Source organism: Talpa europaea (assembly GCF_964194135.1).
Source record: "Talpa europaea genome assembly, chromosome: 7".
Lineage (NCBI taxonomy): Eukaryota > Metazoa > Chordata > Mammalia > Eulipotyphla > Talpidae > Talpa > Talpa europaea.
The window spans coordinates 95,435,164-95,579,342 of record NC_140074.1 but is presented as its reverse complement, the minus strand read 5'-3'; the positions used below and the strand labels follow the sequence as shown (position 1 = coordinate 95,579,342).

At 38.5% G+C, this 144,179-nt stretch overlaps 1 protein-coding gene across 3 annotated transcripts; it reads right to left on the bottom strand.

Moving 5' to 3' along the window:
• Window positions 1–31,653: 31,653 nt before the first annotated feature.
• On the bottom strand, window positions 31,654–131,856 carry MAP2K4 (mitogen-activated protein kinase kinase 4; the record flags this gene model as incomplete). Of its 3 annotated transcripts, none has more annotated exons than XM_084236164.1 (12): window positions 31,654–31,882; window positions 32,882–32,927; window positions 39,768–39,916; window positions 43,515–43,592; window positions 57,869–57,996; window positions 60,520–60,571; window positions 64,117–64,236; window positions 71,525–71,644; window positions 85,534–85,708; window positions 102,324–102,426; window positions 123,627–123,692; window positions 131,742–131,856. In XM_084236164.1, the coding sequence occupies 12 exons, from the start codon at window positions 131,854–131,856 to the stop codon at window positions 31,769–31,771; spliced, it is 1,266 nt and encodes a 421-aa protein (XP_084092290.1). In that variant the 3' UTR covers window positions 31,654–31,768. The 3 variants fall into 3 exon arrangements, with proteins under 3 accessions (XP_084092290.1, XP_084092291.1, XP_084092292.1); XM_084236165.1 differs by having other exon boundaries at window positions 123,627–123,659; XM_084236166.1 differs by lacking the exon at window positions 123,627–123,692.
• Window positions 131,857–144,179: the final 12,323 nt, after the last annotated feature.

The window sequence follows — 144,179 nt, the reverse complement described above, 5'->3', positions numbered from 1 at the left end:
TACACATACACGCAATAGATTTATTTTTTAAAAGTCATAAAAGATATTTGATGGGGAGTTGAGAATCTTTAAACAAATGATACAAAACAAGCAGATATCCATAAACAAAAATAAAACAAATCAAAATACTACCTTGATCCTTATCTCACACTATACATAAAACTGAATTTGCAATGGACCACATACCTAAATGTGTACAGTTAAGCTCAACTCATTACACTTCATCCCAAAATGCTCCCTCATGTCCTTTTGCAATCAAAACCCTCTCCCTACCCTGTAGCTTTGACAGCCTGCTTCCACCTCCTTTCTTATCACTCAAGGTTGGCTTTCTAAAAAGAGCCATATAAAATAGAACCACACAACATTTATCCTTCTGTGTCTGACTTCTTTGCTTATAATGCTTTTGAGATTGATCCATGTTCTTACACATATCTGCAGTGTGTTGATTTTTCTTGCTGAGTGGTATTCTGTACTATGGATATACTATGACTATGAATCTATTCACATGTGACCATTCAGATTATTCATCATTTTTAGCTGTTATAAATAAAACTACTGGAACATTTGAATACAGGTTCTTGCACAGAGATGCTTTTTTTTCCCCCAGGTAAACACCTGTGCAAAAGTAGGTGAATGTTTACAAGAAACTGCAGCACTGTCTTCCAAAGTGGCCGGTCACCCAGTTTGCATTTGGATCGTATAATTTTGCATTCCCACTGCTGCTTAGACAAGCTGGGAGGCAGATGAGGGAGTGGAGGGCCACTCAGCTAGCCTTGGACCTTCTGAGGAGATGTGCTTAGGGTGGCAGACCGAGACAAAGAGCAATATTTACTCCTCGGTAGAACCTTAGGAAGATGGAGTCAGAACTGAAGTTCAGAGTAAATTAATACCCACCGTCCAAGCCCAGATCAAAGGCAGGGCCTCATGTTGGCAGAGTCTCAAAATATCTTAAAGGCAAGGGAAGACAATTCTCTTTCTCTCCAAGCTCACATTCTTAATCCATGTGCTCACCCTTTGGCATATAGAATTGCAAATATTTAGGAAACAAGAGGATGGGGCCTATTCTATATACAGACCAAGTGCCCTCCTTCTGAATTGTTTCCATTTCATGTGAGTATTTGATTCATATTTGCCTCATTTGTTTAAATTCATTAGACAGCAGCTGAAGTTCCAGTGAAATCCAATAGTTCTGTAAAATGTTAGAGGAAACACAAATAGCAATGGAGCATTCCATAGAAGTGTCTCCCTCAAGTTCTCTGCTGACCATGACGTGCAAAGACCTGGCATGTCCACAGCGCAGAACAAGAGAGCATCCTGGGGGCCTCCCTGGTGGCGCAAGGGGTTAAGACACAACCTATGAAGCTATTCACAGCCACTGCAGCACGAGTTCAATCCCTAGCCAGGGAGCTACCCACATGGCACAGCAGTCCTCTCCTAACTCGCCCGCTGCTCCCCTCAGCAGTGTATTTCACTCAGTCTTCCTGTTCTGTTCCCTACTCTGTCTCTGGTGAATCCTCTCACACTCCCCCCACACCTCTGGCCTGTACCCCAGTTCTTGTATGCATGAATAAATAAATCTTTAAAAAATATTTTTAAAAAAAAAGAGAGAGCATCTTGCTTGGACAGGGCTGCAGGTGTGGATGGGGGATGGTGGGGAGGGCAGGCAGATCTGAATCCAGTTTGCTGGTATTCATAATGATGGATAACAGGGCCAGGATCAGCAGGAGCTGTAATGTCAGGGATGAGACAGGCTGTCAGGATTTGGGACGGGGCTCTTCACACTATCTCCCAGGAGCTACACAACTCCCAGCAATGGGACATGAGGGGATCTGGGGCTTTCCCCTCAACCTAAGAAGCTCTGGTTTTCAGTATTTTATATATTCATATTTGCCCAAGAGTTGTTCTTTTTTTTAAAATCACTTTCTTGGTAAAAACAATTTGAAAATAGCTAGTAGTTCAGAGCTGGATTCCCAACATCAAGCCTCTACAGAAGCAGACAAGTAATATAAATGAGTGAAATGACTGAAAAGCATAAAAAGGGGAGAGGTGGGGGCCTCCATGGTAGTGCAAGGGGTTAAGATGCAGCACTATGAAGCCATCCGCAGCCGTTGCAGCACGAGTTCCATCCCCGGCCAGGGAGGTGACCCACATGGCGCAGCAGACCTCTCCTGACTTGCCCACTGCTCCCTCAGCAGTGTATTTCAGTCAGTCTGCCTGTTCTGTTCCCCACTCTGTCTCTGGTGAATCCTCTCAACCCCACACCTGTGGCCTGTACCCCAGATCTTGTATGCATAAATAAATAAAATAAATCTTAAAAAAAAAAAGAGGGCCTCCCTGGTGGCGCAGCAGTTGAGCACTGGGTTGCGAAGCTGCCCGCAGCCTCTGCAGCGCTGGTTTGATCCCCGCCGACCAGGGAGGGTCCCACATGGTGCACAGACCTCTCCTGCCGCCCGCTGCTCCCCTCAGCAGTGTACCTTGGTCCTTCTGCCTGCTCTGCTCCCTGCTCTGGCTCTGGTGAATTCTCTCACCCTCCCGTGCTTCTGACTGTACCCAGTGCTTGTATAAATAAACAAATAAATCTTTTTTAAAAAAATTTTAAAAATTAAAAAAAAATTTTAAAGAATTAAAAAAACAAAAAGAAAAGAAAAGAATGGACCAACTGACCCAGGATTTCATCAAAGTTCTGAAGAAGCACCATCCCAGGGAGTAAAGTGGAAAAACACAGATTGGTAAAGAGCTGGTTTGATATCTAGGAAATAGGGAAAGGTACTCCAGCCTGGGGAATAGGCTGCCATGGGGTCAAAAGTGGGGGAGTGTGAAGAAAGGTGGGTGGGCTGAGGAGGCCAAGCCAGGGGAGTGAAGGTGGACTGGCCCACTCATAAAGACTGTTCTCGATGCTCTAAAGTGTGCCCTATGTTCTGTCAGAAAGAGGGAGCCTCTCTGAGGAGGCAGAGATGTGGTCTGCTGTGTACTTTCAGAAGATCAACCTGAGAATAATGTGCACAGAAGCTAGAGGCCTTTTGGAAATCATTACAATAATAGAAATCAAAGAAGAAGGGCTGACTTTGCACAGTTGTGGTTGGAGTAGAAAGATGGATCTCAGGACCTCTTTGCAGGCAGAATGGACAGGGACCAGCCACTCCTCAGATGTAGGGAGCACAGAGCCAGGGGGGGTCAATGATGGAAGCTTCTTGAACTGACTGGCAACAGGGGAGGAAATGGTGCCAATAGCCTAGAAATGAAGTAGAGAAAGAGAAGAATGTTGGAAGGGACATGGAGTTCAGTTTTGTGCATGTTAAATTAGAGGTGCTCTTGAAGGACATTCTCATGAAGATGCCTGCAAAGAAGCTGGGAATTCTGGTCTTGGCTTTGGAGAGGTCAGGGTTGGCAAAATGGAGGTCTTTTCTCCTAGCTCAGGGTCGCCCTCAAGAGGGTAACTCCAGTAAAAGGCATTAATCTGTCCTTGGAAAGTCCTTGCAATTATTTTTTAGCTCATCTTAGAGGTAGAGGAGGAAAATGGATCTCCTTTTAACATGTTCATTACGTTCATTCTAAAATTATATTCTCCTGATTTCCAAGGACTTCCAGTGCCTGGTGTTGATATATAACCACATAACTTCACCCTCTGTATATAATGCTGAATTACTTACAATTCTTCCAGAACTCACTCCTGACACGGGATGTCAAACAGAAATAGAACATGCATCTCCAGCATCTGGGGGTGAAACCTTACAGAGAATTCTATGGATGGCCGTAAATAATCCCCGATGTTCCTGGAAAGGAACTCTGTGCACACACAGGGTAGGGTCACCGCAGATTTATGACCACACCTTCAAGGCAGCAGCTCTACACAGCCTGGTAGGGGCCAGCAGAGAAGTGGGAGGTCCAGGAAGCAAACTACAGAAGGTTAGCTCTGTGGTGCGGTGACACCTGGGCACTTTGAGAGCCAAATGCAAACTGGTGTTTGTATTTTCAAGGTTTTTTTCTTTTTCTTTTTCTTTCTTTTTTTTTTGGGGGGGGGGGACCCTCGCCGCAGCCAGGGAATGAACCAGCGCTGCAGAGGCAGCAGGCAGCCTCGCAGCCCAGCGCTCAACTGTTGCACCACCAGGGGAGGCCCATTTTCAAGGTTTTTTTATTGCCACACTCACTGTCAGAAAAAGAACTTGAGGTTTATTGAAATCTGGGTGTGTTTTCTGACAGTCAGTCGAGTCCAGTACCAAGAACACTGACTCAAACCTCAACTATTGTGAATAAAACTCCTTGCCACTCAGAGTGCCCAGGGATTGACTTTAGATGACCTGTCTCTGCTCTGTCTGGGTAAAATTGCCTCTCATCCCTGCTTACTTTTTCATTTTTCTCATTTCCCACATCCTTGCTTTTCCCTTCCCTTCTCTACCCCTTTCTCCTTGCTACTCTCTGTGTCAGTGCCCTCTGTCTCAGTCTCCCCTCCTCTCTCTAAATTTTCCTATGAGCCCCCATACACGGTCTGGGGTAAATGACTTTACCCTCAATGTTCTTCGTTTTCTTGTGTGCAAGTGCTTCTCACAACCATGTTCTTCTCAGACTTGGTTGTGCAAACCATTCCTCTGAGGATGTTGTTAAAATATAGATTCTGATTTAGTACAGCTAGGGCGGGCCCCAAATTCTGCATTTCTGGCAAGCTCACAAGTGATTTCAATGCTGTCAATCCAGAGAACGCTGCTTTAAGTAAGCTCCACCCTAAAATTTATTTTTATGCATGAGAATTAGAGATTCAGCTCTCCATGTGACCAACTAGTTTTCCCAACATCATTTGTTAAAGAGATGCTCCTTTCCCCACTGTATGATTGTGACTCCTTTATCATGAATTAAGTGTTGATACATATGTGGATTTATTTCCAGTTTTCAGTTCTGTTCCATAGATCTATGTTTTTATTTTGTGCTGGTACCACACTGTTTTATTTATTATTATAAACAAAAATCCAAATATAAATAAAAATATGATTAACAGAATCCAACATATATTAAAAAATAATTCATCATAATCAGATTTTATCCCAAATATTAGGAATGATTCAATATTAGAATATCCATCAATCTAATTCACAAAAATTAACTCAAAACGGGCCTACCTGGTGGTATAAGGGGTTAAGCACAGCACTGTGAAGCTCTCTGCAACCTCTGCAGCATGGTTTTGATCCCTGGTTGGCCAGGAAGCAACCACATGGCACAGCAGACCTCTCCTGTCTTGCCCACTGCTCCCCTCAGCAGTGTATTTCATAGATCCGCCTGTTCTGTTCCCCACTCTGTCTCTGGTGATTCCTTTCACCCCCTGCACCTCTGCCCCATATCCCAATCTTGAATACATAAATAAATCTTTATTTTTTTTTAAAGAATTGTTTATGTATACAAGAATTGGGGTACAAGCCAGAGGTGCGGGGTGTAAGAGAATTCACCAGAGACAGAGTGGGGGACAGAACAGGCAGATTGCCTGAAATACACTGCTGAGGGGAGCAGCGGGTGAGTCAGGAGAGGTCTGCTGTGCCATGCAGTTGCTCCCTGGCCGGGGATCAAACTCATGGTGCAGTGGCTGTAGATAGTTTCATAGGTAGCATCTTAACCCTTGTGCCACCAGGAAGCCCAATAAATCTTTAAAAAAAATTAGAATAGGGCCTCCCTGGTGGCACAGCTGTTGAGCGCTGGGTTGCGAAGCTGCCCGCAGCCTCTGCAGCACCAGTTCGATCCCCAGCTGCCGGGCGAGGGTACCAATGGCACGCAGACTTCTCCTGCCTCCCGCTGCTCCCCTCAGCAGTGTATAAAGGAGGCTCTTTAATGGATAAAGTCTATCAAAAATCTATAGTAAGCAAAATGCTTATTGGAGACAAGTTAGAAGACAGAGAACAAAGCAAATATATGTACTTGAATCAATAGTGCTTGCCATAGTTTGGATGATCATGTCAAATAAAAGTGTAGAAAAAGTTGTAATGATTTGACCGACATGAAAAGCTCAAAGTAATGAAACAAATGTCTACTGACCTGATGAGTAGATAAATGATGAATGACAGACCAGCTAGAAACTCACAGGGAGATTCAAGAAAGACAAAGCCAAAGGGTGTCACTATTATCGCCATCAACACTGTCTTTCCTGGGGGTGGAAGTGCCCCAAAACTGCTGTCTGAGTTCCAGTGAAATGGCCTAGATTCAGAGGAAATATGACTAAGTCTGCACATGAACATAAAAAACGACTATGTATGGAATCAAGGTCTCTCCTTAAGGGTATCTCTTAGTACTTGTCTGCCCAAGAGGAAACTGTAACAATCCAGTTCAGGGAGGACTAGTAACAGGCCCTTCCTCCCAGGAAAGAAGGTTTGGGTCACCACCCCAGACGTAGAACCATGACCATTTCAGGTGCTTGCTGAGGGATTGCAGAGTGGGTAGTGGGGAAGGTAGTTATAAATACCAGCTACAATCACACAACCAACTGCAGGTATAAGGACTGTAGTTGTTATGATCCCTTCTTATTTTGTTATGACTGTCTCTCTGTGGTTATCAAATTCTTTGTTTTCTTCTCTCTCTATTCCCCTTATAATCTAACACAGATATATTAATGACAGTTAACTTTACATCATCTTATTTAAGCTATAAGATATTAAGAAGAGTGAACATCATCCAAGGACTTTGCATCCTCTTCTGTAGAAAGGGTAAGCACATTTTTGGTTTACACATACAGTTACGTGACATCAGGTATAACTGTTATTGTCTTTATTTGGAAATAAATGTGTATGGTATCAAGAGGTATAAATGAGTATGACAAGAGTTGGACCGCGTTGGTCAGTTTTATGTCAGTCTGGCACACTAGGTTATGCAGTTACTCAATCACATGCTGCTCTAGCCATTGTTGTGGAGCTATTTTGTAGTATGATTGACATTGAAAATCGATTGACTTTAAGTAAAGATTATTCTCAATAATATGAGTAGGTTTTGCCCAATAATTTGAATGCCTATGTAGTAAACAAAGGCTTCCCTCAGGAAGAAGAAATAGTGCCAGATGGAAATTTGCATCTACTCAAAAGAATAAAGCACACCAGAAACAGCAGATATCTGGGTAGACGCAAAAACATTTCTCCTCGTTTTTTACTTTCCTCAAAAGAAAACTGACCAGGTCTCCCTGGTGGTGCAAGGGGTTAAACATAGCACTGTGAAGCTATCCGCAGCCTCAGCAGCACATGTTCAATCCCCTGCGAGGGAGCTGACCCACATGGCGCAGCAGACCTCTCCTGTCTCATTCTCTGCTCCCCTCAGCAGTATATTTCAGTAGAGCTGTCTGTTCTGTTCCCCACTCTGTCTCTGGTGAATCCTCTTACTCCCTGCACCTCTGGCCTGTACCCCAGTTCTTATATGCACAAATAAAAAATCTTAAAAAAAAAAAAAAAGAAAACTGGCCATGTAAAGCAAAAGTAATAATATATTTTGGGGTTTGTTCCATACATGGGAGTAATTTATAATATACACAGAAGCACACGATGCCATGAGCACACAACATGGGGTGACCTGAAGTGTACTGTGATGGGGCTCCTACATCACAGGTGAAGTATCACAAAGTCATCCAAAGGTAGACTGTGATAAAATGACGAATAACAGGCCTGAGCTGCCTGCTGTCCAAAGTTGGAAGAAATGTTGTTTGATATTATTTCATCTTGCTCTGTAGTTGGTATAGTAGGAAGGCAACCTTGGACACTGTTGCCACCTTGTGGCCAAAGAAAGGAAGACCAAAATGCAAGGTTTTGAATCATAAATGTGTATATAGCATTTAAAGCCAGGAAACTAGATGAGCTCACAATGCAAGTGAGTGTATGTGGAAAACAGAAGTGGTCCAGGGCCTGAGCCTTGGGGCATCACAGTGATATAAGCGTGTGGATCAGGGAGCTTCAGCAGTGAAGTCAGAAGAAGACCCATTAGTGAAGAGAATCAGGAGACTATGGTATCCTGGACACGAAGAGGAAACAGTCTTCAGAGAGAAGGGAGTGGTCAGCTTTGTTAAGTGGGTCTGATGAATCAAGCCGGATGAGGACTGTGAAGGAACCACAGAGTTCAGCAACATAGAGGTGACATAACCACAGCATTTCTGGAGGAATCTGCTATTAGACTCAAGAGAGCCTGGAGAGAGCTTTTGAAAAGTTTGTCTCAAAGAGTAAGAAGGAAATGGATAATAGTTGAAGAAAATAAAGAGTGGATTTCTTTCAAGATGAGGGAAATAATAGCATGTTAGTAGGCTGAGAGGTCTGCTAGAGAGGTTGCAAAAAGACTAGATCTGACAGCTAGGAGATAACTGCTGAAGCAATGTCTTTGAGGAGGCCGGCAGGGTGAGATCTGGTTCCTTCGTAAAGAGAAATTCCCACGTGGAAAATATTCTTTTGAACTTCGGTACTTTGCTTGAGAACACCCAAAGAAGAATCCATCTTGACTCTCCTCACCAAGGACTTTCCTGAGGAGACTCAGGATGGATTCTTCTCACCTACAAAATATAGAATGTTTGCGTCCCCTTCAAATACATGTGCTGAAAGCCTAATCCCACTGTAAGGTATTGGTTACCTTTGGGAGGTCACTGAGGTTAGATTAGGTCATCTGGTTAAGGGCCCTTAAGCCCAGCATGATGGGATCAGTGGAAGAGGAAAGATACTGGCTCTCCCCACCAGGTGAAGACACAGTAAGGAGGTGGCCATATAGAAGCCAGGAGACAGGCTCTCATCAAATACCAGGTCTGCTGCCCTTTTTATCTTTTTCCAGGCTCCAGAATGGTGACGAATCGTTTACTGCTTAAGTCCCCCAGTCTGTGGTATTTTTGTTACACCTGTCCAAAGTAACTAAGACAGTCCATGCCCCACTGATTTAGCTCTCCAGTTTTGCTTTGACCTCCAAAGGTGTAGGTGGGGAGATTTTTCTTGCCTTCTCTTTTCATCTTTTACTTTACTGGTCCATACATCTATGACTTTTTCTTCACTTACAACTTCTTTTTTTTAAGATTTATTTATTTATACATATAAGAACTGGGGTGCAGGCCAGAGGTGTGGGGGGTGAGAGGATTCACCAGAGACAGAGTAAGGAGCAGAAATACACGTTGGGGGGAGCAGCAGACAATTCAGGAGAGGTCTGCTGGGCCATGTGGGTTGCTCCCTGGCAGGCTGGGAATGGAACTCGTGCTGTAGTGGCTGCGGATAGCTTCACAGTGCTGTGCTTTACTCCTTGCACCACAGGAGGCCCACTTACAACTTTCTAATGCCAATTTTCCCTCACAAAATATCTCAAATTATTTTTTCCACTACTGGTTCTATTGCCACTCAAGTGGCCCTTACTGGTCAAGTGGCCCTTATCATCTGAGACCTAAATTCCCATAACAACCAGACAGCAGACTCACCTTCCTCTGGTCCATCCTGTGTAGATTAATCTTTTTAAGCCACCATTTGAATCTTTTTCTGCTCAAAATCATTTGCACCTCACCCAAGAAATTCCAGATTAAGTAGTTTGGAGTTTGGCCTATACACAAAGCCCTTCAAACATGGCTCCAACCTAACTTTTAGGTTTATGTCCCATCATACCCCTCAAGAACCCTTCTGTTATTAACTGACCTGCCTTCCAGCCATCTCCAGACATTTCCTGTGAGCTGCATTGCTGTCACACCTTATCTGCCTGATGGCCAGCGACTTTCCCAGGCATAAGCACGTCCTCATGCCTCACTATAACTATAGGCTTCCAGCATCTGAATGCAGTAATCAACACTTTCAGGGCCTGAATTCATTGCATCAACACTGCAGAGCAAAAAGAGAGACTTTGCATCTTCATATGTAAAACCAAGAACTGGACTGAACAGTGACCCCCACTGAGAGGGAATGAGGGACCTGCCCAAATCAAACAGAGAAGGTGAAAATCATTTTACCCCCTCCCAGTATCTCTATCCCCCACTAGCTTTTGAAGTATGTAGTTTTCCTTCCTACAATGTGCTAAGCATTGTTCTAATCACATGGGATGTAGCAGTGAACGAAAGGGATGGGAGACCAGTTCTCAGGGATCTGGCATTCAAGAGGAGGGAGACATGTCAAACAAAATAAATTGGTAAAATACATGGGCTGTCAGAGGAAAGAAAATGTGGGCGAGAGTGTGTTGCAGTTTTTAAAAGTGTGATGAGTGTGTTATAAGACATATGGGTAAATACAGGAAGGAAGGAGGTGAAGAGAGAAGACACATATCTGGGGTCAAAGTAGTGTGGACAGGTGAGACATTCCGGGAATATTCAGTGAACAGCAAGGAGGTCAGCGTGGCTATCACAGACAGGCCGGACACAGAGGAGGAGGAGATGAAACTGTTACAGGGCAGGGAGAGGGGTACCCTAGAACCCCCAAATCTGCCTGCTCTAAATAGGTTCTGCCATTCGCTGCATCAAGACAAAATATATAAGATGAGACCTTAAATACAATTAGTGAACAATAGAGAAAAGACAAAAAATATCAAGCATCCAAAGTTACCCGTCCCCTCGTGGGTAAAAGTCCACCCAAACAGGATTGGCCCAGAACAAGACCCAAGAGCCTGCCACAAATCTAAAGCACCTTCTGGTGGGGACCCATAGAAAAGGGTCAGAAACATCCGGACAAGTTTGAGGAAAAGAGCAAAATCAAAATCAAGACAAAAACCGCCATTGTCACCTCCCCATGGGTCACTCACCCACATCTGTGTCACCCAGGCCACGACCAAAAGGCAAGTGTAGTTTCTTCACGTGTCTCTCGGCTCCATGCGCCTCCTCCAGGTCTCCTCCTGGCTCTCCATCCTGCTTCCTTCCTTCCTCAGTCTCCTCTCCAGCTTCTCCTCCTCCCTGCTCAGCTCCACCCTCCTTAGGGTGGGGCAGGAAACCTGGAACCTCCCCCTTTCCTGTAACAGGGGACCACCCCGTTACAATACCAGAGACTTTGGAGGCTCGCTGGCGGTCTGTTATAAGGTCTTGAGTGAGGTGGGATGGCACTGGAGGGCTACCTGGTATGACGGTGCTAACAGCATCTCTCTGTGGAGAGCAGGCTACAGGAGGAGAAGCAGGGACTCAGTCAGGAGCTGGACAATAACCAGAAGGAGGCATTGGTGGCTCAGACCTCGAAGGGAGCTCAGAGGGCGTAAGAAGCGATGGACTCTGAATTTCTCTTGAAGATGGGATCGACATGTTTGTTGATGAATTAAACTTGGAGAATGAGTGTTTAAGGGCAACTCAAAGGAGTTGACGGAGCACACAGAGAAGGCCAGAGTTGCCCTTAACTGAAATAAAGAAGTCTGTTGGCGGGGCGTCCATGGGGCACAGTCAAGAGTTCAATTTTAAATAATGAGAACATGTGATGCCTCTAGGCTCCCAGTGGAAATGTTGTGTAAGAAATTGTAAAAATGAGCCTGAAGCACAGGGGAGGTCTAGAGTGAAATTTTACATTTGAGAATTATCTGCTTATAGAGGATAGTTAATACTTTCAAATTGAATGAGGTCATCAAAGGAGCATGTGTGTGTCCTTATTCCTGTGTATACGTTTCTTGAAAGCCAGTACCGGTTGCCTGTGTTTTTGAAGCACTGTATATAACAGGGCATGATAGGTATTAAACAATAAACGTTTAACTACTGCTTGTTAAGCACAGATCTCGACAAATTGAAATGTGCAATACAAACTCATTAGCTGGCAACTTGAGAAGGGGAGGATTATCTTCAACTATGCACAGACACGCAAGAAGCAGTACACTTAGCTAAGCTGGGGACCTAGGAGACTTGTAACTAAAGTTGATTTTCATCAAGTGATTTATTAATGAATTGAAAAATAAACGCTATTTTAAATTGGCACTTACTTGCAAGTCATTGCTCTTCTCCAAGCCTCTGTTTCCCCAAATACAAAAATGAGGGAATGGAACTAATGACTAAGTCCTCCTGTCTAACAGACTTAAATCTTAACCCTGCCTGCAATTGCTTTTTGCTTTTTTTTTTTTTTTTTTTTTTTTAGCAATATGGCTCCCCCAAGTGGTCAATGGGATAAATGCAATTTGCATTTTAGCCGGTAATAATTAGTGAAATGGTTGAATTCATGTGACAATCATTCACCAAAGATCAGACACTGTGGGAAGGAAGCATTTTAGGTGAACTTCTCATTAATCCCAAAGCAAAGCCTGTGAAGCGATTACGTCTTTGTAATCCACATTTTCATAAATGAGGAAATGGAGATGGAGCATTCAAGATAACAACAGTAAGTACGGATCCACGATTCAAACCCAGGCAATCTGAGCAGAGTGTGAGCTCCTGACAACTGCCTGTCGGCATAAGTGGTTGGCCAGGGGTAAGAATGGAGGAGTAGGCAGGGCCAGGAAGGCTCTCCAGGTGTTGGCACTTGATTATAGGGCGGTTCAGGCAGGCTACCTGCTTGTGAAAAGTGACCCTGGTGATGGCTGGGAATACAAGGATCTCTCTTCTGCTTACATCAGGTCAGAAAGGATCTCAGGAGCCAACTAAGGCCCATCAGGGAACTGAAGCTAGTTGTGGCATTGTTGGGTTCGGAGAGCAGGGTCCTTGGGTTCACTCTGGGAAAGGTGTCACCAGAGCTCCCCTTTCAGTGACACACAGTGAGTTTCCCAGGCAAGTTTCTCCACGAGCAGAGACATTAGTTATATTTAAAGGGCAGGTTTATTATAAGAGGGACAGAAGAATAAAGGACACTTGCATAGACACCAGCGGGCAGGAAGAGCTGCCCCAAAAAGGACAGGTTTGCTGAGAGAGGCCTGCAGGGCTTCAGGTGGGCGGCTTTGAGGAGAGCGGCCCCCGCTGAGGGAGGTCAGTGAAGAGAAGTCCTCATATGGTTCAGGTCACAGGCAGGCAGGAAGCTGCTGCCCTGCAGGAGAGAGTTGGTGAAAATAGGCACCTGCATAGTCACAGGTGGGCAGTCGAGCCAGTGCAAAGACTGCACTGATACAGTCTTCTTCTGCTTGGGAGGGGCACTCCTTGTGCTCCTTCCATTAGTTGCTGATTTTGGATAGCTATGCAGAATCGAAAAGGGATGGGAGATCCCACAGTGGGCTCAGTCTCCATAGTTGTACCCTTGGGCCTGTGTTCTAGACACTCCCTACAGCAATCTGATACCTGCTTGGGTCTGGATCTTATGCTTTGTAACCTAAGCTTTGGCTCCTAAAGATCTTGGTTTATCTCTAGCTGGGTCAATAGCTATGCTAATTCTCTACCCCCACTTCCAGCTCTTGGCATTGTGTGAGTCAGGTTTCTGGTCTTGCTGTACCTCCTTTCCAGTTTTTCTATTCTTATCCTCCATCATTCTCATTAAAATGAGGAATAAGAAAAACCTGTTGCCATCACTCTTGACTTGTAGATACTGGTCCCATAGCCAGTACAAGGTAATTAAAAACAAGATTAAAGTTTAAGAAAGAAGGAAGGAAATAAAACACACATTTATTTGTAATATGGCCACTTTAATGGAATAAATTTTAAATGATATATTTCCCTTGTATATAGAAATATTTGAATTCTGGGAATTAATCTTACATTCCTTACATTGGTAAACACCCCCATTTTTTGGTACAATTATTGGTTTCCAGTGTTTTTTTTTTTTTTTTTTAAGTTTGAAGTTTCCCTGAAGCTTTGGAAAATAATCTGGCAGTTTCTCAAATTGTTATAGGGCAACCCCGATATTAAACGGGTTGCCTGGCTGTGGGTCCTCACCCGCACACTTAAAAGGGACTTATGAATACTCCACTACAGACACACACAAAAGGTTAATAAAAGGTTTATTTACAAGGGAAAAGGAAAGAAGGAAAATGTACAACTCAGGAAGAAAATAGGGAAATAAAGTCTTTAATGCGTCTTACCCGATCCGACGACCTGGAAACCCAAAGTCACTCTCCGAGCTGGCCGGACACTGTGAGCTGGTGGAGAGACAAAAGGGCACCCCTCAAGGCCCACCTGTCTGCTTTTATACCAAACCTGGCTGCTTAACACCACCCTCAGGTCCCAGGAATCTTCCCTTTGGTGGTGACAGGATTTGTCTTTCCCAATGTCCTGATGGCTTTGGTCTGGAGTGAGAGTGGAGTCCACAAAGCCTGTATGGGATTAGCTCAGGACATCCTTTCCCCCTAACAGTCTCACTCACTGCCTAAATTCTCTATGCCCAGAACTAAGTCTCTGTGTCCCAGTGTAACAGGGTGGTCCCCAGGAAAGGGGGAGGTTCCAGGTTCCCTGTCCCACCCAAAAGGAGGGTGGAGCTGAGTAGGGAGAGGAGAAGCTGCAGAGGAGACTGAGGAAGGAAGCAGGATGGAGAGCCAGAAGGAGACCTGGAGGAGGCGCATGGAGCCGAGAGACATGTGAAGAAACTGCTCTTGCCTTTTGGTAGTGAACTGGGTGACACAGATGTGGGTGAGACCCGTGGGGAGGTGACAATGGCAGCTTTTATCTTGATTTTGGTTTTGCTCTTTTCCTTCCAGACTTGTCTGGTTGTTTCTGACCCTTTTCTGTGGGTTCCCACTGGAAGATGCTTTGGACTTGTGGCAGGCTTTGGGGTCTCGCTCTGGGCCAATCCCATTTGGATGGAGTTTTACCCACGAGGGGACGGATAACTTTGGGTGCTTCATTTAGAAACTAGATTCTTTGCCTTTCCTGTATTGTTTCCTAATTGTATTAAAGTTCCTTCCCATTAAAGTCTCATATGTTTAGTGTTGATGCAGCAGATGGCAGAACCCATTTAGGGCAGGCAGGTTTGCAGGGTCTGGGCTGTCCCTCTCCCTGCCCTGTAACACCAGCCCTTATCTTTTTTTCTTTATTGTCCTCAATTTGGAATGCCCTGTTGACCTTAGTCCTGGGGTGTTTGATTAGTCCTCTTTGCAATTTGTTGCCCTTATCTCTGGAGTCTTCCTTAACTCTCCTGTGAAGTCCCTGCACTGTTCTTGAGGCAGCCTCATTATCCCTCACTTGCCCTGGTGTTACAGGGCAGGGAGAGGGGCAGCCCAAACCCCACAAACCTGCCTATTCTATATAGGGTTCTTCCATCTGCCACATCAACACAAAACATAGGAGACTTTAATGGGAAGGAACTTTAATACAACTAGGAAACAATACAGGAAAGGCAAAGAATCTAGGTTCTAAATCAAGCACCCAAAGTTACCCGGCCCCTCGTGGGTAAAACTCCATCCAAATGGGATTGGCCCAGAGCAAGGCCCCAAAGTCTGCCGCAGGTCTAAAGCATCTTCCAGTGGGGACCCACAAAAAAAGGGTCAGAAACAACCAGACAAGGGTCTCCCCGGTGGCGCAGCAGTTGAACTCTGGGTTGCAAAGCTGCCCACAGCCTCTGCAGCACCAGTTTGATCCCCGGCTGCTCCCCAGCCACTGGAGGAGGGTCCCACATGGCGCACAGACCTCTCCTGTCTCGCCCGCTGCTCCCCTCAGCAGTGTACTTCGGTCCTTCTGCCTGCTCTGCTCCCCGCTCTGGCTCTAGTGAATTCTCTCACCCTCCCGCGCTTCTGACTGTACCCAGTGCTTGTATAAATAAATAAATAAAATAAATAAATCTTTAAAAAAAAAAAAAGAAAAGAAACAAGCAGACAAGCCCAGAAGGAAAAGAGCAAAATCAAGATAAAAGCTGCCCTTGTCTCCTCCCCACAGGTCTCACCCACATCTGTGTCACCCAGTCCACAACCAAAAGGCAAGCACAGTTTCTTCACATGTCTCTCCATTCCATGTGCCTCCTCCAGGTCTCCTTCTGTCTCTCCATCCTGCTTCCTTCCTCAGTCTCCTCTGCAGCTTCTTCTCTCCCTGCTCAGCTCCACCCTCCCTTGGGTGGGGCAGGGAACCTGGAACCTTCCCCTTTCCTGGGGACCACCCTGTTACACTAGGATTCGATACCAAACAGAAACAGAAATATTGTACTTTTGGATATCAGGGGAAACCTATATTCCCCAACCCCTAAATTCTCTTCATCTATTTCCATTTGATAAGGAAAATCAAGAGGTGGGATTCTCTAGGACACTCTAGTTAACATTCCTTTTATTGTTTGGAAGTCCTAACATTCATCACAGTCAAATGAATTTTTTCCTCTTTGGGAAAAAAAGGAAGTAACATGATTATAATTTAATGTTTTCAAATGAATACAAGATGTGGCTATCTTTTTCAGAAATCCTGAGGAATTCTTTGGCCAGAATGTGTACTGGCTGGCTATTTTTGTTCAAACACACAGGAGCATCGATTGTGCCTTCTTGAATTCCCCTCAAATGATAGCAAGGAATGATGTTAAATGCTACAAATGGAAATCATTTCTGCTTCTGGAGAGATTGAAAAGGGCTTCTATTTCTCATTTTTTCAAACAGTTTGGATGTGAGCAAAACCTTTTGTATCGTCACCAATCTCAAAGGTTGTTGGAAGTCCAAATTTGCTCAGATATACTAAGAAAAATAATCTCATGAGAAAAGAATAAAAAAATTTTGTAATATATTAATTATGTCCAACATTAAATCAAATTTTAACTGGAAATATATATAAATATTTTTATTGATTACATGTCACTTGGTTCTAAAGTTTCTGCATGTCATATAGCTAACACATAACAGCCCTGAGACAGAAAAACACTGCAAATAACCTAAAAAAAGATAGGCTTTTTTTTTTTAAAGATAGGTAGGTTATAGAAATCCTGGCCTACACATAGCTTTGCTTTCTTTCTTGCCTTTCTGTGCCCTGAATATGTCTCCTCTCTTGGACATAAGATTCTCTAGGGTCACATTTAAGTGCCAAAAACATGTAGTGCACGCCAACTTGTGTGCTTCTAGTGACCAAACTTTGGTAGATTATTTTAATCCAATGTTTTGCTCTATTATTAATTTCTAGTAAATGATGTATTTGCTTTGTAGGCATGAATTTCTAGAAATACGTGGAAAACCAGAGAAACTGGCCTCTAATCCATATGGTATAATCCATTTGGTGAATTGCTTTCATGATAGCCCACCATTTATCTAGAATATAATCTTCACATATTGGAGCTTTTCAGACTGGACCAAAATCAGCCTGCTAGGCTCAATTAGAGAAACGTGGAATGGTGTTGCATTGACAATTGTGACCCCTGGCCTGGGACTGCTGAAACAAGAGCATGGTGTGGACAGTGGTCACTGTGAGAGTTGGGACGTGCATGTGCTCTTTTATGGCTGGTATAAATACCTTAAAAACTACTGCAAAAAATGAGGTAACTCATGATGCCATAAAGAGGGACCACAGTCCAGAGCGGGAACTCTGGAATCCCACAGGCTGGGTTCAAGTCTTGGTTGAGCCTCTACTAACCTGTGTGACCTAAGGAAGTTCCAATATTTAAATGTTGTTTTATGAAATGTATGTAAAGGAGGTGAGAGGACACACCCACGGGGAAGGGAGATGGTGCAGGTCCAGTCCTGGGGCACCGCAGGCCACCAGGTGACAGCACGGCCACAGCCCACCCTGGGAAACCTGGTGATGAGGGCGCCTGAGTGGCCATGGAGAGGGCGGTGGTGCAGAGATATTGGGCAGGATGGTGGTGGGAGGGGTAGGGGGTTGCTGAAAAGAATGGGGGAGTGCTTGAGGGGAGTGGGGAGGTGTTCCCTCACTTTCTGCAGGCTCAGTCCTTAGGGACCGGTGATGGGGGAGGGGAGCGGAGCACAAGGGACCCCTAAGCAACCCAGACGCGGAATGCTAAACCCCGTCCAGGGGGGGAGAGCTCTGGCAGATGGGATCTCTGGGGTCCCAGGAGCCCCCACAGAGTGACCCATCTGATGCCCACACCTGATCTGCTGCGAAGGTTGGAGAAGAGACAGGACGTTGGGGTCTTGCCCTTTGCTGGAGGACGTGGCCGCCGGCTCGCGTCAGCCCCCTGCCCTCCTCTGTGACGTTCCAAGTGTTAGGGGAAATGATGTCCTGAGCTAATCCCATACAGGCTTTGTGGACCCCACCCCCACTCTAGACCAAAGCCATCAAGACTTTGGGAAAGACAAATCCCGTCACCACCAAAGGGAGGGTGGCTGGGACCTGAGGGTGGAGTTGGGCAGCCAGGTTGGGTATAAAAACCAAACACGTGGGCCTTGGGGTCTCCCTCGCTCCCTCGCTCGCTCTGTCGCTCGCCTCCTGGCTTCACGGCTCCTGGCTCGCAGAGCGCCATTTGGGATTCCAGATCGGCGGATCGGGTAGGACGCATTTAAAACTTTGTCTCCCGCTTTTCTCCCAGAGCTGTACATTTCCTCATTTCCCCTTCCCTTGTAAATAAACCTTTTATTAACCTTTCACATGTGCCTGCAGTGGAGCATTGATAAGTCCTGTTAAGCGCGTGGGTGAGGACCCACAGTCAGGCACCCCGTTTTGTGTCGGGGCTGCCCTGTAACACAAGGACCGTCACAATCCCCGAGGCGGCCAGTGCGTGTTAGATCCGCAGAGCTGTGGGAAGCCCAGGGCCAGCTCTCCCCGCTTCCCGCTCAGTTCCGTGATCGCTGGCGCACTTACCACTCGCAATGGGCCACTTACTCAGCAAATATCGGTGTCTCCGCCACCGACTGCACCGACTGTACCGCCCCAGGCCCCTGCTTGGCAGGCGCCCGCCTGGACAACCTCATGTCCACCCCGCTGGGCCTGGCCGGGTGCCCCCAGCCGCTCCGGCCCCTGCCAGCCCGCAGGCTCCCAGGAGCTTCCACCCGCAGCGCTCGCCCTCACCACTTGGCGTCAACATCGCGCCCCCAAGGCGATACACCATCACACCTGCCGTGTGCTCCGGTCTGGGGAGTCTCTCCACCCCCCATCATGGGGGAACCCTCCCCAGAAACCTGTGCTGTCGGCTCGCAATTCCATGATGTTTGGGCACTGCAGAGCCAGAAATAAACCCGCAATTCAAGGCAAACGTCATCTCTCCTCTTTACCACTCAAACAAGACCCTGAGCAGAAGAGAGCAGACTCCTCCAGTCACCTCTGCCCAAGTCCTGCCCGGGAGGATACGGAGGTGAAGGCGGAAGAACCACCTAACATGGCAGAGGAGGAGGACGTTTCCACACCACCAGAAGAACGGTCCAGTGAGGCCTCCGCGATGCCTGCCACCAGCTCCCCCGGAGACCTCGCTGGGGAGGATGTGCCTCCCCAGAGGCCTGAGGAGGGGGCAGCCACATCCTGTAGCCCAACCCCAGGTGGCTTCCTGTCACCAGAAGAGTTGGCTGAAGACCATCCACCTAGCTCTCCAGTCACACCAACATCTCGTGACATAAAGGGCAAAAAGTCATCAAGCCAGTCGAGTTCCACTCCACCAGACTCTGGCTGCTCTAGGGCCTGCAAACACAAAAGGCCCATGCCACTGCCCATGCCAAGGCTTGTGTGGGAGAGAGGTGAGCTGCCCCCACCCTCTAAGCTCCCCTGTCTTGCTGTGGACACACAGGAGAGCACTGAAATCTCAGAGGGTGAAACCACGCTCACTCCAGACCCCAGTGCCCCTCAACCTACCTCCTTCTTCTGCCTAAATGTCTCCTTCCAACCCACTATTCATGTCCCCAATACTTCTGTCCTGCCTGACATATATGTTAGGCCACAGATTGTGCCTGCTTTTCCATGGCAGACAGCAAGTATTGAGAAAGGAGGAGGCACAATCTTTCATTCACCTCCTGAGGCTTTTGATAGTTATATTCCAAACAGTTGTCATCCAGTGTGGAAGAGCCCTCTGATTAATACAGACTCCATCGCAGTGACGACATCATGTATTTCAGACATCCCCGTACCCCAGAGCCCCCCAACTTCTCTCCAGGCCCCTGTCTGTGAAAACCAATCCCCAACCCCTATGTCTGTAGATTCTCCCCTTCCCATTGCCCTCCCTTCCCCTGCCCCAGCCCCTCCTACCCGGTCCCTGACCTCGGCTGTCCAGCCCACCACGCCTCTGGCTGCCCCTCCCTCCATTAGAGCCCAGCGACCTGCTGTTCCATCTGCACAAGCTGGGTTAGGTGACAACGTCACCGACATGGACACAGCTTCCCCTTCGCTGGCGGTTATATTCAGGTCTGACGCACAGTCAGGTGGGCTGGGGGCCCCCATATATTTGAATCATCCAATTACCCCCCACACCTCCTGTAGAAAGCATGTCAATTGTAAACATCACATACATCCCTATCGGATACCAGCTTTTCACAGACGCAGACTGCGCCAAGCGGACGCTGGTAGATCATGATGTCATGAAACATATATTCCTGTCGGACACCAGCTGTCCGAGGATGAGTGAAAGTAAATAGTTTTGTTTTGATAATGAATTTGCAGTGAAGAAAATATTTTGGTGAAAGTACGACGTAAATGTTTATGTACATATTGTTGGATGTAAATATGTATATTGTATATTGTTGGATGTAAATATGTTATTGAAGTATGTTGAGAAAAAGAAATGATGTAACCTAGCTCTGGGAGAGTACGTAAACTGAGCGGTCGCAAAGTGCTGGGCTTGGAGGTGAGCTCAAGGTCAGCCCGTTCTACTGCGCCACTAGCCACTAAGAGAGGCCTCGCCCCTTCGAGATCCACCGGAGAAGACCCGCAACATCGATCCCGGGCTGCGGCCGCCGGGCGTCCCTGCGGAGCCGAGACGGGATTCGAGCCGCCGAGTTCAAGAGACTGAGCGCGAGCTGCCGAGCCACGGACGACTCTTCCCCGGCCACTAAAGAGACTTTGCAGTAAGCGATCTCTCGAGGGACGCAGCGACAGGGTAGCGCTAGGCATGGTGTTTGATTGTGTGCGGCTTGTGTGAATAAAGCATATTGAAAGGCACCGTTTATGGTCAGAGCTTCATTGGCGACACCTACCCTGAGGAAGCCCACCAAGGTGGTCTGCTTCCCGCTGGTGACACCTCCCCTCCCAAATCTGGGACACCCCGTGACAAACAGAAGAAGCCCCTGTACCCCAGGCTCCTGTTTACTCCAGCCCACCCCCCACAGGGTCTACAGCCACTCACAGTTTAGCAGGCAGCGCCTCAGCGCCTGCCATTGAAACCAATATTGAAAATATGGACATTATTGTGTTGGGCAACACCACACTGATAAAGACATGGGAGTCGGGAGTCGTGGAGCTGGCTACACAAGGCAGGGTGCTGCTGAAGAGCAAGATCCTGGCCTTTTTATTGATTGGGTTGGGTTGTAAGGGGGAGGAGAAAAAGGAACAGGGAAGGAGATTAAAGAAAGGGGAAGAATGTAGAAGATGAGGGATTGTGAGTCTGCCCTCCAGGCACTTCTCATCTGCTTGACGACTCGGTATTGTCATTGAGATCACACCCTAATCTCCAGCCATGGTTTCAATCTTATCAACAAGGTGTTCCACTGATCAGCTTCTGGGGTCCCTTGTCATACATCGGTCCTCGGCACCCCCAGGCGTTCCAGGTCATATCTCGTGATGTATAAGTTAGGAGTAGGTGTTTTGCATTAGTCCTCAGCCCCCCAGGTGTTCCCGGTCATGCCTCGTGATGCATAGCCTTCCCAGCGTGATCCAGCTTTGTGCTCTTGTTTGATTTGAAGGGCACCTTGAAGGGCTGGGCTCTGTATCTAACTGACCGGGCTATCTTGACCTTGCTTCGAACTATAAGTGACAAAATGGTGGCCAACAATCTGCTTAGGAGAGCAGACCCACAGACACCACTCCTCAGGACCAAGCAGTCACCTGTTACCCTCCCCCTGCCTTTGAGAGCCATATCCCACATTGCACAGTGCCTCTACCCGGTGACAACATGGCCTCAAGACATGTCTCTACCAGTTTACCTACAAAATCGGACAGAAAACTGACTGTGACTTCCAACCTCTCAGGCCCAGTAGCCCTTACTCTGCCTAAGTTGGGGATCAAAGATTTGAATGGGTGCGTCAGCTCTTCTCAACTGGGAAAGCTAGTAGTAGCCCCACCAAATGTTATGGGCCACCATAGAGGAAGAAAAAGGAAGGCATCCAGCCCGCCTCCCTCTCCTGCTTGTATTGATCAGGATCCATCTAACTCGAGTACAACAACTGTGGCAGGACAGCACAGAGATATGTCTGCATTTGCACACACTTATGGATCCACTGTAAATCCAAGCACCCAGAGGTGACGACCTATGATGCAAAACAGAAGTAACAAGACAGGAAATGACAACCCCGGTCCCATAGCTGGAAAAAACATCACCACAGACATGTCTGCTGCTACTTGCACGAACGTCCCCCACACATGGACCCCATCTTTCCAATACTCTGTTGGGGACAACAGTACTCCCACAATTGCAGGAACTGGTTTTCCTAATTTCCATCAGTGGGGCCCATCTGGAGCAAACACAGCTAGTACAACTGGAGGAAATAACACCTCAGCTGTCATGGGGGGCCCCTATGTCACCGCCTGTCATCAGAATACTGGGTACCCACCTGCCCAAGCCACAGGTAACACTGTGGGGGATAGCGCCACATCTGCTGCGGCTGGAATGCTTTTGGCTCACCATTCGTGCAAAGCACCTGGGACCCTGCAGGTCAAGGGGCAAGTGGTGGGACAGGGTGGCGTGCCAGGGGATTTTAGGAAAAATCCTCTCAAAACACTTGGACCATTTGTGACGATGGAGAGGCCACCAGTGTTTGGAGATACCTGCTCAGAGCAACTCTGCCGATGTGTCAAACATCTCTTACTTGCCTGACCCGAGCTATGGACCTTTTCTTTCTAGTCTTGAAACTGGCATCTCTATTTATAGATGCTTCCTTTCCTCCCGCCTACTTCTTCCCTTGTCAATGTATATATCGATATATACAAATATATATTAAAACTTGTTTTTATTAATCTGCCTCTACTCATATGTCTTAACACTGCAATTCAGCTATGGAGGGACATGGGACATATATGAGTGGTGGCATGTTGAACCAGACTCAACTATGCAAAATGTCTTGTGCTCCAGTGACTGGGATGTAGAACTAGCCACACTCTATGGCTGAATTGCTGGGTTCTGAGATCTCTGTGCTTTGCAGGAAAGGGATGCCAGCCCAGGAGGAAGCGAGAGCCATAGAAGGGAGAGAATGGCAGGCTCATCCTTGCCCCTTCCCTCTGGGTTTCCGTTTCCTCTCCTGCCACTCTCATAGCACTGGTGGCTAGATGATCCCTAATGTGTGGCAGGAAGCCACTTTGTGATTTTAGTTTTTAAAAAACGTGTAATGTCTTTTTTGAGTCTTTAAATCTTAGGCCATCCTCACACATTGGCCACCCAGCCACAGAGGAAGGGTTTGGCATCAAGTTTCTTCTATCTGGGGGAACAAAGAAGAAAGAGGTCATGCCTGCTTTATTACTGGAAATTTAAGGTAACTTAGAATTTATCATTTAGCTCAAAAATATCAGAAAACATCCTCTTTAATAACCTAGTCCTAGTCTAAACCACTAAACCATCAAATCACAAGAGTTACAATTGGACCAAGTGCAGGCTGACCTTAGAGTTCTATTGGGTCCCACTAGACTGACCAGAGGTTGTACCAGTTCTATCTCCTGCTGGCTTGAGATCAGGGGCCAAATTAAAACCTGTGAAAGTCCATCCTCTATGGGAAGAGGAGGGTGAACAGCAGGTGGAGGATTATTCAAGTCCATCCACCCTTCTCTGTTAGTGAGCTAACTTAACTAAGGACGGGTAGCTTTTGGGTGCTTGATTTAGAAACTATATTCTTTGTCTTTCCTGTATTGTTTACTCATTGTATTAACATTCCTTTTCATTAAAGTCTCATATGTTCTGTGTTGATGCAGCGGATGGCAGAAACTATTTAGAACAGGCAGCTTTGCGGAGTCTGGGGTGCCCCTCTCCCTGCCCTGTAACAGTAGGATCACACAACAGACCAGCACTCGGTCACAAAGAGAAATGAAGTACTTATCCGTGCTGCTTGAATAGACATGGATAAACAGCGAAAACAGGCAAAATAAAAGTCTACATGCTATGTGATTCCATTCTGAAATTCAAGAGTAGGGAATCTGCCCAGGGACATAAAGTTAATTAGTACTTGAGTCATAGCTCAGCGGTATTGTTTTTTGGTTTTTTTTTTTGAGGTGATGAAAATGTTGTGAAATCGACTGGTGAACTTACACATATTAGTGGATATTAAAGACCACTGAAAGTACACTTCACAAGGCTGTACTGCATGGTCTATGAATTATGGCTTAATAGAGCTAGCTTTAAAAATGTGTAAACGGGGGCCTCCCCGGGGGCGCAGCAGTTGAGCGCTGGGTTGCGAAGCTGCCTGCAGCCTCTGCAGCGCCAGTTCGATCCCTGGCTGCCTGGTGAGGGTCCCACATGGCGTGCAGAGCTCTCTTGCCGCCCACGGCTCCCCTCAGCAGTGTATTTCGTCAGCCTGCCTGTTCTGTTCCCCACTCTGGCTCTGGTGAATTCTCTCACCCTCCTGCGCTTCTGACTGTACCCAGTGCTTGTACAAATAAATAAATAAATCTTTAAAAAAAAAAAAAAAGACTGGCTTAAAAAAAAAAACAAAAACCTAGCTTTTATTTTTACATGTGTCCACTACATTATAATTAGGTAATAACTAATCAATTATCCAAATGAAAGTGAGGGGTAAATAATAATTAGCTAGGAAATTACATGCTCAGATAAAATTTGGTGTTTGTATTCCTAAGAGGATGATAAGAATAAATACTTGGTGTGTGGGGTAGGAGATTTTTATTTCAATCTTTATACTGTTCAATTCTAGAACTTTTACTTAATCCTTTTCATTTCTTCTTAAGACTTCATAATCTCTAGCTCATATTTTCAAACTTCCTATTTCTCTGAACATATTAAACATTTTGTATCAGGTATCTGATCATTCAAATAACTCTCGCTGCTTATTGTCTCTACCGATTGTCACTTATAGTATCTTGTTTAAGTGTTTGTGATTTTTGGCTGTGAGTTATTAATTTTCCTTTCCCTACTTGTAATTCTTTGAGGCCTGAGTTGAAGTTCCTCCAAAGATGATTTTGATTTGCTTCTGCCTGGGGACACTACTAACAGGTTCAGTGAAGTTCTCTGAGGTTTTGGGAACACAGCAGCAGAATGAATTCAGACTGCAGAGCTACATGGAAGTTGACTTGAGGGTTATCAATTCTAGGAGTTTAAAAAAAAACTTTTGCTCCACCTAGAGCCATGATAAGGGCAAATCTGTTTCAATGCCATCTCCAAGAGATTGGCAGATTCACTTTCTTTTGTTATACTTTATATCTCAAATCTCTAGTATTTATGAGATAAAGTTCCCCACCAGCATAATATACTTCCTCTGTGATTGTGACTTTTCCTGCATTTTCAGACTCCACTCTCCACCTGACCCTCTCAGGCTGCTCACTGGCTCTGCGACAGTGTGAGCCTATTGCCTCAGCTTGACAATGAAGTATCCATGTGTTGAGGATTAGATAAAACTATACATCTAAACATATGGCAGTTTTGTCTTTATCTTGCAATTCCTGGGGAGCAGTTGAATAATTTTAAACAAAATGATGTAAGTGGGTTCATCCTTTAGAAAGACTAAGGGAATAGGTTGAAGGGGAACAAAACAATGGGTGAGGAAGATTAGTGAGAAGGCAGAAATACAAAAGGGAAAATGAGTGCATAAAGGCAATGGGACTGGAGAGGAAAAAAAAAACTAAGGATATAATCAAAAGGATTTGGCTCCTAGTTGGAAGCAGAGGTGAAGAGAAAGGAAGGATTAAGAAAGGAAAATCCAATGCTTCAAGAACAAAAACTGATCCTAAGAAGTTCTTATACTTTTTCTGCCCTCAGTAGAAGGAATTCTCTGAAAATACATTTATCTTCTAGAAGCTGGCAAAAATGGGTTGAGATCCAGTCTTATGAACAAAAAAATTAAGTTATGAAATACCATCTGGATCACAAGTGAGCAGGGATAATGATGTAATGTCACTTTTAATCATATACTAATGCCATTTTCTTGAGGATGAAAATAATTTCAGTGCATGGAGTGGAATATACAGGCTATGAAGCAGGCAGGTATCATGTACACGTAACAAACCTTTACTTAAAAAAAATCTAGTTTTTTTTTTTTAAGATTTATTTATTTATGCATACAAGAATTGGGGCTAGAGGTGTGGGAGGTGATTCACCAGACAGACTGGGGAACAGAACAGGTGCATCTACTGAGATACACTGCTGAGGGGAGCAGCTGGCAAGACAGGAGAGGTCTGCTGTGCCATGTGGGTAGCTCTCTGCCGGAGATCGAACTCCTGCTGCAGTGGCCGCAGATTGCTTCATAGTGCTGAGACTTAACTCCTTGTACCACCAGGGAGGCCCCGAAACTGATGTTTTATCTACTAATCATCAATCTCCAACTTTAATTAAATTCCTTTTTCACTATAAAAAGCGCCCACTTACGGCTTTGCTGGTTGATTCTAAGGGTAACCACATTTTACACAACTGCCACTGTGTGGGCCACTAAGCCTGACTGACCCCTAATACATGTCCTTCAGCTCATTTTCATGACAACAGATCAAGCCTTGGTAAGGCTGATGAAGGAAGTATCCCCAACTATATAGTTCACTCTTAATACTTCTCAACTCCACACTTCTTTGACTGCATTTTTACTAACATGTCTTTTTTTTTTTAAAGATTTATACAAGGACTGGGATACAGAGGCACGGGAGGGAGAGAGAATTCACCAGAGACAGAACAGGGAGCAAAACAGGCACTCTGACCGAAGACACTGCTGAGGGGAGCAGCGTGCGGCGCCATGTAGGAATATCCCTGCTTGGCCGGGAATTGAACCCACACTGCAGAGGTTTCAGACAGCCCACAGCACAGCACTCAACTGACTGCGCCACCCGGGAGGCCCTTTTACTAACAGGTCTTAAGGTGTTATGGTCTTGGCTTTGAGTCTTACCTCTCCTACCATTTTCTGAGCCCAAACCACTTCCCCAAACCTTTTTGTCTCATATCTAAAAGGGGATACTTTTAAATCCTGCTGATCAGGCAGTTCTCGATTGGTTTAATATTTCATTTCTGGGAGAGTCAAAACTAATTGTCTCAGTTTGGTGACATAGGGCTTAGCATTAATGACTCCATTTTGGGCCTGCTGTATCTTTCTTTTCTTTTCTTTCTTTTTTTTTTTTTTAAGATTTCTTTATTCACACAAGCACTGGGTACAGTCAGAAGCACAGGCGGGAGGGTGAGAGAATTCACCAGAGCCAGAGCAGGGAACAGAACAGGTAGACGACGAAGTACACTGCTGAGGGGAGCAGCGGGCAGCAGGAGAGGTCTGCGCGCCATGTGGGACCCTCACCTGGTGGCCGGGGATCGAACCGGCGCTGCAGAGGCTGCTGGCAGCTTCGCAACCCAGCACTCAACCATTGTGCCACCAGGGAGGCCCTGTTGTATCGTTCTTAACACTTATAACAGCCTTATCACCAAGATGTTATAATAGTTTAATGTACATCAAACACTTTAGGGCAAGGGTGCATTCTGAGGTTTCCTGGAATAATCTGAGTAAAACAAGTAGTAAAATATATGACTGACTTCAACATCTGCTGTTTAATACCAGAATCAACTGTACACCTATCCTGTTGATGACAGATTTAGGAGCTGTATCTATAGCAAAATCAAAATTAGAAACTTCTCCTTTCATAAAGTTTACACTATGAATGACAAACAATAAACAAACCAACAAGTTGTAAATCCATATAGTGATGACAATACAATGCAATGACATTCTAACTGGGGCAGAGGCAACGTTAAATAGTTAAGTCACAGAAAGCCTCTCTGAAAGGATGACATTTAAACCAGACAAGAATGCTCTGGGCAGAAAGAACAGCAGGTGCAATGGCCCTGAGGTCTTAATAAACTTGCCATGTTGGGGTTAAAAAAGAAATAACAGAAATAACAGTGCTCCATTCAGCTGGAGCACTGTCTCATGAGGAACCAGGAAAATAAACCAGAGATACTGCGCAGTGGCAGGCAGGCAGATTATAAATCTTCCTATATCAATATAGTTACATTACATTAATATATAAAAATAATTATATTAATACAATTTATAAGTGGTACAGACAAGCGTGGTTGCAGTGAAAATGGAGAGACAAAACTGTGATATGCTTTTTGGGAAAAAAAATAAAGGCTATGGTCGAGAGCAAATGAGATTAACAAACAACTCCCACAAGCGTAGAGTGCAGAGGCTACCTGTCTCTCATGATTGTCTTGTAGAATTGGTGCTCAGCTAGGACCCGGTAACTCCATGGGGTATCCTTTCCCCTAGCATCTAGGGCTTTGCTGGAGAGGCTGGGATATCTACAGACGCACTCAGCCCGAGAGAATGTCTGATCATTACCACATCTGCATCTGTTATGGTATCTCCTGCATGTCAGATCAGGTTAAAAGCAGGCAGAGGAAAGGAAAGTCTCAATAAGTACCTAAGCAATGAGTGAGGACTTGATCAATGACCAAGAGGTTGTAAGATGCAAGATCAGTGCTGGATCTTCCAAGTTTTCTCCTAGAGTGGATGGAGGGCAAGAAGTACTTCAGAGCAGTAATGACTCCTGATTAAACTTTGTTTTAAAAATCAAATTAAAATACATGAAGGTTTGTACTACATATATTAATACAATTTATAAGTTGCAAGTTTTTCGTTAAAACCCTGTCTTTCATCCTCAGTCTTCATTACCTCTAGTCAAACTTTTATGGGAGATTTAGGTGTCAATTTACTAATGATGAAAATTATGTCAACATTCTATATTTCCTTTCAAAGAAATAGTCTACTAAGTTAGTGAAATAAAATTACAAATGACCTACTGTGCGTGTGTGTATACACATATGTACATATATATATATATATATATATATATATATAGTGTATATAGTTTCTAGGCTTCTGTGGGGTTTTGTTCATTTCTGTTGTCTTTGCCTATCAATAAACTGCCTAGGTTTGACCTCTGGTCTCTGACCGACCTCTTTCTGCTTCTCAGGTAGCAATGAACAATCACAACCTGAATTGACATCTACTGCTCACCTCGCAGCCCCAGTACCTGGTTCAGAAAGCATGGCTGGCAGCTACAATAGGCCAAAGTAAACTAGATTCCTAGAAGTTGTATCTCCTCACCATAACACAAGTTGAAGAATAGGAACCCCTTCCTTTAAACATTAGGTGCATCACACCTACTCAAACAGAAAGTAAAGCTGATGCATCACAGATTTATCTGTGGTTTGAAGAGTAACAGAGAGATATAACAACCACGAGAAGAAAAAGAGGCCATGAACACTTCAAGAAGGAAATGCTTCCCCAATGTGAAATGCACAGATAATTTAATGGAATTTACTTGGTTTTCCCCTCTTAAGGGTCTGACTTCAGAAAATCAAATTACAAAGTCATCAGCACATCCTAGATTTATTACAACTGACCTGCAGGCAAAAGGATAGAACTATTACATAAACACTTCGATTCCATGTATATATCTTAAATAGAGGAGGAATTCAAACAAGAATACAGGATAAAATATTCCAAAGCTCCAAGAAGCAGTAATGTTACTGAGCTCCATTTTTACAGACAAATAAGGCAATATCCCTGCACATTAGCTTTTTGATATTTTTTATACATTTTTTTTCCTATGGTACAAGAGAAAAATAACCAGAGCTCACAATGTACAGTTCTTACACTATTTTCACAGTTTGTGAACACTATACACCCTTTTGTTTTAATAAAGATACATTGTAATAAACTCCTTGCCCTTAAGTTTATAGTTTATAATATTCTATGATTAATACACTAAAATTGCCTTTTTATGTGGTATTCCACACAATAGAACGGTCACATTAGCTCCTGGACAGTCAGAATTGCTTTAATCTCCATTTGTTAAATGGCAAAGTGACCCTAAGCTGAGCCAGATGGGAAGTTGACAGCAGAGAAACAAATTCCTCTTGAGTCCCCGGGAGCAATGGAGGATGATGGCTTGGTGTGGTTGAAGGAAGACATGTAGCAATGCTTCCTTTCAGAACACTGGGAAGTCTAAGATTTAGGTTACCATGGGGGAGAAAATAGGAAAATGAGGCAAGTGGACTGAGTGATAAATCACTTTTCAATTCTGAAACTTACAGGGATATAACTTTAAACAGCACCATCCTCCCTTTACTTTCTATTGTTTGTGACTGTCACTCCGGGAGGAGACACAGCAATACCTGCCACCATTTGGTTCTGTAATGGCATCATCTGCATCTCAGACCATGGCTGTTTTACATTCCAGTGTGCTTGAATCGCTCACAGTGCTGCTTAACTGCTCTATGAAGCCTAATGTTCAATGCCAGGAAGGCCAGAGGGACACCAAATGGGTAAGTGAGGAAGCACAGCAAAAGAGAGCAGATTTGAATGGCAGATCTGTTCCGGGTTTTGGGCACTCGGGGGTGGGGAGGTGTAGCATTCCAATTCCAAGAAATGATGGTGACCTGCTAAAGACTCTCGCAGGTGATGAGCTAGAAGACTGGCATATCAGATCCTCATCTGGTCAAAAGTGTCTCTAGAAAAGATGCTTCTTCATCACCTACCACACATTAGCTGGGCCCCATGCTTCTCAGTCTTTTAAACATTAGAGCATATGAGAGATTTGGGGCTAAAAATCCTTGGTAAGGAATATCCCTGGTGATTATAAAGATTTTTGACATTTAAAAAAAGGCAAAAGATTGGATTAAGCAAAAGTCACGTAGTGGCAATAGACCACACAGAAAGGGAAAGAGATTCAGAAACTGAAGACCTGGACCAGTGATGGCAAACAACTGAGATTTGGTCTTTTGCTGCCTTCAAGAAATCATCAATCAAGGCACATCGCTACTAGCTACTTCTCCCTGTTAGTGAGTTATGATGGCTAAAATATCAGGCTTGGGACCAAGGGGAAATATATAGCTGCTACAAGTTGTTCCAAATAAGATACTAGAATTAAAAACATCTGTAAACTTGGCCCTCTGTACTTTTTTTCTTCGTTCAGTCCTGGTGGTTTGTGGCAGGTGGAACATCAAGTTGGCAGCACACCGAATTCTTAGAATGAAAATTCTTAGGATCAGCACCTTCTTTGACAAGTGGCAGACTCCTGAGTCTTCCCATGAAGAGTAGAAGGACTGGTAAAGGAGAAAAGAACACATTCTGTCCTGTCTCAATATTTTAATGTTCACCTCTTTGAATGCAACATGATTTTTGGTAAAGATAAATTCATTCTAATTTAACATATTTCAAACAGGAAATTTGGCTGAGCACATCGATCCCCAAACATCGACTGTGACTGTAAAGCAAAAGAATATCAAATCAGTAAATCTATTGCACTTGGTGAAGAAAGTAAATTCCTCCTTTGTCTCCCAGCTCCAGAAGGCAATGTGTCTCATTGGCTGTGCAAGCTCTTCTCACTCAAGCCTGAGTCTCTATGTTCAGACATAGTACATCCATCACCGCATTCTTCCCATACTAAGAAATCTGACAAAACACCATTCCAGTAGCTGCGTCTCCAGGTTTTTGAGTCTAAAAATGAATTTAAGATGTGATCTAATCACAGTCAACAAATTGATCGTACTGACTTCCACATGAACATGTTCATCACGAAAGAGCAGGATGAGGTCTCTCTGACCAGCACTAACACTGTGTGATCAATCGGGTGTTACGGGGATGCACGTTCTAGGTGACAGGAGTATACAGACATGATGGAAACGAACACCAATCTTATTGCACATGGTGTCTGGGCGAGCAATAAAAACACTGTGATACGGGATGAAAATTCTTTACGTCTTGCTTCCTCTCAGCCCTTTTTCTAGAGTCTGACGTAGCAGCGATATCAATCGACATACATGGGAGAGCTGGGAGTAGCTGGCATTTGATCCAGGATTTTACAAACATAGCATGCGACCTCTACAGTACGTTCTTCATACATCAAAATGAAGGGATGTTTCTGCAAGACAATTGAAACAAGAAAAGATCAAAATTTGTATGAGCCCATGCTGAACTTTTCCCAGTTTAGATGCTAGAACTGAAGGCTCCAACCACATGTGGCTATAAATAATAAAGCATGTGTCCAGAGAGGCAAGCACAGCCTATATTTCATGTAGCTATGTTGAGTGGGTGTGGCAAACCTAGATAAACCCCAATACCCCAGTTCCCCCATGCACAACAGAAGGCTCTTACAAAAAGGCCCTGTTTGTGATCCTGATGTCCACTGCAAGAGGCTCAATAGACACATCCTATGAGCTTCTGCCCTGTGCATTTCAAAGCCTACAGCTCCTTTTCTGCTTGCAAACCACCCTTTAGTGTTGCATCTCTCAATACTTTTCTTTCATAGTTTCTCTAAATATGTTGTTTGGATATCTTTAGAGTCAAACTGCAGCTGACTGTAAGTTTGGTCTAATATCTTTGACAGTTTGAAGCTAAGTATGACAAACAAGTGGATCTTTTCTTAAAATGTTCTCAAATTATTAGATCACATTGATTTCGTTACTGCTGGGACCAACACTATATCCAGTAAACTGCTTACAACACCCAACTTCCATGGGGTAGGTGAGAATTTTCAAATAAATGGGAATTGGATATTTGATATATAAATTTGGGTGAGAGCATTTAATAAAGTCAGAATAGCGCAGCGAATTCTTCTAGAAATTACACATACATAGACCATGCAGTGGTCTGTTAAAGTGAATGCTACAATTCTTTGGGAATAATTTAGTAACACAGCAAGGTCAAAATTTTCCAGGAGACTCTAGTTAGTAAATCAGTAGAAAAATCAGAAATACAAATTTTTTCTTTCCAAATATTGTTTTAAAATACTTTAAGACATAGTGAATAAAGTTAAGCTGTTTGAGAAGTTAAGAGAAGTTAAGAGAAGCCCACTGAATGAGCACACTAAGGGGATTCAGGGATGAGGAAGTGTCTAAAATTGCCACAGTGTCACACTTACCAGAAGTTCTTTATACTTTGGCCTTTTGGATTCATCCTTTGTAAGGCTAAAATAACATCAAAACGACATTATTAAAATGAAAACACATTTATCCAAGTATTTTTCTTTTCACAACTGAAATATTACAAAAATCAAGTCGTTTTCTCCTTCAGATATAAAGTGACCAAGTAGACAACCTACCAAATATGGAAAATTAAGACAAAATACACTCTAAGGATTTACCCTTAGCATATTCAGTGTAGAAGCATAAGCAAAATGTTAGGAACTGTTCTAAAAAATTGTGACATAGCTGCTTGTTAGACTACTACTTAGTTAAATATAATTATGAATAAGTTTAAAAAATGTATGTGTATGTACATGCATATATTTCTAAATATATACACATATAAGATACCACATAAGAGACTCCAGTAAGTTCAGGAGATAAACCACATTTGAATTTCATCAATTTATCTTAGATTTAAAAAATGTTTACACCCTGTATCTCAAGCTTATGTTCTTTGGCACAAAGATTTATAATAGCACAACTGCACTAAGGACTATAATACTGTATTAAAATTCTCTACCCTGTTGCTCTTTCTCCCTTGAATTCTCCCTTGCCTGATTAATATTGCCAGAACAGTTTTCATTTTGTTCATATTTACCTGATCTATCCTGGGTCACATTTAAATCTCCTCTCTTCTACCCTCAATTAAATTCCTTTTTTCCTATCACATATAAATGAATATTGGCAACATAGTTCATCTGTTCTTAAACTAAATGCTACTTTCTTCTCCTATACTTCCTGTAGTAAATGCTGGGTACTTAGATTCCTCTTCAGGAGTTGAAGGATATTTCTACACTGCTGGGGGTGCTGCCACCAGATAATCCTCGGGTATCAGCCTGCTAGGGATTACCTCAACCACCTAAGAGAGCACTGTGGCCTCCTGGGACTGCTTGCATCTAATGATTGACCTTGTGGCCAGAAGAAAGCACCTGTAGGACTTTGATTCTATAAGACATAATGTCCCAGGGGCCTCCCTGGTGGCGCAAGAGGTTAAGTCTCAGCACTATGAAGCTGTCCATAGCCCCTGAAGCACGAGTTTGATCACTGGCCAGGGAGGTGACCCACATGGCATAGCAGACCCCTCCTGTCTCACCTGTTGCTCCCCTCAGTAGTGTATTTCAGTAGATCTTCCTGTTCTGCTCCCCACTCTGTCTCTGGTGAATCCTCTCACGTCCCGCCCCCGCACCTCTGGCCTATACCCCAGCTCTTGTATGCAAAAATAAATCTTAAAAAGAAAAAGTAATTTCCCAGCTGCCAATGTCTCTTAGAGAGCTAGATACACAGAAAGCCCATGGCTTCAGGTTTCCATAACATTTTATATGTAGACCTGATGCATTTTTCATCCATATAGACATTTACTTTTGTTGTAAAACTGCCACATCATTTTATTTTTCTAGCTTCCAATGAGCAGAAAATTGTATGATCATACAAACTCACGATGCCATGTAAGTAGAAATCTTTAAATTATTACTAACTTCCATCCCAGAATTACTGCTGCCATCACTGCTGGCAGCTTCGCAACCCAGTGCTCAACCACTGCGCCACCGGGGAGGCCCAAACTCTTCAATTCTTATCTGCGATGTAATCCAGCAATTGGATGTTTTCATTTTAAAAGTTCTATTGGGTTCTCTACAGAACAGAAACAAGGAATTTCTCTTCCTTGTTTATATTTCCAAGCTTTTTACATTGATGATTGTTTTCCTATTTCTGATCACTCTGGTATCGGCAGTTTTCATAGATACATTCCTGCCATCAGTTATTTCTATTAATTTCATTCTTTGCACAATTTTTTTTTCCGGAATAACTTATTCCATTGAACTTTGTATGAAAATTCTTAGATTCCTAGGTTGAAGAATTTGCTTTTTCCCTCTCATCAACTAGGGAGGTCTTAAAATCCTTATCCTTACAACCCTATGGACTCCTTAGTTTTCTACTAACTCTGATATATATTTTTAAACCACTATAAAAAGTTTATCCAGTATTTTAGTAGTTTCATTGTAAGTATTTTCCCAAGATATCTAATCTACTGTCATAATCTGAAGTGGTAACAGTCATCATTCTATAGCTGTTTCTCTATACTTCAGGTACTGCTCTGATTTATGTCTTTCTACATTAGTGTGTACATTTGCATATATGTGTTTTAACTGAAAGTCTAGCAATTTTTATGTTTCAAATGCATGAAACAAAAACAATCTTACAACATGCCTACCATGACTTTTTCTTTTTTCCTTTTAGTTAATTTGGTCTGGAATTTTAATCTAAGGAATTAAAATTTCTTTCAAATAAGGAGAATTTTATTTTAATTCTTCCTCTGTTTACTCTCAGTAAATGAAATCTGGATTTTCTCCCCCATGTCACTTATCATTTGCCTCAAGCTCATCTGTTTATCCCTTTCTTCTGGAAAATTAACTTAAGGGTATTGTCTAGTTCACAGATTTGATTAATCTGCAGAATAATATGCAATATGCTGGCTGTCTACCACCATTTTTCACCCATAGAAATCATGCTTCTTATTTGAAAATAACTTTTCCTGAATTCAAATTTTTCCCTGATTTTTTCAGCGTGAGCTTCACAGGGGAATACTTGTGTCTTGGACTGGTACAATTCTCTGAACCACTGAGTGCTTTCATTTGGTGGTGATTTTTTTTTTTTTTTAATTTTTTCATCCTTAAAAGGACCTCAGTTTATCACAAGTTAATCTTAGTCATAGATCTTCAAATAGTGGCGAGCATTCCCCAGAGCATCATCATTTTGTCAAGGAATTTTATCCTGGGTTTGTTATAACAGCTTGCACTGTGTACCCATCCTCTAGTCAACACAATGCCTGGGCTTGAAGTTATGTCAGGTCTTTCCTGCCCAGTGTAAGGCAGAAATGAATGCTGCCGTAGTAGAGTCCCCGGCGTGTGTAGTTTCTAGTACATAAATTATTTCCTCAAGCATTTTTAGGATCAAGATTTGCTTCCTGGTTTCCTGTCCCACAAGTTGTTTTCTCTTAGGTAAAGGGGTTTCTAGGCAGGTTTTATTTTTCTTCCTTGGGGCTTCCTCCACTCCCTTCTTGAATTCAGTTTCATCTACATACTTTCACAAAAAGTCCTCAATAACTTTACCTTTTGCTCTTTTCCACGACTATTAGAGATTTCATTCTTTAAAAAAAATTCCATTGATGATTTCATTAAGAAGTTAAAGCAGGGAGGAATTTAAAGTGTGAGCTGAGATCATCACTTTGATTGTTAAACCTCCATCTCTCTTTCCTTAAGCAAACATTTAGTTGAAGAAAAGAACACAAGTCTAAGTGCAGAACTAAAATAAGAGTAACAATATTCTGACTTCTATTACTCTATATTAATTCTTTTTTATATTTTTTATACAAGCACTGGGTACAGTCAGAAGCGCCGGAGGGTGAGAGAATTCACCAGAGCCAGAGCGGGGAAAAGAACAGGCAGACTGATGAAGAATACTGCTGAGGGAAGCAGCAGGCATGGCGGGAGAGGTCTGCGCCCCATATGGGACCCTCGCCGGCAGCCAGGGATCGAACCGGTGCTGCAGAAGCTGCAGGCAGCTTCTCAGCCCAGCACTCAACAGCTGCACCACCAGGGGAGGCCCTACTCTATATTAATTCTATCTTCTTTCAAATTTTATATAAATGTAACTATACATATTTTATGTCTTCCTTCATACAACATAATTTGTGAAATTATCCATGTTGTTTAGTATATCGATAGTTAAATTTTCTTGGATGCTATATACCACTCTATAAATTTATTATCCACCCTACTGTCAATAGACTATAGGTAATTATGTATAAGCTGCTCAAAACATTTTCAAACATGTCTTTTAATATATTTATGCCTGAACTTCTGTTGGGACTTGAATTACTGGGTTATAAGATACATGTGTCAGCTGTATCATCACAGTTACATAAGATGTGCCGAACAGTTTTTCAAAGAGATCGCACCAATTGCTATACCTAGATGTAATATGTGAGGCTTCCAGTTGTTTCAGGTCCTCATGGTATTCTCAGTCTTTTATGTTACTATCATCTGGGGCAACAGCATTTCATTGTAATTTTGACGTGCATTTCCATAATGACTAGGAATGCTCAATGAGCACCTTTTCATATCATCTTTTTTTTTTTTAAAGAATACAGGCCAGAGGCTCGGGAGGGTGAGAGGATTCACCAAAGACAGAGCAGGGAGCAGAACAGGCAGAAGGACCGAAAGTACTGCTGAGGGGAGCAGCAGGCGCAGTCTGCCCCGCTGAGGGGAGCAGCAGGAGAGGTCTGCCGCACCATGTGGGAATCTCCCTGGCTGGCCGGGAATCAAACCCGCGCTGAGGAGGCTGTGGACAGCGTCACAGCGCTGTGCTCAACCTGCTGTGCCACCAGGGAGGCCCTTTATATCATCTTTTTAAGTGCCTTTTCAAGTATTTTGCCATTTTTGGTTGTCATTTTTGTATTTATAAGTGGTTTCTGTTTTTTTCCCAAAGATTTATTTATTTATGCATACAAGAACTGGGGTACAGGCCAGATGTGGGGGGGGAGTGTGAGAGGATGCACCAGAGACAGAGTGGGGAACAGAACAGGCAGAATGACCAAAATACACTGCTGAGGGGAGCAGCAGGTGAGTCAGGAGAGGTCTGCTGTACCATACGGGTAGTTCCCTGGCCAGGGATTGAACTCGTGCTGCAGTGGCTGTGGATTGCCTCATAGGTTGTGTCTTAAACCCTTGTGCCACCAGGGAGGCCCCTTTTTCACATATTCTGGATAAAAGCCCTATATAAAATATCTGTATGGCAAACACATTGTGCGGCTTGGCATATCACTCAATGGTGTCAATGGAATCCAATTTTAGTTTTTTTCTGTATTCTGTAAGACATCTTTATGCAAAGGTCATGAGCATATTCTTTCATGGTATTTTTTTATACGCTTTTAATTTAAGCAACTGAAGACATTCCGTTTAGCAGAAAAACAGTTCAAGAGTAGTAATAGGAATTTGTGGCTAAAGGAATAAGCCATGTCCAGATCACAGGGGTTTTGAAAGTCTTTTGAGTTTAGATTTCATTTTAAGGGGCAAAAGGAAACCTTGAGTTTCCAGTACTTCTCAATATTTTCTTCATTATATAAATACCACCTGTCTATTATACTCACTATATAAATACCACATCTATTATATTCCGTAATAGTCCTTTGGAGGGCTATAAACCATTTTAGTACCCACAACAAATATTCTCTCGCCACAACAAATTTTGCCCCATTGGTGGTGATACCATTCTATTCAGAATGCATGTGCTAAGAAGGTTTAAAAAAGAAGTAATATCAGATAATCATCATAAAATACACAATTCTGACAAAAAGGAGAATGATTTGGAACAAACAAATACTGGATTATGAGAAAGCCAATAGGCAATCTGATCTAGGTTAGAAATGGTAAAAAACGACCAACTATGGTGGAAAGGAGAATGGACAAAAGTGGAAAGCTGATGGGAATATATCATAAAAACAATATATTTTAACTGTAGACACGAGTGATTTGGAATGAGATGGAACTATGCACTTACTCATGAAAAACAATAGGGCATTGATGTTCATAACCACTATCTGTGGGAGAGAACTGGCACCAAGGGACACAGAAATAGAGAAATACACAAGAATCACACACATTTACTATAAAACCAATGATGAGATCAAGAAATAACAAGAAAGGAACTCTGGTGGGAAATTTACAGGTGCTCATTTTAGATACTATTGTCTATGATTTACACAATTTCTTTTAACCAAATGTTTCACTGAAATGGAACATATACATTAATATTTATACTATCATGCAAACTGTATATATGTGTTCAAACTGGTAAAAATAGATTGCTTTTAAGAAGATATAAGCTATCAACCTGAGCAATTTTTATGGCCTTCTACCTAGAAAATCTTGAAGTATTTCCTTTCCCCTCTGAAAACCAACAGAAAAGTAGAGTTCAGTTAGAGAAGATAAAAGGGACCTGAAAAGCAGAGTCAACAAATATTCTCTATTAAAGAGGGCAATGTTGGATATAAAAAATGTAGAGAGAGAGCATTTCTGGCAAGAAAAAATTATGAGAAAAAGAAAAGCATTTTCAAGAATGAAAAGATAAACTAAATGCTCTGATGCTATGGCTTATAAACATATTTTTAAATCACGATGAATAAATAATTATTAAAAATATTCAAATGAGGAGAAAACTATATTTAAGAGAAATTGAAACAATACAATGCATGACTGCATTATTGTCATACTGGTATATACTGATAATTTCATGTAACACACACATACAACTATTAAAAAGGTGTACAAACAACATCAAGCAGGTATGGAATTCATATCTTCTTTGGAATAAAGTTTTAAGCAGCTTATATACAGTTTTACCAAGTGAAATCTGGACTTTACTAAATACACTCAATTGTGTTAAATGTTGTATCAGAGCTAAGATTCACCCCTGAATGTCTGACCTAGAAGGGCCATGACTGAATAAAAGTTTCCAAGTGATTCTGGTACAATTTCATTGTTAGAATTACAGCAGAATATGATGATTAGTCTCACTCAGGCTACATTTCTTATACAAGGTACTATGAATCTGGAGGCAGTAGCTTTTCCACCACCCACATCTGCTTTAAGTCAGTACCTGAGTAGTAGAGTAAGAGAGTGCTTCTCCAGCCAGCTGGCCCTTCCATGTGGCTATAGAGGTCCGGAATACCAGCTTAGAAGGCACGGTGATATGAAGAAGGCTCCCATTTCCCAGTGTTGCTAATTGAGTAAATACTACTGTTCTCACCACATGTTTTTGAGCATTTGCAAATGAAGTACTCACCACAAGTTGACAAAGTTGATGAAACTTGGGGAGAATTCCCTTTCCTCAGAATTACTCAGCTGTGGAGGATCTCCTTTCACCACTTGCGTTAGTTGATCAAATACACTATTCCACTTTGGATAAGGAAAGCGGCCTGTGGCCAACTCATACTAAAGAGAACACGGGGGGAAAGCAAAACACACAAGGCATTATTTACTATTCTTCACTGGAATGATCATATTGAAAATCTAAACTCCAAGCCTAAACTCCTGCCAAAGTCTTAAAGCAAACCCAGATCAGGCTGAGGTGGAATCTTCAAAATCACTAAGGCTGGATAAAGGTGATATTTTGAAATCAAAATAATATAGAAAATTCTGTATAAACCAAATTCAAGGACTTGGACTAAAGAGAAATACCAAGCATAAGCCTCAATGACGTCCTTACAATGCACGCTCCAAGGTAGCCTCTGGTTCTGATTCTTTTTTATGAGAGAATCTAGAAGGCTTGTTTTAGAACTTTTGCAATACAAAGTCTGAACAGCTGCAGTTGTCTGAATGAAAGGCACTGGTTCAGAATAGTGGTCAAACTCCTCTGTAAGGCAAAAGAATATTCAACAAACAAGACCAAACTCCAAAGACTACATGCAGATCCTGTTCTATAGTTATTCTGTAGTTACCATAATTTCAACCACATGCAGATACTACTATTACTGAAGAAATTAAGTTAAGATGACACCCATCACCATCTAAGTTGCTCAGGACAATATCTCTAAAGCATGGCAAGACAAATCTGGAGAGTCTGATATATGTATGCCCAGTCTGTCAAGCAGTCAAAAATACTTGTGAACTGCACTCTCATCTTTCTTCCACTGTGTTCTGATAATAATGAAAACCTGGAAATTATGCTTTTTTTCTAAGAAATGTATCTAAATGTGTAGCATGGCATAAATGCATCCTACTTTATGTTCATTGAAAAGTGACTGAAAATTAGGATGAGATTCTAAACCTATTTGAGAGAAGCTGCCATATGAGAAAGAACAAACTGAGTCTATTTCAGGATTTCTTCAACTTAGATTTGACTTTGTCAATTTAGTAAAATATTAAGTTACTAGTTTACACAACAAAAGAAAAGCTATCAAGCAGATATAAAAGCTCAAGTAGAAAGCTGGTATAGAGAGAAGTCCTTCCGCCTGAAAAAATATATCCTTCAACATTCTACCATCTCCAATTACACACATATGCCTGAAAGCAGGCAAGCGTGCATGCACATATACACAGAAATTTATTTCCTTAGCTAAATTTCTTTTTTGATAAACATATAAAATCTTTGAAAGATCATTGTGTGAAGCTGTATTCCTCAAATTATGTAGGTTTGTAAACCAGGGCAAATCAATAAATTCTTTGGAAGATTTTGTTATTGTAAGGTATTGATTATTCACAGCATTAGGGATAATGTCATTAGAGTCATTTTTGAGAAGAGGTTGTAAGAGAAACAGAAAGCAGGATACACATTGTAAGGTGAAGGACTTTATCATACAAATTAATTTCACACATTCTATGATTTTTTAAGATAATCCACATAAAAATCAATTAGGAGGCAATTGTAAACACTAATAATCTTGCTTTTAAATAAAGTTTTTCCAAATGTACTAAAGGAACTTACTTAAAAATTTTCTATGTTGGACCTCCCTGGTGGCACAGGGGTTAAATCTAAGCATTATGAAGCTATATGCAGCCACTGCAGCAGGAGTTCCATCCCAGGCCTGGAAGCTAACAGCAGACCCCTACCGTCTCGCCCATAGCTCCTCTCAGCAGTTTATTTCAGTAGATCTGCCTGTTCTGTTCCCAACTCTATCTCTGGTGAATTCTCTCACTCCCCCTGCACCTCTGGCCTACAACCCAGTTCTTGTATGCATAAATAAATGAAATAAATCTTAAATTTTTTTTTCTATGATAAAGCCTTTCATAGAATGACTTTTCTTTCTTATAATGAATACTTGCTTTTAAAACAAAACTGGTTTGGAGATATATAGGCATTTCTGAACTGTGACTCTTCCTGATATGTAAACAGCTGGAAGTTTTGCTTCAGTCTTTGAGATTAGTTACCAGACCTCAAAATGATAAAATTCCAGGGCCTCCCCTGGTGGCGCAGTGGTTGAGCCCTGGGCTGCGAAGATGCCCGCAGCCTCTGCAGTGCCAGTTCGATCCCCGGCCACCTGCGAGGGTCCCATATGGCGCGCAGACCTCTCCTGCCGCCCGCTGCTCCCCTCAAAGCAGTGTATTTTGTCAGTCTGCCTGTTCTGTTTCCCGCTCTGGCTCTGGTGAGTTCTCTCACCCTCCTGCACTTCTGACTGTACCCAGTGCTTGTATAAATAAATAAATAAATAAATAAATAAATAAATAAATAAATAAATCTTAAATTAAAAAAAAAAAAAGATAAAATTCCAGGTTCTTCCCTATCTAAGAAGAAATGATTTCTTCTTAAGTCAGCTAGCTTCATAACAAGATTCCAGTATCACCCATATTTAGTTACAAAGGAAACTAGATGGATTCCTCAGCAGAGGTGAGCTACTGGCCATCGGCTCTCTATACAGAGAATAGGCCTGGCAATGTGATTCACCAAGTATAACTAACCAGGGTATGTGATTCTGAGCTACAGGAAAATGATCTAAGGTAGCTTATTAAAGAACAGAGATTATTTAATAAGCTACCAAAAAGTTGATTGCTCTGAACATGTGTTATCTATCTCTGAGCTGTGGTGTCTTATGAAGATGGGAAGAATGTGCAAGGAAAAAGTGTTAAGGTTGCCTACTAAAGAGGACCTAGTCCTATCTAACAATGGGAAATTCATATCTATATAGAAGACAGCATGAAGCTGTCCCAGCAGAAAAAAATGTCATCAAGTCTTGGTAAAACAGCAATCACAAGGAAATAAATCTGAAACTTCAAAACAAAATTTAGTAATAAGGAAATATACTGCTTTAATACAGTTCACTAGTGATAAAGAAGAGTTCATTTAGAGCCTCCCTGGTGGTGCAAGGGGTTAAGACGCAACCTATGAAGCTATCTGTAGCCACTGCAGCATGAGTTCAATCCCCGGCCAGGGAGCTACCCACATGGCGCAGCAGACCTCTCTTGACTCACCCACTGCTCCCCTTAGCAGTGTATTGCACTCAGTCTGCCTATTCTGCTCCCCACTCTGTCTTTGGTAAAGTAAGTAATTAGTGTTCTTATTAGTTATAAGGTAGAATTTTCATTTAGAATTGTCACCTAGATAGTTCTTCTCCTTATCAACTGAATTACTGCCAACTCATTTGTGACTTTGCTATCCAGTAAACAGAAGAATCCAAGTAGAAACCATTTACATACTTGTATGTATGCCTAATACAGATACTGTATGCCACATGACTGGACATAATACTCTGGGTTGTATAGGGAAGAGTCTATGTGCCTTCACTGCTGCATTTACCACAGGTGAGCTGCTCCCCCCATTGCTATTCTTAGCTGCTGAATTTTCTGTTGTGGAAAGTTTCAGAGCTACAACATTAAAAAGCCTTGGGAACCTCATGAAACCTTGAGGAAAAGAGTAACAACTTTAGCTTGAGTTTTTAAGATAAAATAACACTTTTCCCAAAGATTGGGAAATATAGTCACTGGATAATCACCACAGGATAAAAAGAGGTAAATAAAATCAAAGATTTGAAAAGAAACTTCATTTCTAAATATCTTGGTACACTATTATGACAAGGTTGAGTCCACATAAACATACCAATGTGATCCCCAAACTCCAGACATCAGAACGGACATCATATCCTTGTCGTGATGCACTTGGGTCTATTCTTTCAGGCTGTAACACAAAGAGAAGTCATAGTCATTAATTATGCATAGCCTCAAGAAGCAGGCATATGGAAGCAACAGATGGCAAGCCATCAAAATGCCAAATTCCTCTAAGAGGAAACCATGTCTAGGGTCAGATTAGGAGTGACAAATAGCAAGCCATCATTATATTAAACAAAAACTCCAGTTCAATGGGTACCAACTCTTCTAATATTTCCCCTTAAGGACTCCCAAACATTTAAAAAGCTAAAGGTGAAAAAAAAAGAGTGAAAGAGAGAAAACTGGAGAAAGAAAGAAACAAGTAAATAAAGGGTCATATTGATAGAATTAGTGGTAAACAGAAAAACAAAAGCCTTTCAGAAAATAAAACATACCATAATATATTTGACATTAAAAGTAAACATAAGCTAAAGTTATGATAATTATTCTACCCATTTTTCATTATAAAGCTAAACATAACACAATGTATAACAAATACTTTTAAAGATATTTCTTTATTAGTCATCTTTCACCAAATGAAGGTACTGTCAATATAGTAATATTATCCGATCATATAAACAGCAAAAATGATTTTCAGGAATTTCTGCACAGGGTCCCTGTTTATAGTCCCTTGAAACAAGGGACCATTATTTATAGCATATCAGGGATGGACAAGAAAACAGAGAAAGGGTTATTAGTTGCATGGAGCTGACAATGAACCCTTAACTAAAACAAAGTAACTGCTATTGAAAGAAATGTCCAGTATAACAGCTAACTGTATTATATATCCTCTGCCTGTCAGCAACAATTAATTTGAAGACCTAAGTATTTTGAGTTAGCTTTTCATGTTTTGAACATGAATAGCATGCTGCATAAATATCCATTAGAAGCTATTTACTCAGCTTTTATTTGTAAATATATTTGTTTCCCTAATAAGGCACATATTAAAAAAAATCTAAGATAGTCAACCATAGAGAAAATATTTCATCCAATAACAGCAGAATATAAATGTTCCTTAGGTTCACATGAAATATGTTCTGGGCCATAAAACACAGGTTATTTTCTTAAAAACTGAAATCATATGAAGCATAGATGACAAAGTAACTAAATGAGAAATCAGTAACAGATAATCCATAAAAATCCCCAAATATTTGGAGATTAAACAACACACTTCTAAATAACACATAGCTAACAGAAGACTCAACAAAAAGTAAAAAATAATTTTGAATTAAATGAAAACAAAATAACCAAAAATCAACACAATTAACAAACCCTTAGTTACACTGACTGAAAGAACAAAATATAAGATTCAAATTACTAAAACCAGAACGAAAGAGGGGATATTCTTATTACTGAACTTTATAGAAATTAATGACATGGACATATTCTTTGAAAATGAAAACTCACAGAAAGTAATACAGAGATATAAATAGCCTTACGCCATTTTTTTTAACAGATTTATTTATTTATTTATTTATTTATTTATACATACATACAAGCACTGGGTACAGTCAGAAGCACGGGAGGGTGAGAGAATTCACCAGAGCCAGAGTAGGGAACAGAACAGGCAGATTGACAAAGAAATACCCTGCTGAGGGGAGCAGGAGGCACAGCAGGAGAGGTCTGTTGTGCAATGTGGGACTCTCGCTGGTGGCCGGGGATCGAACCGGCGCTGCAGAGGCTGCAGGCAGCTTCGCAGCCCAGCGCTCAACGGCTGCGCCACCAGGGGAGGCCTGCCTTAAGCCATTTTTAAAAATGATTTTTGTTATTATAAACCTTCCCGTGAACATAAATCCATGGGGGCCTCCCTGGTGGCGCAAGGGGTTAAGAGTCAACCTATGAAGCTATCCACAGCCACTGCAGCATGAGTTCAATCCCCGGCCAGGGAGCTACCCACATGGTGCAGCAGACCTCTCCTGACTTGCCTGCTGCTCCCCTCAACGTGTATTTCAGTCAGTCTGCCTGTTCTGTTCCCCACTCTGTCTCTGGTGAGTCCTCTCACCACCCACACCTCTGGCCTATATCCCAGTTCTTGTATACATAAATAAATTAAAAAAAAAAGAAAAGAAATTCATGTTAGAGTTCACTGATGAACTCTCAAACATACTGGGTTTATAAAACCAATCTTAAGCACATAATTTTCCCCCCAAAAACTGAGAAGGATGCAACTCTTTCACGAGGTCAATATAATAATTTATGAAAACCTGGAAAAGACATTAAAGAATTAATGTCACTCATTAACAGAAACCAAAAAATTGTCAACAATATAAGAGCTAATCCAATCCAGCAAAACATGAAGAGAAAATACAACCAAGTGGAGTTTATCTCAGGAACACAATACTGACTTAGTACCTTTAAATCAATGTATTGTACTTTATTTACAGAACAGAGAAAAAATCCTGATAATCTCATGTAGCATTTGACAAAATTCAAATAATAACAGCAACTCCTAGCACAAGAAAAAGAAAAGGAAAACTTGTTCATTCAAGTTCACTCAAAGGGCATCTAAGTACCCTAGAATTACTATCATACTTCCTAGTGTAATATAGAATACTTCCTTTCTAATTAATATTGGGAAAAGGGAACTACTTATATCTAGCATTATACTGGAAGTCCTAACTAGGACAAAAAAAATCAAAGGGATGCTCAGCGAAATAAGCCAGAAAAAAAAAAAAAAAAAAAAAAAAAAAAACCAGATGGTATCACTCATAGCAGGAATTTAGAAGACCTAAATAAGGGACCAGGAAAAAGACTAATTATAATAAAGTAAAAATCAAAATCAAGGGCCTCCCTGGTGGCAGCGGGTTGAGTGGTGTGCTGTGAAGCTGTCTGCAGCCTCCACAGTGCCGGTTCAATTCCCAGCCAGCCAGGAAGAATTCCACATGGTGAAGCAGACCTCTCCTGTCTCTCCCGCTGCTCCCCTCAGCAGTGTATTTCAGTCAGTCTGACTGTTCTGCACCCCACTCTGTCTCTGGTGTATCCTCTCACCTCCTGCATCTCTGGCATGTAGCCCAGCTCTTGTACAAATAAAAATAAATCTTTAAGAAAAAAAAATCAAAATCAACAAGCAACTAAAAACCAGAGACACACTACTGGGGGTGGAGGGGAGGAGGGATTAGGGTCAAATTAGGTGGGGGGGATGGGGGGATTGTATGGGGACTATAACCAAGATGAAAATGCATACATTGTGCAAAAATGAAAAAAGATGTAAAAAATATATTAAATAAAAATAATTAAAAATAATCAAGGGGGAAAAAACCTCCCTACTAAAACTAGTGATGAAACTAGCCAGGTCATAGGAAACATTGTCAAAGTATGCAATCAGTTGCATTTCTCAATAACACTGCAAAATATCTTTATTTCCATTTATTAATACAATACTAGCATCAAAAATGTAAATTATGGGCTTCCCCGGTGGTGCAGTGGTTGAGAGCTGGGTTGCGAAGCTGCCTGAAGCCTCCACGGTGCCCGTTCGATCCCCAGCTGCTCCCCAGCCACCGGAGGAGGGTCCCACATGGAGCGCAGACCTCTCCTGCCGCCTGCTGCTCCCCTCAGCAGTGTACTTCAGTCCTTCTGCCTGCTCTGCTCCCTGCTCTGGCTCTGGTGAATTCTCTCACCCTCCCGCGCTTCTGACTGTACCTAGTGCTTGTATAAATAAATAAATAAATCTTAAAAAATGTAAATTATTTAGGAATAAATTAATAGTTCATACTGAACTAATATAGTGAACTAATAGTTCCATATTGAAAATTACTACTTCTGTACTGAAAACTCTACTGAAAGCAGGAAGACCTAAATAGAGAAAAATAGCAGGTACTGAAAAAACTTGGTAATTAGATAGCTACAGGTGGATGCAGTAATATTGTGTTCTAGCAATACAATGCAAAACTCAGCAATAAAAAAGAAATACTATTACACATAATATCAAGGATATATCTTCAAAACATTACGTGGCACAGGGGTTAAAGACAGTGCCATCAAGATATCCACAGCCACTGCAGCATGAGTTTGATTCCCCAACCAGTCAGGGAGCCACCCACATGGCACAGCAGACCTCTCCTGCCTTGCCCACTGCTCCCCTCAGCAGTGTATTTCAGTCAATCTGCCTGTTTTGCTCCCACTCTCTCTGGTGTATCCTCTCACCTCCCCTCCCCTGCACCTCTGGCTTACACCCCAGTTTTCGTATGCATAAATAATTCTTTTAAAAAAAAACATTATGGTAAGAGACACAAGTACATACTATCAGATTATGAATCTGATAAAATCTAATTAACAGAGACAGGAAATAGGACTGATGATCTTTTTCAGGTGATAGCTGCATCTTGTGTCTTGGCTGATATGGTAGTTCATTTGTCAAAATCCTAGCTGTATACTTAATATGGGTGGGTGCCTGTCATTTGTAATTGTGGTGGTAACCTCACTTTCAAACTATGGTATGGTTATGTTGTGAGGCTCTGAAATTTCTAGCATGTATGATGTTAGGAAAAATACCCATTTTTATAAATAAATAAAAAAAAAATGATTCCAGGGCCTCCCTGGTAGCACAAGAGGTTAAAGTCTCAGCACTATAAAGCTATCCACAGCCACTGCAGCACCAGTTTGATCCCAGGCCAGGAAGTTGACTCATGTGGAACAGCAGACCTCTTGTGTCTTGCCTGCTGCTCCCCTCAGCAGTGTATTTCAGTAGATCTGCCTGTTCTGTTCTCTACTCTGTCTCTGGTGAATCATCCCCCTACCCCACCACCCACACCTCTGGCATACACCCCAGTTCTTGTATGCATAAATAAATAAATCTTTAAAAATGAAAAAGATTCCATTTGTTGCTGATGTCATACTGGAGCACTGTCCAACAAGCCTACCCAAGGATTTTTAAGTGTACTTATGTTTTGCTTGATATTTATTAAGGAGCCAAATACTTAAGTTACATGATAACTTACCAGATTTCTTCTGGTAGGGGATGAAAATGATTTCTGTTCAATAACCCCAAAGTTACTGTTTTATTGACCTGCAGATACTTAGCAGCTATATATTGGAGTTGGTCATCTCATTCTAACATTTTTTTCAGTGACCATAAGTACTGAATTATGTAAATGTTCTCTGAGCCAGTTTCACCATCCTGCCTGTCCAACTTCCTCATTAATGAGCTAAATACTTTTTTGACGTGTGTTCATATTTTATTTGTAAATGTAATGTTTTTAACATTTTGAAAATTATTCTTTGAGAAAAGTAAAGGCAGGATACATACGGTTCATTGGAGATTTATACTATAAATATAAATCAAAAGTACAGATTTGAAAACATTTTTCTTAAATATTACAGGAAAAATGCCTATTTGGACAATGAGTACACAACTTAGGTTCTGTGTACTGAAAACTGTTTATAATAGCTAAGCTTTGGAAACAACCCAAATGCCCAAAAATAAATGACTGGATCAAGAAGATGTGGTACATATACACCATGGAATATTACTCAGCATTCAAAAAAGATAAACACATGCAATTTGCAGCAACATGGATGGCACTGGAAAGGATCATGTTCAGCAAAATAAGCCAGAAAGAAAAAGAAAAATACCGGATGGTCTCACTCATAGCAGGAATCTAGAAAACTTAAATAAGGGACCAGGAAAATGAATAACTATAAGAAAGTGAAAATCAAAATCAACAAAAAACTATGAACCAGAGACACTCTACAGGGGGTAGGGGGCGGGGAGGGGAGGGATTGGGGTCAAAATAAGGGGGCTGCAATTATATGGGGAATATAAAAATAAAATTTATTAAAAAAAAAAAAACTTAGAACAAATCTCTGAAATTTTTTTGGATTAAAAAACAAATGTTGAATAAATGTAAGTAATTTTACAAAAGAGACATTGTCCAGGCCTCCCTGGTGGTATAAGGGGTTAAGCACTGCACTATGAAGCAATCCACAGCCTCAGCAGCACGAGTTCGATCCCCAGCTGGCCAGGGAGAAACCACATGGCACAGCAGACCTCTCCTGTCTCGCCCGCTGCTTCCCTCAGCAGTGTATTTCAGTCAGTCTGCCTGTTCTGTTTCCCACTCTGTCTCTGGTGAATCCTCTCACCCCCCACATCTCTGACCTGTACTCCAGCTCTTGTATGCATAAATAAATAAATCTTAAAAAAAGAGAAACATTTTCCAATAATTCATTTCTTAAATGATGATTTGTCATGCTAAAAAGGGTCTTAGTAGGTCCCAAAAGGCAGAAACGTAGCCACTAAAATGCTTTGAAAGCTCAGTAATAAACCAACAGACTAACAAAAATCAATACTTTCTGTTGTATTATGTTATGTTGCATGTTGCTTGACAAAATGCCCCTACACTTAACAGCTTAAAATAATAAACATCTATTCTCTCAGGATTTCTGTGAGTCAAGATTCAGGGAGCATTTTCAACTGGCAGTTCTGACTCAGGGCCCGGGTGGAGGATTTGTCACCAAGCTCATTTACTCAGTTACCAGCAGGAAGTTCCTCACTTCATGAGTCTTCATAAAGCTGCTTGAGTGTCTTCAAACATGGAAGGTAGCTGGTTTCTCCTAAATTGAGTAATCCAAGAGAGCAAGCAAGAATGAAGCCACATGCCTTTTTATGGTCTATATTCAGAAGGGACAGAACAAACTGTTGTTTCTGGCATATGCTATTCATTAGAAGCAAGTCACTAAGTTCAGTCCACACTCAAGGCCATACTTAATCTCTACATTTTGAAGGGAGATTTTTTTAGAGTCCAGTAAACATCTAATACCTGACATTTAAAAGAAAACAAAAATATTCATCAATATATGCTCACACTGTGTGCACACACATATACATACACTAAGGAAGGAAACAGTAAAACTTAAGAAATTTCAAAAATATATATTTTTCCAAAGGCTCCTGACCAAGAAGGAATTCAATTTCAAAGAATAGGAAAGTATGTTACCTCAACTGTTCCTAAGTCTAGTCTAGGCAAATTTTTTTTTAGTTCAGGGAGGCCAAAGACATGCTTTTGATTAGCAGATGATCAAAAATTTTTAGAATATGAATAAAGGATGAAAATTTCCCATTCAAATTTTAAGGTTAGCATAACCCATTTAAACCTTTACAAAGTAAACTATAAACCAGTCTCTCTTAAACATTTTAATGCAGAAATCATAAATATCAATATACCAAATGTAAAAATAAATTAAACATGAATCATATAGGGATTTCTGGAATGTCAGAAAGGTTCAACCACAAGAATATGTTATTATGATTCACACTATGAATAGTTACACAGAAATATTTCATGATGTAGTAATATCACAAACACAATAAAATTTAATATCCATTTCTGATTCATCCTCATTCTCTCATACACACATACCCTCATACATAGATACATATAGAAAGAGAGTCTTCATGCTGGTAAGTTATGATGATGAATCTGATGAATATGGTAAGTTATCATGTAACTTAAGAACTACACAAGAATCCCACTACCTAATACTGCCATTCAACACTGACCTAGAAGTTCAGGCAGAGCAACAAGAGTGAATATGAGAAAGGTAAATAGATATGAGAAAGATCAGTAAGTATGAGAAAGGCCAAGGTAAAAATTTGAAGATTAGTACCTTGAGGTACCTATGAAGTACCTATGAAGTACTGTTGTACCTATGTACTAAGTACCTATGAATCCTATTCAAAAGAGATGTAGATCAGTAATTTGACAGGTTATTTTTTTTTTTTAATATTTATTTATTTATTTATACAAGCACTGGGTACAGTCAGAAGCGCGGGAGGGTGAAAGAATTCACCAGAGCCAGAGCGGGGAGCAGAGCAGGCAGAAGGACCGAAGTACACTGCTGAGGGGTAATTTGACAGGTTAGAAAATAAACATATCAAAGCAAACAGTTTTCCTATATATCAGCAATTGCTAGTCAAGAACACACATCTGATTTAAAATAGTAAGGAAAAGCTGTCTTAGCACCCAAGAATAGAACAGTGAAGTCAACAAAGATAAATCTTAAAAGGTTCACAATCTTGTCAGGAGATACATATAATAAAACAAATAAGGGCCTCCCCTGGTGGTGCAGGCAGTTGAGCACCGTGCTGTGAAGCTGTCCACAGTCTCTGCAGTGCCGGCTCAATCCCGGCCGGCCAGCGAGGGTCCCACATGGCACGGCAGACCTCTCCTGCCTTGCCCGCTGCTCCCCTCAGCAGTGTATTTCATCAGTCTCCTTGTTCTGTTCCCCGCTCTGTCTCTGGTGAATCCTCTTACCCTCCTGCGCATGTGGCCTGTGCCCCAGTTGTTGTATAAAATAATCTTTAAAAAAAAAAATAAAACAAATAATCCAGTGGTAATAAGGGCTATAAAGCAAAAGAGCTAAGAAGATAAAATAGTGGGAGAGGTAAGGTGCAGGTATTTGAGATAGGGTTGTCCAGGAAGGATTATCTAAGGATGTGACATCTGCTGAGACTTAACTACAGGGAACGACTAGCATATTAAAAGTATCCACAGGGGAGAAATTTTGTGGAAAAAAGGAAAAGACTGAGGTAGGAATGTTCTCCTATATTTGTGGAACAAAAGTGAGGAGGTCAGTGTGGAGTGGTGCAAACAAGGGGAAAGGTAGCATGAGAACAATTCAGAAAGATAGCTGGGGGCCAGCCCATGCTTAGAAGCCCTTTGTAAGGACTCTTGAATGAGTTTTAAGCAAAGTAGTGACACTATTTGACAATACTCTGAAAGGCACACTCTGGCTGCCCTGTAATGACTGCATGGTTATAAGTAAGACCATTCTGAAGACTATAACAAGAAGGCAGGCGAGACATGCAAATAGCTGGACCAATAAGCACTGGTGGTTTAAAAAAAAGTAGGGGAGAGGGCTCTAGACATACCCTGAAAGTAAAGTGGACAGTATTTTCTAATTGACTAGGTATAGCTAGAATATGATAAGTAGGAAGAAGTGAGACTCCAAGGTTTGCAACCTGAGCAACTGAAAGAGGGAGTCAGCATTTACTGAAATATAAAATTGGAGAGGGAGAAGTTTACAGAATTGTAAGCAGCAGAAGTAACAAGAGATCTAGAACTCTGTACTGGACATATATTTATACAATAATTTATATTTATTTGCAAACTGTATGGAATCTAAAAGGAGATATATATTTGAAACAAGATATATAATTTGGGAGTTTACAAATGAGTTGTGGGCAGAAAGGAAAAACTGGGAAATCGACATTCATGATTTTCCTAAGTATCTACTAAGTAACAGGCACTGCACAACCAGTAAACAAAACAGATAGATAGTATTAATCTTCAGACTTCACTAAAGGAATCTGGGTAGTTAAAAGAAGCAAGTGAATAATCAGTCCTGGGGTACACCAATATACAGAGATCAGCAAGATGAAGAAGATTCAGAGAATCAAGAAGGAGAAACCAGCCAAAAGGGTGTAACAAATGGAGACCATGCGATGGAAGTGTTTTAAGAATAAGTCTTTCAAATATTATAGATAAAGGAAGATTATCACTCAGTACTGGCTCTGGAAATATAGAAGACAATATTCATTTTGACAACAGCAGTCCAAGTGGAGTGATGGAGTAAAAGAAGCCATTAGAATGGATTAAAAATTGATGAAAGGAGAAAAAGCAGACACGGCAGGTGTAGACAAATATTTTTAAGTATGTCAGAGTTGACGATAAACTAGAAAGACTTTAAGAAATGTGAGTGGCTTGTATGAAGATAAGATTAATAAGAAACATCAAGTCAATGGGGAAGACAGGAGAGGTCTGCTGTACCACAAGTGGGTTAGTTCCCTGGCTAGGGATCAAACTCAGGCCATAGTGGTCATAACACTGAGACTTAATTCCTAGGTCACCAGAGAAGCTTCCCTTTTTCTCTAAGGACATACTTATTAGTAAGTAATTAGGGAAAATATTCAATGATAAACATAATGTCCAGTTTTTAACAAAAATTACAAAGCATGCAAATAAACTGGAGAGTATATTCTGTCAGAGGAGAATGGGTACCTGAGGAAACATAGACACTGAACTTAGTAGACAAAGACTACACTGATAGTTTTATTTATTTAATTTTATTTTAAAAGATTTTTATTTTATTTATTTATACAAGCACCGGGTACAGTCAGAAGAGCGGGAGGGTAAGAGAATTTACCAGAGCCAGAGCAGGGAACAGAACAGACAGACTGACAAAATACACTGCTGAGGGGAGCAGCGGGTGCAGCAAGAGAGGTCTGTGCCCCATGTGGGACTCTCCCAGCGGCTGGGGATCGAATCAGTGCTGCAGAGGCTGCGGGCAGCTTCCCAGACCAGTGCTCAACCACTGCACCACCAGGGGAGGTCCTACACTGATAGCTTTAAATACACTGAAAGAACATAAGGAAACAAATGCAAAAAGAGTTAAAGGAAAACAAATGAACAATGAATCAACAAATACAGAATATAAATAAAGAGAAATTAGAATAGGGAACCAAACAGATAAGCTGCTGCTGAAAATACAACTGAAATTAAAAATTCATGAGCGCTTGAATAGCAAACAGAAAAATCAATAAACATGAAAATAGGTCAAGTAAAGTATCCAGTCTGAGGAGCAGGAAGGGAGAAACCAGAGCCTCTGAGACCTATGAGAAACCATCAGATATATCAGCATACTTACAATGGGTTTATCAGGAAAAGAAAAGAAAAAGACCAGAATTAATACAACTAATTCTGGCCAAAACTTGTCCAGATTTTATAAAAGACACAGATCTACACATCCAAGAAATTTAACAAACTTCTAAACAGGATAAACAGAGTCACATCAAGACATTATAGGGGTCTTCCTGGTGGCCTAGGGGTTAAGTCTCACACCACTACTGTGAAGGCCCTCTGCTGAGGCCTGAGTTCATCCCTGGCCAGGGAGTTAATCCACATGGAAGAGCAGACCAGACCTCTCCTGTCTCGTCTGCTGCTCCCCTCAGCAGAGTATTTCAAACTGCCTGTTCTGTTCCCCTCTCTGTCTCTGGTGAATCCTCCCACCCTCTGCACCTCTGGTCTACACCCCGCTTCTTCTATGCAAAAATAAATAAAATAAAACATCTTAGAAAAAAAGAGAATCAGGGCCTCCCCGGTGGCGCAGCGGTTGAGCGCTGGGTTGCGAAGCTGCCCGCAGCCTCTGCAGCCCCGGTTCAATCCCTGGCTGCTCCCCGGCCACTGGAGGAGGGTCCCGCATGGCGCGCATAACTCTCCTGCCGCCCGCTGCTCCCCTCAGCAGTGTACTTCGGTCCTTCTGCCTGATCTGCCCCCCCCCCCCCGCCCCCGGTGAATTCTCTCACCCTCCCACCCTCCCGTGCTTCTGACTGTACCCAGTACTTGTATAAATTAAAATAAATAAATAAAGCACAAATGTTAAAAAAAAAAAAGAGAATCATTATAGTCAATCAGTTGAAAGACAAGAAAAAAAGCAGCAGGAGAGCAGTGCCTCCTCACATACCAGGGGTTCTCAGGAAGATTAAGTTATTTTCTCATCAGGAACCATGGATGCCAGAAGGGAATAGATGATATATTTCAAGTGTTAAAAAGAAAAAAAAATGCAATCAAGAATCCCAAATCCAGCAAAACTGTCCTTCAAAACTGAAGGAGAAATTAAGATATTCACAAATATAAGAATATGTCAAAAGATTAAGGAAAGGACACTAGACAGTAACTCTGAGTCATAAAAAGAATGAATTCAGGGCCTTCCCGGTGGCGGAGTGGTTGAATGTTGGGTTGCGAAGCTGCCCGCAGCCTCTGCAGCGCCAGTTCAATCCCCAGCTGCTCCCCGGCCACTGGAGGAGGGTCCCACATGGCGCGCAGACCTCTCCTGCCGCCCGCTGCTCCCCTCAGCAGTGTACTTCGGTCCGGTCCTTCTGCCTGTTCTGTTCCCCACTCTGGCTCTGGTGAATTCTCTCACCCTCCCCTGACTGTACCCAGTGCTTGTATAAACAAACAAACAAACAAACAAACAAACAAATAAATAAATAAACCTTAAAAAAAAAAAAAGAATGAATTCTGGCAAGTAACTTATTATGTAAATATAAATGCCATTATTATTATGATTTTGATTTCCTATGTGATTTTTAAAAATGCAATAATTATAAATCTAGTTATTAGGCATATAGTGTTTCAGGTATCACCAGCTACAAGAACACACGGGGTGGAACTGCATGTGTGCATTTTGTATGTTTATGAAACTAAGCTGGTAATAATTCAAATTAGATTGTTATTAATTTAGGATATTAATAGTAGTGAACACTGTAATCATTAAAAATAATCTAAAATTTCAGAAGAATGAGAAGAAAATCAAAAAGTACACAACACACAAAAAAATTTAAAGCAGGCAGCAACAGAGAAAATGAAAACCTAAAAAGTAGGACATACAAAAAGAACAAATGGTAGATAGTTATCAGTAATCATTTTAAATAGAATAAATGCTAATAAAAAAATAGAGGTTAGAGGAATGTATTAAAAATCATGACCCTACTATTAATCATAATGTGTATAAGAGATTCACTTTAGATCCAAAGGTACTACTAATAGGTTGAAAGAGAAAGGACAGAAGAAGATACTCAATGCAATGGCAACCATATGTCAAAAATTGTTACAAGAGACAAAGGTCCTTAAATATCTATTACAAGGTGAATTCATAAAGAATATGTAACAACTATAAATGTATATACATAATGAAACACTTAGTCAACTTCAGTACTGAGACAAGCACTAATAATGTAGAAAACAGTTCACAGTTAATTCTTAGGACGTCATTAATAAGTGTGTAGTTATACAATTTTCCAGATGCTTCATGCTTATTTTTTTTAAACTTCTTATTTTTGAAAACTTGTTCCATTTGTCTCTATTTCCCAAGAATCTGCTTGGCAAGTCAACATTCACGAAGCCAAAATTTAAATAAAGGTTTTTTTTTTCTATTACAACAGACACAAACCACACACCCACATCTACACACACACACACACACACACACACACACACACCCTCTTACATTTTCATTTGTAAAAATGGTGACAGGAAAAGGTATAACAAAACAAAAACAGGATATTGAAAACCGCAATGTTCTAAAATATTGTCATAACTGAAAGTTTTTAAATCCAATGTTTTTCAATCACAATGACTAGAATTTAATAGACAAATGAACATGTACAAAGAACATATGTAATACTATTCATCACACTATGTGTAAATTGACAGAGAAATAGAAAAAGAAAATAAGATAGAAAATTTACTTTTAAATAATGCAGAAAATAAATTTGTTTTTGAAATAAGTGTGAAATCTACGTAGCACTATGCCTGCCCATTTATAAAGAAGATAAAAATGCTATGCTACATTGCTAGGGTTTTTCTTACTTTTCTGTTTCTTGTAGTACTGACTTGGGAATATATAACTTAAGAAATAAAGTATCAAATAAAAGGAAAATTTTTATTCAACTCCAAGAAAATTTTATAGCTTAAAAGAGTCCATATTGAAACAGAAACTTCTAACAGGATGTATGACCAAACCCTTACTTATCACCATTTAGAACAGAACGCTGGTCTGCCAAGAGTCATGGCCACATTAAGGAAGACACCAACCGTTGGGAAATTACTTAAAATAGAGATGCTAAATTTCCAACCAGATATAGATCAAAATCCAGACTGTAGGAACAGCATGTGCAAATACACTGAGGTGAGATGAGAACCATATGTGAGGGCAGGGTAGGGAAGCCTCCTTAAGGGGGAAGAGGCTTCAGCTTAGGAAATACCTAACTAAGGTCACTACCTTGATATTTGTCAGCAGGCGCATCCACCTCTGAAGAGGGAAAAAAAAAAATTCAAAACATAGTTTCACACTCTAAGACATATCGAGTTTTGTTAAGAACACAAGCCTTCCGATTCTCCTTAAACTGGAAATAACATTGTTTAATAGCTTATCACACATTATCAACCTACTACAACATCATCTACCAGTCAAGATAACATGGAGTGCTAGAAACACACAGAAACCTGCAAATTAAACATCTAGACTAAGATTAGTAGAGTTGGAAAAAAATAAAAAATCAAAAAGACCACAAATGATAAATGCCATATAAGAAAAGGAAAGTAAGACAATGAAGACAGAAATTCACTGGGACAATTTCACAAAGTTTCATGGAGCAGCTAGAACTTGAGCTTGGTCTTTAGGGAAGAGAAAAACATTCTAGTATGGTGAAGCTGCATGATCACTGGAAGATTCCTTAGAAGAACAGCACCAAAGGGCATAGGCTCTTTGTGCAATGACAGCCAAGCAAGAAGGCTTGGCTTTTACACTTACTGCCATGTATGGCCTACACCCAGCATCTCTTGTCTTGGCAATGGAGTCAACAAGCTGTCCACTGATGCCAAAGTCACAGAGTTTAATATTTCCACTTCTGTCCAGAAGAATATTGGAAGGTTTGATATCTGCAAAAGGTAGATGTCATTCCACATACAAGTAATGAAATAATCTATATGTTAAAGTACTTAAAGCAAAAATGTAAAAAAAACCTTAGACAATAAAAATGGCCAAGTCCTTAAAATTCAGATATATAAAATGCACAAGAAAAAACAGCACCATTTATACATACAATCATTATTCATGTTTTAAAAATGAGTTTATACTTTTTATATATTTTTCTATAGAGTTGTGTAAATGTAATATATACATGTGGAGATATAGAACTATGTATATTTTACATCTATATAAATGTAACATAGTAAAAGTCATTTTACCAGCAACACCTTAATAATGCATAAAATGTACATAGAGGGTGACTTTTCTCTTTAACATCTTTATATTATACATTTATGAAAACTCTGCTTTTCTCTATTGTTATGAGAAAGCAATTTTCTGAATGCCAATATTTAAAAAATTAAATATCAAAAATGCTTCACACTAAATTTAGGCATTCTAAAATATTTTGTTTCCATCAAGAGACTTATAAACATTTACTATTTCACATTCATTACTTAGTCAAAATATGAAGAATGAATTTTATCCGTATGAGCATATTAACCTCTTATACAATGTGTCATAAACTGTACAACTAAATGCAAAGTATAAACCCACAATTTAGTTAAAGTAGAGACTTATCTAAGTTTGGAAGACTATCCAATATCGTGCATCTAAAAGCAAAGGTTCATATTCTGGCTCTGTGACTCACAACAGTTCTGGGCAAGCTACTGGACATCCCCTTAGCAATCACAATTGTTTCATCTACAAAATGAAACAGTAATTCTCCTATTCATAGGATTGTGGGAATTAAAACCTCTGAATAAAATACCTGAAGATGGTTTGCATTCAAAATTCATTCCCTTAATCGTTAATTACTTCTCCTTGAGAGATTTTTATGAACTTGATTTCATCAAGTTTCTCCCAACTTACCTTTTCTTAGATCAGTCCTTGAGAAATTAGATTCATTTTTACTACTCCCAGAGTGTGTACACTTTCCTGCAAGCTGAGAAAACCAATTTTCCAGTTTTGCCAAATTGTCTTCTGGGTTACCATGTTTTCCTTTCCTGACAATCAACTCACTACTAGTATATGCTAATCGGCTATCTGGTGAATCCTCCCTCTTTACTCACTGGTTGTCTAGCCCTACCTGAATCCCATACACTATCATGGCTCAATGAATTAAAAATTTCAAAATAAATCAGAAGGTGACCTGCAAAAAAATCCAGAAAAGATCTCTATCCTCATTGATACAATGACTGTTCTCAAATATCCATCCCTAACCACTTCATGCTTTAAGTGGAACCTCCAAGAGGTATCCACCCCCCTCTGAGTGGCTTTATTCATGAATCCAAAAAATGCATCCTGACTCCCCTAAGCTTCTAATTTAGTCTTAGGCTCCTTGCCAGGGACTGGTTTAAGTACTTAAATGCTATTTTGCTAATTTCTCTAGAAGCTGCTTCTTAAAATTCAAGATTTTTTACTTCTCTTTTACATGGTCCTATTTATTGCCCAGACTGAATCACACACTGTCATGTGTTTGTCTGTCACAAATTTAGTGAGGGTGCCGTGCTTCTTCAAAGCCACCACTTCACTATCCTGTGTCTGGCATGGTGTTAAACAGAGCAATTATTTAATCCATTTGTTGTTGCTGAATTAAATTCAGGATTCCTGCGGTATTACTGCTTTCCAAGAGAGCTACATCAAATGTTTGAATCCATGTCTATTTTGGCCAAGATCAATGTTTTCATAAATAAAGCATGTCTGAGACGAATTTCAATGTACATTAGCAATTAAAAGATGTCTCACAAATTGCAGAAATTGTAAAGAAGAAAAAATAAATAAATAAATAAATAAATAAAATGCTCAGGGATGCTACCCATCACATTCTTCTTTGAATGTCCACAGAACCAACTTCACATCTTATTTGTATATACACAGAAACCTCAATTACCGGGCCTATCCAGTGGCACAGCGGACTGAGCGCAGCGCTGTGAAGCTGTCCACAGCCTCTGCAGCGCCGGTTCGATTCCCGGCCAGCCAGGGGTACTCCCACATGGCGAGGCAGACCTCTCCTGTCTTGCCCACTGCTCCCCTCAGCAGTGCTTTTGGTCCGTCTCCCTGTTCTGCTCCCCACTCTGTCTCTGGTGAATCCTCTCACCCTCCTGCACCTCTGGCCTGTACCCTAGCTTTTATATAAATAAAATAAATCTTAAAAAAAAACCTCAATTACCTATCAGATAAATGATAAATTACTTTTCAACTAAGAGCAGTGAGAACTTGCAGCAAAATCCATCTTGACTTCTAAGTGCAACATACTAATAAATTAGACTGAAATATATAGAATCCCAAATAACAAAACTTTTAGGGTACATTTACTAACTTTGCTAATAATGCAAATATTTCGAAGGATATACAGTGACTATAATTTTCAGTAGGTTTAGTCTATTAAGGAAAAATTAATTTTTAATCAATAAAAAACAATTCATACCCACCTCTGTGAATAATTTTCAAGTTTTCTTTTAAGTGGTTTAGTGCTTTCACAGTCTAGGGAGAAAAAAACAGCAGAGATGGGATAACAGTTTCTTTTTAATCAAACAGAACAACGGTTTATCATAAGTAAAAGCCCATATAGTCACGGTGTGCTTTTAACCTTAATGTTTCAATATACTGCCCAGTTTTTCCTTTAACTGAAGATGTTGAATGAAGATTTTAGATTTGAAAACTTAGTTGCCTATACATGATGTTTCCTGACAGCTTAAAAAATATGGTGACATAATTTGTTTAATAAGTCATTTAAAAGTTTCTTATCCTCCAAACTTTTCAAGAATAAGAACATTTGGTCTAAGAAATCCTAATGGGCTGATTCCACCATCAACTCTTAATTTAGCACATTTTTCAAAATTCTCAGTTTCTCACAATTATTCACCCACATTGGGGGCTGGGCCTTCCAGTAATATTTGCAGAGCCGGAATGTCTCTGCTCAGCCATTATAGCAATTTATCCTGTGGTGTGATCACTGTTGATGAGGAGAAAATTGGAAGTTTCTTCAGGAATGGAGGGAACAGTAAACTTCTATTACCTCAAACTAAAAGAGAATTGAACCACAGGTCAATCATTTGTTGCAGGCCATCATTTGCAACAGAATAGTGCAATCTCTGCCATCAAGGTACTGGGTGTAACAAATGCAGAACACACCAACTTGTAATGTTTCTGAGAGTTATGTTTGTGTGTTCACTGGATTACTAATTAGCAGGAAGAACTTAATAGGGAGCAATTTTATTTTTTTTTTATGTATATTTATTTATTCTCTGATATCTAAGTACAATATTGGATTAATACAGAAATATTCTTTTTTAATAAATTTTATTTTTATATTCCCCATACAATTGCAACCCCCTTATTTTGACCCCAATCCCTCCCCTCCCCACCCCTCACCCCCCATAGAGTGTCTCTGGTTCATAGTTTTTTGTTGATTTTGATTTTCACTTTCTTATAGTTATTCATTTTCCTGGTCCCTTATTTAAGTTTTCTACATTCCTGCTATGAGTGAGACCATCTGGTATTTTTCTTTTTCTTTCTGGCTTATTTCGCTGAGCATGATCCCTTCCAGCGCCATCCATGTTGCTGCAAATTGCATGTGTTTATCGTTTTTGAATGCTGAGTAATATTCCATGGTGTATATGTACCACATCTTGATCTAGTCATCTATTTTTGGGCATTTGGGCTGTTTCCAAAGCTTAGCTATTGTAAACAGTGCAGCTATAAACATAGGGGTGCAGGTGCTCTTTGGAATTGATGTTTCTGTATCCTTTGGGTAAATACCTAGGAGTGGAATTACTGGATCACATGGAAGCTCTATGTTTAGTAGGTCCAGAAATCTCCACACAGCTCTCCATAGTGGTTGGACCAGTTTGCACTCCCACCAGCAGTGCAGGAGAGTTCCTTTTTCTCCACATCCTCGCCAACATTTGTTGTTGCTAGTTTTTTTAATATGTGCCATTCTCACTGGTGTAAGATGGTATCTCATGGTAGTTGTGATTTGCAAGTGATGTTGAACATTTTTTCATATGCCTGTTGGCCATTTGCATTTCCTCTTCAGAGAAGTTTCTTTTTAGCTCTTCTGACCATTTTTTTTTAACGATTTATTTATTTATTTATACAAGCACTGGGTACAGTCAGAAGCGCGGGAGGGTGAGAGAATTTACCAGAGCCAGAGCGGGGAGCAGAGTAGGCAGAAGGACCGAAGTACACTGCTGAGGGGAGCAGCAGGCAGCAGGAGAGGTCTGCGCGCCATGTGGGACCCTCCTCCGGTGGCCGGGGAGCAGCCGGGGATCGAACCGGCGCTGCAGAGGTTGCGGGCAGCTTCGCAACCCAGCACTCAACCGCTGTGCCACCGGGGAGGCCCTCTTCTGACCATTTTTTGACAGGATTATTTTCTTTGTTGTTGTTGAGTCTCATCAGCTCTTTGCAGTTTTTTGTGATCAGTCCTTTATCATTAGTGTTATGTGCAAAAATGTTCTCCCAGTCGGTGGGGTTTCTCTTTGTTTTTGTTATTGTCTCTTGTGCTGTGCAGAAGCTCTTTAATTTGATGTAGTCCCAGCTGTTGATCTTTGCCTTCACTATCACTGCTTTGGGTGATGTGTCTGTAAAGATGTCTTTGATGTGCATATCACGTAGTGTTTCGCCTATATTTCCTTCTATGTATTTTATGGTTTCAAGTCTTATGTCTAGTTCTTTAATCCATTTTGAGTTGATTTTTGTGTATGGTGTGAGGTAGTGGTCAAGCTTCATTCTTTTGCATGTAGCGACTAATAGTGAGCAATTTTAAATGCGATACTTAATATAAAAGGTGATTGCCAAGTTTGAAAATACAGGCAAATATGCAACAAATGATTTATTTGTGTATTGTACATGTTGTTATAAATGATAAAACAATTTTATCTATTTTCCAATTTCATGGTCAGACTGTGGTACAGTGGTTAAGAGCTGGACTCTGGGATCAGCTGCCTGGGCTTAAGTCACTTATCACTTATAACTGTATGATCTTCATAGCAAATTAATTAGCTCATAAGACATTAAAACTTGAGCATTAATTTAGCTAAGTATCTTAAAAGACTAATATGAGACCTATGAATCCTAAGAATAGGTTTAATCTGATTCTTTAAATTCCAGTTATATACACACATATATCACCTATAACTAAGATGTAGTTCATAGACTGTATATAATTTTAGCATTAATCTTTAGTGACTTACTAGGATAAACTGACAATTTAACAGGTAGACTACCTTGGAGGTAAAGGATGCAGGAAAGAGATAGGAAATTACATGCAATCAGAATACCCATCTTATAATTTCCTATAACATTTGGTTTATACATTAACTAACCCAGGTCATATCATTAACTGAGATTCTTGGGGACTTTCTAAATATCTTATTAATTTTACTCTATCAAAAAGAAAGCTTTCTGGAAAAAAAATTGTGAACAAGCTTTGTCATATGATTAAAGATTCAGAGCAAGAAAGAAAATGATAGCTTCACCCTCAAAATTACAAACACACATGCAAAAGAGTACCTCTTTTCCTTTTGGGGACTATGGTAAAAGTGAATTGTCCAAATTAATAGTGAAGCTGAAACTGCTATTCAAAAATTTAAAATAGTTTAGACTAGACAGACCAAATCTTAAATCAAAGGAACATACTTTGTCTAAGAGTTTCAATTAAAGAGACTGCTGTGATTCTGATTAATTTAGAGACAACTGTGATTAAAAAAAAAAATAGTTAAAGCAAACAGAGGATAAAAAGAACAGAAAATTGCCTTTTCTAGCTTTATTTGCAGCACAGTTTCTTATGGCTTATTGTAATTTAATGACAAGAACATTGTCACTATTTATCTAGACCCTATTTTAAAAATAATTATTGTGATATGACAATTACCCCACAGAACTGATTTTCTTTTCTTATTACAGATGATTTCCCAAGAAAGTCAACAACAATCTGTGAAGGACATTCAGTTATGTACATTTAAAACCCCAGCAGGATTTTTATATAACAATATATGGAACGAAAATTTTGAAAAGCAGGTACTTACTGCTAAAGTGATTTTTCCTAAAATTTCTTCTGGAATAACATCATCTAATACACTATATACATATTTGTAAAACTTATCAAACGAGGTAGACATGAGTTCCATACAGATCCAACAGTCACCCTAAAAAGTAACAGATAATATCCATTATCTTTTTAGCACTTAATATTAAGTAACACCCTTCTCTTACATGAAGTAGAATACATTTAGAGAAGAAGCAATCTTATTCCCCCCGCCCCTTTTTTTTTCCATTCTGTCTTTAAATCTCCAACTAGTGGTAATTTTTGGTACTTTAATTATTAAAGTCTTAGGCAGGACAGTTTCCTCATTTTAAAATATAAACTATTTTGGCCAATATTCCCCCTTCCTAACTGTTAAGGACAGGGACAGTCTGATATAGAAAACTGTTGTGCTTTTATAAAAATTTCAAATTCTGCCACAATTGAACATAAAAATAGAAAATATGTGGGAAATTGTTTCATTTTCCCTAACAAAGAAAATAGATGACAGCTAGTTATATAAACTTCTTAAATTAGTAAAAATTAGAAAAAAATACATAAAGCAAACCTAACACCTAATGACTTGTTCAAATGTCTCCTTGTTTCAGTGGCTAAATTAGATTTTAATGTCATGATTTAAAATGTAATCCCTAACCACCAACTTATTTAAAACACTGGCAGGCCATCCTGCTCTGACCACTCCCAGACCATACTCTATTCTGTATACCATCTTCTAATATAAAATATCATGTACTCATTTATTATGTTTATCACCTATCTTTCCTAGCAGGACATACACTGTATCTTCCCTACAACATATAGGATAGGGGCTCAATGAACATTTCTTAAATGAATAAATGCTGGTTCTAATTAAATTGAATCATTCAAAACTGTTCACAGCATTATAGACTGTTTTAAAGCAGTTTGACAGTAATTTGACAATAAAAAAAGAGTTTATACTCGCTAATAGTCATCTAACTTAAATTGCACATAAGTTACAAAAGGAAAAAGCAAAAACAAAAACTCAAAACCACTGAATGATCCCATGAGAGGGAATGATACATTATTAAAGGGATAATCTAAAATTACCTTGAAAACTGTAGCTCATGAAAGGTAAATGTGAGAAAACACAAAATATTAGCTGATAGCATGACAGCTAATATGTTCGCATATGAACAAGGACTATGAAATATCTTAAGGGAGTGAAAAGAGGGTATGATGACTGAAATTAACTGAAACAATTTTGAGTTCTCTAGGAAAATGAGTCTCACAAGATTGCATAACAAACACTATTCACACCCAAAACGTCACTTGAATTTATTTCAATCTAAAGACACCATCTCAATAGTTTTACTATAATATTTTAATAGAGAAAAAAAAGATAACAATTTTAATTCATCTAATCAGAAAAATAATAAGGAAGGAACTTATCTTCAGTACTATAGGAAAGTGGAATGATCAATGATGATAAGTCTAAAAGGTCTGATTTATCATTCAGGCTCTTCTTTCTACTTATATAAACTTAGGGATCTTTAATTCCTCATCTATAACATGGGATTGCCCCACTATCCTCATGGACTATGATAAAGATGAAATGAGTTAACATACATACAGCACAAAATAAAGTGCATGGCAGATGGCAAAGACTGTAGTTTAGAAAATGAGAAGAAAGGCAAACAGAAAAAGAAAGTCATGGGAGTAAGTTAACAAAGGTAAGAAGTAAACTGAGAACTGAGAATGTGAAGGTGTGGCACAAATTAGCTGGTAGCTCCAGAAAGGTGAATCCTTATAGCCCCTAAGGCATATAGCTAATGTCAACTTCTAATTTCTTCTAGCAGTGCTTTAACTTTAAAGGAGAATTGATAACTACAATGAGGTCCATTAAAGAAAAAAAAAATGGTCTGAGTTTGCTCAAAAAGCAGTGACAGAAACTTTACTTTCATGTTCAAGCAAAAGATGGGATAACCACATGACTGAAATACAAAAGTAGAAATTACTGAATATGAGTTTGTTGAAAAGGCGGAGGATAAAGAAAAATTGAGCTACTAAGAAAAGGGTTCCTAGAGACAGGATCCATACCCTTACATTGCCAACAATAACCACTTAGAGAGTTAAATGTTTGAAAAGTCATGACTCACAAAAGAAATAAAAACTACGGAGTACCCAGGAATATATCTAACAAGAGACAAAACTTTTATGAAAGCTTGTATAAAAGGTTACAAAAGGGTTACCTAACAAGCTCTCCAAATACGGAGGCAAACCAGGTTTACAAATGTGAAGACTCAGCATCATAAAGATGTTAAATTTCCCAAAATTAACCTAAGAATTCAATTAAATTCTAATTAAAATCATCATGCAGTTGGACAAACTGATCCTAAAATACAGGAAAAGGGAGCCAAGAGTAGTCAGGACAAAGTTAAAGAAAGGGGACTGTCCTACTAGACAAAGACTTTTTATAAAGCCATTTCAATAGAAGATGGTGGTACTAATTTATGGGGAAAAGTAAATACACCAATGGAACAGATTCACAAGTACAGGCACATGTGGAAATGTAATGTATGATGATGTAGCAAAGCAAGAAACGGTCAAAAGAATGGACTATTCAATGAATACTACCAGAGGACAGCCATATAGAAAAAAGTAAATTAAACCTCAAATCATTCACAAATATAAAATACAAAAACGCCCAAAGGGTTAATTTAAAGCAAAAGTTTAAAACTTTAAATCAGAGTTCTTAAAGACTTCAGGATAAGAAAAAATTTCTTGTTGAAAACATACAGTCACAATGGATAAGAGCTATTAATTATAATGTATATTTCTGTATGATAAAGGATATTATATTAAAGTTCAAGAATAAGACAAAAACATCTATTTGGATATAAACAAAGGATTAGCAGCATAAATAATAAAATGCTATGTTAAATTAACTAGAAAAAGATAAAACTTAACCGAAAAATGATAAAGGGAAATGGAAAGGAAAACCTCAACACACAAGTGAAAATTTCTCTACCTTGCTACAATAAGGGGAATGCAATTTTAAAAGTAAGAAAGCACTTCAAATCCATCTGATGGCCAAATATGAAACAAATGTTAGTACAAGCCAGGAAAAATGAAATCTGTGAAATGAATGCTTACAGCCTGCCAAAAAAACACTCCCCCTGTTTTATATACAAGGTGTCACAGCTAAAACTACATTTCCTAGTCTTCCATGTGGAGAAGAGCAACCTATGAGATGTTAAAGTTGCTGATTCCAGAAAGCCCCTGAGTCCTTTCCTCTTCTCTTCCTTCATATGGACATGACAGCTGAACCCCCTGGGATCTTGAGCCTACCTTAATATTGGAAACTATAAACTAAGTAAGCCACTAACAGTCTCTATGAGTGGCATCTGAATACAATTCCAGACACCAAAATCCTACTGGAGGGCAAGCAAGTTAGTATAACCACTACAGAGAGAAATACAACAGCATCCACTAAATCTGAAGATATCCACATCATTTCACCTAGCAATTACATTTCTAAGTATATCCTCTGTAATATCTTTAATCTAGACTGCCAAGGAGAGATACAAAAGGATGGTCACTTCATTGTTTATAACAGCAAACAATTAGAAACAAACTACATTAGATTACTAAAGGAACATTAAAAACCACATATTTAGTCATCATTAGATTGCTACAAAGCACTCAAGCAAAATAAGCCAAATCTATGTATTACAGATCTACATTTATATGAGTCATCAATATGTTCATGACTTGAATATGGTGATAATTCTACAGGTTTACATATCTGTTCAAGCCTATCAAATTATGACTTTTTACATATGCAGTTTATTCTATGTCCATTTTTCTTCATTAGGCTATATTTAAAGCTAACAAAGGGAGGGGAAGGGAAGGGAAAGGAGAAGTAGGAACAGAAAGGGAGAATATAACTAAATTCAGCTATTATAATATCACTGCCTTCTAGACAATCTGATAAAGTTCTATAGTCACAAGTTATTCAGAACAGTATTTATGATAGCAGAATTTCTCCAACTTCAAAAGATGTTTGAAATAAGTATTTCTTGCTATTAAATTCTGAAAATTTACTGATTAAAAGACATTTAAGTGACTCTAGGTTTCAATATATAAGATAAATGGTAGGTGCAGGCCTTATTGTCAGCTACTGACTAAAGGTTATTTAATTATTCACAAGTGTCAAGCTATATATTTTTTGCCTCTCTACAAAGTCTGAAAATAAATTTAGAAATCTGTGTAATTACATGTCCTAATACCCAAATCAAATCCAAGTTGCACTTGGATTTTTATTCGAGTTTACTTCTAGCCTAGAAAGAACTACATGCGGTTGGAGACAATGGCAACAATCACATTACCCACTTGGGTGTTAAATATTCTTTACTCCCTGCTCTGGAGAAATCTATGAAACTTTCAGATGCTCAGTATTACCCAATGGTGAGATTAATTGCTACATGGTAGATGCAAGAATAAGAAAAATAACATCTCACAAACTCCTTCATTGATGGCTGATTGAACCAGACCAGGAGCTGAAGTCTGTGGTCACATAAATTATGTGAAATGAAATACTCTGGAGGGTTCCTCACAGGCACAGGAATTAAAAGCATTTGTCTCTCTTCTAGCAATGGTAATGTGAAAACTCTTGCCCTTACATTAATTTACAGTCTTTCCTTTCAAAACCCAACTCTATGTCTATTATTGGAACTAAAGCCACATTGCTCCCTCCCCACAAAAAAACCCTTCTTTGTTTAAGTGATCAACCGCAAAAGAAAAACATTTCTCTGAATCCTTATCATCAATTTTTCAGCCATTGTAACTTGAGGAAACACACATTGACTACTCATTCTTTAAAGGTGAATCTTCTGCTTTTCTAAAACTTCACCTTTTATTACCCAGAAAGTATCAATTATTTCTCCCATCAGAAGATTTGGGGCGGAAACTCCAAACTCAGTCTCTATGACACACTGTAACTATATGAAGTCCCTAAGTCTTCACTTTATCATACTCAAAAATCAAAATATTTTAAAAGTTGATGGTATCTTAATGAAGCAAAAAAAAAAAAATCTTCATCTTTGGACCATTTAGGGTATAATAGAAAAGCAAGATATTTATCTTTGGTGTCCCATCTATGCCACTTATTAGCTGTGTGATTTTAGTCAAATTAGTACTCTAAATTTTAGTCACCTTTCTGGAATTAAGGATAATACCACCAAGGTCTCTGAGGTTACTATAAAGATAATATATATGAAAACTACAAAACATTCACTAGATGGTAGAGTTTTTAGCTACTTATCTCAACTCTGTCAAGCTTCCTAAGACATAAAATTAAATTTTACTCCACTATTTATGATAAGAAACCATAAGGATATTGTTCAGTTACTATTCCAAGCTTTCTGTTTTGGTTCTAATACCTTTTCAAACATGTATGTCACTCTAGCTTCTGAGCATAAAATCAGATTCCCAACAATATAAAGCCTGGGGCTATACATTTAAATGTTGCTTAAATGAATGTCTAAATAAAACAAAAACAAGACAAGTAAATTGGTACAGTACAGCACTGTGGAGTTGAAAGAGGATTAAGATAGAGAGTGACCACCTTGGAAAACATGACAGGAGAATCTAGTTAGACAAAATCAAGTTCAATCCCTAAACAATTATTGCTCTGCATGAGAAGAGTAAAGTGGTTATGGCCAGAGGCTTCAGTGATTATGAAGAGTATGTCCATGGCTTGGAGAAAAAGGAAGGAGATGGCAAAATTCTTGGGCAACACGAAGACAAACAGAACATTATGTAATTCTTAGGTGCAAGATACAGTCACATACATGATGTCATAAATGTGTACTGATACAATGCAATACTGATGTGAAACGGTGAAGTTAACAAATTCAATATATCTGGTCATTAAAAATAATTACTCAAACTGTTAATGGTACAAGTTAAGAGTAAAAAGAAACAACATGAGTCGAGAATTAATAATTATGGATTCAACAAAGAAATTAGTTTTTTCATGAAGCAGAAATTAGCAGTACCGATTAAGAGCTCAAAAATACAAAAGTTCAGGATTGGGTGGAGGATTAACAGTATTTCATGTATTTCTATTTAAAGTTAAATTCAACCATGTTTTAAGTCAATAACTATCATGTTTTTTAAGTCAATAACTGCAGCAAAAACTCTAAGACTTTATCAATACTCTTTGTAATCCAGTCTCAAAAAGACGAGAGTGGTGGGAGGGATTTCTTTCTTACCAGTTCTTAAAAGCCCTACTAGCTCACCCTAACATTTTCAAAATGAGACTAGAACTTAAATAGCATTTAAAATACTTAAGAATTCAGTTCAGGTTCTAATCACCTAACTAAATATCACAAGTGTTTGATGGATACCATGAAGATACCATAAAGTAGTTGATTCACTGACAGCTCCAGCTTTACTCCCTGACCCCACCCACTTTCCTGCTTTAGGCAGTTAGATGACTAGAAAGAGTATATGGATTGACAGTTGGGAGCAGAAAAAACAACCCATGTCAGGACAAAAAATAATCAGAGTACAAAAGAAGGAATATGATCATGAGAATACGAAATTAAAGTCCTAGTTTCTCCACCAAAATCTGGGTAACAGTAATAGATAAAAGAATTTTGATTTCCATTTGTTAATTTCAATGTCTGGCAGGTTTTATTGAGGATTATGGGTGGGGATGAATAAATGATTACAATTAGTGCTGATACATTTGATGACAGAAATGTTTTTCAAAAGGGGAGAGGGGACAGAGAAGGAACTCAAACTGAAAAGAGATAAAATCTAAACCTATGCCAAAAGGATTGATATTTAGAATTCACCTAGATTATTAGGGTCTTAAAGAACAGAAATAACTCATTTTTAAAAAAAGATTTATTTATTTATGCATACAAGAACTGGGGTGTAAGCCAGAGATGCGGGGGGTGGGGGTGGGGTGGGTGAGAGGATTCACCAGAGACAGAGTGGGGAGCAGAACACTGTCTCGACTGAAACACTGGATCTACTGAAATACACTGCTGAGGGGAACAGCTAGTGAGGCAGGAGAGGTCTACTGCATCATGTGGGTTGATTCCTGGCTGGCCAGGGATCGAACTTGTGCTACAGTGGTTGGAGATAGCTTGTTAGCGCTGTCTTTAACCTCTGTGCCACCAGGGAGGCCCCAATAACAGAAATATTTTAAATGAACACAGAAATATGGGATTCACAAATGACAACCATATATATATATATATATATATATATATATATATATTTCTGCTACTATATATACATTAATTTCTGCTACTCTTTACTCTTAGTTAAGGAGCAAATTTCTTATATATATATATGTTTTATATATATATATATAAAATCATCTGTCAGCTAAAACCACAATATTTTATTCCTACCTCTCTGAAGAGTGCACCATAAAACTGAACAATGTATGGGCAATCACTACTCCGCATTACTACATCCAAATCCATAAGAAGTTGTTTTTGTTCTTTTTCATCCACTGTTGACCGAATTCTCTGGAAAAGAATGACAAAAGATGTCACAAAAACATAAAACAATCTTAGAAACTTGAGAAAAACCTCTACTACAATAAGACTGAATATATTAAACAAACTTGACAATTGCTAACCAAACTTTAAAATTATCTTTAAACTTTACAAGAAAATTTTTACCACAGAAAATGTAATAAAACAGCACTTAGAAACTCTTTAAAGGACCCAGGGCTTTTGAACCACAGACATTCACTATGATGTTGTAAATTATGCAACAAAGTTCTTGGGCAGTGAAAATTAACCCCACATGCAAATATAAATAAGAAAATCACAAGGAGCTATACTTTAAACTGTGTTCATGTTAACCATTATAAATAGCTTCATATTTTCTCATAATCACCATTTTAGAAAGGTATGGAATCCAGCTTTGACGCAAGAACAGCCCTCTTCACTCCCTAGCACTCTTAAACATAGTATCTTTATTCTTTGGAGATGGAAAACAGTTTAGAACAAGTAAAAAAGTGAGAATTAGTGCAGCAGCAGCACATAAGGTATAACTCCCACCTCCCAAATCTTAAATTGAAATTCTTTCCCCTCACCATTACTTCTCTATGTTAAAGACAAAAAGTTCTGACTTTCTAAGTCATGAGTCAGAATGCAGGATGGTATAAAAGTGTGGAAGAAAATCCAAAAGTGAGGGCTCTGTCTATTGCTAAACCAAAGAGGTCTTCCTCTATACACCGCAGATCCAGGTACATTTCTAAACAACCTGTACATCAACTTCTCTGCGTAACTCTAAAAGACTGCCACAAAAGTAGAACCTCTACTTCCCCATAGCCCACCCAGGAACACTACAGAATATGAGATTTTTCAGAAGGACAGTTCCCACTGCACTAGAGAGAGGGGAGTATTAAGTTCAGAAGCTATAAAACATTAATAATGAAAACATGCAAACAACTTTTGTTCTCATAAAAATTCACACTGTCACATTGCACAACTATGTACAATATATAGCACATACTTACAAGGGAAGTTAGTATCACAAAATACACAAGGTGGCATTTTGTCTTCCAAAGACTTCAAGGTATCTGTCCTCAATGTTCTTGAAAGGGATGAAGGCTGTCAATTAAACTCTTGAGCCCAATACACAGAAGAAAAGCCAGAGGCACAAAGAGATACAAAAGATGTATTCCATATGACATGACAATAAGCAGTTGTATAGAGAATAGAAGCAGGTTCTCTCAGTTTCATTTTCCACACTAAACAAAGGGTTCCATATGTTCCAAAATACAAACAAATTTATTTTGCTATTTAAAATGTGTAGCCTGCTACCTACATTATTTCATACCAAATAAAATTCACTAAAGGGCATTCATCTTATAAATTCATTTATTTAAAACTTTTATATTGACTTTCACTGCACAGATAAACAAAAAATAAAATTTTAAAAATAGAAACAAAATTAGACTAATAATTTTAAAATTAAGAAAAATTTCCTTTTTCTTTCTCTTTCCGATGTTTTCATTGCTTGGGGATTGATAAATTAGCTTTCAATTAACACCAGCATAATATCTGCCTAAAAAAGATATTCAAAAAGTCAAAATGTATTTTGTATTTGTGGGAAACATGACATTGATGCTTGTAAATATTTTATTTACATCTATTCATATTTTTAAACTATAACTTTAAAATACTAATTTAAGAAAGCAATTGTTTTTAAAACTCCCATATACCTAAATTTAATGGCTGGTAAACAGCATCAAAAAAGGAAGAAAATTCAAATGACCCTCTGGTAAGGGAAGATTTCCATCTGCTGGTTAAAAAAAAAACCTCTTACTATTAATAGGTTAAAAACAATTGTTATCTTTTTAATTGTATGTGTATAATGACAAGTATAAATGCACTAAACCACACACTTATAAAACACTATTTTTAAAAAATGCCATCTTTACTAATATATTTTATGTTTCCCAAACTAGTTAAACAGTTTTCTAAATTTGTATTTCTATAATTCTTATAATCTAACTATTGGAAAACACATTACAGTCAAAACCTCCATAACTGACTCTACATATTACATGAACTGCAGGTCTAGCATCTGATTGGTATCTAATATTCAAAGTCTGACAGGCCTGTTATTAGCCAGAATATAGAAAGGGCATAGTTCTAATCTTTGAGATCATCAGCATGGCAGGAAAACCTACTTCTCTATATAATACTCTGCAATGCCACTGGTCTAACATGAAGTTGATTCTACTCCTGGATGTCTGTCAACAAATTAATAGCTCCTCATGGTCTTTGAACATCTTGTCTAAGTCTCAAGACAAACTATATTTAAAAAAAAATCAATCTGCATTACTTTTACAATAATGAAGTATTTTTCAAATTATTGCAAATTTCGATTATTTTACTTGAATGTAGCAAAAACACTTAAATAAGAATTACTATTCTACATACATAAACAGTTTTCTACACTGAAGCACTTTTTTATTTTGAAACTAAAAATTTTTTTTAATTGTCTTAACCAGTATTCAAGGTTGTTTTTAGTACTTCTTATAAAGCTATATTAGCAGATAAATGTCAATAAGAATAGCAGGTAACTACAGGTCAATAATGCCCAAATGACTCCAATTAAAAGTCATATAGAGACACAAGGAAAAAGGATAAATTCCCAGTACATTGGCCTTCTGCTTACTGGTGTTATACATGACTCTCATCTAGTCTTTTAAAAAAAATTTCCAAAGGGCTTCATGTTTTGAAAACATTCAGGACAACTCATTCATTGGCTAAATCAGTCACAAATTCAGTTATAGAAATTCTGCATGAATTAAGCTGCAGTGATAGAAACTTAATAAGTCCCGTAGGACAAAATAAAAAATTTAAGTTAGAAATTGTCCTTTTGTCATCTCCTAACTCATGTGAAAAACACAGGAACATCCATTTTGAGAACAATCCTAATAATACAGAAATACCAAGAAGTTGCTGAAAGGTTGCTTTCCTTCTTTCAGTGCAATGTGCAACTAGAAATCATTGCTAAATTTAAATATTGAGGGCCTCCCTGGTGGTGCAGGGGTTAAAGTCTCAGTGCTATCAAGCTACCACCAGCCACTGCAGCATGAGCTCAATCCCCAGGGAGCTAACCCATATGGCACAGGAGACCTCTCCTGTCTAGGCCACTGCTCCCCTAGGCAGTGTACTTCAGTGGATCTGACTTTTCTGCTCCCCACTCTGTCTCTGGTGAATCCTTTTCACTCCCTGCACCTCTGGCCTATACCACCGTTCTTATATGCATAAATAAAATAAAAATAAATCTTAAAAAAATTAAATATTGACAGCTCATACTTGTTTTCATTTAGAATGCCTCAATTTTTAACAACTTGAATTTAAAGTATAAATAAAGTATAATATAGTTTAGTATCTCTTACTGATGTTAAACTGGGATGTTCACAGGGACACTATTCTCTGGCCTTATCTCCAAACTCTGCCAATCCAACCTCCCACCTGCACTTGGTCAGTACTTATAGGAAAAATAGGCTAAGGATAAATATAACATCATTAATATGAATGAAGTATTAAGTATGAAGAACTTTCAAGTAGATCAAGACACATTTTTATAATGGTAAAAGTCTGGGGGAAATAATAAAACTAAATTCACTGACGAACTGGGGTTGGGAAGCATTTCTCTTGAGAAGATGGAGAGAAAAAGGCAGTATACACTCAAGGAAACAGACTTGGCCCCTTCTTACTGGGATAATAATACTATATCAGTGTCTTTTTTGGGGGGAAGGGACTTCCCTTCTTTTCCTCAATTTATTTTCAAGGATGAGAGGAGACAAGGAGAAGGGGTAAAGGTAAAGAATACAGCAATAAACCAATCTCTATTTCAGGGTAAGGTTAAATGGCTCAACTGTGACAAAGAGAAAAGAAAAGTTGATAACACAATGTTTAAAGGATATTTGTAGAGGAAGCAAAGTAAGAAAGGTCCACTGTGTAAGTATCAGAAAGAGTCATCAAGGAGCATTTTGTTAAGTTGCTTAACAAATATCCAGTTGATTCTGATAGTAAGCCTTCCACTAGTTAACCCTCACATCTCCATGTCAGAGGAGTTCAAGAAAGATAAGGTGCGGGCCTCCCCTGGTGGCGAAGTGGTTGAGTGCTGGGCTGTGAAGCTGTCTGCAGCCTCTGCAGCGGCGGTTTGATCCCCAGCCGCTGCTGAAGGTCCCACATGGCACACAGACATCTACTGCCATACCGGCTGCTCCCCTCAGCAGTGTATTTCGTCAATCTGCCTATTCTGTTCCCTGCTCTGGCTCTGGTGAATTCTCTCACCCTTCAACCTTCTGACTGTACCCAAGGCATGTATAAATAAATAAATAAATCTTTTTTCTTTCTTTCTTTTTTTTTAAAGATTTATTTATTTTTTTTTTATACAAGCCCTGGGTACAGTCAGAAGCACGGGAGGGTGAGAGAATTCACCAGAGCCAGAGCGGGGAACAGAACAGGCAGACCGACGAAATACACTGCTGAGGGGAGCAGCGGGCATGGCAGGAGAGGTCTGTAGTGCCATGAGGGACCCTTGCCGGCGGTTGGGGATTGAACTGGTGCTGCAGAGGCTGTGGGCAGCCTTGCAGCCCAGTACTCAACTGCTGTGCCACCAGGGGAGGCCCAATAAATAAATCTTAAAAAAAAAAAAAAAAAGAAAGATAAAATGTACCTTAAAATGACCCTATTCTGCATCTCCTGTGTTCTGATGTATGAACTCCTGACTTTGACCAAATACCCAGAGGTTCTCTTCCTGCCAAATCAAGCTTTAAGACAATGTCAGGCAAATGACAATCTTGTCTCTTGGACAATGCGAGTGTGAGGAGAGGCCCTTTGGGTTATCTGATCCCACTGCTGCTTGAAGAAGCAGAATACACTCTGAAGACCCAGAATAAAGAAAGACTGCTGGTAAGTCCTATGTGCTCTTGATGAAAAACAGTGTTCTACAATGTGTGTAAAAGAAATTATCCCCTAGAATATGAGCGCATGACAGGCAAAAGTGATGAGTCATCTGTACATTATCTGAGGAATCAAGAACTGAAGAGTTTAGGAACTGATTAGAAAGACAAGCCTGAAAACAGCAATATAGTCAAATAAACTTAATAAAATGTCTATCAACTCTAACTTATACTCTCTTTTGCAGCTGTTGTTTTGAACTGGAGAAATATATTGGGGAATGAGACATAGGAAACAAAAGAAAAAGGAAAACTAACACAGAAGGGCATGTCCGGGAGTCCTCAGAGACAAGGTGTCTAAATTCTCACAGGACTAGTTCTCATCAAATTTTTGTATGGTTCAGCTGAGGGCCCAGAGGGCAATATGAAGGCAATAAGAGGTGGGTAGGTGACTCACATCACTGCTGCACAGGTTCATCTTCAGCTGCTTAGATTAAGTTAGGAATAAGTAAGAATACTCAAAAGTGAAGGAGTGAGTTCCCTGATCATAAATTAAGGTATGGACACAACGAAACTCAGCAAGATGATGGATTCATGATGTAAATACTACAAAATATTAAGAAAAATAAAAATAAAAAGATGATTCAATAACTATAGAGGAAATCAGTGTGTGCCATTGGAGATTACTGATTAAAATAATGTGACAGCAGAGAAAATGATACAGGTTATTAGTGCTTTGGCATTATCAAGGCAAAGTGTCAATTTCAATTTACCACCAACCAAAATCAGAACACCAACAGACGGTATTGAAACTTCCACAAAGCTGTATAGGATCTGTAATCATTTGCGGTTAGCTAAAACTAGTATCTCTATGCAGTGACTCATTCCTCTCCATAAGCACCTGTCATTTTCTAAGGTTACCAAAAGTATTTTTCAAGTAATTGCCAAATGTTTTGCCAATGTGGTATGAGAGCTAGAACAACCGCTGAAGGACATGAATGAAACGAACTAGAGCAACTACAAACAGGACAAAACCCTACTCCCTGTGTCTACTACTGGGACATTGTTGAAAATCCTAGAATTGGTACATGAGCAAATATATCACCTAGGTGGAACACCTTCCCACAGAAAATAAGTTAATCAATTAAGCGACGGTTTGGCAGTTTAAAATCAAAAGATGAGAAGAACAAGATTATCTCAATTGACACAGTTCTAGTATTTTTTTTTTAAAGATTTATTTATTTATACAAGAACTGGGATATAGTCAGAGGTGCGGGAGGGTGAGAGAATTCACCAGAGACAGAGCGAGGAGCAAAACAGGCAGACGATCGAAGACACTGCTGAGGGGAGCAGCGGGCGAGGCAGGAGAGGTCTGGGAGGTTTCTCCCTGGCTGGCCGGGAATTGAACCCATGCTGCAAAGGCTGCGGGCAGCTTCACTGTGTGGCACTCACCCGCTGCACCACCGGGGAGGCCCTCTAGTAATATTTTAAACATGTGCCTACTTCCTGTGATCTATGAGTCCTTTGCTCATTAAGCATTCCTTGCTAAGGTTAGTGTCTGAATAAAATATGAAGGGGAGGCCATTGCCAGTCAGCACTGACTGCAAATTGACCTAAGTCAATGTTGTGACAGATAGGAGAGCAAAAAAATCACACCAGGATCCCCAAGACCCCATTGCATTCTTATAAATATGCTGACACAAACATGTTGTTTTCTCAGAAGAAATGTTCAGAATTCAAAAAAAAAAAAAAAAAAAAACCCTAAAGCTGGAAAATCTTAGAAACCACTGCAAAACATGAATGTCCATTGCCTTACTGCAGGAAATCTTAGGCACTCTTACTTTCCTAATTTGCGAAACAAAGGTTCTATATCCCACAGAGGCAGCAAGACTCTTATTCTTGTGCTCAGGTTCATCATTAGCTGCTAAAGAGCCTTCTAAGTAGAGCGCACACGCACACACGCACACACGCACGCACGCGCACAAACACCCATACTTCCCTGGTGGCACAAGGGTTAAAGTCTCAGTGCTATCAAGCTTGGCCAGCCACTGTGGCATGAATTCAATCCCAGGTCAGGGATCTAACCCACATGGCCCAGCAGACCTATCCTGTCTCGCCAACTGCTCCCCTCAGCAGTGTATTTCAGTAGAATCACCTGTTCTGCTCCCTGCTCTGTCTCTTGTGAATCCTCTTCTTGCCTCCCCCACCCTATACCTCTGGCCTACATCCCAGTTCTTATATGCATAAATTGAAAAAAAAATCTTTAAAATAAAAAACATAAAACTAATCCATATCTCATAATGCCATAACCAGTAAGGTCAAAGCAGATGGTAACTTTAGCCAAAATAACAGTTGAAAAAAGCAAAATGTTTGAAATGATTAGCACAGATGCAAAAGTGGTTTTCATGCCAAAGGGTAACAAATAATTTCTATTAAATCAATTGTTTTAAATTATGAAAACACATGGTTTCACTAAGGCCAGAAGAAAGAGCCCTAATTCTTAATTGTAAAAATCATTCAAGTCTTTACAATCAATTTAATGAATTCCCAAATGCATCTTGGTCAAATTAAATAGTAGTACTTCCCATTCTTCTCACTGAGGATGCTGAGACCCAATTAATTCCGTTTACATACCTTCTGCTATGCATCATTAGAAAACTTGGGAGATCAGTTCCAAAAATATATGTTATATTACATCATGGGAACAACTGCCCTGAGGACAAAGTTAATGGGGCAAGTTTAACAGATCTTGATAAGGGTGGCATCATTCTCTTCCTCTTTCTCAATTACATCATCCACATGTAAAGAGCACAGTGTTAATCTTAGCTCTGAAATTTTTAAGGGGCTAAAGATCATAAATGACAGATCACTTTAGTACCCGTGACAATAAAGAGAGATAAGAGCAGAAGTTTTATTTATAACCTATTTCAAGCATGGCCATAAGACAAAAAAGAATGATACTTGTAGGAGGTATATTAAATATTGATACATGATTTACAGTGCAGTATAAGATAGGTTTTGCTCCAAATGACTATCTAAACTGGAATATAGTCCTACATCATAATTCAGTCAAGTAAACAAGTGATGGTAGAAAGTTTCAGAAACAAGGTCTCCAAAATGCTCAGAAATCCTTAATGGTTGATTAATGTTCACCTAGAATAATTACTTCCAATCTATCCTTCGTGGTCCTCAAAGGTTTCCTCAGAATTGATGCTCTGTGATCTTTCAATGTAGGTAGACAGCGTTCCCACCTCCTACCCTTATATCCACAAGGATAGTACTATTTTTATCTGTTTTATTATTGGGGTATACATACAATTTTGTTAACAGAAAGAACCCACAGTCTGAAAACCACTTAGAGCAAGAACAAAAGAAACACAGTGCATTAGGAGTTCCAACCTCAGCTCACCAACGGGTCTGAACTCAAAACCAGGGCTGAGTGGGGGGCAGCCTTGCCACATCCTTGAGGTCTACCTATTCTTGGAAGTACTCTTTATTCTCCTCATTTGCAACACCACACATTTAAGCAACATTAGGAAGCATAACATAATAAGTCTGAATCAATCATAGATTTCTTAATTAAGTCACATAAACTATCCAATCAAATGACAACATAAGATGCTCGAATTAATTCTCAATTCAAAATAAGGTATCCTTTACTTCTGCACTCCAGAAGTAATCTAGATAATCAAACACTAACACTGTGGCCATTCAAAACTCAACAAAATTGCCTAACAAAACATTCTATTCCATCTAAAAGGGGCTTTTCCAACTTAGAGTCACTCCTATCAAATTCCAATTTAGTGCTTTCAGACATACATGCAAGATCACTGTTTAAAGACTAAACTGAACCTCCTCTGATAATACTCACAGTCCCCACGAAAATTATTCAGTAATGGAACTGCTGACAGAAATATCAACAGTTCCTGAAGTGATGGGGAACAAGCAAAGCCATTCTTTTCCAACCTTTGCTTTTTCATACTTGCAGTAGGTAACTAGTATCTAGGAAATGAAGGTCCCTTATTGCTCAGGAAAGGGTTGAGCTGTAAAACGCCAATATTGTCAGATGGAGAGCTGGATCCCTCCAATAAGGCATCAGGGACTAACCTCGGACAAGGACACTAAAGACACAATCTAAATACTAAGGAAAGGAGGGAATTCAGGAATCATGATCTGGTTACCAACCCAGGATCAGAAACATATGAACCAACACAACAGGAGAGTTGGAAGAGTTAAGAAAAAAATACTGGGGCCTCCCAGGTGGCGCAGCTGGTTGACTGCAGTGCTGTGAAGCTGCCCATAGCATCTGCAGCGCTGGTTCCTGGTTTGATTCCTGGCAGGTCAGAGAGAAACACACATGATGTGGCAGACCTCTCCTGCTTCGCCCGCTGCTCCCCTCAGCAGTGTTTTCCATCTGTCTGCCTGTTCTGCTCCCCGCTCTGTCTCTGGTGAATTCTCTCACCCTCCCATGCCTCTGGCCTGTACCCCAGTTCTTGTATAAATAAATATATCTTTAAAAAAAAAAAAAAGAGGGACCTTCCCGGTGGCGCAGCGGTTGAGCGCTGGGTTGCGAAGCTGCCCGCAGCCTCTGCAGCGCTGGTTCAATCCCCGGCTGCTCCCCGGCCACTGGAGGAGGGTCCCACATGGCTGTAGACCTCTCCTGCCGCCCGCTGCTCCCCTCAGCAGTGTACTTCGGTCCTTCTGCCTGCTCTGCTCCCTGCTCTGGCTCTGGTGAATTCTCTCACCCTCCCGCGCTTCTGACTGTACCCAGTGCTTGCATAAATAAATAAATAAAATAAATAAATCTTTAAAAAAAAAAAAGAAAAAAATAGCAAAGGTTGAAGGAACAAAACAAGTTAAGTATATCAAAAGAGGTAATTACTGGGCCTCCCCGGTGGCGCAGTGAGTTGAGCATCACGCTGTGAAGCGCCTGCAACCTCTGCAGCACAGGTTCGATTCCCAGCCGGGCAGGGAGATTCCCACATGGTGCCGCAGACCTCTCCTGTCTTGCCCGCTGCTCCTCTAAGCAGTGTATTTTGTTCCTTCTGCCTGCTCTGCTCCCTGATCTGTTTCTGGTGAATTCTCTCACTCTCCCGCATCTCTGGCCTGTACCCCAGTGTTTGTATAAATAAATAAATATTAAAAAAAAAAAAGAGGGAACCACTGAAACCCTAAAATGCTAGGTCATATCACTACCTCAGTCTTGCCCAGATAACTTCTCAAGCACAAAGACTGAAAAGCAATGATCAACAGGATAATCTTATTAACACTTTCCTATCCCCACCTACCGCCCAATATCAGTTCCATTCTCCAAAGACCAGGCAGTTTTACACCAGCATTAACCCTCCAAATAACGCCACTACCTTCCATTTTTAGCAACAGCATTGTCACTCTCTTTTAGTCCCTCTCACTTTCATTCTTCTGGCTTTTTGTTCATAGGCTACAAACAATTTCAAGCACTCAATCTGGACACAAGGGTTAGAAAACAATAGGGAAACTGGTAGTCACATAAGGCTTTGACGTGAGGACAGCTCCCCAAGCTGCTGCCAGACGCATGCAGGACTTATACTGCAAGCTGGACCAGGTAGAGGACACATTATCAGTCTTGAAGGTCCACAATCATTCCTCTCTCTGTTAGCATCTGTGTTCGTCATGCCACTCACTTCCAGTCCATGGACCTGACCTGTGGCACTTCACCTACTCTAATGCTTTTTTTTCTGTGTCCCTGGATTTGCTTTGACATCCTGATTTTGATCACCTGTGGGTGTTTCTCCCAGGCATGGATTTCTTCTAACCCTAGCTCAGAAACCTAATGCTGATTATTTAAGTATTTGGTCTGCACCCTGGAGTTTTCCCCATTACAATTAACCCTGCCAGACAGCTAAGGAGACACCTATTTTACTGTTAGAGGAGAGTGAGTGTGCATGTCTAATATTTTCTGGTTACCCCGCCACGTGCAAAATGGAGTATTAAATAACTGTTATTTACAAAAGATGATAATCAAAGCCTGAAGTACCCACCTGAGCTGAAGGTTCTCCTTCCTGAGTTTTAGAAGATCCTGGGGTAACAATGCTTTTGCCCTTAGCAGCCCTAAAACCCAGTCATTCAGACAGAGTAACACAAACTAGTAGTATTACTTCTGCTCACAGAGCTAAACAAAGTGCACCAATTAAAAAGGTGGGGTTAAAATTTCTACAACTTAGGTCTTAACACAGAACTTCACTAGCAGCTTGGGGAACTGTTCTTAGACCAAAGGTGAGGAAACTGTTGTAAGTATAACTCTCACATAAGCTGCATGTTACATCACTGAATCAGATTCAATATGTATTAACTAATTGAAGTCTTATAATTATTTTTGGTAACTACAAAGCTGTATTTTCAAACATTTTTAATATGCGGCAAATAAATTTGGGGAAGGGCTTCTCACTGCTAAAAATTAATAGTAATAATAAATCAGATTAATACCACAGTTCATTTTTGTACAAACACTCCAAGTAGCTCTTAAGGGTAATTTCCAGGATTAAGCTTAACATCTAGTAAAGTGCTTATTAAAACACTATGACAGAGCTATTTCAAGGGTATTTCTTATTTTACCAACAGCAATGGGAAACTTGCACAAGGATGAACCGTTATCTCACAGCTCCTTTACATCTTTACAGTTCTATTTCAGAGCTAAACAAGTGAGTTCTCAGTAGTCAACTGATCTACAGGTAAAATGTCAAATCTAACTCTTCATGCATACATTGCCTCTGTGTATTTATACATGTCAATTTGGTCTGTGTGCTTAAGTGATGAGGGAACAAAGTCAGATGTGATGAGTTGTTTTTCAGAGAGACCAACAAAAAATACATTTTCTGTACACAGTCAATATCAGTCAGCAAATCTGTATCAAATTTTAATGTATATTAATACAAAAACACTTCCAGTACTGCATGAAATCATGGAATTCAAGGGCACACTCCATCCATAAACTGACTGATATGCTATATTAGCGCTCTCCCCAGGCTAAACTGTCATACCTACTCAAGAATTCTGGGTGATAAAGGTAGACAATCATATCTGGTAGGTATAGGTGTAATAGCTTATCAGTCTGTAAGTCCTATGACCACCTTAGAAGTGCTTCTTAAGAATTGGAATTTTAAAGAGCATTCCAATACAGGCTCTCAAAATAGCCATTTAGAGGATCAGATTACAAATGGAAAAGCAATTCCCTGTTTTCATTCAAAATTTGAGTAAGCATTATAGAGTTCCAAATGTTAATCAATTATTCACTAAGAAAAAAGCTTTTTAAATTCAAACTGAAGTATATCCTTTATTTAACTTTAAAACCTATTAACCATGACTAAAGCCCATCCAGATTATGACGATGGTTAATATAGTAAAGTACACATAGCACAGACTGAAAAAGCAAGAAATAATTATTTAAAAGTACTTTCTGTAGCATCTGGGAGGAAAGTTTAGAACTTTAGCTATAGGATAACTTTCCCTCAAGACCCAGCCAAGTTAAACTGGATGTCATGCACAGATGCATAAGGATAATGCAGTACTCATCCAGAAGAGCCTAAGATAATTATTTTCTTTATACTTAGAAAGGGACACAATAAAAATAGAAATCACTTCACATTCTAAGACAAACAACATTTTATTTCAACATATAATCCAGAGTAGAACTCTTAGCCTGTGCACATTTAGAGGTCTCTGTGTTACATACACAATTTTGTATATGTATGCATCTTCCTAAGAAAGGAGTCTATAATTCTCATCACATGGTGAAAGAAACAGGACCAAAATCAAAGCTAAGATTCCAGTGGTAAAAATCATAAAATTTATTCCCACCATTAATTTCTCATTAGCTTTATATGAGCCACCAAAGAAAAATGGTTAGCAAAGAACAAAACTAAAAAAGAGTAAGATTGTGCATACACACAATAAATTTCAACACAGGTAGCATTTTATACTAATTTGATATAAATCCACTCCAAAAAAAATCAAGTAAGAAACTGAGACCATACCTCCTTTTATCAAACCACTTTGACAAACTCTCAAAGTAGGGGATTAAAGTTTATCTTGTCTGCAAACCCATTCTTCTCAATTCTTATTTGTTACCATGTGACTTTTATGTTCAGTGAGAATATGATCAGAACTAGCTTTTTCTCCTTTTTCAACTTTTAAATAGCCCCTCAATCCTGAAACTTTCCTGAAATCTCACACATATTTAACAAATACCATTTGACATTAGAACAAAACAAATGAATAAATTACAATTACATGGGCCCACTGGGAATCAGTTGGAATCGGTCCATTACAGGAACCAACATAAGCCTGCCAAGTACAGTCTATGGGCCACTCTCCATTCCTGGCCACTCTTAACTATTTTTTTTCTTAATGAACTTATTAAATGGCATGACACAATAAGGACAGAATGCGACAGCATTATTACAAGGTAGGCATTTTAATACAACTTTCAAACCAGGGAACAGGGCAGTACTGAGTGGAGATGAAATAAACAAACAGAAGCCGAGCCGGTCAGGACCGAGTAAGGTTGAGGTTAGTGGCAACAGCATGTGTGTGGTTTCCAGGAAACCTTCAGTAAGACTGCTGTTAGCCCTAGCCCCGCACCTTGCCCAACCCAGTGTGCTGCATCTTCTTCCAGCTCCCGCCTGGCTCAGCGCAGCACTGCCCTGCTCCCAGGGGTGCAGCCGCCCAGCCTGAACTCACCTTGGCAGTGGAAGGGCCTGAAGTTTAAAATATGTTAATGCATCATGCCAAAAGTGCAATAACATGCACACTCACACTTATGTTTCCAGAGAGACAGAAAACCTCTACACAAAACACCCTCGAAGAATTCAAAAGAACAGTTTTTACATACCCATATTTACCATAAAAGAAAGAACAGAACAACAGTGGTAATACTCCATACCATGACATTGCACCTAATGGATTCAAGTACCAAAAATAATTATGGGCATCACCTACTTTAACTGCCATTATTTGTGCACTTGGTTTGTGGACCATTTTGTTGACAGAACCATAAGCTCCTCGTCCAATTTCTCCAAGGTCTTTCAAGTCCTCTGCAGTGAAATCCCAGTGCTGTTCAGGGGAGATCTTCAGTTTTCCTGATGATTCAATGCTGTGTGTTCTCAGTCTCTCTCTGTTAAAATATTGGGAACCAATTTTTCCATATTTATATAGGTTTTAACTTTGTTCTTTTAACTAGCACTGATAAATACATGGGAAAATCTGTTTTCTCGTGTTACTAAAATTGTCTACCTTCCAGGTCTTAGGAGATTTTTGTTTATGTCATCTTGGTTTTTTTACACACTGAATTAATTAAGAAAGGTCTAAATTTAGGTAGTCAATAAATATAGCTTCAGTAGGATTCAGAAAACCAAATTTCCATTTATTGAGCTAACAAATTCTACAGACCAGTTTCCACTTTCCAACATAAGGTCTTTCCCAAACTTTGTAAAACTGCCTATCAAATGCAGAATCCCAGGAACTATACATCTCAATATCAAAAAGTTCTTATCCTACCTTACCCAACATTAATTATTCTAGGTCCTCAACCCTTAGTACAGTTCCTAAGTATAAGAATCACCTGGGGAAATTTAAAATCTCAATGCACGTTAGAATCACCTGGGGAGATTTAAAATCTCAATGTACAGGTATCATCCCATAGCAACTAAGTCAGAATATCTAGAGACAGGAGTCAGAAAACAGTAGTTTTAAAGTTCATGGATGATTCTAGCAAAGTCTGGAATTAGTGCCTTATGCCTATTCGTGTTAGTGCCATACTGAGACAGAGGAATAATTAAAATAGCCAGCTGGTTCTTGAGAAGAAAACTCTCATACTACTATTCAAAACTGAACCTTTTACCACTTGTTCAATAAATAGGTAGAGCAACACCAGTTTTCATTCATACAAGTGCTTCTCCGTTTACAAAATACTGTCACTGACATTATTTATACTCTAACATCCAGAGTCATAAGAAGCCCAGAGTCAGGTCTAGAGATGAAGACTGAACTCACTTTTTAAGATGGAAATCAGTTCTAGGCAAGTAGATCAAGCCCTGTGACTAATTTTCTCAGCGATCTTTTTTGTGAAGTAGACAGATTAAGCCAGGAAATATTCTAACATAATGAAATTTCATGTATAGTGATTATTGTTCTATGATCACTGGCAAGTAACATGATTTCTATGACTCATTTTAATCACTGATGAAATTTACACCACCAGCCCATTAGGTTAGCCGAAAAGTTAATTGAAATTACTTGTAAATTAGAAGGAATATTTAAAAAGTATTCACATTTTTAAGGGCAGTGCAAATAAGCTCTAAGATGGAACCTGTATCTCCACTTTCCTGGTGCTGGTATTCCCATCTTTGTGTAAGAACCTTTCCTTGAATATGGATGGGACCTGCAACTTCTTTCTAACCAATAGAATACAGCAAGAGATATCACTGTATTGTGATTACATTATGTAATACTTATTGCTACCATTCTTGAAAAAAGAAATTAACATTTTATTATTATATAAGAATCACAGAATGGCAATAGTTATAACGTTGTTACTTTAAAGATGGAACTTTGGAACCATGGACTAAATCTCTGTTAACAGTTCAGCAACTGCAGACTATTACGTGCTTTATGGATAAAGTTCTAGTTTTCCTTCTGAAAGTGAACAGACTGACAACTAAGGGGTGTGGGTTATCTTCTTGGACTACAGAAAATGTTAAAAAATTACAAAAGGTGACAGATGCTCTGAATATATTAAAGGAATTAAGTTGTATGATTTAAATGAGTGAGTGATATGGCATGTGAGTTATATTTCAATAAGCTGTTAAAAGGAAAAGATAAACACAAGAATATGATAACTAGGTGGTAAGGTAGAAGTAGGGAACGTAAGGGGTTGAACAGAACATAGTTGAATAGCAGCTGGGGACTGGTTGACCCACTGGTGGTGGACAGGATATGAAAAAACACATTTGTAAAGGTTTAAACCTAAAACCTCCAAAACAGATACTACAAAATAAACCTACTTTACCTCAATAAACATAATGTGAAAAAAAATACGTAACTTCCCAGAGTTCCATTTTCTCATTTAAACAGGAAAAAAAGTGACGAAAACCACAGAAAAATATAAATACTGGACAGGGAAACTTTCAGGTGAAATGGAATCGATTTCATAGCTATTTTTTCTAGCAGTTCCACCACATGATGATTTCCAAAGAACAGTACACACACAGAGCACTGAGTGACTGGATCTAGAAGCCTGACCTGAACCTTTACCATGAAACTAGCAGTCAAGCACTGAGACAAAATCTTAATTGTAGTTTTTATCTTGGGGTAAATTTGTCAAATAAGATTATTTCTCAATTAAGATCTGATACGAGGCAGTATAGGAAATTTAATCATTTTGTTATTAATTTCTTATCCCCAACTTGACTCTGTGAACCCATAAGTTATTCCAGGGCTTCTGCCCTATCAGCAATTAAGTTTAGCATGCAAAACTTAATTAGTAGAGCCCTTAATATATTTTATCCCTATGATTCTCATAGAAAGAGGTACATACCATACCCCAAGAACTTGGAAATGGGAGTGGAGGAGGGGACAGGCAGCAGATCAGTCATCAGTGACTGGGCAGTACTACAGGCATTCAGTGGCTGGGTGCCAATGGTGTTAAATGTCTTCAATAAACAGGCAAAAGCACTTCCTTGAATAAAATTCTTACACTGGTTTCTATGATTTCTTAGAGCACATCTAAATCCTATATCCAATAATTCTTGATTTCTAGAAAGTAGCCATTCCATATACTCGGGAAAACACACACACACACACACCCCACACACACACCTGACATAGATACTATACGTATCCCCAAAAAGTGAAATATATTCCAAAATGTAACTTCTGTAAAACATGCAAGATTATAGGTAGAATACTTAACATAGTTTGTACGTTCAATATATGTCTTATTAAAATACAATTCAATGTGTATAATTTTTTTTTAAACCAGGGAATTATGTTGTTACATGAAAACCTAATTTTTGAGCTATAATTTTATAGTTTCTGAAAACTATGTTTTGATTGAAGTTCTTTCTGAGTATTTTCTTTTATCTTCTAAATAAAAATTACAAATTTACTCATTTACTACTTAATACCAGATAATCATTTTAATTGCCATTCTTTCCTTGACCCAGACTATTCTATAAATTTCTGAAATCCTACAGATTCAAACAAACAAACAAACAATTAAAAAACTGTGAGAACATATTCCAGAACATTAATCAGACTGGGCAGTGAGAAAAGCTTTATTTCCAGTCAATGTGTCTAACAAATCTGCCTAGGGCTTTGTGTATAGGTAGGTAGGCTCGTTTTTAAAGAAAGAGAATGGCTAAGTCAAGGTTACCTAGGAAAGCTTTAGCCTACCTCCTACCCCTACCTTCAATTAAATACCATATTTTGCTATACAAATTCAGCAGCAGGATAAGTACCTGACCCTCTTTGTCCAACCAGATTATTCAATCCCAAACCCTTCTTAAAGCTACACAAGTGGAGGAAAAATTAAAAAGAAAAAAAAAATCTTAAAACTGAGAGCCACTTAGAACAATATATAAACTTTACATATTTTTGTTTTGTATATACAGGTTATAAAATAACACTGTCACACCTTGTTTTATAAATTTCAATTACATATTTCTGACTTATCAGTCATCATATGTCCCACAATCAGTCATTTCTGACTTATCAGTCTTCATATGTCCCACTATTGCAATGCCATATAGTGAATAGGCACTGATTTAGCAACTTGTAGTGAGATGCCTTCTGCTCCCAGTCTACACCCTTTCCCCATGTGCCAAACTCAAATGATGAGGGTTAAAACACTTTTTAAAGTTGCCTTCTGACTTACTACTCTCAGAATTGAACATTCTTATGCTATTTGGTACACAAGTGCTTCTTCCTTGTTAACTGCCTGATAACACCCCTGAGCCCTGCTAGCCTAGGTGTTTATTTTGTTGTTGCTGCTTTTGCTAAAAAGTTGTTTATCTATTAACATCATCAATCTGGTCCTGCATTGCAAATATCTTCCTTTGTTTACTTTCTCATTTCATTTGTGAATTGATGTGTTTAAAAAAAAAATCAGTACTATATATATTCTTTTTTATTAAATGCCATGATTTCTTTCACTGGTTGAAGAATGCCAATCATGAGAAAGATGCGTTTTCTCAAAGTCATGAAGATATTGTTCCCTATTTCTGTAATTTCTGCTCTCCCCTGACAACGAATGTCAGCGTGGCACCTGCGCTGGAAATAGAGATTGACTCTCACACATGAAACTGAAAAATATCAGACAAAATAAGTGAGAGTCTTCAAGACAATGGACATTAGAAAACAATGGGCACTGAACACTGAGATACAGGACATAGAGAGATGAGCTCTGCAACTGGCTCCAGTTTATTGCCTGGAGAGCTCACAGGTGCTGATGCAGAGTTGGGGGATCCAGGCAGATCCTGGTGGCACTCTCATGTTGAGATGTAAGCGGAGTCTGGGGAGAGCAAAGGAGCAAGTGTTCACAAGGCAAAGAACCAGATAAGAGAATCTCACAGATCTGCAGAGAGCCAACCTTGATCAGCACATGTTCATAAAGAAGCATGCACTGATCTGGGGGAAGAACTGCTCAATAGGATTAGAGGGAACAATACCCAGGTTCATACCACACAATTCCTGTTGCTACCCATGAGTGAAAACTCTCCATAACTCCTAGAGAATGCAGTAGATTACTTAAAAGGATATAGTCTCACCTATTAAAACCAAAAAGCAAAATCCAAAAAGATCAAAGTTGGGCCTCCCCGGTGGCGCAGTGGTTGAGCGCTGGGTTGCGAAGCTGCCCGCAGCCTCTGCAGTGCCGGTTCGATCCCCGGCTGCTCCCCGGCCACCGGAGGAGGGTCCCACATGGCGCGCAGACCTCTCCTGCCGCCCGCTGCTCCCCTAAGCAGTGTACTTCGGTCCTTCTGCCTGCTCTGTTCCCCGCTCTGGCTCTGGTGAATTCTCTCACCCTCCTGCGCTTCTGACTGTGCCCATTGCTTGTATAAATAAATAAAAAAATAAATAAATAAATAAATAAATAAATAAATCTTAAAAAAAAAAAGATCAAAGTTGATAAGAGTATAATACACCCAAATTCAAGCATACAGTCTGAAATCACTGAGTATGCAAAGGAATAAAAAAAAACCCACATAATGAAGAGAGAAATCAATTGAAATCAACCCACAAATGACAGAGATAGTAGAATTACTAAATGAAGAGAATAAAACGTGTTTATTATAACAGACTATATATTCAAGTAACTAAAGAAGGACAAAATATGTTACATAGACATGCAATATCTCAAAAAGAACCAAATCAAATATCTAGATATACAAACTACAATGAAGCAGAAGAGTATCTGGGGAATGATGGCTATTGTTCATTTTTTTGCCTGCAGTTTAATGGGTCCGTACATGTCAAAACATCAAACTGTATACTAAATATCTCAGGTTTATTTTATGTCAATTATAGCTCAATAAAAGTGAGAGAAAAAAGAGTTGGGGGAGAGAAAGATTGCTCTTGGGCCTCACTCTACTTACATAAAAGGGGCTTTTGTCCATCACATGTCTACAATTTGAAGGCAGATTTGAGATATCCAGAGCTCTGTATATTACCAATAAGAATACTCACTGCTTAGTGAAGGCAAAGATAAACAGCTGGGACTACATCAAATTAAAGAGCTTCTGCACAGCAAAAAAGACAATAACCAAAACAAAGAGAAACCCCGCCAACTGGGAGAACATTTTTGCACACAACACTAATGATAAAGGACTGATCACAAAAATCTACAAAGAGCTAATGAAACTCAACAAAAACAAAGAAAGTAATCCAGTCAAAAAATGGGCAGAAGAGCTAAAAAGAAACTTCTCTGAAGAAGAAATACAAATGGCCAACAGGCATATGAAAAAATGTTCAACATCACTTGTAATCAGGGAAATGTAAATCAAAACTACAATGAGATACCATCTTACACCAGTGAGAACGGGACATATTAAAAAAGTAGCAACAACAAATGTTGGCGAGGTTGTGGAGAAAAAGGAACTCTCCTGCACTGCTGGTGGGAGTGCAAACTGATCCAACCACTATGGAGAGCTGTGTGGAGATTTCTTGACCTACTAAACATAGAGCTTCCATATGATCTAGCAATTCCACTCCTAGGTTATTTACCCAAATGACGCAGAAACAGTAATTCCAAAGGGCACCTGCATACCTGTGTTTATGGCAGCACTATTTACAATAACTGAGATATGGAAACAACCCAAATGCCCAAAACAAGATGACTGGATCAAGAAGATGTGGTGCATATACAAAATGGAATATTACTCAGCAATCAAAAAGATAAACACATGCAGTTTGCAGCAACATGGATGGAGCTAAAAGGGATCATGCTCAGTGAAATAAGTCAGAAAGAAAAGGAAAAATACCGGATGGCCTCACTCATAGCAAGAATTTAGAAAACCTAAATAAGAGACCAGGAAAAGACTAATCAATGCAAAGTAAAAATCAAAATCAACAAGCAACTATAAACCAGAGACACATGACGGGGGGAGAGGGGTGAGTAGGGTGGGGTAGGGAAAGGAAGGACTAGAGTCAAAATAAGGGAGGGATGCAATTGTATGGGGAATATAACCAAAATGAAAATACATACTTTGTGCAAAGATGAAAATAGATTTAAGAATTATATAAAATATTTAAATTAAAAAAAGAAAAAAAAAAGAATACTAACTGCTCCAATGGCAAGTTCTAGCCTCAATTTTCTTGTTCTCTAATTCTATGCTTTGCTCTGAAAACAGCAAATATAGAAATACAATCCCCAGTCTGTTTTATGATCCTTCTCTATTCCACCCTCAACACCCACTGATAATGACCTTATTTCCCAGAGTATGTCTGCACCCATTTAACCTCCCACTTCTGATCCCTCTCCAGTTATTTTCTAGTAGTTACCAATGAAGGGGGAAGGGGAAAAAAAAAAGAATAAAGATGAGACTAGTGTCTCCAAAGATACCACCTTTCCTTAGGCATTCCCTGCAGGTAAAATGTAAGAGAACCCTGGTAATTTTTTTCTTCTTTTTTTTTTTTATTATTAGAGATGCTATATAAAGGTTAATATTAAATTACCTTAATTTTCTGGGTTTCATATTTCCCTTTTTAAAGTTTTTATAAAAATTATCTTATTTTTTGTTTCATATTTTCATTTTTGTTTATAAAATGTTTTAGCAGGATGCTACTACTCAAACATCATTTTGTACTACAAATCTGAAATTGCTTTTACTTTAGTTCCTGAAGAAAATAAGAATGAAATGTACTAGCTACTTTTCATATATAATCAGTAACTAATTTTTAATACTATTACTATATGAATTATATTTCAAACACATAACTATGGAAAAACTACATACTCAACCTTACTTTTATTATTTTGAGGGGAGACACTTATCCAAACCAGTGAATGAGAAAAAAACATTTTATAAAAATAAATTGTTACAGACATGTATTTAGGAAGATATGCACATTATGTACTATAGATACTTGAAATCTATATATTGTTTTAACCCCTCTAATACTTAAATTTTAGCTTGTAATTATGAGCTATGTATGATCAGTTGGTTAATTTAATCCCAATCTATTCTTTAAGCCATATTTCATTCTATCTCCTTAAGTATATTCTATATGCCAATAGGAAAATTAAAAGCTAAAGTTTATTTATATTTGAATTTAAATTTTTCTTTGAAGTTATTTAAACTTAAGCATATAATTCAACATGGGTAGCATTTAATGTACAAAATATTTTGGTAAAAGAAGAGAATTTTTATTCCTTTGACTTCCTAACACATTCATTTGGTGTTCAACATACAGAGTCACAGAATAACAGAATTTGATTAGAAGAGAAACATGATTTTATTCAGTCTTGCCTTCAGGAAACTCTGAACTGGGGCTCCTCAAATTACAGAAAGAGCTCTAGCATCCACATCGGAATACCCTCTCTACCATTTCGATTCTTCACCATGTGCATGTATTACTTCTTAAACATTTCAGAATATACCCAAATGAGCTAAATGAGATGTCCAGAAAATCCAAGGTAGATATCTACTAAGGCTTACAAAAATGCTCACATCACCTACCTTCTTTCCTGCCTAGGGCAACAGTCTATAGCCTCCCATAATGACAAAAAGGCTCTTCAATCAGAGTCAAGTCTCATACACACTGGTGTATACATTTTATATTGCCAATTCTTCACTCGTTTAAGAAATCTACTTACTTTGAATCCCATAATATATTTTCCATTGCCGTAATCCAGTCATGATCCCCATCCTTCAAAAACTCTAATTCTCATTTGGTGCCAACAATCTTTCACCAAAAGTCTAAATTTATTTTGTTGTTTTGGGGGAGTATGAATTGAGGAAAGACAGATAAAAGAAATGAATTGTTAGTTATACTTTCCATTAGCTTCCTGAAAGTATTTTAGTACCTTCTCTCCCATGAATATTCTAATACCAACTTCACTCTGCTGCTTATGTTTACATCACAGAGGCTGCCTTCTATGCCTTTAATAACTCCTATATTGCCTTGTCCTTGAAAACTGAGTTTAATATAGTTTCCAGCAGGTTAACAACTCTACCGCAGAGTATATTCTTCATAGGTTTCCAAAGAAAACTTGCCAGGAATTATCTATTTTTAACATAACTTTGGCCTAAATGACCAAAGCCTAGTTCTACCATCTGTAGTGGGCTAAAATGAGGATCCTACCACCCCACAAAAGGTATGTCCATCCAGAACATTAGAATGTGGTATTATTGTTACAGACATAATTAAGCTAAGGAGTTCTTTAAAGTAAGCTAAAGAGATCATCCTGGGTTACAGTAGGTCCTCAGCATAAAGACATGTGTCCTTATAAGAGACAGAAAAGGAAAAAAAAAAAAAAAGAAAAAGAAAAAAAAAAAGAGAAAGAAAAGGAGAATACAGAGAAACAGGGAAGTAGGCCAAGTGAAGACAGAGGCAGCAATTTAGAGTTATGCTACCATAAGCCAAGGAATACCAGGAACTACCAGAGTTGGAAAAGAAAGGAAGGATCCTCTTCTAGAGCCTTCAGAGGAAGCACGACTTTGCCAACACTTTGATTGCGGATTTCTGGCCTCCAGAACTGCGAGAGAATAAATTTCTGTTGTTTTAAATCAAGTCTGGTAATTCATTACAGCAGCCCTAGGAATTCAACACAACATCTAAACCACAAGTCACAAATATTTTTCTATAAAGAGACAGTAAGTAAATATTTTAGACATTGTGGACCATACTGTCTCTGTTACAACTATGTAAGCAAATAGGTGTGGCTATGTACCAATAAAACTTTATATAAAACTACCAGTAAGCCACCTTCGGCTAATGAGCTATAGTTTGCTGACTGCATCTAGTCAGCCAAATGATATCTACCATTCAAAGACCCAAATCATACCTATTCATTATTCATATTCTTTCTCTTTCAAATTTACAAGTATGATCTGGAAAATAAAAAACTGCAATTATCTACCCAAGTCTTAAAGTCTATTTCTAGGAGTTAATCTCAAGATACAATTTCAGGCTTAAAAAAAATCCCCCACAAATCAACAGGTAGTTGGTTGAGGAATCTGTTAACCCTTCCCCAGCTCTTGTCACTGGGGTACACTAGGCACATTAAGGCACACTAACAAGGTAGCAAAACTCTTTGTTTAAGCCTAGGCATTCTCATATCTACATTATCTTTCAGCAATAAACAGCTAATTACCTTAACAGATTGCTTCTTCTTGGACAGAAGAATTTGATTCCTCACATTTGCTAATGCTTTCTATTTATTTGATAAATATATATTTTGTGTATCTAGCAGTACCATCAAAAGGCATCTTTTATTATCTAATTAGTTTGAAGTGTGTCTTCTCTTATTTCATGAGCATCTTCTTCTACTTCATTTATCTTAATCTTGATTTCCTCCCAACACTATCAAACATACCTTCCTTCCCAAATTATTTTTTTCTCCCCAAGTATTCTTAATTTTATCAAACCAGCACATCTAAAATGCCTCAAGCTGTTTTATTCTATTCTTAGCGTGTGTGTGTACATACACACACACACACACACACACCCAGTATACATACCAAGTAATCCTCTTTAGACAGGAAAATAAACATAACACATACCCAGTACACCACTGCAACTGCTCTTCTGTGTCCATACTGTTAGGATCTCTAGATGAATACTGCTTTATGCATCCTTCTGCAATGCAGCTCTGTTAATTCCGGAAATTTCCACAGTAAACTCAGCCTGCCTGTTGCCATGGAAACTGCCTGCTTCCTGGCTCTACTAACAAAATGAGTATCTTTGCTAAGATCTAAGATCAGGCAAAATGAAAAACTGAAAAAAGATGTCCAGAGTAGCTCAGAGATTTCAAATATAAATTTTCAAAACCTGATATTCATACTCAGTGAACAGAAGGTATTGATGATATAAATCTGGAGTATTCTGAAGCAGTGCTGATTTATGAAATACAAAGCAAATTTATCACCAAGAAAAAGAGTAGTATTAGAGAGAACAAGACATTCACCTTTGCACCTCAATTCTATAGATAACATATTCCCTAAGAGTTCATCATTTTTCAGCTATACTCAAAGTTTTCTATTAGAATAGTTTTTCTGGGCTGTCCTTCTATAGAAAAGGTTAGGAAAGTTGCCCTAAATCAACAGGTTATAAGTTTTCTTGAGATCCTTTCCCTGTTTTGGCCCCGATTTTTACTGGTAGCTAGAACCCTTTCCCCAAGTATGTAAGAAATCAGAGTAGTGAAAAGTGTATTTCAGAAACACACATACACAAACAAGTACATCTGAGGAGTCTTCAACAAAGCAGCCTTACCATTACCATTAGAACATTAGACATAGTGAAATGACCACAGTCCCCTCCCTTCTGCCCTTTGAAACAATATTTAGTTTCTATGGCATCACTTCCCACTGATTTGTTTCTACCTATTAAGCATCACTCCTATCTGACCAGTGGTTCCTCTTCTATTCAAACTCTATGTGTGAAATTTCCTCCGGGCTCAGTCCTATACCCAATTCTCTCATCAAGATACATACATTTCATAGACAATGCCATCACCTACATGGTGACAACTCTCCACCTTTAATCTACAATCTACACCTTCTCCTCTGGGCCACAGATTTCGTATTTTCAACACCATATAGTACATTAAATTTATCTCCATGATAGCTCTAATAGGATATTCCACAGATATTTCAAACATAACATATCTGAAAATGAACTCTTGCTCTTCTGAGTTTCCTCATGCACACCCAGTGGCCCCATCTCAGTAATGACAACTAAACCCACTTGTTTAAGCCAATAGTCTGGAAGTCACTACATATATCCCTCTTTACCACACACATTCAAATCATTACAAATTTTGTCAACACTACCTTCAAAATTCCTTTGGAATCTCTCCATTTCCCTCTAGATCCATCATTAACCTAGTATCATTAACATCCATTATGCTTCAGCTATACTGCCACTGCCTTACTAGGTCTCCCAGTTCCATTCTCGCCTCCCTCCAATACATACTCAACAGAGCAGCCAGAATAATCACTTTCACTGCAAATCATGTTATGTCACTCACCTGCTGATAATCCTTCCATAGCTTCCCAGTGCCCTTTGTATGGCATCTCAACTCTTTAACTACAAGGTCCTACATTATCTGGCCCACAACTACCTTTTCACCCTATTTCAAATCCTATCCATTGCAACGGGCATTCACTCAGTTCTATGAAGAACTGAACCATTCCCACCTTGATATCCTGCAATATCAAATACATGATACTCCTTTCACTTGATCACTCTTATCAGTCCCTTATACAAATGGAGTAAAAAAACAAACACACACAGGTTTAGAAGCCTTCAAAGGCAAAATGTTGAATAGAACTAATGAGTATAGACATTCCTGTCTTGGGGATTCCAATCTTAGGGAGAAAGCATTAAGTCTTTCATAATTAAGTATATTAGGTGTATTAGACATTTATTTTCATAGATATCTTTTAAAGGAAGGGCATTCCCCCTCTTTTCCTAGTTTAATAAGAATTTCTATAATGAATATTGAATGTTGTCAATTTTTTTTCTGCAGCTACTAAAACAATTACATTTTTCTCCTTTGTTTAATTGACACTGACAATTTTCAAATGTCAAATTAAAGTGAATCCCATTTAGTTGTGATGTACTGTCCTTTCTCTATGTTGCTTGATTAAATTTGCTAAGGATTTTCAAGTGTATAGGGATACACTTGATGATACATATTGATACATAGTGTATTTTTTTATAATGTCCTTGACTAGTTTTGATATTAGGGTTATTCTAACTCGTAAAGTGAGCTGAAATTGTTCCCTACTCCTATTTTCTAGCAAAAAGTTTATAGAAGCTAAGTCTGATTTCCTCTTTTAATGTTTGATAAAATTTACCAATAAAACCATCCAGGACTTAAGATCCTTTTGTGTGAAAGTTTTTAATTTCAAATTCAATTTTCTAACAGAGATAGGAATATTTACTGTTTCCATTTCTTCTGATTCAGTTTTGATTGTGTTTTTCAGTAATTTGCTTATCAATCAGATTGCTGAATTTACTAACACACTGTTATTCATATTCCATATTATGATTTCATGGACTGTGAGATCTGTAGTAATATCACTACTGTTTCATTCCCAACAGTGATAACTTGAGTTTCTTCTTTTTTATTTTTATTTCTTGATCTGTCCTGTTAAGAGTTCATCACTTTTATTGATCTCCCAGGAAACAACTTTTTGATTTGATTTTGACCATTTTCTATTTCATTTATTTCTATTCTCTTTATTATTACCTTTGTTCTTATACTACATTTAATTTCCTTTTCTTTTCCTTGTTCCTTAATACTATTCATTACTTTTCTAGTGATTCAGTATTTGTGGCTTGTGTCAGCATTTAAATATTTGGGAACACTATCATCATACTTTCTCTATTTCTTTCTGATTCATTTAGAATTTATACTCATTCCCTCAACTGAGTTTAATTCATGCCCACTGCTTGTTTTTATCCTTAAATAAACAATAATTAGCTATCAGTTATAAAAGAAGCATGTATTTTTCACATAATTCTTATCATGTCCAGAAGTTCAATGCTGAAAGTTCACTTAATAAAGAGATTTCCAGATAAACAAATACACACTAGTCTCTCCTCCCTCCCAAAATACCAATGAAACAACAGAAAATGATTTTTTTTTTTAAAAAGTATAACCTCACAAAGTAAAAGAGACTAAGAGAATAGACCACACTAGCTGAGAAATAGCAACAGATTTTTGGAAGTTGAAAGTAAATGAATTCAAGTTATCACAATTTAGAAAGGCAGAGAAAGGTGAAACTAAAGTCTGTATAAATAGAGATACCAAAAAAAAATGTAAACCAATTTGTTTGAAAAATGGGAAGCCTAAGTTAAGGAACCAGTTAGGGGTTAAATCCAAATGCAATACTGAAAGAATGTAAGGCACAAATAGATCCCTATATCCCCACAACCAGGGGATGATCCCACCTCTGCCTCAGTAGACGACCCAAGGCTATGTATTCTGAAGAAACTGTACTAGAAAGGCACCAGTCACAGAGAAGAAATGTAGCAAGACATGCTGAGTGAAAGTCTACATACACAGTGGAGAAAAATTCCTTGACCCAGAATTATAGCAACCTCACACATCACCTTTTTTCAGGAAAATAAAGACAAAAGGAGAAAAAACCTTTAGATACTGACATTTGGAAAAACTTCAAAATAAAAATAAAAATAGATGTGTCTTTTTCATACTTCATCATGAGTCCCACCAATCAAATAACAAAGTTTCCCATCAATTTGTTGTTCTTTCATTGTGTGTGTGTAAGGAGAAGCTAGGAGTGGGGAGGGAGGAAGTTAAGAAGGGGAGAGAAAGAGAAGAAGAGAGCTAAAGACTAGAAAAAAGAAAATAAAAGAAAGATACATATAAAATTGAAGGGGGCGGAAAAAAACCAAGAAAAATAGGGACTCAAATTAAGAGATCTAAAACCTAAAGTAGGGCCTCCCTGGTGGTGCAAGGGGTTAAACACAGCACTGTGAAGCTATCGATAACAGCCTCTGGAGCATGAGTTCGATCCAGGGAGCTACCCACATGGCGCAGCAGACCTCTCCTGTCTTGCCCGCTGTTCCCCTCAGCAATGTATTTCATTTAGTCTGCCTGTTCTGCTCCCCACTCTGTCTCTGGTGAATCCTCTCATGTCCCGCACCTCTAGCCTACACCCTAGTTCTTTTATGCATAAATAAATCTTTAAAAACAAAACAAAACCTAGAGTGAAGCTCCAGCAGCAGGGATGACAGATGGGCAAAAACATGTAAAAAACAGAATAAAAGAATAATAAAACATATCCTAGAAAAAGTGATTTGTTTCTAGATTAAAAGAGTATCAAGAGTTCAGATCTGTGGAAAGTAAGAAGGAAGGAAGGAGAAGAGAACAGAAAAGGAATAAAGAAAAAAAAAACTAACTAAAGCAGATATAATGAGATTTCAGACACTGAGGAAAAAGACAAAACCCTACAAACATGCAAAAAGAAAAAACACTTCATGTTCCAAAATCCCATAATCACAATGGCATATTAGAATAACATTTCTAAGAGTAATGCTGGGAAGCTTGGGAACACTGGAGCGATGCCTTTAAAATCCTGAAGAAAAATTCCTACCTCAGATTTCCACAGTTAATAAAACTACAAATCTACTATTAGGATTAGATAAAGGTATTTTCAGGCAGGCAGGTAAATACCCAAAAGGTTCACTTACTAAGAAAGAATATTTATCTCAGAAAGCTATGAGGAGATACACTCTACCAAAATGATGGGGGAAGCTGAGGGGAAAAATAACAACATGAAATTGCAGAAACAGGGAATCAAAATCAGGAGAGTAATATAGGTATTCACAAAACAGTGGCAACAGTTGTGAAGCAGGCCTGAAGTGCAACCAGTCCAGATTAAACCTGATAAACTCAAATTCTGGAAGACAAGTTTTCTTCACTCTCTGTTTAATGTTAAAGGAAAAAAAAAGCTTTTGCCCATGGGATCCCTAGACATGAAGACACTCTTTAAGGGAAGGGAGCACAAATAAGTGAATGTTTTTTCCAGTTCTAAATATAAGTCATTGTCCTTTCTCCTTGTCCAACGGGGCTTTAAAAAAGAATGAAAGATTTGTTAAGTTTGGTAGTTACAACTATATTCTTTCTTCCTTAGACTTCAAATTTGTGGTCCAGTTAACAACCAAGGAACAGGGATGTACTAAGCTCAAGAATTAGTTTTATATGAGTTTTCACTAGAAATTCCAGGAAATGAGGAAGGGGATTCTTCTAAGAGTGTTTCCTTCTGCTGGAGCTCATTAGGTAGTACAAAAGAGTTTCTTCCACAGTATAGATCCACTTGATGTTTTAGAGAAGGTAAGAAGGCTGGGACTGTAGCTGAGCTGACAAAAAATCTCATTGTGAACATGAGTATAATAAAATTGAACAGTATTTCCAGTTAAATAAAATGTTACTGCCATTTTCATTTTCAATTCCCCCTTTGAGATTTAATTCCTTAATTCCTTTTCATTCCCTCTAAGTTTACAGTTGAAAGTATAAGAATATACACACACTCAAAGACATCCCTCCCTTCCAGACACTTATTTTAAAAATCAAAAAATATTGTAGGCATTCCTATTGCAAAGCACTCTGCCTTCTATCAAATTGTTATTGTTTGCAAATACAATGCATACCAAACATGGGAAGAAAAGGAAATAGCAATAAATGTGCTTCTTTGAGAATAATAAATGTATCTATAGTCTAAGAAGGCTTTAACATAAATTGTTGAGAAATGATTAGAACTATAAAATATTTTTACAGCTTTTTAAAACCATACTTTCCACCACTTGCTCTAGAGTTCTCAGTATCAGAACTAGCTGAAAATTATTTTTATGAACATGAGTATAATTATAAAGGTTTAAACTTTCATGTTCATGATAGATTTTGGTGGGAAAGATATTATTATTTAATACATTCCTTAGACTCAAAGTTTCCTGTAAAATATTATTCTGAAGATATTATTTAAAATTAATTTACAGATGTTTCTAATACTTTCAGGTGCTACAATATCATTTCTATTTTTTATTAAAAAGTAGAGAATACGTTTTAAAATCACTGACACCTATACATTGACATGTACACATTCTTTCACTTTACTATGACATGAAAATCTTATAGCAATCTGTTCAGTTTATTAAGAATAGGAATCTATTTTCTCACCCTAGTAAGTAGGGATGATTTATACATCTCTCCAGGGAGAGTTAAGTTTCCTAAATACCACTCATTATTTAAACTACACCCAGAAGGAACAATATTTTCAGAGAGTTCAGTAAGAGAGAAATTAAAAAGATTGAAAGGCATCTGACCTACAGTTCTTCTTCTCCTTTATGTAAATTTTGAAAAGGAAATCTGTGTTTACCTACTTCAGCAATAGCTTTCTATATAGGTTCAAATAGTGCCACTTCAAATGACCCATAAGATAATGGAAATACCAACCACTTGGCTTAGAAAAATTCACAAAATACAATAATTTTAAAACTTTTGCTTGAGTGGAGCTTTTTGTTTGATTACCAGGAATACTCACATGTGTGGGTTTTGAACTCCTGTAGGATTGGGATTCAGAGTAAACCTTGCTGTAGATTTGAAAGGTGGATTTGCAAAATTCAACTTCAGTGCTTTGCGTTTACCTAAGAAATAACAAATAAAAAGTAAAAGTTTCAAGTTCTATAAAACAATACTATTCTGATGGCATAAGGAATTCACACCAAAAGACAGAAATACTTGTTTTAAAATAGTTAATACAATATTTTGAAAGGCAACAATAGAATTAAGAAAAAGTACATTAAAATGGTCTGAAGTTCTTACTTAACCACAAATCACTGATATGCTGCAAAAGAACAGGAAACAGCGTTTCAAGTTGATATTGCTCAGAGATGATAATACCACTACAAAAGTTATTTACCTCAACAGATATATTGGAAAACACTAAAATATTACCACTTTTCTAGTGTTATATTTTAATGTCTTTAATAAAATTCACATTCCCTCAAATTTAATACAAACAACTAAGTATAGAAACTGAAACATTCCACAATCCTAACACCTGAAAAACAGCATGGTACAGTTACTAATACTGATATTTCAAATAATCTTCAGTTACAGGAGGGAGGTATCAAAGTTTTATATTATCAAATAAAACATAAAAGCCAGAAAAGATAAAACAAAAATAAGTGAAAGTTTATATACACCTATAAAGTATATGTAGTCTTTAAAAATATATATCTAGGTCTAAGTCCAATTACACCAAAATACTCATTGTTGCAGACTACTTCTCATACAGAGATACACTTATTTTCTTTATAATATTTCATTCTACGTCAACAAATCTTACAAAAATATTCCTTTAGGATTCTACCATATGGATACTTTGTAAAAGAATTGTGTTTTAAGCATTTGTAACATATCTTGGCTTCATTAAATATACTTTTCCAACATTCTTCACAGTTTATTACACTTACTACCTACTTAAATAACATCTTTGCAAGGCAAACACTTTCCCACCTCAGTGGTTCTGGAACGTGTATCACAGAGCTCAGACTGCTCAGCCTGGTGCTTGAGGCAGAAAGCTGAGAAGCCTCTTCTAGTTGGATAAGACTGCAGGACTAGAGCACAGAGTTCCTAGCCCGGGCTCCTAAGCCTTGAGAAAGGCTCTTAAGGAAGGGTCTGTCCACAAGATAATGTAAAGTTTCAAGACCAGACCCATCATTTTCGGAAATGAGCATAGTACAATGTGAATTTTCAATATACTTCCCTTTCAGGTAGCAAACACTTATTTTTAAAATAATTTTTATTTGATAGCAACTATAGGAAGGACATTCTAACTATACATACAAAATACATCCTACAAAAAATGGCAGATTTTGGGTGTATTTTCCCCAAAATAAATTTTAATCAAATACTTGAGAAAATCACTGCAATACAAAGTCAGAAATTCTAAATATGTAAAGACATACCACAATTCAAGAAAGAAAACAGCCAGGGTACGAACAGAAAAGCAAAATCGAAAAAAAAAAAAAAAACTTATGATGGGTACTCATTAACACCAAAAACATAAAAATTTTTGATCATGTGAAGCTGACAAAGTTTAGAGGTTCTATTTTATACTAAACTTTTAAAAATGACACATTGGGGGCCTCCCTGGTGGCACAAGGGGTTAAGCATCAACACTATGAAGCAATCCACAGCCACTGCAGCTAGCCAGGGAGGTGACCCATGTGGTACAGCAGACCTCTTCTGACTCGCCCGCTGTATTTCAGTAGATCTGCCTGTTCTGCTCCCCACTCTGTCTCTGGTGAATCCTCTCATCCCCCACCCTTGCACTTCTGGACTATACCCCAGTTCTTTTATGCATAAATAAATAAATCTTTAGGGAAAAAAAACACATTGATGTAAGTGAATATATGTCATAGTAATCATTACATTACCAGAGTAAAAGAAAATTGATAAAATTTTTCTCATGAGTTCAGTAATATACAAGAAAATATTTTAAAAGAATATGCTTTTATTTTAGGAAATATTTAAAGGCAGAGGATTATTCCCAGGCAGTGAAAACTTACAGAATTTGCCTGGCTGCATTTTGAAACTGCGTGGACTTTCTCCCTTCTGTTTGCTCCCTTTTTGAATGAGAATCTTTATAACTGTTTTGTAATACCTGAAATAGGAATTGTGTGTCACAATGGATAGACTGATATTTGCATCCATACCTGATTTAGATGATTTTGATAATGAGATTTGGAATTGTAGAGGTGATCATGTCCCAATGAAATCTGGATTAGAGTTGACACTATAATAGGTTAGGAGTATATGCATTTTGGAGTGGGGTGCATGTATTTTGCATGTGGAGCAAATAAATGCGAATATTTGGAAGCAAGAAGGCAAAGTATAGTGGACTAGAAGGTGGTACCCAAAGATATCAGGTTCTAATCCCTGGAACCTATTAATCACTTTATATGACTAAGTTTCTGGGGACAAAATTAAGGATCTTTGTAATCATAAATGTGAATGTGCTCAATGCCCACAAACTACTGAAATCAGAAACTAAATAACACATGTCATGTAATATATGCTTAAAACCATCTAGTCCATTATCCATGATATCTACATGGTGATTACACTAAAGAAACACTAAGATTTAATATAGCATAATAATAGAACAAAAGCCACACTATGGAAACTGGATATCCAGAGTAAAAGATCAAAAGTCCTTTCTTCAAAAGCCTGATTTGAGACAGTAGATAACTAGTGTGGCAAATAAAGTATACTAATACAGCTAAATCTTAGTCTTCTTGCAAGGAAATGTTCACACATAATATGGGGGGAGGAGAGACAGAAAGGCAGGTTTTTTTTTCAGGATTAAATGCATTCACATCTAACCAAAATTAAATTGGGGTCTTTAGAAGATATTCACTGCATAAATGAACAAGCACAAAAGAGTAATGGATTGTTACTTAACTTACATAAATTAGATTTAAATACACTCTATACTTCAGAAACATATGCAACTATTTTGAAAACAGTCCAAGTATAATATTTTAATCTTTCCCAACAAAGTATACCAAATAATTCTATAAAACATCAAAGCCTCATTAAGCAGAGATGACTTGGAGCCTAAAACTGGTGCCAGGGGGCTTAGGGCATGATCATGTTACATGGCATGTTCTCAGTAGTGCACCCCAACTCTCCAAATGATAATCATTTTAGATGAACTCGTAAGGCAATCTGGAGAAGAAACAACATTAAAGTCAATGTTGAGATTCAGGGAAAGATAGAAAAAGGCAGCCTTTACAATACTCTAGAGAAGCTAGTTCTGGTTATTTGTGAGTTTCTCTTCCTTTCCAGACCACATTCTCCAAGTACCAGAATCTCTTTCAAGACTGGTTCTTCTCACCTTTACTATTCTTTCTCAAGAGCCTCAGAAGATCAAGCCATAATGACAATTTCTCACCATGTATTCAGATATTTTTAATGACAAACCTACAAACAAATAGGACATTAGATCAGTGCGGATCTTTTTCAAAAGCCTAAAACAACTTTCACAGGAGAAAAGGATGAAAGAAAGGAAGTGATACTATAAATTGCCTGTGGAAATTTTTAAATGCTAGTAGATAATAAAATGTTAGCACAGCAGGGTTTAGATAAATGATCAAGATTATACATCTATGACTATAATGCCTCCTTTATGGGATTGTCACCAAATGATTAATCCCTGGCCAGTCAATAGAGACACTGTTACCCCTTTATCTATAGCAGGATAGAAACCAGACATGATCAAACAGCTTAAATGCTTTCAAATCTTCCAATGATCTGGAAATAAACTTGACAAGGAGCACCCTAGACAACTCAAGAGCAGGTTAAATTAGCTAGATTAAGGTTCTGTTGTTTGCAACCAAGAATTCTGACTGATAAGGAAAGAAGTATTTATGTTCATCCCTTATTAACAAAATGCTACTTAATCTCTGAGGGCAAGACTACAAACTTTTTTCCATGAATTGACTGGTATGGAAATGAGAACATTTGTTTAACAACACTGGGTAAATTAGAAACTGGTCCAAAGGCAACCTATAAAAATGGAGACCATTTCTAGAATATTTTAGTCAATCTACATATCTGTTAGTCAAACTACATAAATGTTAATCTTTAAGATTAACATTTCATCAATTTTGAAACCCCATGTTTAATAACCATTACAGTAATTGCAAAGTTCTTAGTGTTGCTAGCAATAAAGATCTAAAAGGGCTAGAATAGCTGCTTCTTGAGTATGGCCTTTTTTGATTACTGCTAATAGCTCACTGTGGGTTACATGGTAAATAGTTATAAAAATAGTCACCAATGAATCACAGTTCTCTGTGTCCACATCCCTTTGCCATATGACTTGGCTGCTCTCCCACCAACACGTGGACTCCATTTCCTACCTCTTCAAGCTGGGCTCACCTTGAGACTTGCTTTGATGAAAATAATATAGCAGAATGGATGTTGTATGACCTCTAAAGCAAACCTTCTAGCTTCCATTTTCACCCTCTTGGAAAGCTACCGAGTTTAAACATGAAGCAGTTGAGTCTAGCCTCCTTGATGCAAGACCACATATACCAGAGATTCAGAAGTCCCAGTCACCTCAGCTGGGCTTAGTTTACCTCACTAAACCTATTAGCTGAAATAAAACACAAGAGTGAGCCCAGGTGAAACCAGCAGAACTGCCACTCAACTAACAGAATCATGAAAATTAAATAGTTGCTCTTTTAAGTCACTACTCACAGGCCTAAAGGGATAGATAGGAATGATCGGAAAGCAATCAGAATCCGTCTGTCTAAAGGAACCCACACTGTCACCACCAAACATATGAAAAAATAAGAACCTTAATTACAATGTATAAGACACTCATAGAAGACTTCCAAAAATATTAGTGCGTGATCTACAAGTATGCAGAGTATCTTATAGAAGTGGTAGAGGGGGGAGTGCGCTTTAAATTCTCATTTCTCCCTTACTCTAATTTTCTTTCAAATTTCAAATAAACTCATTTTTAAAATGGAAAGAGTATCCAAAATAATCAAATTTTGGTTACAGATCCAAATGATCTGTAATCACTAGTTATGAAATGAGGAACACAAAATTCCAACTATGCAACTTTACATTCAAACAATTTCAGAAATGAGGAAATAAAGTGGTAGACAAGAACTTGCTTTCATTCCCTTTTCTAAATTACTACAGCGAAGAGGATCCTCGTTTGTTTCATAAACTCAAGAGAATACAAGAATACGAGAGGCAGAAGAGGTTTGAAGTTGGAAGAAATGGGCAACTTCGTCAATCACAGTCCAGACTTGTAATCCCAGGCATTCCAATTATTACATGAGCTACTATCAGCTAATATTATTTTGCCCTTCTCAACCAGCCTTTGATACACAAGTGTGAATAATTTCCAAAAATTTATAAAATTCCACTTAGAACTTTGAACACCCATCCAATAAAATAAAACACTTACTCATCCACACAGCTAAACATTTTGGAAACAAATGTTTTGAATTTAAGATACGAAGTAAATAAACCACATAGTCACTTTCAGCAAATTTTAACACTTTAGTCTATAAAATGGATTTGGGGGAAGTCCAAAGTAATCCTTTACATAGCATACATACCGAAACATCTCAGTTTTATATAAGCTATTATAACAGGCCACGAAGACAAAAAGATAAGGTAGATGAGCTAGCCACAAGAGTTGTTTGGCAGTCTGCCAAAATGTAAAAGGACCCTGGTAAATGGAAGCTAAAGGGTAGGGACAGGGAAGGAAATTACTTTTTCTAGAATCTAAATGGCGACCCTAAAACACTGGTAAAGAGAAAAACCGGGATATTTCTGTGTTCCAGTAATTTACACATGTATAAAGTAAGATAACCACAGTCCCTTATTTGGCAGTACTTTTAAACTAAGTATTAATGTACTTTAAAAATGCAATGAGCCAGCTAATTCAGAAAGTAAAAATCAGAGTTGCTGTGAAAAAATGGTAACTACTAATGATGTTAGTCATATTACAATCTCACGGAAAATAAGTCTTAAATTCTCTACAAAAGGAAAAACTGGAAAGTTTGATAGCTTTTAAACCAACAAAATATATGAGCAACAAGAAAGGAATTCGGCTTGTGAATTCATCTGAACTACTATCATATTAAAATCCCTATTCCTATCCAAATTCAGCTTCAAAATGGTGCTCAGTTAGAAACTAAATAAAGCAATATGTAATAGTAGAGTCAGTCCAATTTTGAAATTCAGCTCTGCAATTTACTAGCTCTATACACTTGGGCAACAGATTTCACTTCTCTGCCTCAGTCCATTTTTACCAAATGAGATTATTATCTTCCTCAGAGGGGCCTTGGGAGAAGTTAAGATGTTACTACATATAACAGTCAGTATCAGTCACATCAACACTCACTTTTCCCAAGCTTTTGTTATCATGTTTAGGTATGAAAAGGTCATGTCTTGAGTAACAGGGGTAGGTCACTAACACCAATGCTGCCTAAATGTTACACGTTTTTCTCATCTGACACATTTGGGCCTCTGAGCCTCCACTGTCTAAGAAAGAACCAAAATAATTCATTCTCAGCATTCTGGATCTCTGGCAGACAATTCATAGTCTTTCCCTTGAATAGAAATATGTTTTTTAACCTGGAATATTAAGGAGGATTCTGTTATTCCTTGAGAGGGACTACTGAGGGGTACTACTACTGTGATGCCAGAAAAGTCTTAATAGTTCCCAGCAGATTATTATGGACTCCAAACAAAGGGAAATGAAGCATTTCTGTTACACATTTTATTACTTAAGAGGCCCTTCGTTTCTTAACAAAAATCTTCAGAAAGAATTTAAAGGCTTAAAAGCCCCAAACTGGCTCCAAGTTGATCATGCAAATTGGAAAAAAAAAATTATTTAAAGTTGTGAGTTTATCAAGTTTCATGGCATGAAGTGCACAATATGGCCTAAAATCCTTCCAAAGCTAATAGCAAAACTCGTAACTGATCCTTCATTCTCTGTTTCACCTCACCATCAACTCTGGCATTGATTATATTAGGGCTTCTACGATCTCCAGTAATGATCCCTCAATTTTACACAATGTCATTGTTAAGGGATTTTATAGGTACCACAACTTTGAACTAGCAGGCCATAAATGCCAACAGCATTACTTTTGTTCAGACTCTGAGCCAGACATCCACGATCAGCAAACAAATAAAATTCCTCAAGATAAATTGGCTAAGTCTTGATTGTCCAAACTCCTCAAAAACACCCAGGAGCCAGCTAATTCATCTGAGGTTAACAAAACAGCACTAATGTCAAAACTTGATTGAAATAAGCAGGACTTTAGATGCTTGTTCACACAAAGAATCAAATAGATTCTACTGAGCAGTATCTTGCTTTTCGATCTCCACTGTACCAACTTCTCCTAATAGGCCTCCAGGTTTCTTGAGAGGCAAAATGAAAATACCTTTGTCTGAACTGCACAGCCCCAACTGAAGTCATTACTTTCTAAAATGACAAATTGGAGGGGGAGGTAAACTGGGGACGAGATAAGGGCCTTACTTTTTGATATAATATCAAATATCCCAATTAGTTGATAAATATATGATCAGGTAATTCACAAAAGGAGATCACATAAAATTATACAGATAAATCATTATATAACAAACTTCTATAACTTTATACAAAATTGTACAAATATATATAATATTAACATGAAAGAATTAGCAAATTCTTCTAGCTATAAAAAAATAAAAATTCTATTTTTGCCTTTGATATTGCTCATAATTAAAAAGACTCCTAACATCAATGTTAACAAAGGTATGAAGAACCAAGTAGTCTCTTCAAAACTCAGCACAGTTGTAAATTTACACCTATATGTACTTAAATTTAATGTCTACATTTCCCATTATACCCTAAGCGTCAAGAAATTCTATTTCTTAGGGGCCTCACTGACTAGAATTATACCTGATATGTAAAATCCTTAACATTTAAATTAACAAATAAATGTACAAATTATTGTTGTGAATATAAATTGGTTCATTTTCTAGAGGGCAATATATAGCAAACATCTCAACATGTCCTTATAATTAACTCAGTACTCCATTACTAAAAATTTATCCTATGGAAATTATAAATCATTCTATTTAAGTTGTTCAAAGCATTGATATTTATGCTAAATAAGTTACAAAACTTATGGCACATTTGTAACTGGAATATTACACTGTCATCAAAAACACCATAAAACATTTATATTACAAAATATTCATAGCAAAGTTTTTTCTTTAACTAAGCAGTAAGTACTATATCTAACATTATCATTTTAGTAAAATATATGTATCTATAATATTTGTAAGACACAATAGGTCATTCCCCAAAATGACACCTGGTGATTATTTCAAGGTGTTAGAATCATAGGTGATTTTTATTCTTTTTCCTACATAAAGCATTTATTGTTTCATTATAATCTCCTCGCCACTCATTCAGAACTTTCTAAAAGAAACCAATCTGTTTTCAAAAGACAATCTTACTGATGTCTAAGCAAGTTAAAAATGACCTGAAAATACTAAAACAGGCACTAAATATTATACATCAGCTTGTACAACTCTATATCCCTATTATCTTAGATTATTTCACTAATGACACTTTTTAACCTATTAGTCCCATTTCTCTGAAGAATCTTAATAGTTAATGTGTCTCCAAATAAAATGACAAATGAAGATTGTTTCACATAAAATATTATACAGTTGGTAAATATAAAAAAATAACACAACACTAAGCTGAATGTTCATGATAAAATGTATTAGATTCACATCATATAACTTACAGAGATTTTAAAGATAAAATGACTCAAAAATATATTAATTATGCATTTGTTATAGGACCAAATAATGTAATAATTTATTTTTCTGCTTGTCATGGACTATCAGAAAAGATTCAATTTATAAAATCTTCCAACATTATCTGTGAAAACTTTTAGATCATATCTAGAGGAGACCACAGACACAATCACGAGATAATGACACAGAGGAGTTTTTCTTCCATCAAGTACTTAGTACACTGCTGAGTTCAAGCAGGTGTGTGGAGTTTCCTTTCCTTTTAGTCCTCACTTGTTTACCTATATACCAGCAGCTTTTCTCTGCATTTCGGGAGTCCTCTTCACCATTAGTCAGTCCCCAGAGCAGCCTGCACTTTCTGTATCCTCCTTTTAGATACTCTAGATTAGTACCTGCCAGATTCCAATCTTTTGTTTTATGAAATGAAAATACCCTATATTTTTTCAATCACCATCCTTTATACCCCTTTGATCTTTTCTGTTCTCTGCACTCCTTAACCTCAGAAGTCTCACTTCATTCACTAGTATCTACTAGATTTTGTAAGTATTTTGCTTTGTTGAATCATACACTAGCTGAACATCCAACATTTGCCTATATCATTCTGACTTGCTTTACCATACATACTTCCCTAGAACTCCATTTTGCGATGAATGTCAGTATTTCATCCTTACAGCTGAATAGGATTCCATTGTGTGGACGCACCATATCTTCTTGATTCAATCCTCTATCAGTGGACACTTAAGTTGTTCCATGTCCTAGTGATTATACATAATGCAGCAATAAGCATTGTAGCATATAGTTTTTTTGAGTTCATGGGTTTATGTATTTTAAACAAATACCCCAGCATTTCCATTTTTAGTTTTTTAAGGTAAATCCTGATCACTTTCCAAAATGGCTACCTGATCAAAAAAGATTAACTCATGCCATTTGCAGCAACATGGATGGAGCTGGAAGGGATAATACTAAATAAAATAAGTCAGAAGAAGAAATACCAGACAGTGTCACTGATATGTGGAATGTAAAGTAACTAAACTAACAGTCAGATAAAGACAGTTTAAAAACTAACCCTTGATAGCTGACTACAAAACCAAAGCACCAAGGAGGGAGAAGGTGGGGGAGGGCTAAGAACAAAGAAGGAAGGAAGCACAATGTCTATGGTGGTGGGTGCACTATGGTGCTACTACTTGATTGGAGTACTCCACTTATTAAAAGCAATGTTTGGTTTTTAGTGTTTTTGTGCTTATCTTCTTTATTATCCAATGTAGAGGTTTCTCGATTTTGTTTATCTTCTGGGAGAACAAATCCTTCATTTCATTGATCTGTTTTTTTTTTGACTCCTATTTTATTTCTGTTCTTGTTTTATTTCCTTCACTCTACTAAATTTTCTAAATTTCCTTTATGTAAGGTGTTAGTATGTTAGTTTTTGGGATTTTCAATGCTTCATAATGTGGGCCTGTATTACAATTATCTTTTCAAGATTACTTTTGCTACATCCTATAAATTCTGATAACTTGTATCCTTGTTTTCATTAGTCTTGAGGTTTTTTATTTTATTTATTGCTGCTTTATTCTTCCTTAATCCAATAGCTATCAAGCAGCACACTGTTTAGTCTCCATGTATTTAACATTTTCCCAGTTTTTTAACAGTTGATTTCTAGTTTATGGGCATTTTGGTCAGAAATATTCCTTGGTATGATTTCAATCTTTGTACTTTTGTTAATAATTGACTTATATCACAAAATAAAGTCTATTATTGAAAATGTTCCATGTGCATTTGAAAAAATGCATATGCAACAGTTCAGGGGTGAAGAGTTCCTAAATGTCTGTTAAAACTATTTGGCCTAGCTCCTCATTTAAGGCTATTATTTCCTTATTTATTCTCTGTCTTGTTGACCTATCCATATCTGTAATCTCTTGAGATTTCTGAGGGTCTATGTATCAGATAAATTTATCAAATTTTAATCGCCAACAATATTGGAAAAGCTTATTCAACACAATCCCCTCCATCCACACAACACCATGCTCCAATTACTTTGCAAGCTCTATATCCACAGGAATCTCAAAGAGTTGGAATTCCAGTTACATGCCCACCTTAAGAAGGTTCCAAATGGATACTCAAAAGGTGATAGCTATTACTGCTAGCATATCTCCACCCCTAGTAAAGGGAAAAAAGAAAAAAAAAAATGTGCTAATATTCTGAGTTCTTCATTTACAGTTTCCAGCTGTTCAGAGTTCTTTTTCATATGATCATCCTTCACAAGCCTTAACAGAAAAGAAAGGCCTAACCTGCTATACACTTGCACTAATGCCATTCTTACTGAAGTACTATTGTCATATGCAGTGCTGAGAACTCTAATGAAGAAAAGGGAATGTGTGTAACATATAGACAGTCACTAAAGGTACTCAGCACCTTGTCCAGGTGCTCAGAATCCTATAAACATGTAATGCCTAAAACGCTACCAAATCTACAGGACAGTTACAGTCTTAAGCCTCAAACTTGTGAACACATCAAGGAGGAGCCAATGGAGACTAGTGAGATACATGTCCTGTGCTGCTTAACTCCAACAAAATGCTCTATGCAGAACGGTCAAGAGTGATCTCTTCTCTCTGAAGAGTAACCATACAGTGACCTCTGCCTCCCAATCACACCTACAACTGTTTTCATTAAGCACTTCATGTGTTCCTCCAAAATCGTAAGTTATTATCTCATCATGTACCAAAAAACAAAATACTAGGATTTCCAGAAAACCATCCATATTAACTGACTGTTACTTTTTAGTAGCCACCTTTCTAGTGGAACAACCGTACAACATTAAAGACTTATGAAAACTGTACCCCCCAAAAAGTTACAAAATTTATCTTGGCTTTCATCAATAGCCCAGAGCCCAGGTAGTAGCTTCCAGCTGACCTCACTGTGTAGGCAGAGGTGCACATCACACAGAAGATATTCTTAGAACAGATGGCTAGAACTCTAACAAGGAGCCACAGTGCCTGCTGTCCTTAAATTAAGTTTATATTTCCCACTTGGTAAACACCACAACATCCCTTCATCACAATTTTAACTTCCCACCACCCATAATGAAATAAGCCTTTTAATCATATATTCTAAATATAATCACTTTTTTCTAAATATACTAGCACTTTTTCAATCAGTGCTTCAAATATTTTTCATATGTGTCATGTTGTGGGAAAAAAAGAGCATTTGTATAACACAGTGAAGGAAAAGCAGGGTTTTCTTGGCTGAAGGCCACTGACCTGGGGCTCTACCAAGTAGTTCCAATCCACAGGGCTAAGGAGATCTATATTTCAGCTGACAGGTAATGTATTCACAGTAACACCCAAATTGAGGAGCGATTAAAAATGGCTGTATCTGACTTCTCCCTCCTGAAGAGTTTACTTAGAAAAATACTATTAGCCATACGACAAAGCCAAATTTTTGTCAAATTGAATGTGATCCATTTTTCTCTTACCTCCCCAAAATACCCATAAATTTTCTCACCAATGACAAATGCTTAACTCTTCTTAACCAATATGTTCATGATTAACAAGTAGATGAGGATAAAGAAAACTGTAAGATGCAGACAATTGAGCATCATCATGAAGGCAGCCCTTTGGTCCCAAGAGACAAGGCATGTTGATCTTTTTCACAACAGAATATCAATGACCTACTGGCCAAAATGATATTGGGTATCTACTGTTCTTTCCAGATAAATGAAGATTAGTCCTCCTAAAAACCTTATGATGCTGGGGCTCCCTGGTGGTGCAGGCGGTTGAGCGCTGCACTGTGAAGCTGTCCGCAGCCTCTGCAGCGCAGCTTAGATCCCGGCTGGCTGGTGAGAATCCCACATGACAAAGCAGACCTCTCCTGACTCGCCCACTGCTCCCCTCAGCAGTGTGTTTCATCAGTCTGCCTGTTCTGTTCCCTTCTCTGTCTCTGGTGAACCCTTTCACCCTTTCATCTGGCCTGTACCCCGGTTCTTGTAAAAATAAATCTTAAAAAAAAAAAAAAAAACCGTACAGATGCTACCGTGTTCGAGGTAGTTTTACTACCAACACTGTGATATATTCCAAATATATCTGGTATTCTTCCCAGGAACAGAGCTCCTAAAACCCTTGAAATGTCCTAAATAATCAACTATCTTCTGTTATTCATAATAAGCCCCTTTTAACCATGCCTGAGTTTATGCTAAGGAGGTGTGGCTAGTGGGGTTGGGGTGAGGGAGGGATGACCTATACAACTTCAATGAGGGCTCCTCTCCAGAAAAACCAGTCAGGTGGTTAGAAAGTCAGAGCTTTTGGTCCCCTACCCCAACCTCCACACAGGAGAGGCACTGGAGATTAAGTCCAGTCACCAATAGCCAATAATTTAACCAATCTCTGTAACGAAACCTCCATAAAAACTTTAAACAAGTTCAGGAAGCTTCCTGTTTGGTGAACACATAAAAGTGCTAAGAGGATAGTACACTCAGAGAAGACATGGGCACTACCATGCCCCCTCCATACCTTGCCTCATGTAATCTCTTCTACGAGTTGAGTCTCTTCGATGTCTTCCTGAGTTGCAACCCTTATAATAAACTGGTAAAAGCAAATAAAATGTTTTCCTGAGCTCTCTCAGTGGTTCTAGAAAATCATTCTATGAGGGGAGGAGGAGGAATGTTGCATGCAAGGAAACTCTCAAATTTGTAATCAGCCAAGAAGTGTGGGTAGCACTGGTACCCCATTTGCATCAGTGTTGAAGTCAGGGTAGCTTTGTGGGACTGAACCCCTTAACTTGTGGGATGTGATGCTAACTCCAAACAGATAGTATCAGAACTGAGTTGAATTACTGGAAAACTAATAGGTTTCAAAGAATTAGAGATTGTGTGGCGTCAGAAAACACCTCAGAGTGTCAAAACTTAAAACATTATAAAGTGAGGAAAACAGATTTCCAAAAGGGAAGAGAAGTCAGTTTCAAGAAATAAATCCTTTATTACTATTAACACTTGCAATTGATTTTCTGTGGAATCCACATTTTACAACCAAGTCTAAAAATAAGTTTTAAAATATCCAATTAGAGAAAGAGTGGGATGATATGGCCTATAAATTTCTCTTTATTGCTTATATATCAATAGTTAATTTATGAACCAGTACATATCATCAAGAATTATCCACTCAGAAGTCCTTCAAATACCTGGTTGGCTTCTGATCCATTAAGGTCTTCTTAAAGCAAAGGATGGACATACATGCCCATATTATGCTACCTCAGAAAAACCAGACAGAGGGTTTTACTTCCTTTCCTTCCTACCTGGTTCCAAAATGAGACACAGTAAACTTTTTGTTAACAACCTGACTTCTCTCTACTTTTCAGAGGATCCCCTGACTCAGTTGCCCAATTAGCTCATCCCAAAGCCAAAAAATTCATACCATCATATAAAATTTTACATATAATAACTCCACTTTTCACCATGATGTATTCTTAGGAATTCAGAAAGGCAGAAGGCATCAATTTTCTTCATAGAAATATTCTGCATATTTTAATTTGACTAAGATAATTTGGAGAACCTTCAAGTAACCTGTAACTGACATATTTAAATGACAACAAGGCTGAATTTTACTTAACATTTGTATTGAAGGCTAGAGACAAACTACTCAAACATAAGCAGTGGAATATAAATGGTTTTCTAGTAGCTTATGCTACCTAGAAATAAACCTTACCTCAAAGATGACTTCTCTAATTCTAAAACACCATTGCTTAACAATAATTTAATCACTTCAGAGGAAGGGAAAAAAGTCACTATATAATTTATAACTAATCATCAACAGTATACTATATTTCCCATATAATAACCCCTTTCTTTTTCAGGAACATAATCAACTATTATTCCCTCTCACCAGCATCTGAATGGCTTCTTTGGGCCCCACTGAAGAATACCTCCCAATTTCAAAAGCAATAAAATGTTAATAATATTTAGTAGACACAATTAAGAAATATTTGTTGCCCATGAATATATTCTACAAATTTTTAAAAGCTTAAAGTAAGATTAATCAAGAGAGTAAAGATATCACTCAAAGAGGATATGTTGCATCCTACTTACATTCTATATATATAGCACATAATATATAATACATGTAGTATCATCCATAGAGAACATATAGTGTATCCTGACTGAAATTTATCTAATTTATTACTTTAAATGGTGCAATCTCATGATCCAAGAAAGAAAATAAAAGATCACATCAGTTCTAGGATATCATGAGAGACTTAAATAATCTAGTTACAAGACTGTGAACAGGAGTAGTGGAAAAGGAGAGCTGGAGAGTCGGTCTGCTACTGAAGAGTGAATAATGACACCTGTTGGACAAGAACACACTAGTCACTAAAAAGGTTACTGTTAATTCCAACAGAAGTAGTTCACCAGGTTTTTCTTTTATATCCTATATGAGATGTTTTATATACTTCTACTCTCACCAAAATGCCTTTCATGACCAGATCTGGTTCCCAATTATTGTGCTGGTAATGCCTGGGCATTCTAAGCAATGCATACAAATTAAAAAACATAGATGAACTTCTTTCAGAATTTATCTTAATTTAGCAGAGCTGGTCTTGCATGCCAACTGGTTCTTCAACTTCACACACAAAAGTATGTCAAGAATCAATACTTGGTATGGCTTTTGACTATCTTCCTAGATTAATAAGAGACCTTAAATGTTTTATTAAAAAAAAAACCCTGATTAATAAATAGGTCACTTATGTTCTATGGAATGAACAGACAGAATTTCAGTTTTAATTCTCTCACAGTAAAGTATTTGTTTTGTGCACGTGTGTACATATAAACACATACTTCCCTATCCTTCAACATTGGTGTAGCCTAAAGAAACCATCAATAATTAACTCTATAATTTACATTTAATGCATGATTATAGCTATTATTTGGAGAACCCTCAAATGTTTGAAAACATGAGTTAACTATCCCTACTTAAGTAATTTAGACAAAAATCAGATGAATGTCTGTCAGGAACTCTCTCCTATATGAATCCCATGGATAGCACCTAAACCACTGATTACAACAAAAGCAACAACCAGAATTCATATGCCTCTTGGCCTCTTGATGTGATATGACAAGAAATGCACAGTATCAACTGTGAAGGGTTCTAGCCAAAAATCTGAAGCTCTACATGATCAAGACTCTATAACTACCAATTAACAAAAAAATACCACAGAGGAACACATGAAACATGAATTACTAAAAGGATATAATCAGTTAAAGCCAAAATATGCAAAAAGCTACAAAGTATAGTATCCATTTTTTTCAATATTTTACTGGCAAGAAAAAAAGGAACCAATACACACTTAAAGAAACTTAATGATATATCAACCAAATGCAGTTTGTGTGTGGACTTTTTGAGCTTCCAACTTGAATAAATCAAGTGTAAAGTCATTTGTAAAGCATTAGAGACAATCTGAACACTGAATGGCTACCTGCTAACACTGATTTGTTTAATGGTATGACAATGGTACTGAGATGTATTTAGGAAGTCCTTACCTCAACATCTATCTAAATGCACAGAAACCTTGTGACTCTCCAATAAGCAGCAAAGGTGGTCACTTTTGCTACATAAAATGGGAAATTAGAAATATAATCAGCTAAATTTTCCAATCTCATTACTTTAAATCCAGGATGGCTTGACCCTCCTTCCACTCTTTAATTTTCTCTGGTTTTCTATACTTCACATTCAATAGAGTCAAACACTCTCTTAAGCAAAATTATCATCTATTACAGATGCTTCTTTGTCAGATCATAAATTTATTGACTTCCTCAAAGATTCATAAACCATCTTCCTCTACTTTATTATTTCTTCTTTCATTAATTAATCAATCTTAAAACTATTAGGGATAGTGAATGATAGTTTCACAGTAAATTGAGAATGTCACTAGGATATCTCTTTTCTATACTCCAAATTCTGATGTGCGTGCAGGTACACCAAATCAATCACTACCTGTAACCTAATTTCTATTAGTGACTTCAACACTGGAGCAAATAATTTTCTAGATAAAGATATTGCTAATATGCAAACATTCCCAAGTAAAACAATTTTTAAAAGCCATTAAAAGTTTTTCAGGCTGTCAAAAGTGTGAAAGGCAAAGCTTCAAAAACTCAACACTAACCAAACCTGACTTTAGTGCTCAAAAATTCTACAATCAGGGCCTGAAAAGAGATTAAAAAAAAAAAGGCAGCTTAAAGTGCTCTTGTGTGAAAACTAAACTAGTAATAACAGTATTTACCAACTCCTAAATACACCCACTTCAAATCTTTGAGGGATTTTCCTCAGAAAATTCCTATGCCCTAAGGTTTTTTACTGGGTCATAATTCTTATCCAAATAAAAACTAAAAATATTGATAGAATATGGTAAGTTTTTAATACATAAAAAGCATTTCTCAAAAACTTTTGTTTCTAAGCAAATCTCCTACCCTGCCTAAAAAAAAACTGATTTCAAATGCAAAACAAATCACATTGAAAGGAATTACATTTACAGGTTAGCTCATGAAAGCCATAGAGATATAACAATCAAACTTGGTCATAAATCACATAAACATCTTTACAAATCTAAAACCATTATCTCCAAATGATAAGTAATGGATTAATAAACTCCCTAAATGTAGGAGCTATACATTGGAAAGAAATTTTTTCCCTCATGTAGTGTTACATTCAGGCTTGGATTATTATAAACAAATCAATGATCCAAAAGAATTAAAAGGACTATAATGCTCTTGTCTTAAATTATGATTTTATTTACTTATTACATTAAATATACATTATCTTAAACATACATACATATATTTAAAAAAGCAACAAGCAAATAAATGCTTAAACTATGACTGATAAAAAAAGGAAGCCCATGAGATGCAAAGTGGATTTTTATTGAATTTCTATAAAAATCTGGTTCCCAAATTAAACATGTAATTTCACATTATTTGTGCATGAAAATGCCTACACACACATCTCCAATAAAACTCCACTGACTTACAACACACAATTGTAATAAGATGATTGGAAAAGTGATGTAGCAATATCAAAAACAAAACTATGTGAAAGTCAAACAATGGAAAAAATTAATCCTTCAGAGCTTCCATTAGTCATCAGAATCATCTTACAATAAATCTTTTGAACTTGTGGTGAATTAGAACAGTAAAACTCAGACTTACTGGACTTTTTAAACAATATCAAATTTTGTGCTCTTTGAACTCCATCCCTCCTATAACTAGGTTGTGATATCTAATTATTTTTATTAAATTAAATGTATGCTTTCTGATAATTTGAAATACTTTTAGAATAAACTTAGAGATTCTGCCACTAGAGTCTGCCCGAATAGAGGAAAAATGACTGCTTTGATGATTTCAAGATCTTTGCTTTGCAAGAAATGAGTAACCACTTTTAATATAAAGCTGTTTATATTCCAGAGTAAACTGGAAGACTGATTGCCTAGAAACACTATGAAACTGCACTTTAATTTTTAAGTCATGCAAATCACAGGATCAGTCTTAGAAAAAGAAAGTGTTAATATATGTAAGCAACTGAAAAATTATCCTAAAATATAGGTAGCAATAGTATAAAAATAAATGTTGTCAAGTTGCAGCTGACTACCCTACTAGCATCCCACTTCCCCGCCACCTGATGCCTGTTTTCCCTTTCCTGGACACTTCTACTGAGCTACAAGCAGCATAGACAGATCTGCTTAACACCAAAGTAGGGCAAGCCCATTGCTGATCTTTTTCTTTTCTTTTTCTTTTTTTTTAAAAAAAGATTTATTTATTTATTTATACAAGCACTGGGTACAGTCAGTAGCGCAGGAGGGTGAGAGGATTCACCAGAGCCAGAGCGGGGAGCAGAACAGGCAGAAGGACCGAAGTACACTGCTGAGGGGAGCAGCGGGTGGCAGGAGAGGTCTGCGCACCATGTGGGACCCTCGCCAGCGGCCGGGGATCGAACTGGTGCTGCAGAGACTGCGGGCAGCTTCACAGCCCAGCGCTCAACCGCTGTGCCACCAGGGGAGGCCCCTGATCTTTTTCTTTTTTTAAGATTTATTTATTTATACAAGAACCAGGGTACATGCCAGATGTCTGGGAGGGTGAGAGGATTCACTAGAGACAGAGCGGAGAACAGAACAGGCAGACTGACTGAAATACACTGCTGAGAGGAGCAGTGGGCAAGACAGGAGAGGTCTAACCTACCATGTGGGTATCTCCTCAGCCGGCTGGGATAGAACCCGCACTGCAGAGGCTGCGGACAGCTTCATAGTGCTGATTTCAACTGCCTGCACCACCTGGGAGGGCCCCCAATTACTGATCCTTGAGACAGTCTCCAATCAGAATACAGCTCTTATGAGGCCCACAGAACCCCTTCATGGTGTTCTCTCTCATGAAAAAGCACCTGGAACAAAAGTCCTCAGTATACTCTGCTCCTGTACCACCTACCCTTGGTTCAGCTACTAATCAATCTGTAACATCAGTAGTTGAGCCCCTATATAATCAACAGAGGATCAACTCCAGTCTACTACACTAAGAGCCTGCTAAGGACAGGGACATACTCTATTCATTTCTGGACCAATAACCTCACTCACTGTATGGTACCTAGGTGTACAACGTGTGCTTTGTGAATTAATGTATAAAACTATGCTGAATTACAAAAGTCCCAAAATAAAGAGACAGACTTCCCAATAGGTAAAGGGAAAATAAAAAGGGAGATGTGAGAAGCCAGGAGGGAAAAAAAAAAAAAAAGTGGTAGTATAAAGAGGCAGTGAGGGCAACCAGAATTGAGTACCAAAGTAGGACTACATGTGTCCCTCCCACCACATGATTAAATCCCATACCAAGCTCCCTTGTTAGATTCTTCGATGTGTATTAAAGGACTGAAAACCTATCAATGGGAAAGGGACAGGCCCACTTAATCTAAAGACATTTTTAATCTGCCCTCAGAGATGTTTATAGACACTATATACACAATTTTAAACTAAGTAACATCAATACATTTCTCTTGTTTTAAGTCTGCATAAAACAAGGACACTAAGTTAGAGAAAAAAAAGCAATAATGTAAAACACTTTTAATTAGAAAATGTCAACATTTTCCTTAAATTAGATTTCTGTCAATATATAAATAAAAGCATAGAATTCTAATAAATGTCAAACAGAAATAATTTATTTTAAAATGTAAATGAAAGCTAAAAATTATCAATGTAAATGCTAAAATTAAAAGATAGCATGAAGTTAAAGTTGCAACTTCATTGCATATAGCTATACAGCATACATACAGGTTCACTGTGGGCAGGAAATCTTAGACTATTTTTAGTTTATAAAAATAGTGGAAATTAAGCATTTTGATTCCACCAAAAAAAAAAAAATTAAACACAGAAGAAATATTTTCTCCAAGTTAAACTTAGCTTCCTTTGAACTAAGTCACTGAGGAATGATACATATCAAGGGATCAAATGTACATCATAGTGACTACAGTTAACAACACTGTCCTATATACTTGAAAGGTCCTAAGAGACTAGATCTTAAATGTGTTCACCACAAAAAAGAGTAATTGTGTGACATGATAGAAGTGTTAAGTAATCCTACTGTGGTAAACATTTTGTAATACATAAGTGTATCAAATCATCACCTGGTAGAACTTAAATGTACACAAGGTTACATCTTAATAACATTTCAATAAAGCTGATGGAGTAAGAAAATGGATGACATATATCAAAATATGGCCATCTTTCTTACTGTATGAGTAAAAACAAAAAGATAAAACTAATTATATAATATTTTGGGATTTTTTATGTTAACTAGAAAGTAGTCTATTTGAGTTGGTATTTATTTTTTAAACTGCATTTTATACAAGTGATATTTAAGTCTAAAATGCAATTGTTTTAGCTTTATAAAGTTTTACTTTCTATAGAAAACCAATACCGTAGTCCATGAAAAAGTGCCAAATATAAGTCTACAGAGGATAGGGAGATGGTAGACGAAATCAGTTTGTTTCAAAGAAAAAAATCATAATGCATTAAATGTATAGTTTAACATCAATTGGTTTTAAAACATGGCATCTCTGAGTAGTTACATGCTTTTTGCATCACAATCTTAAAAAGAACTCAACTTGTGATTTAAGTTATGGTTAAGTTAAAATACCTATGCACAACTTTCTATATCTTTTTATACCTGTGCTTGTCTTTCTAAGTATATTTTACCTACATCTACACATATCTGAACACCTTGCTATATTTATATATATTTGAAGATATACATGTAATATATAAATTTCTCCTACTTTAATTTCAAGTGAAAAAACAATTTACAATCAAGAAAATAAAAACACAATTTTTTTTTTGTATTTGGAAAAATGAAAAATGGAAGCTCTTTCAATGTAAAATTGTCATGGTTGGTTAGTTGAAACAATAGTGGACACATTCCCAATACCAAGATGGATATGAAAAAAATAAGTAGCATAATATCATAAAATTTGTAGCTTACTTTGTGCCTTTTCACAGAAGTTTATCTGAAAGCCTAAAGTAAAAGAGATAAGTTCCAGTTCATTAACTGTAAATCAAACAAACCAAAATTAGAACATGACATTTCATTTTTATATTACATTTTGAATAAAACTATTCAAGTTCAAATCACATTACCTCCCCACCCCCATCACAGAAGAAACTATAACATATGGGCTTTGTTTAACAAATTCAGCTCTTTCTGAAAAAGAAGCACTTTCTTATATGAAATTGAACAAGTTTAAATTATGAGTTATACTGCCTTAACCTTTAGTTTTCACATCTATTCCACATAAAAAGTATACATTAAGTTCTTATAAGTTAAGAGTAACTTTTAAAATAGTTTCTGTCAATTCTTTCAATTTACAAATTCAGAACATATTACAAGTTATTTTATTAACCCAAATTTCTAATTAAGAACTACTCATGAATACTACAAAAGATTCAAATTTAGTTCATAAATTGTGATGTATAAACACATATAGATCAACATTTTCTAGTCAATTAGCTAACTTCAAATGATAAAAAAATGAACTAATAATGAAGTGAGGAAATTCTAAAAAAGGCCTTAAAAAAAGACAATTTTCCCAAGGGATAATAAGTCAGAGTAGGACTTTAGAAGTTAGAAGAAAACCTTGAGGTTTCTTTAGAAACATGGATGCATTTTTTTCATATTCAATTGGATCTGATAGTACCTTATGTAAACACATTGTATAGCAATGTGGGTAGTAAAATAAGCTGTTTAAAAGAAAAGCCTTTTCAAAATATTCTTTCACTCCTTAGTTTATTGGCAAACATCTGGTTTTCTCAGTGATCTACTTATGTTTGTGATGTTCTGTTATCACTGGGGAGAAAGCAAATACAACTTGTATTTATACATATTCAATCAAAACTTACAGGAAAAAGAGCAAGGACTTGAGGAAAGATGTTTAAGTAGTCTTTCCCATCTAATTCTCAAAATTCCTAGGATTCTAAGATAAAGGTATCACCTAAAATTTACAAAACCTGAAAAATGCTAATGTAGCTACTCAGATAAGAATGGAATGCTGGTGCAGCATCAAAGCAACCCACTTCTTGCTACCTAGCAGGAACAGAACTGGGACTAGCAAACCTTCAGGGGAAACCCAGAGGCAGTGAGTGCACTGACACTCTCCTCCACCCCTGGAGCTCAATTGGCGGCTCTAGCAGATGTGCAGCAGGAATCACTTCAGAAAGAAAAAATGAGCTCCATGGGTCCTGCACGCCTAAGTAATGAATGAAAAACCAGGCAAAAGGAGCTCAGCATAAATTAAGAGGAAAGGCTGTCTAGAACAGCAGTGGACCACAGTGAAGACAGGGGAACCTCAGTCACAGCTCAGAAGTCAGTCTCCCACCAGCTTCCACTAAAAGTGGGCAGGGAAAATTCGTCTTCACTACAGAGAACAAGGTGATGAAACACTGAAACAATTTTAAAGCAATAGTTACTCTTCTTCTTTTAGCCCTAAGTAAGTAAATGTTGCTACTAGGTGGCAAAAATAGAAGAGGCAAGAAAGATGAACAAAACAGCAGTAAGAATGCAGAAAGAAGCAAGAAAAACGAATTTGAAAGATGAAAAAGAATGAGTTGAATCTGCAAGTAGGATTGTGTAAAAATAAGTTACAGAACAAAGCAAAAAAATAACTTCAATAAGCAGGAATGAAATTTTTTAAGGTATATGTGACTGAAAATGTTACAATGTCATCAATTACTGATCTAATACATTAGCAGTTAGGCCTACTTTTAAGTGCTAAAAAATTCTCGAAACTTGAAGTTCTGTCAGCAGCACAGTATCAATACATGTATAAAAAAGGAGTGCGGAATTCTCAAAGCAAAATTATAGACTTGATTTTTTTTAAACCTAATTATAGATGGAGAGATCAAGTGAAGGTCTGAGGTCTGTGCCAACATTCACTTCTGCATTATTTCTCACCCAGAAAAAGACTTGTTAACTGACCCACAGTACCTGGGCAGGCAAGGTCCAAATTAACTGGAACATAATGGCTCACCTTTTCCTTGGAATTCCACTCAATATTATCACTTAAACTGGGAGTGGGGAGTTATTAGCTAAATCTTTCTAGATCTCTAAAAGACTGAATAGAGAGAGACTGTCAAGTGAGAGACAGAGAGATAATTTTTTGTTCGTGCAATGGCCCTCACAGGGTTTTGCAATTATACCACTCCCATTCCTCTGAGTTTGATGGTATAACCCAGGGAGAGTGAAGGGTAGGGGCATAAATTACTTCCTCAGTAATTCCTTACAGCTCCCTGGACAGTCTCAACTCCAGGCCTGCTAAAAATGAACTATAGGAACTGTAGCTCATAATCTATAACAGTTCATAACGCACAGCACCACAAGGAAAACCAGAACTGCCTTACTGGATATATCTATATTCCAAGCTACCACATCTTCCTTCTGACACAAGCAAGAAGAGTCTAGTTGTTTACAACCTTCCAACTTCAACATTAAGATTTTGGCATGTGCCTTAAATTGTAAAATTACTCATACTATACCATTATGGCTCTAACATCTAAAGACTTATCTAAGCTTGCTCAAAATTTGTATTTTCATTATACTTAGAGTTCCACAAGATTTATTTCCCCCTTTAGCTTTCCTTATTTCACCTTTCTCAAACTTTTTTAAAGTATCATTTTAATTGATAATTGAATAATTCCATATTGTTTCCTTCTTCCAGAACCATTCATGGTTTTGTAAATACTAACCAAATCCTTTCCACTTTTTTTTTTTTTACAATTCAGGATCATGTCAGTCTTCATATGCCAGCTGTTTTTCCTCCTGTGGCTGGTGACTACCTTACTTACTCTTTGATTATGCAACCCAATTATCCTCTCAAGCCTGTTCAGTGAAGCACAGTACACCCAGGTAGAACAACTTATAAAACTACGTGACTGTGAGCAAGTATCTAGCCCCTGTAAGTCTCGATGTTCTCATCTGTAAAATAGAATAATAACACCCAAGCATTTTGTAATGATTAAATAAGGCAATATAGCTAAAAGATCCAACACAGAACCTCAACTAGAACAGGTTGTTATTATAGTCATGATTCCTGGTCGCTCCCTCAGGTGAAGCATGACTGTGGCCCCTTCCCTTTCAAGCCCACTTAGCCTCCCCTCTCCTTTCACTTCCAGTCACGCAAGAGAGATAGAAGGGAGCAAGCAACTCCAGGCAGTACCAGGCACCACATCACTCTCCACATCTCTGCGCCAGCCCTTCCTACATACAGCCTGGTGTCTAACAACTCCAAAAAGGTGGATACTTCCCACAGGTAGAATCTAACTCGGGTTTCAGGAACACCAGCAAATGTGTTATAGGAGTCAATGTCGCTTATTTTTTAGCAATGTCAGGCAATAAATAAACAAAGCATGTCAGCTATTTATAAGAAGATATCTGTCAACACTTTTTCTTGTCTTCCCCCTTTTATAATTTTTGTATGAGTAATTCTTTGGTAAGATGAAATATAACTAGAAAAAACTGTTGTAATATCCATTTCATCTTCCCTGTAATGGGGTGTTGTCAAGTTGCATATGATGGAACTGTTACCCTCTCTCAAAAGGCCCACCTTGAGTTGTATTAATGGTCAAGGCTACCTTTTGTGCATAGTCACCAGGTAGACCAATCTTACCATTCCTGCCCTTGAATCCTTCCTGGAAGTACCCATTAATTCTCAACCTTGCCAAAGAGCGTGAAGAGACACAGGAAAACTTTCCAAAGTTGGGGGGAAGGACCAGACGCTAACTCACGCCTATCCATTAGCAAGGACAATAATTTACCCAGATGACAGATTTAGCCAGAACAGCAACATGTTATTAACTCATATGCTAAATGGGTTCATTTAATTAATTATGTAAAGTGTTGAAAGAGTTCTATTACCTTTCAAATCTATGCTGGTCTCCTGGGCCAATGCCGAATTAAAGTTTTCTACTAACTTGTGGATTCCCAATCAAAATGCCTTCAAATACAAAATGCCACTATAAACCCTCCAGCAAGTTTAGAACTATGTAACATAAAGGAACATCAGGAAGCACCAAGGCTCCTAAATCAATTCAAAGGTGGCTGGATGCTTACAGCTACCACCCCCTGACTGAAACCTAAAATAATTTCTTCCTTCTGTTCCTGAATCTGCACCATTTCTGGTAAAGATTCTTTTCTCAGACCTGAATGACTGAAATGGCTTAAAGAGAGCTCAGTGAGAAAGCGTCCCGAGAAGTGAAAAGGTCATCAGTCATACAGGTGGCTTAAAACCCACCTTTTACTAGGGAAAAATATTTAACTGTCAAGTTTCCTAACCTATCAAAGTGGACTATGCCAACCTACCCTTAAAAGATGCACAGGAACATCAAATTAGGTAAGGATAATGAGAAAAGAGCTGTGTTAACTAGAGACTGAAAGGCAAAGAAGTTTGGCCTGGATTTTATGTATGACAGAGTTTATGATGATCTCCAGACTCCTAGAAATAAGGAAAACTTTATGGAGCAAAATCAGTCCTGCTTCTCAAATTAGGTTTAAGAAATGGAATAAGAGAAATTTACTAAGAAAGTAAACACAGGGTCTCCCTGGTGGCCTAGGGTTTTGTTAAAGTCTCAGAGTTTGATCTTGGGCCAGGGAGATAAACCACATATGGCTCAACAGACCTCTCCTATCTCACCTGCTGCTCCCTTTAGCACTGTATCTCAGTGAATCTGCCTGTTCTGCTCCCCACTGTCTCTAGTGAGTCTTCTCACCCCTTGCACCTCTGGCCTACACCCCAGTTTTTCCATGCCAAAAGAAAAAAATAACAAAAAAGAAATAAAGGGAAAAAAAGAAAACATGACTCAAAATACAGGGTTAATTTATACCCTCTATTAATTTTCAGCACACATTGGAGAAAAGTGTGAAAAAATAATCCTAAAAGCCATATTTTTCAACTTTTTAAAAGTTAAATCTATTATACTGTCTAATAATACCCCTCATGTATTTATATTTTATAATTTTAAAAGCATTTTCACATGCATTAATTTAATAATGTGATTCTCACATCAGCCCCGGAAGGTAAATATTATCTTTATTTTAGCAAATGAGAAACTCAAAAATTCAGAAAAGGTATATTTCCCCAAGGTCAGAACATATAACTGGCAAAAGCATATAGCATATATCAGGTTGAATAAGGACTCCAAAAAATGTGTTTAAAGAAAATATGCAATTCTGAAAATTAGAATTCAACAGGCTGGAGTCAGCAATAATGAAGCTAAAGAAACTATCCAGTGGCTCATGAGGGGTTAGTAAAGGAAGACAGGAAGACCACTAATAAGACCATTTAGAGTAACAGTATTGTTGCCATTAACAATGATGATGGCGAACATGTATCACATCCTTACATTATGCCAAGTCCCTGCTTTCCATGCATTCTCAAAGTACCTACTTTCCAAATGAAAAACTGAGACTTGGAGAGATTAAGTATCTTGCCCAAGGTCACAAAAATCCTAAATCCTTATGACGGGATTCAAGCCCAAGATTCCAGATCTCTGCCTCTTAAGCATGGTGATTAAAACAAACAAAGTCTCAACTGTGACAACCTTGGGTTATAAATGTCAAGCCATGTAAAAGTGTGCGAGGTTAACCAGTGTCCAGCAGTGCTTAGCACACAGAAGGACCTCCAAAGACCATTAGATGAGATGTACTCCATATGTCCCACAACTGAATCCAGCTGCCTGAAAGGGCACAGTCATTAACAACTCCCGGAAAGGCAATGTTTTGGGGTGGCAAGTAGAAGCAGATTGCAGGGAGGAGGTGGCAGTATACCAAACATCTTTTAAAAATCTGAAGTCTGATGTGATGCCAAAGGTCTTTGATAGATTAAGTATGGGAGGTAAGGATTTGACATTACAAAACAAATAAAAAAGGGATTGTAAATTGCTGTTTCAGCTCATGCTTTATAACCTGGATTGTGCTAGCGAGCATTCTGAAAATTTCAAGCACTTCTCTACATTTAGAATTAGTTCAAGAACAAGATATAACTAACAGCCTCCTGAACCAGTCAAGGCTAGACACAGGGCTGATAGAATATACATCAACAATTCAAAGAGAAGTCTTGCGTCCTTCTCCCTTTTAAAATGGTTTCTGATTATTAACAAGTTTAGTTCAAAACATGGGTGGAATGGGGAGGAGAATGGAGAGCAGGAGAACACCCCCTGACCACAATAACTGTCTCTGCATTACTAGAACACGCCAAAGTTTCCCCCTTTGGAATCTTTCCATAGACTGTTCCCTCTGCCTAGAACCCTCTTCTTTAGAGTGACAGAGTTGGCATCCCAGACAGGTTTACTTCACCAATCCCAGCAATGAAGACTACCCTGCCCCCTATTAGCTTCTATTACAAAACCCATAATATTGTCTCAATTAGTAATTCTCATTTACTGCAAATTATCCCCCCTCCCCGATCCTAGGCAGAGGGTAAGTTCCATCAGGGATGAAACTGTTTGATGCTTTCTTTTCCATATACCCAGTACTAGAATACTATGCCTGGTACATAGCAGATACTAAATATTTTTTGAACAAGAAATTTATAGTTTTCTCTGTCAAGCTCCCTACTACCCACAAAAAATAAATCCATGCCCCCAAAAGAAGAAGAAGAAAAAAAAAAAACAACACTTGTGTTATTTAAGTTTTATAAGTCATCCCTCTTGGATAAGCAAGACAATCCTTAATTGTCACTTGGCTATTTCATTTCCCACTCCCAACTAGACTGTAACTGTAAGGTCAGGAAGCCCATGTTGTAGTTTGTATACTGTGACATCCAATAATTAATTCAACTTGAATTAATTATATCAGGGCATGTGCACAGACAGTGTCTTCTGAGCTCTGACATCATCCTATATCCCTACCACCATTCTTCAAGTATTAAAATTATCTCATGGAGAGGTCAACTGGGATATAAAGATAAATAGAACCCGGTCTGTTTCCTGAATAGCACCAAATATTCAATAAATGTCGAGCCTTAACCAAGGAGCTTATTAGAGTTTAATCAAAGAGTAACCATGGTCACACGGACCACCAAGAGTATCCCTACTGATTCTGCCATAACTTAACATAATCGGATTGCGAAAGTCATCGAGTGATTTCTGAGACTCTTGTTTTCAAAATTCCCGAGGAAACTTACGGAAATGGTCCTAAAGGGGCTGGGGCCTTGGTCTTTTCACAACACCCCCATCAGGCGTCCAACAGACCTAGTAAGCATTCCCAGCGGGGCGAGTCATTCATCAGGAGCGCTGCCTGCGCCGTCCAGACACGACCCCGCACCCGGGGACCCCTGCCTTTCCAGTCCCTGGATCACCTCATTTAAACCGCACTCACTCTGCATTTTTTCTGTATTACTGAATCCCGTGCTCGCAACACTAACAGAAAAACCCCCGGCCTGAAGCAAACTGCCTCTCCCGGGCCCACGGCTTCCTGCGGACCTTACAGGTGGCCCAGGCCGGGCCCCCCTCGCCCCTCCCGGCGCGCAGACACCCGCCAAAGTTAGCGAGCGCGGGGTCCGGCGGCCCGCGGCGCCCGGGGGTCCGGCCGGCGGTCGCGCCCCCGCTGCGCCTCCGGGGACCCAAGATGGCCCTGCGCGGGCCCCACTGCGGCAGCGAGCGGCGCCGGGCGGCCGGCCGAGGGCGAGGGACGCGGCGGCGGCCGCCTACCTGGGCGGCCCGGGCCCGGGAGCCGGGCCGGCGCGGGCGCGATCCCGGAAGCGCGGGCGGGGCGCGCAGGTGAGGGGCGGCCGCGGCCGCGGGGGCGGGCCCGGGCCAGGTGGGCCCCGCGGGCGGCCGCGCAGTCCGGCGGGGCCGAGGGGCCGAGCGCCGGCGGAGGCCGCGGCGGGGGCCTGCGGCGGCCGGGGCCGGCGGGCGGCCGAGCCCGCGGCGGCCGGCGCGGGGCGGGGGCCGGGGGGCGCGCGCGGGAGGGAGGGAGGGAGCCGGGCGCGGGCGGCCCCGGCGGCTTCCTCAGCCCGGTCCGGGGGCGTCCGCGGCCGCGGGGACAGGCCGCGCCGCCGCCGCCCGCCGCGCCAGGGGGCCGGGGTCGCGGCGCCGCCGCCGTCCTTACCCTGCATGCTGCTGACGGCCGGGGGGCCCGGCGCCGGAGCCCCGCCGGGGCCCGGGGTGCCGCTGCCGCTGCCGCCCCCGGAGCCGCCGCCGCCGCTCGGGCTCGGAGCCGCCATTGTTGGGAGTGAGGAGCCGAGCGGCGCCGCGGCGGCTGCAATGCAGCAAGCTCGGCCTCTCGCACGGCCGAGGGGCGCGGCCAGCGCCCGCCTCGGGCCCGCCCCCGCCCCGCCCCCGGCCCGCCCCCGCCCGCGCCTGACGCGCGGCCGCGCCAGAAGCGGAGCCGCAGAACCGCCCAGCTCCGGGTCCCGGCCCGAAAGGCTGGCCGAGGTCCTGGGGCTGGGCTCCGGCCCGCCCGCGGGGCCTGAAAGGGTTTGCAGAATTAGGAGACTGCGTGGATTTGGGGTGGGGGGAGAGGGTGCATAGCGCTCATCTTGCGCGCAGAGGTTGATGAGCCCCAAGTCTAGGAAGACACAATCAGAATAGTCAAGCTGAAAGGGATCCCAAGGATCATGTTTCTGGGGCAGTCACTGACAGGGTATGTTCAGAGGGGAGTGTCTCTAGCTGTGGTTCCATCTGGAGTTTCTGTGAAGCCCTGCCTAAAACCCCAATTCTCCACGTTGCCCTGGGGGCTCAGCTACTCAAAGTGCTGTCCGTGGACCTATCCCATAATTACTGCATCAGAATCTACATTTTAATAACATCTCCAGGTGAGGTGCATGCACCTTAAATTTATGAAACAGTATCTCAAACCCCTTGCACTCCCTAGTCTCCCCAAATATACTATCTTTCATCGCCCCTAAATGCACACTAAATTCACTCCAGAACTTCCTCTACACATTCTAAAAAAAGCCAGTGATTATTACGAAATACATAAAATGACCACCTAAAAAATAAAAATGAGTTTCCTTCCAGTGCTTTGCACAGAGACTTTGATTTTACGAATGTAGCATCTGCAACCAAAAAAAGTCTTCCATGAGGCTAGGGGTTTGTGGTCCATTAGAAATGTAATTGGCATGGTGAAATGTGGATCTCTGGGTAGAGGTATGTCTTGCCTGCAAAAAAACGACCACCGTTTCTACCTCCCAAGTTGAAACCACGGTGTTGGCTATAACCTGCCCTTTGGAAGCATTGCACAATCTCTGCCCTTTCCAACTCTCCTTCCACCCAAACATATCTGTGCTAGAACTTCCTCATAGTATGTTGAATATGTGTCCTACATCCAAATAGCCCTGCCTCCTGCTCTAAACCTAACCTCAGCCATCATCTTCATTGCTCAGATGCTAACAATGGCTATAGACAGAATGCAGGAACTAGGGAGGCAATCAAGGCAAATTGAAGGTGAGAGCAGGTAATTGTACTTAAGGGGAGAATCATCCACATTCCGGTTGGCCAGAACTCTCCTCAGAGGGCTTGGGTGGCTGATTAATATCTCTATGTCTAGGTCTTTATAAATATTCCAAGTCCCCATCTTGGACTCAGTGGCCCATCCCACTCTTTTTGGTCCCGGGGTATCCTAAATGTGGCTTCTCTGAAGAAGAAATCTTATCATAACCTGAAAACAAAGGTTCATTTCCAAACTGTTCAGCCCACAGTACAATATTCTATCTATGTCTTGTGCATTGCATACAGCAATGACAAGGGAAAGGAGGTATTGATGACTGCCTAACATTTTCTACTTTTAAGGAACAGATTGGAAAGTGGCTATCTTGTCTTTCAGGGTTATACATTAGTGCTTTATGATGTTTGTATCAGAAATCAAATAAAACACTTTATGCAAAAAATCAACACAAGTTGCCAGTAAAAATTAATGCAGAAACATAGGGGTTCCCCCTCTTACACAACAAGCTTACATTTTCACTGTCTTGATCACTTCAGCATTCTGAGAAAAGGTATCACTATCTTCATTGTTTGCTGGAAAATGAGCCAAATGTTGATTCCCATTATCATGATGCTCCAGATGCAAGATGATCAAATAGCAAACAATTCTATTGGAAATATTTTCTGATGCTTTCTTCCAGGATTGTTCCCAAACAGTTCCTGTTATCTAAACGTCACTGTGGGGTGTGTGTGTCTGTGGGTATGATCTCATTTCTCAGTTTCAATTCATTGGTGATTGGAACAGTGCCAAGAAATGCCTTGGAGACCATTTCTTCTCCCCACTCTGAAAGTGCCACAAAAATTCTACTCCTGTTCCTTGATGTGGACAATTAATATAGTCACAATCGTATGTAAAGAACTACAAACCTCTTTTCCAATTATATATATATATTTAATAAAAACTTATTTCTGTAATAAAAATGTGAGAGACAATAGTAGAGATTGGGTATCCTTATTTTTAAAAAAAAACAAATTTAAAAATTATATAGTTTTTCTATGTTATTTTAGGTTATATACAGGTTATATTTAAGATTGTTCAAAAGGTGTTTAGTCAAGATAAGAAAAACATTAGCCTGATAAAGTTAAACAAATATAAATGAGATAAATAAATATGATCAAAAAAAAAAAAAAACTACCAGAAACCATTTAACCTAGGAAATTCATTCAGGAAACCATATTTAAAAAGTAATATATCACTAATTTCATTATTGTCCTATAATATCATATATTGGGTTTGTGATAAAACTGACATATACTGACATTGCTGTTAACATTGTAAACTGGTAGAAAAGAACTAAGGATAATAATCATCATTAAGTCTACATGTGGGCAAAACCAAAAAAGAACCATCATTTGTTCACACTGATGAAGCAATGAGCTTCTTACATTTTCTTCTGCTAATGTTTCTTACTTATTAGTATTCTATGGCTGGTAATAGACTGAATTGCACTCCTCCACCCCCAAAGTTTATATGTTGAAGTCCTAACTCACAATACTTCAGAATGTAACTGTGCTTGGAGATGAGGCTTTTAAAGTGGTGAATGAGTTAAGATGAGGCCATAGGAGTGGACCCTAATCCAATATGATTTAGAAGGAGATTAGGATACAGACATATATAGAGAGGAAAGACTATTTGAAGACAAGGCAGGAAAAACAGTTATCTACAAGCCAAGGAGAGAGTTGTCTTTGGAGAAACCAACCCTGTCAACACCTTGATCTCAGACTTCTACCCTTTAAGGATTGTGGGAAAATAAATGTCTATTGTTTAAGTCAACTAGTGTGTGGCACTTTTTTTTTATAGGAACCTCAGTAAACTCATACTGGTTCAAAAAATGAATTACATAGGGAGCCTCCCTGGTGGCCTAGGGGTTAAGTCTCAGCACTTTCCTGTCTCACCCGCTGCTCCCCTCAGCAGTGTATTTTGGTGAAACTGCCTGTTCTGCTCCCCACTCTGTTTCTAATGAATCCTCTCACCCCCTGAAATTCTGGCCTACACTCCAGTTCTTCTATGCAATAAATAAATAAATAAACAAATATTTTTTTTAAAAAATGGATTACATAATTTAAGTTTAGTCTCTTTGGTAAAATCAGTAATAGCTGGTATAACCTTTGGGGAAAAGAGGAATAAATAGGCAACACGTATACATAGATAGCCAACAAATTCACACATATATGAGCTCCTTCAAAAAATCCCCAAGTCTGAAACTCTTGATTCTGCCATGTAATAATTTTTCTTTCTCATGAGAGAGGATGGAAATGACATATTAAGATCATTACCATAAACAATGATGTATGGCAAAATCAAAGTGCCCTTTCCTGAAAGAGGTTGCAGAGAAGAGTGTTTGTTTACAGGAAATTTGCTTAAAAATCTTCTTTAACACTGTGGAGGTCTGAAAACATTAAACATGGATCTGTCATTCAACCCAGTATTTCTACTCCTAGGTATCTACCCCCAAAATTCAAAAACACTAATTTGAAAGGAAATTTGCACTCCCATTTATTCATTGCAACACTACTTACTATAGCTGAATTATAGAAACAACCTAAGTATCCTACAACAGAGGACTGTATCAAGAAGATGTGGTATATATACACTGTGGCATATTACTCAGTGATAAAAAAGATAAACTCATGCCATTTGCAATGACGTGGATAGAGTTGGAAGGGATAATGCTAAATCAAATAAGCCAGAAAGAGAAAGATAAATACCAGATGATGTCCCTAGTATGTGGAATATAAAGTAATTAAATCAAGAGTCAGATAAAGACAAGTTTGAAAACTGACCATTGATAGCTGGCCACAGAACTGAAGCACCAAGGGAAGGATGGGCTGGGGGTGGGGTAAGAACAAAGAGGGAAGGAAACAATGGTCTATGGTGGTAGAATATGGGTGAGTTGGTGGTGGGTGCGCTATGATGCTAGTACCTAATGGGGGCAACCCAATATTAACTCCATTAAAAGCATAAATAAAATAAATTATTAAACACACACACAAAAGAGTCCATCTTTCTTGTTCTTTTTTATATTTATGTCTCAATAGTTAGATTAACAAGACATTTTTCACTTCACGTTCCAAAAAAACAAAAGCAAATTACAACCAGATTCCACCTTAGGACCCCAATTCCTACTTCTGAGAAAATAAAAGGAAAGGTGAGACACCTGTTATTTGACTATATCAGTCACCAGCTAGTCCCCACAAGGGTTCAGCAGTTGACTTGAAAGAAAACCCATCTCTTTTCTGTCTCCAAATTACTGAAGGTGCAGGATCAGGCCGTTCAATGACAGATGTTACCTCTTCAGGCTGAAGGCTGCAAGCTGTGTAGGTTTCTCAATATTGGTTGAACATTTCATATAATTGTAAATAAAGGGCATGTGAGAAGGTCTGACTGTTTCATTCCATGAAAAAGAACCAAAGTTCAGTCTGGTTCAGATAAAAGGAGATATTATTGATTTTTATTACTAAGAAAATCTTTATCTGTAAAGAGTTACAGGTAAATATGCATCACGATATTTTTGAGAAAAGCAAAGTAAACTAATAAAACACCTCACTCAAGTCACTATCACTAAGTAAAAGGTAATACTGATAATTTAACCATGGTCTGACTAGTTACAAATATATTCTAGAAGGATATGATTCGCATCTGCCAAAATTAATCCCACAGCCTATCATCATATTTAGTATTCTGTTGATCTAGTCTTGTTATTTTTTAAAAAACACAATGAACTGAAATTTAAAAAAATAACAGTGTGCACCTTTGGTTGGGGAGGGAGTGTAGCAAGATTGACTAGAGGAGCAGGAGTAGACTTCCTAAAATAAAAGTCACATTCAACACATTGATAGGGCTTGGGCTACACAAGTATATGCACTTGTCAAAATGCAACAAATTTATATCAAGATTTGTGCATTTTAATGCATGTAAATGATATGTCAAAGAAAAAAACTATAAAAACATCAAATGTTAGTTAATGATATGAATGCTAAAGTTTTCAAGAGGCTGTGTAAATATATCTGCAATTTGCTTTGGAATGTGTTAAAAACAACATAGGTGAGAGGAAGGGATAGAAGGATTAGTAGATGTATTGGCATATGCTAAGATAAGCATAATAAAATGTTCATGATACAATCTAGGTTATGGGTAGGCTGATGTTAACCACAAATTTTTTAACTATGTATTTGAATTTTTTTCATAATAAAATATCAGAGGAAAATGAAAAACACGAAATAAAAAATTCACACAAAGCTTAAAGATATTGCTAATTAAATTGCCCTAGAGCAAAATTACAAACCAACTAATATATAACGTCTAGTGACTGAATATAAGTTTGTCTAATTAATTTAATCTAATTGGGTAGGGTTTTTTTTTATATATAAATACAGGACTTACTGAAAGCTCTCGTCTAAAAGAAAGGCATCTAAGCTTGTGCCATGCGGGGTCCTCATGAGCAAGATTATATGTCAACTTTGGAGATACAGGAGACCATACATGTATCCCTGGCTGACTCAAGTTTGTTGAATTTAATAGTTATTTTGAGGAGAGCATTGTGTTTTTTGTTTTGTTTTGAGATTACACTATCTACTTTGAATTTAATAACATTGTTTTGGGTTTTTTTTTGTAACTGCTTTATTGACCTGTAAGTCACATAAAATACAATTCAGTGGTTTTTAGTGTATTCACAGACTTAAGCAACTACGATGATAATCAAATCTAGAACACATTGACCTCCCCAAAGAAATTCCATATTCTTTGAAGCTTCTAACTGGCCCACAACCACTTCTACACTCAGCTTTGGGTAACCATAACCATCCAGAGATTTGCCTTATAAATGCAATCATACTTAGCATAATGTTCTTAAGATTCTTCCATACTGCAATATGTGTCAGTACTTCATTACTTTTCACTCCTGGGCAATAGACTATTGTATGACTATACCACATTATGCTTATCTGTTTTGTCCATACATGGATATTTTGTGTTGTTTCTACTTTTTGCCTATTATAGGTAATTCTGGTATGAAGATTTGTATACAAGTTTTTATATGGATGTATATTAATCTCTTGTAGATATACCTGGAGTAGATTTGTTGGGTCATATGATAATTCTCTGTATAGCCACTTGAAGAACAGCCAGACTCTTTTCCAAAGTGACTGCACCATTTTACATTCCCACCAGCAGTGTATGTGTGTTCTACTTTCTCAGTCTCTTAGTCAATAATTTCTCTCTTTTTAATTGTAGCTGTTCTAGAGGATTACATTGTATTTTGAGGCATTTCACTCTATAGTATCCACTGAGTTGGACTTTGGTAGACATTGTGTATGTGATAAACTAGAAATGAAATACATGTCCATCTTAAAGGAAGAAACAATAGGAATTAACTTGACCATAAATTAGTCACTCTAGGTACACTCAGACCATATCAAATCTACCAATCAGAGCTTAGGAAAGTTGCCCACCCATTTCTAAGAGGTACACACACAGTTGTTGACTTACTCTAACTGTCAGAAATCAGTAACTAAACTCCTATAGTAGTTTATTAAGTACATTATCAGCTATATAGATTAACTGAAAAATTACTGCTGAACATTTAAGAAATGATCTATTTTGGAATGTTGAAAAAAATAAAATCCCAAAATTCAGAATTAATAAAATTATACATTATACACGACACAAAAATATTAACAAGCAGTACAGAAGATGTCATAGAGACCTAAAATGTGAAATATATTTTACAAAAAGCAAAGTAGACACAGGAAAAATGTAACTTACCTTATATAAGTCAGGTGCTGGCACTACACGGGATAAGAGGGTATGTGATACAAAGATGTAAACCTACTTAACCTCAATAAACATAATTTGTAAAAAATTTAAAAAAGGGGGGGAGCACATAGTAAGGACTACTGGCTCAAACTTAAAGCTTGTAACACAGAACAGCTACTTCTGAATTGGGACAGAGCATCTGGACTTCTTAATAGTGAAGACTACTACTGAAGTTCAGGCTGAGCTATCTGAAACACCTGAAATCTGAAAGCTATCTGAAAATCTGAAATCCTCTATCCTAGATTGAGATATCTAGAACACTTGCCACTTCCTCACAAAGAAAGGCTTTACAACAGGAATGCCCAATTACTTGAGTCTACCAGAGATGATCCTTTGATGCCTACTGCCCCTGTCCTCTTTCAAACCTACTACCCCTAACTGGTGCCAGTCCCCTGAATATTCCAACTACAAAAACAAAACTTGAATATTTATCCTTACTAAAATCCATACAAAACTGAAAATGATGAAACAGGAGAATATATTATGAATGCCATAACAGAAAAATATCTCTGAAGGAGCCCTAACTCAGTGGAGCGTGGAGCATAGCAGAAGGGAATTTCAGAACAATGGTCCTGACAATGCTGATGGAACTTAAAAAACAAAACAAAAACAAAACCAGAATCAAGATAATGAAAATATGAGCAGCTACATTCAGACATAATGGAGTTAAGGAACACTAGAACTGATTTAAAAAGTACAGTTGATGATCTTAATAGTAAACAAACAGTTGCAATGGAGAGAATTAAGGAATTTGAATACACAATACCAAAGAATACAAGAATAGAAGAAAGTGGAGGAAAAAAGAATAAAAATAAAACAGTGTAAAATTTCTCTGGGACAATTTAAAGACATATAATATCTGTATTGTGACATCCCAGATAGAGAAGAAAAAGAGAAAGGCATAGAAAACCTATTTAAAGAAATAATCACTGAAAAAAAAACTCACTCTGGGAAATGAACCAGAAGTTGTGATCCAAGAGGCACCAAGTGTTCCAAACAAAATAATACCAAGTAGATACACACCAAGACACATAGGTTAGCAGTAAGGACAAAATACTAAAAATATCAAGGTTAAAATAGGGTAACCTATTAGGAAACATCAATCAGACTATCAGCAGATTTTTCAACAGAAGCATTATAAGCATGAAGGGCCTGGAGAAAGATATTCAAAGTATTTAAAGAAAAAGACTCCTAGCTCAGACTCCTCTACCCAACAAAATTAATAATCGAGATAGAAGGAAGAGTAAAGAAATTCACTGGAGAGCAAACATAAAATAATTTATCAACACCAAGCCGCATATGAAAGAAATCCAAAGGGGTTATTATAAAGCAACAGAACACTGAATATTGAAGCAAAGACAACTAAATTACTTAAATGGAGGAGAAGGAAGTAACAATGTGACCCATTAGAAATAGCCAAAGAGCAGATAGTCTAACAGGTCACACAAATAATCCATTGTACACTAATATCAGTAGAACACGCAAGCAAAAAATAATAGAAGTAATAAATAAGACAATGGGAATGAGACATAACAAAACATTAGAAGCTGACAAAAAAATAAAAAAAAGACAAGACAAACCAAAATAAGAAATAAAACATAACAAAATGGCAATAACTGTTTATATCTCAATAATCACCTTAAATGTAAATGACTTGAACTTACTAGTCAAAAGATGCAAAGTGGCTGCATGGATTTCAAAACAAAGCCCAACCTTCTGCTGTTTACAAGAAATTCACCTTACCAACAAAGGCAAACATAGATTTAAAGGTTGGAAGACAGTTATACAAACAAATGGCAACCAAAAAAAAAAAAATCAGGAACAGCTATACGTATATTTGATAAAATAGACTTTCAGTTAAGAAAGGTAAAAGGAGATAAAGAAAGACACTATATTGTGACTAAGGCTCTACTATGACATCAAAAAAAAAAAAAAACCCACAAATATATATGCATCAAATGATGGAGCAGTGCCTCCCCCATCTCCCCACGCTCTGCAACTAGCAACCAACCTGGATTCTTCCCCAGAATCCCCCCTATACTCTCTGGTCAGCAAAACCCCCAGTGGGCTCTTTGGTTACAAGCTGTTTCTTCTGCACATTTCCACAGGCAATTTGAATCTCTGTGGTGGGCCTCTTCAAGACTTTCTAAATCAAACTGATTAACTTTATTTTCCCTCTATTCTCCTAATATGGCATAATGAATAGGCTACATTCTGGGAAATAGTTATGTTTTTTAAAAAAACCTGGTGTCAGGTTAATCCCAATCCTCTTCTTTCTGTCTGTTCCCCAGTGTTCAGACCCTCTTTGCTAATTAGCAGTGACAGATGAGCCACCCATCTTGCTGTCTCTCCAAGGGAGGAAAAAAATTGCTTCTCTTACTTGTTGATGGGTGACACCTTCAGGAGTCACCACATGCTTTTGGAAGCTTCTGTTAGAAGAAGGAAAGTTCAGTCTGAAAAACACAGTGCAGACAGAAATTCAACATAGACAGATGTCCAGCCATTGCTAGCATCAGACAGCAGGTATAGATGGAGCTTCCTGCTACGAATGGGGTTTTCCAGAGTCCTGGCTGTTAAGGCAAGGTAAATGTCACATACACAGCAAGGGCAGGGCCTGACATCCAAAGTTGGCAGTTTCATGGGCTCAGCAAGGTATCAGGCAGTTTAAAGTGAAAGAAGCCCATGAATTTAAACACGTGATCATGTAAAAGACATTAAGTCAATTAATAACTGGTCAAGATGAGGCATTTACAGGGATCAAAGAAGGAGAATTCTGGGTGGTGAAAGTTCAGGGGAGTGTGAGCCTCTTCTGTAATCCCTGAAAGACTTTCCCAAACAGAACTCCACAAGTCATAAAGAGACCCTAGTCAGTTAATGAATTAAGAAACTGCCTTTCCTCAGAAGTTTTCCAGATCTGCATCTGAAGGCTAGAACTTTTCCTGGCATGAGCTGAAGCTCAAAAGAGGGATCCACATTTTTGGAGAGACATGACCAGGTGAGAGCCCAGCTTTCAGTGATATCCATCCTTCCTTGATGGGGAAAACTGGAATCTTCATAGCTATAAGAACTGCAATGAAAATCAGATGCAAAGTAAAAAAAAAGAAAAAGAAAAAAGAAAAAGAAAAAAAAATCAGATGCACAGTCTGATTCTAAAATGACAGAAATAGACTGGCCAGTAAAGGAAAACTGTCTCAGTGATGGGCTATCTTTATGAGTCAACATTCACATTTTTCCTTTGGGTTTACATTTAAGCTTGATGAAAAATGTGGTATTTATTACATGATCACAGAATGTATCACATTCTCCATATTAAGTTCATTTAATTGAGACTTCCAGTGTATTTCTAATCATCATCACACATCCTTTTTTTTTTCTTCTAGGATATCTGGACATTATTTTGTTAAACACCATGGCAAAATCAGTGTGATAGAAACAATGTTTGTGCACAGATATAATAATTTTTATTACCATTTCTCTCCAGGAATCTCCTATCCTAAAATGGATAGTACATCTCCTAACAATCTTAAGATGCAGGTGGTATTATTCTATCTCATTTACTGGTGAGAGATTGCTCAGGTGACTGAGCTATTGTATTAAAGGATTTTTGTTCTAAGAATTTGAGAATAAAAGTCAGCATGGAAAGTTGATTCTGTTTTATCTTCTTCCCAAAACATCCTGATTACTATTCATTCTGGTATCATCATTCCTGTCCATATACATATCCAATGACAGTGAATTAGATCTGTTTGTCTCTTGAAGGTTGAGTTCACAGACAATTATTTATAACTGTGCATTGAAATGGTTCTTTTCCAGTTTGTTAAAAATCATATTTCTAAGCAATATGGAGGTCTCTAGTAATAATAAAAATGGATGTACCATATGACTTAGCAAATCCACTCCTGTGTATCGACCCAAAGAATACAAAATACTAATTCAAAGGGATATATACACGCCTATGTTCTTGCAGCACTATTTACATAGCCAAGCTATGGAAACAATCTAAATATCCAAAGAGGGATGAGTAGATTAGGAAGATAAATTTCTGCCATTTGTGACAACGTGGATGGAACTGGAATGGATTAGGCTAAGTGAGTTAAGTCAGAAGGACAATAGATAGGATGGTGTCATTTATATGTGAAATAGAACAAAGGGTCAGTAAAGTCAAACCATTAACAAATCTGACTCTAGAAATGATGCCACCAGAAGGGAGAAAAGAAAGTCAGAAGGGAGAATAATAGCTATGGTGGAGGAGTATGGGTGTTTTTGTGGTGGGTGTGGTGTGCTAACACACCTGAAGGTGGAGAACCCATAACTCTGAATCATATACCACGCTGTAAAACAATGTTACCTCCATGGAAATAAAAATCATACTTCCAAATCCCACCTCTTAGAGAATCTGATTAGGAGAGAGGGCAACAGATTTAGCTCTAACGTGCCCTCTGTGTGAGACTTGTGCAACCAGGTTGGAGAAGCACTGTTTTAGAGTACTGGGATCTATATTTTTGATCACTCACTCTTTACCAATAAAAATGTTTTGAGGCTAGATAGACACTATTTGCATATAAAATAATATATATGTATTATTTGTTGGCATATTTTATATTATAAAATGAGAAAATGAAAGTCAAGAAAGGCTTTTGTAAGAATGAAAAAAATGTTATAAAATATCTATTTTGCTTATTAAATAAAATTCTCACGGAAAATACAATGAACAAGGAGATTGACTATATCTCATTATTTGAGCAAATCTTGGTTTAATCCTATCATTCAGAGATTTTTTTCTGGTTTTAAATTTAGCTTCTTTTTGACACTAAATTTTGTGCTTTGTAATAAGTGGAAAAAGAATCCTTACAAAATCTCCAAATGGGAAAAGGGCATTACTGGCAGCGCATGCTTGTTTTTCAATACCATCTGCTAATTAAGAAAAATAAAAAGTTTATGAACTGGAACTACTCATTTTCATAATCCCTGATATAAATTAGTAGCTCTTATACACTAAATGGAAGATATGTTCCATTTCAGTAATTTTTGCTTGTGGACTTAAAATGAAAAGCACTAAAATTTTTACGATGCAACATTTTTATGTATTGATTTTTTCATTCACGTGGACCTGAACAGAGGCTACTAGATATTTTTCATTAGATTCAATGAAATTTCACAAAATACTTGATAGGATATTATATGATTAAAAAAAACTTATTTATATACATTTTATATCATTGTTCCTTTTTTTAAATAGTGTTTTCT